The sequence below is a fragment of the Sinohyriopsis cumingii genome, chromosome 19 (assembly GCF_028554795.1).
Source record: "Sinohyriopsis cumingii isolate HCF-2022 chromosome 19, ASM2855479v2, whole genome shotgun sequence".
NCBI lineage: Eukaryota > Metazoa > Mollusca > Bivalvia > Unionida > Unionidae > Sinohyriopsis > Sinohyriopsis cumingii.
In genome coordinates, this window is record NC_142979.1 from 50657384 (window position 1) to 50770142 (window position 112759).

The 112759-nt window shown below is 35.0% G+C and overlaps 2 protein-coding genes across 2 annotated transcripts; one reads left to right on the forward strand and one right to left on the reverse strand.

The window, feature by feature from the left end:
* Window positions 1–9956: 9956 nt before the first annotated feature.
* On the reverse strand, window positions 9957–62558 carry LOC149775692 (conditioned medium factor receptor 1-like). The gene is made up of 11 exons (XM_089944283.1): window positions 62248–62558; window positions 48837–48912; window positions 48200–48348; window positions 45051–45187; window positions 43473–43584; window positions 38613–38772; window positions 27645–27824; window positions 25061–25150; window positions 19757–19901; window positions 15061–15176; window positions 9957–12970 (listed from the first exon to the last, which is right to left on the reverse strand). Exons 1-11 carry the CDS (start codon window positions 62371–62373, stop codon window positions 12849–12851), a joined length of 1413 nt encoding a protein of 470 aa, XP_089800409.1. The 5' UTR covers window positions 62374–62558; the 3' UTR covers window positions 9957–12848.
* Window positions 62559–62570: 12 nt separating this feature from the next.
* Window positions 62571–105366, forward strand: LOC149775693 (phosphatidylinositol transfer protein alpha isoform-like). Its single transcript, XM_089944285.1, has 10 exons — window positions 62571–62704; window positions 71399–71429; window positions 71782–71969; window positions 74215–74314; window positions 77508–77585; window positions 84490–84570; window positions 89221–89301; window positions 90893–90988; window positions 95118–95240; window positions 100303–105366. Exons 1-10 carry the CDS (start codon window positions 62673–62675, stop codon window positions 100345–100347), a joined length of 855 nt encoding a protein of 284 aa, XP_089800411.1. The 5' UTR covers window positions 62571–62672; the 3' UTR covers window positions 100348–105366.
* Window positions 105367–112759: the final 7393 nt, after the last annotated feature.

Consider the following 112759-nt stretch of genomic DNA (forward strand, 5'->3'; position numbering starts at 1 on the left):
TACAGTACTGGCGGCTATAGGTGGAAGCTAGTAAATTGGGCTCTGTATATTTTGGCGGTTATAAGTGGTTATTTTTACAGTGAAATGGTTCATAATTGTTGGGATGATGTGTGAATATTCAAGGAATGCATGCTATAGAACATTACTGGTGGATCGTAATCAATTTTTAATAAAATGTGTTTTTCCACTCAAAATTCAATTATGATGGAGTAGAGATGGAAGTTTAATGGTGCAGTTTTGAGGCATTCCCTACCTGATTTGTTTGACTCATTTACTTATTTCAGTGCAGTTACCTGTCTCTCAATTGCCTTCAATTGTAAGAATTATTTGGCATATGGTGAGTAATAAATGTAATTGTCACCAATGAGTAGTGAGAAAATATTAGTCCAAACAAGATTATCTACAAGCCTAAGTGGAAAGAAAGATCAAGGCAAGCAACAAATAAAAACCAGATTACAGAGTGGCTCCCTGATGGAGACATCTGACACAAGTATGAGTGAATCAAGCTTGAGTACAATTCAGCTGGACTCGGATGAGATAAAGCAAAGTCTCAGAGGGGGCATTTCAAAAGCAGATTTCACATCTGCTATTACTGACTTGGTGAAAAAGATGACCTAACAGAAATTGTCTCAACTATTGTGAGGAAAGTGTAAGAGAATGTGAAGGATGATATGAGAAAGGAGATAGTTGTAGGAAGTGAAAGGGTAGTAGAGGGCACAGGAGAGTTGATGGATAGGGTGGAGTCACTGGAATTCGAAAACCACCAATTGCGAGAAAAAATACAAGAGGCATAGAAGGAAAATGATAAAATGAGGAGTGACATTCTAACAGACTGCCAGCAAGGTTTCCGTGCCAATCGAAGCTGTGAATCACAGCTCATTACCCTAGCAGATGATCTCGCCAAATCATTAGACAGAGGGAAGCAGTATGATCTTGCTATTCTTGACTTCAGTAAGGTTTTCGATCGTGTCCCCCATGAAAGACTCCTCAGTAAGTTGGACCAATATGGCATCAGGGGTAACACCCAGAAATGGATCAGAGATTTCCTATCAGACAGATCGCAGAGAATTATAGTAGATGGAGCAATTTCAGACCCAGCACCAGTCGTTATTGGGGTACCTCAAGAGAATATTTTGGGTCCTATCCTCTTCCTGGTGTTCATCAATAATCTACCTGCGAGCGTCAAATCCAACATGAGACTTTTTGCAGATGACTGTATAGTCTACCAGGAAATAAATATCTCCAAGGACTGTGAGATCCTACAAGAAGACCTGAACCTACTGGCCTTCTGGGAAAGAACTTGGGGTATGTCGTTCCATCCAGAAAAATGCAGCATCCTAAGAATATACAGGAACAAAATCACCAATCTTGTCCGAATATACTCTTATGGGGCACATGTTAGCCAGTGAGCACGCAACAAAATATCTCGGAGTTGAATTGTCTAGAGACCTCTCTTGGAAAAGGCACATAGACAAGATAGTGAAAAAGGGAACAGTAACCTTGGTTTCCTGCACCGCAACCTCCAAATCAACAATGAAGTAAAAAGTGCGGCATATTTCACTCTGGTTCGACAAAGTCTTGAGTATTGCTCGACTGTGTGGAGCCCACATAATACAGATCTAATAAATAAGATAGAGATGGTTCAGAAGAGAGCTGCTAGATTGGCCAAAAATAAATAGCGTAACACTAGCAGTGTTTGTGCAATGTTGAACAATCTCCAATGGGAATCACTCGAATCCAGGCGAATCGAGGCCCATGATATAAGACTGATCATTCAGCTATTATTTTGAGTGTGGTGTTTTTAACGTGTCCAAGGGGAAAAGGATATTGGAAATTTAATGCCCGACTATAGAGGAACATTGAGTATACTGATTTGGTCAAAACGTGTATACCTGACACTCTAAATGAATATTATGTGTGTGTGTGTGTGGGGGGGGAATAAAGATGACTCTCTCCGTGTTTCTCTTTCCTGTAATGATCAAATGTTCTTTGACATTTTGAAAATGAAAATAAGATCTGAAACTATATGTTATTCTATTAAAAACAAGACAGAAACGAGAATAATAATGACAATTGAGCAGGAAATAATAAAAATTCGTCGGGGGGGGGGGGGGAACTGTCTAATAACATAGATGGGGAAACTCTGGAAAATTTAGAGAGACAAAAAGCAGAAGTAGAGGAACTTAGGAAAAAATACATAGAAGGTGTTATATTAAGATCTAAAGCTAGATGATATGAATTTGGGAAAAAAGCACAATGTACTTTTTAAATCTTGAAAATAAATACTGTCGATAAGACAATAAAGGAAATTGTTTTAGATGATGGGACAAATATATCTGACCAAATATATATTTTAGAAGCTCAAAAACAGTTTTATATGGAATTGTACAAAAGTAGAATTGCCCAGCTTGATGATGAAACTCAAGAAACTCGAAATATATTGTTTAATTACAATATTAAACTTAGTCAAGAGAAAGAGATTCATGCGAGGGTCTGCTTACAATCAATGAATTCGGTATGTCTCTAAAACGGGTGGAAAATGGAAAAAGTCATCGCTCGGATGGATTCACTGTAGAGTTCAGTAAATTCTTTCGGAAGTTTCTTGGGGGATTTATATGTAGATCAATAAATTACTGATATACTGTAGGAAACGTTTCAGATTTTCAGACTCAAGGAGTCATCACATGTCTACCAAAGGAAGAAAAAGACAGAAGACATTTTAAAAACTGGAGACCTATATCCCTTTTAAATAGTGACTATAAAATTGCTTCGGGAGCCATTGCAGCTAGGATTAAATAGGCTCTTCCATCAATAATTACTGATACTCAAAAAGGATATATGAAGGATAGATTCATTGGAGAAAATACCAGGCTATTATGCGATATCATGGACCAATTTGAGAATGAAAACATATATGGTTTATTATTGTTAATATACTTTGAAAAAGCCTTTGACTCAATTAATTGGATCTTTGTGGAAGAAGCTTTACAATCTTTTAACTTTGATGATTCCGTTTGTAAGTGGTTTAAACTGTTTTGTGATGACTCTAAAATTTGTGTTATAAATAATGGGCATATGTCATCTTTTTTAGACTTGAAAGAGGATGTCGTCAAGGAGATCCCCGTGCACCTTATTTGTTTATCATTTGGGTTGAGATTTTAGCTGTAACTTTAAAGCAAAATGTGGATGTACGGGCAGTAATCTTTGACGCCAGTGAATATAAATTGGGTCAGTATGCCGATGACCCTTTTATTCTTCTTGATGGATCTCAACTTTCTCTTGAAGCAACTATGAATATCTTGCAAGTTTTTTTCTTCTATTATCTGGACTTAAATGTAACATAACAAAAACAAAAGCTATTTGGAATGGAAACAGGAAATTTTCTACTGAAAGAATATGTCCCGAAATGGGCCTAATTTGGTCCTCCTCTAACTTTACACTCCTTGGCATAGAATTTTCTCCATAATTATATGAAGAAACTAACAAAAGCAAAACGAATACTGGCAAACTGGAGTCAAATACATCTGTCAATATTAGTAAAGTAATTGTAAAAACTCTTGTTCTGCCCATATTCATACATCTTTTTCCAGCACTGAAGCAGAACTAAATCGCACATTATCTAAGTTTGTATGGGGTGGAAAATTAGAGAGAATAATACTTGATATACTAGTTTCCCCGAAAAACGAAGGAGGACTAAATATCATAAACATATTTTCATTCATTAGGTTTATTAAGATAATATGGGTTAAACGATTGATGGAAAAGGAAAATGGAACGTGACAGAACTTAGTCAATACAACTATACTCAGAAATAAAAAGGATATTTGGAATTTACGGAGAAGGAAATTAGAAGAATTTAGTAAGTTCATTAAAAACAGTTTCTGAAGAGATGTAATTTTGGCAGTAATTAATTGGAAAGAGGAACCGCAAAGTCCTAACGAGTATCTATCCATGAGTATTTTAAATTTTGACCCCCCCCCCCATTGTTCTATCAATACAAATCCTGGACAGAAGCCGGTTTTGAAAATGTGAATGATCTAGTAGATGATGACGGCAATTTAATACCTTTTGAAATAATAAAACAAAACACTGGAAGCGATGATTTTTTGAAATACTTCTTAATATCTAAAATTCCAAAAGCATGGAAAGATGCCATAAAAAAACATTTAGTACATAATAATTTTGATGAGGATTTTCTTCACCAGCTTGTCTGCATCAATAGAGGCGGCCTGCAAAAAGGCTTTTGCTGCGATCCAGCAAAACATATAATGTCTCCAAGGCTGCATCCCTCCGGATGTGAAGAGATCTGCAGAAAGAGTTAATGTTATCAACAACGCAAGTCTTGATGCTTTGACCACGGTTCTCACAGTCTCTACAAGGCATCTGGAGATACAGAGTCCTCCTTCAACATATTGATCTTGGCATTCGAGGCTATGTGTCCGAAGCTTTGGACGGTGTGTTTAGGTCCCCTACCGAAATCCGCACCTGGATGCGCCCGAATAAAATGAGGGGTGCTTAAAAAGGACAAGCTTGGGAACAGACCCTTAATGTATTGACTGTGATCAGAGACAAAAGCGCATAAGTGGGGGGAAATCAGCCCTTCTGCTGTCTGTTCTCCTACTGGACGATTTCCTTGCTGAGTGAGGGAGCAAGTGTCCAACTTGGGCCATGCCTCCAGATCGGTTCTTAAAACTCGATGCCCATTACCCATACAGCCTGGACGGAAACAGAGAAAGGGAAGTTATCGAACCTGTCCCTTCCGCTATACCAGTGGTCAAACCTCTGTACCTTGTATGAAGACCGAAGGCACACGCACAGCGTACGTCGATGGACGCGATTGGGTGACCTGTGACCAAAAACGGAAAACTGACACCATGAGTGACTGAGCCTGGTACCCGGTGACAGAATCTCAGTGAATGTCACTTGATACACTGCTGGTGTCCAAAGCCAGGTCTTTGGTACCTGGTAACAGACCTTTTATCTGTCATTATATAGATTTCACAGTGGCCAATGCCTTATGACAAATCTCTGTCATGTAACACACTGCCCGATGCCCGGTCAGAAGATGCAGGCTTTATATATAGTCCCTTGCTCAAGTCAGGAAAGTGGGGTTCACTATTTCGGGATGGCAACTTATCCACATACGGAATTACAGAGAAATTCTCCTACTACAGATATCCTCTCCAGTGTACACGGAGACTTCCTAATGCTGGATACCTAATCTATTGAAGCAACCAACTTCTGCACACTGGAATGTGCCATAAAAACACTCCTGATAACGAAGGTCTTCCACAGACGAGAGAGAGTCAAGACCCTTCTTTATTAAACTATAGGTTCAGAAATTTTTCGTCCAGTCCCAAACGTGTTGGGCTACAAATGACAAAATGGGGCAAGCGTCCATGTGTACACATGCAAAACAGGTCGAGTGAGTGTCTTGTTCTGCTTTTTTATGCTAAAATTTGCCAGCACCCTGAGACATACTGAAGGCTACAAGGAAAATGTACTAAAGAAAAAGGAACTAGAATAACAACGGGTAGAGATTACTTACCCTACCACAAGTTACTATTAGAGGGATGAAACACAAGCAGCAGCAGCACCTATCATACAATGTAACGAAATCCCTCAAAATCAACGAAAATGGACACAGATACACGCTAATAAAAGAAGGACTCGTAGTGGTGAATAAACAATGCAATACAAAAGGATGCACTTGACAGTATAAATGTACAAATGATCGCTAAATTGACAAGATGTTGAGTGCTCAAGAAACATGCACAAACTCCATAGAAACGAAGCTGGGATATTCCTATTGTTGAAAGTGGACCAAATTATCAGACCGTGAACTTGTTTTCTTTTCTTCTTCTTTTATTCTAGACCTACATCTGAAAACTCAAGACATACATGCACAGGGTCTATTCTAAGATGTTAAATAACATAAAATTGCATAGGATTTAAAAACAGATGTTTATGTATGTGTTGACAGCTACAAATAATAAAATTATTAGTAAATCTGTTTATGAGATTCAGCCTTTTTCCAATCCGTTATATTGGTAAGGTGGTATCTTAGAAGAATGAAGTTAATTCCTATTAGATGAGTTAGGTCACATGAACAAGTATTTTGAAATATTAGATTGATTAGTAAGATATATCACACGGGGCATACTGTGCCATATAGTGGTTGTTGTTGTTGTTGTGGATAGCACCTATTCAGAAAATCAATGAACGGTCTGCAGAACAGGATGTCCGCAACATATTGGCATGATTTTATACACTTACTGATATTTCTCACATCTCTTGAGCTAGAGTCGGTTGAAAGATCCTTTTGGCGATGTATACAGAATATTTCTGGATCAAATCCTATATTTGGTGACTTGTAAGTACACGTGGAATAACACAACCCTATGTCCTGTGGCCATTTTGAATTTCATGCTTGATACGGCTGTTACCAAATACCATTTTTACTCTGTATGTGGGAGTGTTTCAGAAATATTTGCAGGAAGCAAAATTGCACATTTTAATGAACAGGTGAGACACATCGTTCATCAGTATCAACAAAGATATGGGGATCTTATTTATCAGACTTTAATAGCATGTGATCTATTGCTGGTAGTAAAAAAAATAGTTTCAGGCATTTTTATTATATTATAAACTGCTGAAAAAACAATGAACCCTAAAAAGAAGAAAACCATGAAGAGCGCATTCTATGGCCACACCATGTTTGATATTTCTCAAGTAGAGTACCATTTGCTAGTGGCTGACCAGGACCACTGGTCAGGGTATATATACAGTCTTCAATGAAAGTTACTATGCAGAAACCATTATTTTCTCATTAGACTTACCATAAACACAACCTAGACCCCTGAATCTGTAGGGTTTTCATTACTTTAAGTGCCAGCAAGAATCTATAGATTTCATGGTTACCTTAGAGTTAATTTTAAATCACATATTCTATGGTTTTTTGTTACATTACTGTGGACTCTAGATCACATGATCTATATATTATTTTAAATACCTAAATGTGAATTCTAGATCATGTAATTTATAGGTTTCTTTATTATTATTCAAAACACCAATTCTTGAGCAAATGTTATTCTGCAAAACCCATTTTCCTTCGAGTTACCAAAAAACCTTGACCACTGCCTTTTCTATCCCAAATCATTAGGCCATTTCCATACCTAAAGTGCAGGCCCTTTTCCAACTTTGGGCCAGGTACATGGTCTAGAACAACCTTTATTGTGCAAATACCATTTAGTCAAAGTGACCTTGACCTGTTCACCCCAAAATTACTACATGACAACCATCCATGCACTTTGGCCAATCTATATTGTCAAAACACATTTGTACAGAAACCATTTTTTTCTTCATTCAGTCAAGGTGAATTTGATCATGTGACCTCAAATCTATTGGCCTCTTCCTTGCCAGCAACAAAATGTTGTGGGTCCAAGTCTATGAAGAAGAACTACTGTTATTGGGCAAGGAGTCTTACTGTTTTCAGAGAAAAATTGATGTTCATTGGGTTTTTGACTTTGTGTTTAATTGCAATCATAATACATAAGAAAGGTGAAAAACAGAACTCAAGAGTTTTACAGTAAACAATGATATCAGAGAAAGTTGTCAAATGTGACAGCCTGAATGTTTTCATTGACCACATCATTTTATATTGATGTATATGTCTTGGTTATGATTTACATGTCTTTGCATTGATGTATATGTCTTTACGCTGATGTATATGTATTTGCATTGATGTATACATCTTTACATTGATGTATATGTCTTTGCATTGATGTATACATCTTTACATTGATGTATATGTCTTTGCATTGATGTATATGTCTTTGCATTGATGTATATGTCTTTACACTGATGTATATGTATTTGCATTGATGCATACATCTTTACATTGATGTATATGTCTTTACACTGATGTATATGTCTTTACACTTATGTATATGTCTTTACATTGATGTATACATCTTTACATTGATGTATATGTCTTTACACTGATGTATATGTATTTGCATTGATGCATACATCTTTACATTGATGTATATGTCTTTACACTTATGTATATGTCTTTACACTTATGTATATGTCTTTACATTGATGTATACATCTTTACATTGATGTATATGTCTTTACACTTATGTATATGTCTTTACACTTATGTATATGTCTTTACACTGATGTATATGTATTTGCATTGATGTATACATCTTTACATTGATGTATATGTCTTTACATTGATGTATACATCTTTACATTGATGTATATGTCTTTGCATTGATGTATATGTCTTTGCATTGATGTATACATCTTTACATTGATGTATATGTCTTTACACTGATGTATATGTATTTGCATTGATGTATATGTCTTTGCATTGATGTATATGTCTTTACATTGATGTATATGTCTTTACACTGATGTATATGTATTTGCATTGATGTATACATCTTTACATTGATGTATATGTCTTTACATTGATGTATATGTATTTGCATTGATGTATACATCTTTACATTGATGTATATGTCTTTACACTTATGTATATGTCTTTACACTGATGTATATGTATTTGCATTGATGTATACATCTTTACATTGATGTATATGTCTTTACATTGATGTATACATCTTTACATTGATGTATATGTCTTTGCATTGATGTATATGTCTTTGCATTGATGTATACATCTTTACATTGATGTATATGTCTTTACACTGATGTATATGTATTTGCATTGATGTATACATCTTTACATTGATGTATATGTATTTGCATTGATGTATATGTCTTTGCATTGATGTATATGTCTTTACATTGATGTATATGTCTTTACACTGATGTATATGTATTTGCATTGATGTATACATCTTTACATTGATGTATATGTATTTGCATTGATGTATATGTCTTTGCATTGATGTATACATCTTTACATTGATGTATACATCTTTACATTGATGTATATGTCTTTACACTTATGTATATGTCTTTACACTTATGTATATGTCTTTACACTGATGTATATGTATTTGCATTGATGTATACATCTTTACATTGATGTATACATCTTTACATTGATGTATATGTCTTTGCATTGATGTATATGTCTTTACACTGATGTATATGTATTTGCATTGATGTATACATCTTTACATTGATGTATATGTCTTTACATTCATGTATATGTCTTTACACTTATGTATATGTCTTTACATTGATGTGTTTATGACAAGCAAATACTTCCATTAACTAATATCACAAAGGATCAAAATGAATATTTCAAACTAATTTATATGTCTTACAACATTTATTTCCAAGCCTTCAGAAAATGCAAAGTTTAGGAGTATTTTCTCTTCATACAGTTACTTGACTCTTGGTTGACCAGGCTTCTTCTCAACTGCAACACTTTTTCTGATGTATTTCCCAAATGTAGCACTTTTGCTGATGTATTTCTCAAGTGTTAAAACATTTTCTGATGTTTCCAAACTGTTAACACTTTTGCAGATGTATTCTAAAGTGCAAAACTTTTGCTCATGTATTTCTCAAGTGTAGCACTTCTGCAGATGTATTTCTCAAGTGTAACACTTTTGTAGATGTATTCTCAAGTGTAACACTTTTGAAAATGTATTTCTCAAGTGTAACACTTTTGTAGATGTATTCTCAAGTGCAAAAAATTTTGCTCATGTATTTCTTAATGTATAATGTTGTACACATAGAAAGCATGAAATTAATCTTTTTTTTAGAACATACATGTTCTGACATGTCACAAAAGCTAAATTCTGCATTTATTGCACTTTTTCAAGACCAACAAATTTAAGATAACCCAACTGTTCAGTGTAACTAATACTTAAATTAACCTAATGTCAAACATTAAACCTCTTTCTGACCAACACATAATCTTTAAATATCTCTTTTACAAATTAAATGACCAACACAAAATATATTCCAACTTATTTTCCAACTTTTATTTCATGAACAGTAAATTTCTAATAACAAAAGTCTCCTAAAGAGGCTGACGCTTTACATGATGAAAATATTTACCAGGAACCCAAAATAAGATCGTTTTTTCATTTAAAATGCAGAGTACTGAAACCACCTCTGATATTCTTGAGAAACTCCAACGTAACAAAGCTCATAAGAAAAATGTTTTCTTATATCGTCGAGTTAACAAGATAAATGTAAGTGCGGTATACAAGCATTTGACCTTGAATCTGACAGAAAACCATATAACCTTGTCTGCTCTGTGACCTGCAGAACTAAAAATATGAGGAAATGAATAAGTATACTCCAATTTACTCTGTTTAGTCATACTGCATCAGTAACAGTCTTTTTTTTTTACAACAAAAGAACCGTAAAAAATTAAACAATTCTGTTGACTAAACTTTTCCTCTATTGGGATTTTTCTCAGAGGGAGAGAAAAAGAAAGGAAAATATTTTGTAGTGATCAAATTTTACATCTTATAATGCCTTCTTTCTTGAAATTATAGTAGAGAAACTCAGAAATGTCGTTGTTGTTGTTTAACGCCATTTTTCAGCACACGATAGGCTATACATGGCGGCCAGTATTAACGGTGGAGGAAGAACCTGGGAAATCCCCAGAAAGAACCACCGACCCTCGAGAAGCTACTGGCAAGCTTTCTCACATACCCACATTGGCCTTATCCGAGACTCAAACCCACGCAGACAGAGGTGAGATGGCAGTGATCCGTAACGGAGAGCGCTTTAGACCACTCGGCCACTCGGGGCCCCTCCATAAATGTAAGTAAATCCTCAAATTTTCCTGTGGATAACACAAGACTATTTCCAAATGAATTCTACATTTTATGGCTGCATTTTAACTGTTGACGACCACTGAACATTTCCCTAAAATTCTTTATTGTGAACCAAGCAATTAGGAACATGATCAAAACTTTCATTAGAAGAACAATATAAGATATTTACTTCATCTGGGGCCCAAAGCTTCCCAATCCATACCTGTCCTCCAGAAATACATATACGCACACACAAATCATACCAAAAAACTTGCACAAATTTTATACAACAAAAATACCCTATGCAGTTGTCAATTACCCATACCATAATTCACACACCAAGTATTAATATCAACTATATGTAAACATGCCTTAAAAATTATATTTTATATTTTCTCTGTGCATAACTAACTTCAGAAGTATGTTCATTCAATACTGCTATACCCTTATATGGAAGTTCTGTGATTTTGTTCACTACTGGTATACCCATATATGGAAGTTCTGTGATTTTGTTCAACAGTGGTATACCCATATATGGAAGTTCTATGATTTTGTTCAACAGTGGTTTACCCATATATGGAAGTTCTCTGATTTTGTTCAACAGTGGTTTACCCATATATGGAAGTTCTATAATTTTGTTCCATTTTTATAAACTTGATTATCAGCACAGTACACATTATTTATTTCAAAATAAAATATACAATTGTTCAATACTTAACAAAGAAAAAAGAAAAGAGACTAACCATAAGGTTTGACCTTGGAGATTAATAATGCCATAAGGTTTGACCTTAAAGATGAAAAACAACACTACAATATGTATGCATTTTGCAAATTATAGCAAAAAACAAGGTTGATCAAGATTTAAAAAAGACTACATAAGATTTCTTATGTACCATATGCCATTATGAAGTATCTGCTATTGTAACGATATGTTTAGGTAGATGGAGGGTGTGAACTTGAGCTGAAATTAGTAACAAATATTTTATATGTAATATATCAAGCGGCAACTCAGAGTACTTTTTTAACATGCCATTCTTGATAGATGAAAACCTCTAATGGCAGTATGGTGGATTACAAAGACCTCTTTTGTCTATATGTTGCAGTACTTTTTATTATGCATGCTATGTATTCAAAGTTACATTGCTCTATAGTGATACTTTATAATAAACAGCTAAATACAAAGGTTAAAGCAGTTCTGACTGATGAAGCATGACCAAAATAGAAGTTACAGGGCTCTGCAGGCAGTAGTGTCCGAGAAACTGAGCTAAACATAAAGGCTAATGCAGGTTACTGGAGTGTGAAATACAGGTCACAATGACCAAGTTTTGACTTATGAGTCAAATAATATTAATTGATAAAGTGTAAACTATGCCTCTTGCCCTGGTGGTTTAATTGTATTTCCATCAAGTCAGAATGCTAGTAGCAAAGGACATATCATTACTGTCCTTTAATTCTTGACCTTAAAATTTCAACAACTGTCACTTGCTATATAGGTCTATAGGACCTTTGGGACTATATGACACCACAACTAAACTTAGGAATCAAGACTAGAACCTAATCAATGCAAAGCATGTACTCCTTTACAATGATAAACAGTTCCTTCAAGATATTTGGCTCTTTTCTCATGGCTATAGAGATGAATGTGCTTGTTCAAGGAATCATAACGAACCACAAGACCTTTCCTTAATTCCTTTAGCATAGGGCAGTAACATCCAGGTGATTCCTAGGTGTAGAAAGAAAATCTCAAGATATGCAACTTCTTTACACAGCTTAATATTTTAAACTTTTAAAATTGGTTTCACTGTTTTCATTTATGTTAGATTTCATTATAATTTATTTGTGCATAAAAAGTTAGTGTTAAGAATCAACAATTCAATCAAGACAACCTTCCTGAAACAGTTGAAAATATTGGTCACTTAGAGAGTGGCACAATCCTGTCCTATTTTCAAAACAAAAATTCACAATTTAAATAAACATGTCAGTATATTATGTAATAAGAATCCAAATTTGGTGTCACCAGATGAAACAAATTCATGCTCAGAGATTTAAGCCACAATAAATAGATTGCTTCTACATTATGCTATAAATAAATTAATTCTTTTTTTCCTTTATGGGCGACTTGCCGATCAGCCGAAACAGTAGAAGCCTGAGAAGCTCAAATGTGATGGTGACAGAGTACTCTGGTTTCAGCATGTTGATCTTGGGAACTCTGCCTGTAATGAAACACAAGCACAAACTGTGATAATCAACAAGAATTATTTTTTTTAAAAAGATTTTAATGCATTTCCTTGAAGAAGAAAAAATACAATAATTTTTATTTATACCTGGTAAAAAAATTCTAACAATATATAATTTTATTTCATAATGCTGAAGTGAATGTTAGTCATCTGTTTAAGACTGTGATTACTGGTGAAAACAAGGTAGATCATTATGCAACAGACACTTCTCCATTGGCAGCTTAACACATTAATCCCTAGCGACGACTTTACGGGGCAGGAGGTAGTAGCCTACTGCTGAGCTTTGTAGCATCATGGTCATGAATGATACACTAAAGTGGGTGGTATTATAGAAAGGTAGACAGATGTAGCGCTACAATGATACCAAATAATCTGGAATATCTAGTTGCACTACAAAATACTGATAAAAAACCTCACTTTTTGGACCCGACTTTTTTCTACCCAAAATTCGCCTGTGGTTGGAATCCAATTTTGTGTCTGGATTTTAGACTTTTTGGTCTCAGATCTAAGGCAAACAAGTACGAACTGCAAACAGATAGATGAGCCTTTGCAAAAAGTAGGATAAGATGGGCATTTGGAATAAAAAGTGGTCTTGATACAAAAATAATGGCTCTGTTTAGTAAAAAAAAGAAAAAAGAAGTCCAACTTTTACCCTTCTGCTCAAGCGCGAGTCAAACAGCCAACGAAAAATGATGTTTCTAACACAACTAGGCAGTATGTTATTGAAAGATGACCGGGGATTTGGTGTTGTTGAGTCTATTCAGAAATAGCTTTCAAAATGTGTTTCCTACGCCATTTTCAGGCGAAAATGACAAAAACCTCCAGGGGTTAATGTATTAATAACAAGTTAGAGATCATATCAATTGTGCAATAAAACTGAACATGAGAGAAGACTCTTCCGAATAGTGATTCCCTGTTTGCACCTAGCAGCTAATACTAAAATAAAATAAAAAGCAAGCATTCCTCATAAATAAAATCTAAAATGTTTTGCCAATTACCATAACTTTCTATGATAATGCCATTTATCTTAACTTTCTATGATAACGCTGCTCTGCGACTGCATAAAAAAAGAAAATATTAGCCATAACAGTTTTGGATAACCTTTCATTCAGGCCTATGACTTAATGACAACCACAATGAAAGATCCACTTTCAACAAAGTTGTATATGGAGTTTTTGCATACCTGACTTTTGTCATACTTGTAAGCAGTAAACAGATGTTTGTTGAAATTTTAATTCAAGGCCCATCCTTATTTATGAGTTAGTGAAATTTTCCATTTGAATAATTAGTTTTCCTGAACATTATATTGTGTCGTAGTTCAAGTGGGTATTTATGTATATAGGGGACAGGGTAAACAAAGAATTCATTCCAATCTTAAGATCAATCTGAGGCATCCATTTATTATCAGAGTTTACAGTTGTGTTCAGATATAGTTCCAGAAGAATTATTTATTTAAATCATTCATTGGTAAGTGTTCATTGACTGGATTAACACAACATTTTGGGATTTTTGTAAATTCATTCAAAAACATTCTTTACCACACTATCTGTACATCAGGACATTCATGACTATTGGTACATCAGAATATTTACAACTACTGGAATTCATTTGGAATTTTCTATATTGTGGGACTGTGATAGGACATTATTTAGAATTTAATTCACAATACTGTGTCTTTTTGAATTTTCACTTCATATTCTAGTGAAATAAATTGTTGAGTTTTACTTAAATTGTTGGTTTCACTTCCTTTCTGTTACATATTTTAAGACCTAGAGTTGTAAGATATAAGCTCCACTTAAATTGTTGGTTTCACTCCCTTTCTGTTACACATTTTAAGACCTAGAATTGTAACATATAAGCTCCACTTAAATTGTTGGTTTCACTTCCTTTCTGTTACACATTTTAAGACCTAGAGTTGTAACATATAAGCTCCACTTAAATTGTTGGTTTCACTTCCTTTCTGTTACACATTTTAAGACCTAGAATTGTAACATATAAGCTCCCTACCATATTAGCACATCAAGATGATCTATATTAGTTCATCAGCTATATTATATCCACCCTACCAGTCATGATGTCAGCCCATCTGACCAGGAACTTATCTCCCTTCCTATGAATGGCCATTGTGGCTGCATCCAAGAGTATTGGGAATCGGTACAACAGCTGACAAAACACCATAGACCTGAAACAAAATGACCAACATTTACAAACTAGGAGATTTATTTGTGATGTACAAACAAGTCGATCGAACAAGTTCATGGCCTTTAATTGTTGTAAATATAGGTAAGGAAAGAGTTACTACATTCAGATACTGACATATAAGATAATTATTAAACATTTTACAATACCGCAGCTGTAGGTGTTTTGCACAGAAAAACATGGACCTGTCACAGCAATAATCTTGCTGCATATGACACGCTTAGTCTGTAATTATTTTCACCAATCTTATGAGTAATCCTTCTCTTAGAAATGCCAAGATAAATAAATTCTATGACAAATATACAAATTTACAAATCAAAAAATTTACAAATCTGCCCTAAATAAACAGCCAATGATAATTAACTAGTACCCGCATGCATGGACACATATACACATACATAAACATGTACACAAACATGTAAACACACAAACTGTGTATCTGTCATAAAGTCTAAAATATACCCAACAGTTCCTAATGCTTGAATACTAACCATACTAAAGGATGACTCAAGCTATGTTTGAAACATTTGTCCACGGATGTAAGACTGAACTGGAAGTACGTGATACTAAAAGTGCCTGCAACTATTTGCATGGACTGAAAATGCAGTGTTTTAAAAAAAGGCCAAAATTCTAAATGCCTTTTAAAAGTATTATATGGTTATAATGTACCCATAATTTCATAAGTTTGAAAATTCTCTGAGTTGCTAAAACAGGTCTCTGTAATTGCTGATAAATGCCAGTAGTGTCTGATAATGTTGATCTTTTAATCTACTATAAAATGCCCAAGTCAGACACTGAATGTTTCTGCTAAGAAACATATTCAGACTTTAAATAATTGTTTTAACTGAAACTCATACAAGGGATTTAGCTCACTGCACACTAGAGATGTAGATTACAAAAGTCATGAAACATCCTTAGGTGTTCTGCAAATCATGCCAGGTAACTTAATCAGGGAACTAATTTGGGAGTAGACCATTTGATTTCATGGGTAAATAAGGATCCTAACAAAAAAGAACATAAAAAGCAGAATAACTCATTATAATATATGCTGATGAGAATCTCTTTCTACTAAAGCACAGCAAAAGTACAAGTATCAAGCTTGATTGCAGCAGCAAACATGTCATCCTTTACAGCAATTCTCCACCCACCCCCTTTTTAAGGTCACCCTTTCAGCAGCAGGAAAAATGGCCTTGTAAGAGAGGTTACCTTTCTAGAGGGGGACCATACAAATATGAGTCATAACTACAAATAAAGTATAAAAGACAAAACTTTATAATATTTAATATTTTAATGTGAAAAACAAAGGAATTTGATAAAACTTTGCTCAATGTTATTTGAATTAATTCAGAATAATCATCAATTGTGGTACAAAACAACTTTGTCAATAAAATATGGAGTAAAAATGTATGGCTGTAACTACCCCAGTCCAGTGATTTCATTTTTCCACTCAATGCAGTAGAATGTATGCTGATAATATTTGCATCTTTCTGAGGAGGCCATCCCTACAGTAGGTATGCACTGTGGATGTGAGGTCCACCTTTCAGTCGATATGTATGTGGCAGGGTATGCCCTGTAGCTGAGGTCCACATTTCAGTAGGTATGCATGTAGCAGGGTATGCACTGTGGCTGAGGACCACACTTCAGTAGGTATGCATGTAGCAGGGTATGCACTGTGACTGAGGTCCACCATTCAATAGGTATGCACTGTGGTTGAGGACCACACTTCAGTAGGTATACATGTAGCAGGGTATGCACTGTGGCTGAGGTCCACCATTCAATAGGTATGCACTGTGGCTGAGGACCACACCTCAGTAGGTATGCATGTGGCAGGGTATGCACTGTGACTAAGGTCCACCCTTCAGCAGGTATGCATGAATAAGGTATGCATCTCCAATGTGATTGGCACAATACCACCCAAAGTACTGAACAATAAATGGCATTTCCTTACTAAGAAAATGGTGAAGAAAATCTGCCAAAAACCTGGAGAGTGCATGACAAGTGGGCTGCTAAAGGTGGGAGCAAGAACCCCATGACAGAACCATATTCAATAGATTGGGTGGTGAGCATTTTTTAAGCCATTTACTGCTTCCACAATGCAGTGGAAAAAGCAATTTCAGTCAAACTTATATAGGTACTGCAAGTTTTATATGAAGTACATTTAGTACACCAGGGGCTAATCTCATCAGTGTACAAGTGTCCCTGAGACCAAAAAGTGTTATACCTGGTTCATCTAGTCACTTCTGAATACCTAAAACAACAATGAAAAATGGCTAAGCTGTGAAATCAACCAGAATACTGGTTAAACATTACACTAATTTAAGCAGTGGTGTTAAGGAAGAACAAGTGGTATTGTCTGTGGTCATAGTGTGTATCTGCTCACAAGATACACCAATAATATCAGAGTACTAGTAGATGAGTATTGAATGGATGAGCAGCTGAATGCATTGTCTGAAAGGCGGAAATAAACAATTTATGAGTAAAATTCCCTCTTGATATGAAATAAATGAGAAGTTTCCGAATATGGGAGGGATTTAATGTTCCAGTAAAACATACTTGGGGCTCAGGAAAGGTACATTTTAGGTGGAGTACTGATCCTTTGATGCAATTTAGAATTCTGTATTGTCTTCATATAAACATTGAGTAATCAGAATATTCTGGCATAATTTTAAATGCCTTCCATGGGTACAATGTATGTTTAAATGGAACAACAATGAAGAACTGAAAGTAGAGTTGGAAAATATGACGTGCAATTTTCATGCATTGTTTTTCTTTATTTTCTCTTGTACTATCATTGAATCCAAGACTTGTGCATCGAATGGAGATGTATCATTGATGCATCTACTGCACATTTCTCCTGCTTCCAGCTGCCCAGATATGACAGTCACAAAAGGTTTGGTCACATTTTTCTTGATTGGAAGGAGGGAGGGGGCAGGAGGGGCCAATGAAACACCCTTCACTATAATGGGATTAGAACAGGGAAGAGGAAGAAAAATCTTAATGGCCTGGGGGTCTAGGTGTCTGCTTAGGCCTACTTGCAGGTATAAGGCAGAAACCTGGCAGGGGGTGGGGGGTGGGTGGGCAAAAGCATCCCACATAGACACCCTGACAATGATTATGAGCATAGTGGAAGCATATCCTGGACCCATTGTTTGGTGTAAAATTTGGTTTAGTTAGTTTAATTAGCCTGAGTTAATAGTGTAGACCTGTACATATTTACAATATATTTTTACACTCTGAAACCCACCAACACTTTCTTTTCTTCCAGGCCTTTTCAGCCAAAGCCTCAAGGGCTCTTTTTATGGCTTTTGCATGATGCTTTTCCAAGTTTTAATTTAGTTTAAGTTAGTTTAATTAGCCTGAGTTAACAGTGTAGACCTGTACATATTTACAATATATTTTTACACTCTGAAACCCACCAACACTTTCTTTTCTTCCAGGCCTTTTCAGCCAAAGCCTCAAGGGCTCTTTTTCTGGCTTTTGCATGATGCTTTTCCAAGTTTTATGATAATTTTCTTTCAGTGTAACTTTTTGACATTTCTTTTGCATATGGAATACTGCTTCAAACATACAGTTTTCTTTTTTCTCCTTTTACCCTTATGCTGCTGTAGGGATGATTCTACACTGTCAAGAGGATTGTATTTTGGATCCATTCTTTCAAGCTACTTAATAGATGTTGTCTTCCATGCTTTAAAAGCATATTTTACAGTCTGACATGCATTTTGAGTTTCAGTATTCATTCTTCTTGACATGGCATCAACAATTACCCATTATACTGAAAGAGGACTCCACCTGCAGTCAGTTGAATACTGACTGACATGCACTTTGAGTTACAGTATTCATTCTTCTTGACGTGGCATCAACAATTACCCATTATATTGAAAGAGGACTCCACCTGCAGTCAGTTGAATACTGACTGACATGCATTTGCATTAATAAGTGATGCAATGTGATGTTGATCATACTGCAATTAATGATTAAACTGAACAACATCTGGTATATAAATGGCATGGGGAGGCAACTATACTGGTATCTATAAGAGTTCCTTCCCATAAATGCAATTCTCATTGTCAAAATGCTATATGTAGACAGTAAAGAATTAATGTTTCTTCTTTCTGGGATGGCTGGATTTAAGAGTTAGTGGAGTGTATTTCCTAACAATAATGTGATTTTGTCAAATATTTGATAGAGAAATGTCAGACTATAAAAATATTTGTAATTCAATATTTATATAATGACTTCAAAACTGAAATAAAAGATGAAATATGAATATATATCATAGCTAATGCTTTTAAACAAAAGGGGTATGCAGGAATGTCTTCAACTTAATGGAATCCATGTCCGATAACACTTCATGATTTTTTCTGGAGCTTTGCTCAAAATATCTGATGTACATGTCTTTACAGTATCTTCACACTTGATTTCCTAAGGAAGACTGTAAATACAATTTTGTTTGTTTCTTGGTGCAACTCTGAACTGCAATAAGCTAAATTACGCCAATAATGACGAACAATGTTTTAAATCACTTCAAAGGCTTTATGTGTAAATAAGATCATGATTTCTCACCATTTGAAATCTGAGCCAAACTTGTCCATCCATCTCTGATGGTAAATGGCCATGACCTCTTTATCATAATTCCCATGATTCAATGCCTCATCTAGAAATATGGCTGCCAATTTACCTCCATCCATCGCATGATGAATGCCTTCTCCTTGAAAAAAAAGTACAGGTTGCAAGTCCATTTTAAGTGCAAAGAATAATGGTGATATGATTGAAATTATGTTGCAATTAAGTTTTCCAATAACAGGTATTAATTCTTTTCTGCGGTCAACTTCACTGGCATTTTGAAAGATGCTACCTTTAAAATGTTAAAATTACCAAAACATTTTTCTGCACTGTAACCACTGTGTTTGTGTATGTAGTTTACATGCAATTCTGACTCAATGTGAATCAATCTTCACTGTTAGATTTTCATAACAATTTATGTCTGTTTGGCAAGAATCATTTGAGAAAGTCATCCCTTATCAGTGCATTATCCTTCAAATTAATTCCTTTGTGAGTTGACAATATGATCATTAGAAATGCATAATGTCATCTTGTCTTGGACCTAAGTAAAGATTATCAACAGTGCAACATGAGGTGATTAGTTGCATTCCATCTAGTGCTGGACCAATGATGTCATTCAAAAATGTAACAACAGTGTCTGAGTGAGCAAGAAATTGAGGTACATCCTATCCTGACACTCAAAAGGTCTATCCTTCTGTGCTCACCTACCTTCATGACTTTCAATTATCATCATTAAAAAGACATTGTCATTTTTCACTTGCCTTGTTCGATAAATTGGCTGTCTGAATTACTTTTCATATTCTACTTGTACTTATTGCCAAGTGGCAAGTTGCTTGCATTTAATGCCAAGTGGCAAGTTATCTGTTTATCTGAGTTTAGCTTAAAGACCAAATAGTGCTAATACAATCGGTCCAGTTTGAATGCAATGATCTCAATAAAGTTCACTTTTTTCTGCCACATTAAAAAGTAAGTGTCAAAGCATAAATTCCTGAAGCAACATCCCACTGAAAAAACACCAATGCAACAATTAACTCTGCCATTTCTCAACAATTTTCAAGGGTTTTACACCTATAGTACAACCATACCATATTAAAAATGTCAACTCTCCCTGCTCAAAGATCAGAAAGGAAAAGTTGCAAAGCAAAACATTTCAATATGCCCCATTTCAGCAAAACTAGCCCTTCCAAAAAAGTCCATCTTTCATAATTTCTTAAAGAAATTGACGCTGTTGCTGTTTATCACTACCTGCCATACTACCCAATCTGTGGTCAGCTCATTTTGATGTTGAAAGATAATGAGAACTTGTATATGTTCCTAGTGAGTATAATCAGAAATATTGTATTCATAGATATACAAAAAAATATAGTTGTTGTTGTTGATGATGAGTCTAACGCCACTATTCAGCACAAGATAGGCTATACATGGCAGCCAGTATAAATGGTGGAGGAAGAACCAGAGAAAACCCCAGGAAGAACCACTGACCCACGAGAAGCTACTGCCAAGCTTTCTCACATACCCACATTGGCCAAGCTGAGACTCGAACCCACGCAGACAGAGGTGAGACGACAATGATCCGTAATGGTGAGCACTTTAGACCACTCAGCCACTCGCCCCCCCCCCCACAAAGATAGAATCTTATAGATAGATACATGTAACAAATGTAACAAGCACATGTAGAACTGTGTTAACAGTACACGTGTGTCACTAGGTCGACACTAATTTTGGCCTAGGACTTTTGAGAAAGCCACTCCAGCTGCAATAAACAAGCAGTACTAGAACTAACCTGCTTTACCATACATAACACAGCATGTAACTACTAACGAAGAAATCTACTAATAAGCATATTTCACAAGCATAATTTTATGTTAAATAAATCCAATGAGAAGAAAATTAAGTCTACTGCCTGAAAAATTTCACCCAAATAGCATATACATGTGTCCATGGGACAGGCCAATTACAAACTTAAGGTGGCTGTGCTTATTCAGTTGAATCAGATAATTTACACCTAAACAGGGACAATTTTATTAAGTCCATGTAAACCCATGTTGGATGAACTTAATTAAAGCTAAAATAGTTTCTTTGTTTCTTAAAAATATTATTATTACTATATGATTGTTGTTTACATCTATACAGCTGACATGTTAGCATTTGATGATAATGTGTTGAAAGTAGCCAGTTCACAATACAAAATGTAATGTTTCCACTGACTCCTTTTTATCTTGATTGTTTATAAAAAAAATATGTCTTTCCAAATTGTTAGCTTTGACTGGTTTTGTTTTCCTAATAAAGTGTAGTAGTTTTCTTTTCTTTGTAATTGTACTTGTTTGATTAAAGTTAGAGGCAAAAATATTGACTCAGAGGTAAATTTTCAGTGATATTATAAATATCATTATGATGTCACAACTCTTTACAAAAGCCTAGGAAAACTTCTACTGATTCACCATTGTAGATGATACAGCAAGAACACTGCTACTGATTCACCACAGTGTAGATGATATAGCAAGAACACTGCTGTTGAATCACCACTGTAGATGATACAGCAAGAACAATGCTGTTGATTCACCACTGTAGATGATAAATCAAGGACACTGCTGTTGAATCACCACTGTAGATGATACAGCAAGAACACTGCTGTTGATTCACTACTGTAGTTGATACAGCATGACCATTGCTATTGAATCACCACTGTAGATGATACAGCAAGAACAATGCTGTTGATTCACCACTGTAGATGATACAGCAAGAACACTGTTATTGATTCACTATAGCAGATGATGAGCATGACCATTGCTATTGAATCACCACTGTAGACGATACAGCAAGAACAATGCTGTTGAATCACCACTGTAGATGATACAGCAAGAACACTGCTATTGATTCACTATTGTAGACGATGAGCATGAACACTGCTATTGATTCACCATCATGGATGATACAGGAGATCAAGTTAATAAACTGGTAAAGAGTACAACAAGAGTACTGTGAATGGTATACTGTATGCTCACTCCATGTTTAATAGTCCCCATCCTCAACATTGAAACTAACTGGGCATTGATGACTCTTGAGATTACTGACCAATGGTCTAAATGACCTGAACCTTTTGTCAAGGTATGCATTCCTAATTTAAATTTATGCTGCAGTAACAATTATTTTCTTACTGGAATGACCATGACCTCTAACCCCAAGAACCTGTTTCCTTTTTAACATATGTGCAAGCCATCCACTAAATTGCTCAAGGCACTTACCCTAGCAGAAATATATGGAAAGTCCCCCTTTTTCTAGCCACAATAACCCTGACCTTTGCTGTTTTGTGTCCAAAGTTTGTATACTTCTTTCATATCTTATTTGTAAGTGGTCCTCAGAAACTATGACCATGGAAAGTGTTATTAGACTATTTATCAAGCAAAAGCCATTTATCTTCTTTAATTGACAATAACCTTGATCTTTGTCCTCTCGACCTCCAAATAAAAAGACTTCTTGATGAAAATAACTGATCAAGAACTGAAATTTCGTTCACAAATTATGTTTCTCCTTCAGTCACCAACCTTGACCTTTGACTGCACTGATGGGGTTCTTCCTTACACCAAGTACAAGCCATTCCATGTTTGGCCTCATTCTGAGATGCAGAAATAATGTTATTTTATAAGAAACATTTTTCTTCCTTCAGAATGACACAGTGACCTTGATGTTTGACTCCAAAAAGTTTGACCCCATTCAGTGAAGTAAAACTGTCATTACATAGAAAATATTTATCTTCCTTCAGTCAGTCAAAGCAACCTTAACCACTGACCTTTTTATCCACAAATCAATACCCTTTTTACTTACCCAAAATGTGTGTGTGTGATTTGGATTTTTAATGCAGCTTTAACAATTTTTCAGTCATATCGCTATGATGTTTGCAGTGTGACAGTTTATAGTGATGTCTAGTACTGGGGCATTATGTCGCAGACATGTAGCATGATGTCCCACCCAGTCACATTATCCTGACACCAGGCCAACCAGTCCTAGCATTAGCCTCTTCATGCTGAGCGCCAAGCAAGGTAGCTGTTAGTAACATTTTTGTAAGTCTTTGGTATGACTAGACCAGGGATTGAACCCATGACCTCCTGCATCCGAGGCGGACGCTCTAACCATTAGGCCACCGGAGCGGTCACTTGCCCCAAATGAAAGCCATCAACACAGCTTTGTAATTTTTATCAGGCAGAGAACTAGAGTTTTGAGCAAAAATGAAATGTAACATGGGCATCAAATCACAACACACTCCCTGTGGTGGCCATATCCACAAAATCTCATTTCCATAACTTCCATCTTATTTATCAAATGTTATTCAGGAGTTAAAGAATAGCATTTTCATCTACATAAAAATCAAGAAATTATACATGTCTGTTTCTGACTTGCACCTAAATACTATATTCAGTTAGTATTCAATACTGTATTCAGTTAGTATTAAATACTATGCTCACATATCATACTGTTTTCTGATAGTATTTACTACTATGTTCATATAACATTAAATACTGTATTCTGATACTAAAGAATGTATTCAGATAGTATTAATACTGTATTTATATTTCATACTGTTTCTGATAGTATTTAATACTATATTCATATAACATTAAAATACTGTATTCAGATACTAATGTATTCACATAGCATTTAATACTGTATTCTGATCATATTAAATACTGAATTCTGCAGTATTAAATACTGTATTCAGACAGTATTAAATACTGAATTCTGATAGTACTAAATACTGTGTTCAGATAGCATTAACTGCTGTGTTTAGATAATATTAAATACTGTATTCAGATAATATTAAATATTCAGATAGTATTAAATATTGTATTCAGATAGTATTAAATACTGTATTTAGACAGTATTAACTGCTGTGTTTGGGTAATATTAAATACCCTGTTCATACAGTATTAAATGCATATTTCAATGCATGCATGAATGAGCTGGAAAGAAAGCATCTGATAAACAAATACATGCATATTGTCATCAAATGGAAAAATTATCATTTGCTGATAGCTTATCTCACTGATATGTGCTCTTCATATTTTATCTGTATTTTATAGGTCACCAACCTTAATTTTTTCTTTGGCCAAACATTAAAAACTGTGATTGGTTAGCCTCAAGTTGAATTTAGACTTCAACCAAACACACCACTCAGCTCTGAAGATTAATTTTTGTGACAAATCTAAACTAGCTCTTACCAACAAGATGCAGGAAGTATAAAAAAACATGCATTTATGTTTTTTTTTTAGAAGGCAAATTCCAATATAGTATAGCTCCTCATTTTACCTGTCATGGGATCAATCATTCCTGCAGCGTCTCCAACAACGATCACGTGATTGTCAAAGCTCCTCTTTTCTCCTCCCAATCTCAGGCTAGCTGTTTGGCATAAATATTTATACATGTATTACAAGTTAAAATCCAGAAGAAAATGGGAATTTTGAAGGAAGGTCTACTTTTATGTTTAAATACAAGATTATAGAAGGATCATTACAGAAACTGAGTCAAGCTAAAATGTTGAGATTTAAACATTTCTCTGATATACAGTCAAACTTTACATTCTACATATTGCTGGTACACATATAAAAAAAATATCATTACCATATAATTAAATCACATAGAGATCATCAAAAATTTTAAGGTGAATGCAGACCTGCCAACCCTGACGAGTCCATCTCAGTAAGGCAGTTGATTTTTTTTCCGTAAGATTGACCAGTTTTCAGTAAGGTGTAACAAAATATCAATAACTGCTATTGTAAAGCTGGAAAACATAATTAAAAGTTCGACACACTGATGATAAACATTATGTTGAACTGAAAAGTTCATAAAGTATGCATACTTTATTTACCACAAGTACAATTGCACAAACTCTAGTTCCAAGCCCTATGCAGCTCAATGGCTTGTTGCTATCTCTCAATCTTACATAATTCTTGGAAATTCATTTTCATTTGATTTCACGATGATGGCAATCATATTTCCAGCCACGAGACATACTCAAATTGGCATGTGATGTCCAATAAGTGTAATTTTGTCCTTTCCAGCTTTTATTCACAAGAATCTGAATACTCCTTTTTATTCTTCTGTGTTGATTATTAACACTTTACTAGAAGCTTATTTTTCCTTTCATCTTAACAATGCATTGATTTCTGGATGCCATTTTTAGAAATTCTATAATTAAGTTTGATCATGCAGACGCTTCGCATGAACAAATAAGTGCAGTTTCAAGTGTCTGGGGTGCTGCTGTAAAGTTAGTCTGGTTCTTTGACTAATTTCACTAATTTTAAGATGAAACCTGGATCGAAATAAAACACGGATGAACCAATTATCCAGATTTTTTGGCAACGATCATTTTTCTGTACTTTTTGCTAGTATGCCGTAAGTCCGTATTTTAAGGGTAATTTTTGTAAGAGTTGGCAGGTCTGTCTCTCTCAAGTAATCAGTCTTTATTTAAGGTTTTGGATCAACTAAGCTTTGCATGCACATATTGTAATACACCCTGGTTCCTTTACATTTGTTAACAAGTATGATAAATCACTGATTAATGTTAGATACATGAATTATGTTACTTAAGTTTACAGTGTTCCCAGTCTTCGTTTAGTCAATTTAAATGAGTTGACTTAACACATGATCATGACCACTAGCTCTTATGAAGATAGGATTTTCATACCATGTAACATTTTTTAATTATACCCTCGTTACTTGCTTAGATACAAAAGAACTAATTAATGTGATGATAAAATGCAAGCAAAGTTTTAACTGATTGTAGCAGTACTCAATTATGTTCACACAGAAACACTTAGAGATGTGAGAGTCGATTAACATTTTTCACATTTTAATACAAGAAAGCGTATCACATTTATGATGATTATACTAAATAATACTTGATTAATCAGTATTTCTCTTGAAAACTGCTAATGTTGCTGTTAAAGCGATCTGAGAATTACTGTTTGTTGTTACTAAAAATGAAAATTCAACAAAATAACTTTTATCAAAAGTTATGAATTTCATGATTTGTTAAATAAAATTTCCAGGCCCTAACCAATTTTTAATGATTAAACAAGCAATATATCAGGGTTTTTAAAAAAAACAATTTTGATCACAATTTTATTCACATTCAACCAATAGAGAGGTTTGCTTTGTATTTTAGAAAATGGAATTCACACCAACCTTTACATTTACAAATGGGTTTGTGAGTTATGAGTATTTGGTCACCAGGTGCATAGCAAGATTTGTCCGATGTTGTACATTTCATCTTGTCAAATATAACAAATACTTGATCAAACCTAAGCTCTAACAATTATAGTGTTTCCCACGAGCTCAGAAGGTGTACTGGTTATGTGCTTGCTTTGCATCAAAGCAATTAAGTTTCAAATCTCAGAGCTGGCACTTACAATGGTTAGTGGCCACCACTCTAAGGTCAGCAGTCTCCTAAGGACTCTCCAGTTTCTTCCACCTACCCATCTCCACCATCTGAGCCACTGATAAGATCTGATGTTGCTGAAACTTGCTTGATGAACAATGAAACCTCACTGAAACAGTCCCTATGGCAGCCTTCTTCCTTTGTGAACTGGCCATATATTTTAGTCCAAATAAGACCACTTTAATACAGTATTTTTGCCAAGCCAAGACCAGGAGCCAGACTAATAAATTTGTTATGAATAAAGGGAGGGCTTATAATCACACAAAGCCATAGGAAATATTTGTCAAACTTAGAATAACTTGAAGGTGGCCTAATAATAAGCATTGGCATTTCATTAGATAAATACAGTACTACTCAAACCTGTATATACTGGACACATTTATAAAATGGCTTCTGACCAAACACTGCCACGCTTAAGAAAGTTTTACTGTAGTTCTTTCTTTAAAAGCATACCTGCTTTCATTCGCTCTATCTTGAAGTCTGGGCCAAGAGCCCTGCTAATGTTTGGGTCACTCTTCATCAGCTTGTCATGCCAGTATGGAAGAGTTTCTGTGGTACACTTGGGATTCCCTGGGATGATGTACACACAATAATTCAGTTCATCTCCAGGGTGGCGAAACAGGGCTGCATATCCTGTAATTAGCAATCAAAGTACTAAGACTACTGATGACTCACAAGATACTGATATTTATTTTATTTTCAATAATTTTATGCAAAAAACAACGTGGCTCAGAATTATCTCAGTTACCAATGTTTTACTACAGCCACTAGTGACAGAAACATCATAAAAGACCCTGCTTGATACAATTTACTTACCAAAGGCTTAAAAAAAAAAAATTGTGCCAATAAGGCAGGGTATATCTAACAATAATGTACTATAAATTCTACAACAACATGATGTAAAATGCGAGATATAAACAATATCAAGCTGCAAGCATAATACATGTCAAATCCAATGATTCATGCTATTATAAGGTGCAAAATCTGAGTCTTCTCATTAATGATATCATATTCTGACAATTATCTCATGAGAAGCAGATGACTGAAAATTAAACTCATCCAGAGGTCATGACTGGATGAGTGATCTATGGTACTTGACTTTACAGATCACTCAAATCTCACTTCTGTTCATGTGGGTTTGAGTAAGGCTCAACTAGCATACATATGTGAGAAAGCTTGCCAGTAGCTTTTTGCGGATCAGTGGTTCTTCCTGTGTTCTTTCTCCACCAAATATACCAACCACCATGTAAAGCCTATCATACGCTGACAAATGGTGTTAAACCCACAAAACCAACACAAATAAATTCACCAAAGATCTCATGAACATAAAGCTGAACACCAAATTTTGTTTAAATCCAACAATTCTTGATAAAGTTATACTGCAAAAACCTAGATTAGAAAATCAAGAAATATTGGGTTTTAACTCCTCTAAATCATGGCAAAGGAAGCTGAAAATTAAACTCACGTAAGGTTCCATTAATGTCAATCCAAATACAAAATGAGGTTCAATCCAACAATCCTTTGTGAAATTATTCTCCAAAAACCTAAGTTTTGAAGGTTGGGCAGTCAGGGGCTATAGCTCTCAGTGCTATGGAATCCTGGAAATTGAACTCATTCAGTCTTAGTAATATGAATCTGCACACATATGCATAAATGAAAGGAAAGTGTTATGTATATCTATATTCTTATAACTCCTGGTACATGATTTTATTTAATTTTTGTAATTTTTATTCATGGTTGTACAGAATATCTTTAGCTAGATATTGCCTACATGACCTGAGTCTGTTTAGAGCATAAAATTACATAGGATCTATAAATAAATGCTTATGTGTGTGTTGACAGTTATTATTAATACTCTTAGTAATAAGACTTAATGGTGACTTTGGATTAATTTCTCATTGGCTGATGGGCTTCAGATGCTTTTAGAAGAATTCAGTCACTTCCCATTGGTTGGGCTAGGTTAAATGAATAGGCAAATTCATGGCAAAATTAGTAAGATCTTTTGTGTCAGATATATTGTGAAATATAGTTGCAATAGAGGTGTATATAAGGAAAGAACTGAGTCATCCTCATTTCTTGTGTTCCTCTTTGAAGTCTGCAGACATGTTTTAGTTTGTACTTAGATATTATTTGTGAGGAAAAACATTTGCTTGGACTGTTCAGTGGAAACAGAAAGTGCTCATTATTTAGACCTTAATATTATTTAGGAACTGCAATGAATTATTTGAAGGAGTTCTGGATGATGCCATCTTGACAATGTCATGATTCTTGGTGGAGCAATAAAACTTGCTGGTTTGCTTCTTTGTGTTACTAAGTTTATGACAACAGTCATCACAAAAGGCCATCAAATGCCGAACCCCTCGAAGAGAATCATGTTCATGAACTGCATACTTTGGACTGAACTGAGGTATTTTGATCAAGTAAGTATCCCAACTTCTATTCTATTCGGTTTATCTTAACAGTTAAATAACAATTCAAAACTGTACAGAGTGTATACATTTAAGTTTTAACTAATTTGTGAGGCTACTTCTCCTAGTGCACAAATTCATCAAATTTGAGAGTATTGCCGTAAATAGCCGAACATGAAAATTTTAAACTTAAAGGGACGGAGTGAAGATTCCAAAATAATGACATAATTCTGAGAGTGATGATGCAGATGAGACCACTGTAGCTGTCACACACACTGATTATATTCCAGCTGATGAAAATGGCCTCCATGCATCCAGTACTAAAGTTGAAGATGGACTCAATCAGTCATGATTATGGTAGTGATGTTAATCTCAGTACTTATGAAAATTTGTACAGTTAATCTTCAAGAATACCATGAGTGGCACATTACACACCCATCCCATGTTTCAAAAGTCCTTCCAGTCCTTCCAGTAAATAACTAACATTTTTGTGCTGATACCATTTTTCAACCTTCAGTTAAAGTGACCCTGACCTCTGACCTTTTGTTCCCAAAACTGAATGGTCTCTTCACTACCCCAAGTGCAAACCATGTACAAAGTGTGGCCTCTGTAATGATGTAGAACTAATACTGCTGTGTGAAGATTGTTTTTACTCTTTCAGTCCAAGTTACCTTGATCTTTGACCTTTTGCTCCAAAACTGATTGGTTTCTTCCTTATTGAGTTAAGTCATCCACAATATTTGGTAAGTTCATGTTGGAGAATTTGAGGTCTTGCATTGAACCATTTAACTTCTTTCTTCACTGTAAAGTTGACTACTGAGCTTTTGATCCTGAAATCAAGGCTTTAAATACATGCTAGTAGCAGGTGATTATTTTTTTGCAAGATATTTATACCGGAATCACTGCCAATAATTCAAAAGGTTAAGAAAGTTCATTTTACAAGTTTTATAATTCATCACTGTATTCCAATGGTGAAAATGATCCCATTAGGATTACCATCTTCTTCAATTTGATATGCATCAGTCTATGCCAGAACGGTATTTCCCTTCATGCCTATCAGGATTGGTGATCATGTGCAAACAATGAAGCAAGGGAATACACACTTGACTTTTTGGCTAAATAAAATACCAGAAAGTGTATGCAACAAATTATCAAAGAGTTCTATAAATTATGCAAAATGAAATGAGATATATTAGAGAATGCTTACTGTATATACTTGCGTATAAGCCAAAAAATTTAGGAAAAAAATAAAGCCTGGAAGAAGGGGGGATCTGCTTATCTGCGGGCCAAGGTCTAAGTCTGAAACTTTTACGCTTTTTCCCTCGATTTCCAGTATTTATTGTTTCTGTCAATCGCCGAAGATGAGATCACATGCCTAATGATGCCACATGGCTCATAAGATTTGTGCTGTCGTGAAGTGAAACAAATATTTTTTTTCTAACTTAAGTGGTAGGATAATGAATGAAAAACATGTTTTAACATAACTGAAGTCTATTTGACAGATGTCCATCCACCAGAAAATGCAGCCATATGTGTTATTTGAGCCACAGTGGTACGCGTATTTTCCAAAAGAACCGCCATATTAGTAATCTCCAGTCAAGTATTTAACCCTCAGCTAATCAGTAATCATTAAACTCTACGGTATCGTACAAATGCACGCTAGCTTATTTCAGTGTAAATATGAAAAGAATCTACGTAAAAAAAGGTAAAAGAATTACGATACTGAGGGTATATAGGACAAACATTTTGATCGAGAGTAGAAATACATGTACGATAGTCTTAAAGGAACAATAGTGAGAGGCTCCATAGGGGTTAGTTGCGCGCACGCTTAGGAAGGGTAAATAACAGGGCAATATACGAGTCAGCGTGAATAATTGTAAAACAATATAATTTGTGGGATTTCTTTGACAGGTGTTTTAGAAGTAATCGGCAGCCACAGTTTATATACAACTGTTGTTTAGCTGTTTGTAAAGCAAAGTGGTTTGTTAGCGGTAGAGTGTTGTACAATAGCTACCAGATGCTTAATCTGTGGTAAATGCCTCGGGGATAATAGGTTTGTTTTGTTGCACAATGCCAATGACTTTACTAAAACTTGCCCACTCTCAGATGTATTGTTTAATGAGATATGGTAGTGGACATGGTTTCTGCTCAAAGTTATAAACTGTCACAATACTTGAATAATGTCCATGCTGAAACCAATCATATTTTGATCAACTGAATCACACTACCGTTAGTTTAAAAAAAACCCACAAATAAACAACAATGATAAATAATTATCAAATACAAATTGATAACCAACCACACATGGAAATAATTACAGGATAAGGTATATAAATAGTATAGTACCACTATAAGAAATTATTTCAGTTTAATCTCTCTAGAAGTTTATATTCAATTCAATCAGATAAAATGAATAGTGTTGGAAGTAAAAGAAAGCGTTCTGCTTACGATACAGCATTCAAACTTAAAGTTATTGAATATGCAGAAGCAAATAACAACTGTGCTGCAGCATGCAAATTTTTTGTGAACGAGAAGCAAGTACGGGAATGGCAGAAAAGCAAAGCAGCATTAGAAGAAATGCCAATATCCAAGAAGGCTCATCGGACTGGGATTGCCTCTTTCCCTGAATTGGAGAAAGAACTCAGTGATTTTGTAAGTGAACGTTAACAAAATGGATACATTGTCACATGAACTGCAATTTGTCTATGTGCTATGCAGATGGCGAAAAATGATAAATATAAGTTGGCAGATTCAAAATTTGTTGCATCAGCTGGCTGGTGTTCTTGTTTTATGAACCGGAATGGTTTCTGCCTCAGGCAGTGAACGAAGATAGCACAAAAGCTACCAAAAGACTTGGAAGAAAAAATTGAATCATTTCAGCAGTTCATCATTAAACGCAGAAAGGAGTGCTCATTTGAACTATCATAAATTGGAAATATGGATGAGACGCCTATGACCTTTGACTTATCAAGCAATAAAACAGTCAATGCTGTTGGTGAGAAAACTATTCTGATAAAAACGACCGGCCATGAAAAAACACATTTCACGGTTGTATTGGCCTGTTTAGCTGATGGATCAAAGCTGCCTCCTGTCATCATTTTTAAAAGGAAGACGCTGCCGTAAAGCATGAAATTTCCTGCTGGTGTCATCATTCATGCACAGCAAAAGGGATGGATGGACGAAAGTGGAACAATTGAATGGTTGGAGAAAGTATGGAACAAGAGACCAGGTGCAATTCTTCGGAAACCTTCAATGCTTGTATGGGATATGTTTCGTGCACACAAGACCGATGAAGTAAAAAAGGCCGCAAAGAAAATGAAAACAACATTGGCTGTGATACCAGGAGGTTTAACGTCTGTGTTACAACCTCTTGATGTCTGCCTTAACAAACCTTTTAAGGACAAGTTACAAAAGATGTGGGCAGAATGGGTTTGTTCAGGGGCTGTGAAAATGACAAAAGGCAGGAATTTAATGAGGCCGGACATCGATTTGGTTGCCAAGTGGGTAAAAGAAGCGTGGGACTCAATTCCATCAGAAATGATTGCAAAATCATTCAGGAAGTGCTGTATCAGCAATGCCATGGATGGAACAGAGGATGATGCTATATTTCAATCCGACAATGACAAGGAGAGCGAGAAGGAGAACGACACACTATCGGATTACCATGATGACATATATGATGAAAGCATGCCCATAACAGAAGCCGAGTTTCGTGAACTGTTTGGCAAGTCTGATACAGAGCCAGATTTTGAAGGATTCTAAAAGTGATAGAACTTTTATAATTCATGATTTTAGAATGACGATTAATTAAATTTCCATTAAGACTTAACACTTTAGAATTGTTTATATTTCACCATATAAATTAGCTTTCTTACTTTCATTTTATTTAATAATGTGATTTGCCTAAATAAACGTATTCAGAACTCACTTTGTGCATCTTGTGATGTACCGGTAGTCTAGAAATTATGGGTTGGCTTATATGCGGGTCATGCACTTTATAACAGTTTTACCAATTCAGTTTGGGGGGGGGTCAGCTTATATGCGAATGGGCTTATACGCGAGTATATACGGTACTGATACAATATACAAATGCTTACTGATACAATACCAATACTTACTGATACTATATCCAAATGCATACTGATACAATATACCAATGCTTAATGAAACATACTTACTGATACAATATACAAATGCTTACTGAAACAATATACAAATGCTTACTGAAACAATATACAGATGCTTACTGATACTATATACAAATGCATCCTGAAACAATATACAAATGCTTACTGATACAATATACAAATGCATACTGAAACAATATACAAATGCTTACTGATACTATATACAAATGTGTGTGTGTGATATTTGGATTTTTTAATGTAGCTTTAACAATTTTTCAGTCATACCACTAAGATATCTGCTGTGTGGCAATTTATAGTGATGTCTAGCACTGGGAAATCATGCCGCAGACATGTAGCATGATGTCCCACCTAGTCACATTATCCTGAGACCAGGCCGACCAGTTCTAACACTAATCACTTAATGCTGAGCACCATGCGAGGCAGCTGTTAGTACCATTTCTGTAAGTCTTTGGTATGACTTGACCTCCCGCATTCAAGGCGGACGCTCTAACCACTAAGCCACCAGAGTGGTATATATACAAAAGCATACTGAAACAATATACTAATGCCTACTGATACAGTATACAAATGCTTACTGATAAAATATACAAATGCTTACTGATACAATATACAAATGCTTACTGATACTATATACAAATGTTTACTGATACTATATACAAATCATGGGAGTGATACTCAACATGACATTTTCCTTACACTTTGATTAAACATCAAAATACAGAATGAATACAACAAATACCCTGTGACATATTTTAACTGCTGATTGAAAGCGAGCCTATTTTTAGAAACGAATCCGTAATTTATTTATATCTTTACAGCACATATACTGTATTATAAAGCAGGTCTATAGCAGGGGTTGGCAACCTTGTTTTTATAGCGTGACACCTTTTTTCTGGATTAATTACAAAATGAATGAGTGCGTGCCACCAGTAAGAGAGTAACACTGTTAAAATCAAGATTTTTTGCTGCCCTTTGCATGCCACACAAAACCTCTTGACGTGCCACCTTGTGGCACGCGTGCCGTTGTTTGCCAACCACTCACCTATATTATCTTCTGTGCTTGCACTACAATCAATACTCTACCTAAGCTGATCATTTTTATTGTTGATTTTAGTTTGTGCATAATCATAGACGTCAATTTTAAATATTTTCCTTACTGACTGATTGCTTTGCAACTTGTAATTTCTCATGCTCCAATTTTAACAAATCTTTCACCAGCAATGTACTTAGAAAAGATTCAATTCATTCAAAGAAATGTTGTTGTTGTTCATCCCTTGAGATTGTAGATGACCATGACATCATTGGATGGATTGGTTTCTCGATGGCACACTAGTGACTGATCAGGCCAACTGGTGTTACTCTCGATGGCACACTAGTGACTGATCAGGCCAATTAGTGTTACTCTCTATGGCACACTAGTGACTGATCAGGCCAATTAGTGTTACTCTCTATGGCACACTAGTGACTGATCAGGCCATTTAGTGTTACTCTCTATGGCACACTAGTGACTGATTAGGCCATTTAGTGTTACTCTCTATGGCACACTAGTGACTGATCAGGCCAACTAGTGTTGCTCTCTATGGCACACTAGTGACTGATCAGGCCATTTAGTGTTACTCTCTATGGCACACTGGAAAGATGCTACTTGGTATTGTTTAATCAACAGACAAAGTGCTGCTCACACTACTGCACTACATCTGCAGCTCTTAGTCTGTAGATCCAGGATGGATGAGAATGCACCAGGTGGAACAATCCTGCACAAGATCCCAAGATGCAGAGTCAATGCTTAAGTGTGTGAAGCATTTCTTCTGACCATCATAAGATTGATTTCCCTTCTTCAGCTTGGTATAGAAGATCTTCTTTGTTAGTGACTTGTTGGACCCTCGTGATCTGGCCTGTCCATTTCATTTGTTGCTCTTTTAACAGCTGAGTGTGGATGTATGGAATGCCTGTCCATGTAAGAACCTTGTAGGTCCTTGTCTAGCTACAATGTCATGGCCTAAACAATGTCAAGGCTATGACACAGTAACTAGACAAGGATACACAAGTGATCCTATACCTTGCAATGGAGTAAATAAAACTATTGTCAAAGACTAAAAGGTGACACAAATAAAAATATTCTACCTAAGAAGAGTTATTATTTTCATGAAGTTTGGCTAATAACAAAGCTCCAAAGTTCTACAAAGTAAAATATATTGGAATGTTTACACTAATCATTCTTTGATCACCATGACAAATAACACAATATTCTTGTGGAAATCTGCATTCAGATTAAAGCATGCTAGACCATATTTGGATATTCTACCATATACTGAAAGAATCTGTATGCACTTTTCTGCCCATTCTGTTTGTTTACTGGGCTCTGGCAACCTTTCTGCATTGCAACAATGGGCCAAAGCAAATCTGAGATCATTCACCTGGCTGACACTGCCTAAAAGCCAAATGCAGAAGCAGTTTGCCAAGCATCTAGGTCAGTAGGATGCTTTCTGTGGAAATAGCCAAATGCAGATTGCAGCTGGCCAAGCATCTAGGTCAGTAGGATGATCTCTGTAGAAATTTATTCAATACTGTTAACTGCATATTTTATGAAGACATGTGTATCATGATTCTTTACATTTTTTGTATTTTCTTCCATATCCGATGGAAAATCAGCATCATATGTCCAACACCAAAAGGCCTTAATACCATAATGCTTTAGGTCAGTACTGAAAGGCCATTATGTCAGAATGCTTTGTCAATACTGAACGGCCTTTCTGCCAGAATGCTTTGTCAATATGAAATGCCTTTGATAGAATGCTTTGTCAATACTGAAAGGCCATTATGCCAGAATGCTTTGTCAATACTTAAAGGCCTTTATGCCAAAATAATTTCTGTCAAAACTGGTCAAATTCTGTTGTGCATTATTTTTAGAAAATGTTTTGTAATGCTGTTTTATTAGAACAGTATCCATTTTTGACATTAGGATCAGCATCATTTGTATGCACTTGAAAAGCTTTCAAGCCAGGATGCTTTCTGTCAAATTTTGGTCAAATTATGTGCCATAGTTGTATTTAAGGGTTTTATATCTTTTGGTAGCATCCACCTCATCTGATGGTGTATCATCACCCTTTGTACAAAAATAAAAGCCATTTTGTGTCATGTCTGGTAAAATTTTGCAGAATTTTTTGTGAAGCCATTTAACGAATTTTCAATCTTTAAAATGGCCACCATATTTAATTTGACTTGACATCAAATGTTTCAAATTGAACACTTTTATATCAAAATGATATCTATCAATTCTAGTCAATTACTGCTGAGAAGTTTTTGAGAGGAACCCGTTTACAAAATGTATATTTTTAGTAATGGCATCCATATGTGATGCTGGAGCAACATCATCTGTGTAAAACTTAAAGGGATTCATGCCAGGATTCTTGTTTTCAAAGTTAAACAAGTTCAGTTGAGGGTTTTTTTAAAAAAGGGCTTGTTAAAAGGTTTTTCTTTTTTCTGTTGCAGATTGTTATCATCTGAAAAGCTTTCTGTCAAATTAGTCAAATTCTGCTGAGCAGTCATTAAAAGTTATCTATTTTTAGTAGTGGTGGCATTATTTTATGGCAGACTGACATGTGTACAAATCGGAAATCCTATCTGAAATACCAAGCCGATTCTGTAAAATTTGGTCACATACTGCTGAGATGTTTTTTTGTTGTTGTAGGAAAATGTTATTTTAAAGGTTTTTCTTGTTTAAATAACAGCATTCTTATTTTCTGGTGGAATAGCATCATATGTAAAAAAAAACTGAAAGCTCTTTATGCCAAGTTGTATTCTGTCAGATTTTGTTGAATAGTTTTTGAGAAGTCATTTAAAAGTTTTAATTTTGTGTAATGGTGGACAGCTTTCTACATCAGATCGGCACTGGGAGCCATAGAGCAGATTTGGAAAAATTTGTTTAACTTTATTATTGCTAGTCATATCTGATATAAAATCAACATCATTTGTACAACAACAACAAACTAGCCATCTGTCAAATTCTTCTGAACAGTGTTTTAAATGACATTTGTAAGAGGTTTTTCTATTTTTAGTAACAGTAGCAATATTTGATGGTGGACTGCCATAATTTCACACCTTCCAACCTTTGAAGTGAAATACTGGAATGCAGGACATATGTGTGTGTGTTTGCATGTGTGTGCACATCCTTACTTATGTGTGTGTGTGTGTGCAAATCTATGCCAATAAAAACCTTCAACCAAAACCATGACAAGTGTTTATGCCACATAGTCACGAAAGTCTAACTTCTCAATAATGTATGCTTTACAAAATTAAAAAAGCATCTAATGCAAGTAAAGTTTCTGTCAACATTTACTGAATTCTGTTCAGCACTTTTTAAAAAGAAACTGAAACAATTTAATCCTTTTTACTGCTTGCTATATTTAATGATAAACTGACATCATTTGTAAAGCACTGAAAACATCCTGTTTCAGAAAACCGTCTCTTGAATGTTAATGATTTGTTCAGAAGGTTCCAAGAAGAAGTCATTAAAGGCTTTATATCAAGAATCCTTACTGTCAAATTTTGGTCAAGACCTGTTGAGCTATTTTGGAGAAAAAAGTCAAATAAAAGTTGTTATATTTTAGTATAGGTGACTCTGCTGGACAACATATTGGCACCCACTGAACAAACTGAAACATCTTGATAACCTAATGGTCAGTGTAAAATCATGCATGAATTGGTCAAGTGGTTGTTGAGGAAAATTATAAATGATAATTCTGAACACATCAGGATGCCCAAATGACCACATATGATCAAACAAACTCGCTTGGCAATATGGCCAAATGAGCTAAAACTTACAAGAATTTCAAAGAACGGACAAGCCTATATTTATATCTTACCTGGTAGTAGGTCTTTAGGGTAGAAAACCAATCCATCAGCTTTGAACTTGTGTGTACTGGCTTCCACATATGCACGGGAGCTTATGCTATCTGGTGGCCGGGACACTATTCCCAGTTCGATGGCCAATCTGGATGGAGCACCATCAGCACACACAAGCACCTGACAATTCACAAAGGTAGAAAAATTATTGTTGAATTCCTATACTTCAAGCAGATTTTTTTATACTGTAGAATTTTATCTTAAAAACTGAACATTTCTCTCTTCAAAGCAAATTTCTAGACACAATGCAATATTTTATCCTAATATGCCACTGATAAATTTCACAAACCCATTTCATAACTTCAAATACAAAAGGAAATATCATACTATGGTTATATAATGTAGAAGCATAAATCTCCGATACATCAACATGTCATTCAAGTCTTACTGTCAAACACTTCAGCATAATATTGACTTGTTCTGTTGCATGACAAACAGAATGATGCAGTTTTGCTCAAAGTAAAAATAAAATAAATAAAACACTTTTTTTAAAGAAAATATAATCATAAAATGGGCTCTTTTTTAACTGCAAGTTAATTACTGCTTCATAAATAAAAAGAGCAGAAAATACAATTATATTATACAAATACAGCCATTGGGATGGGTCAAATGGTGGGTGGGAAACATAACTGTCCATCCAAAACAGGTGATCCCACTAGACCATTATGCATACCTGCCAACCCCGAATGAAATACCTGCCAACCCCGAATGAAATATCAGCCAACCCCAAATGAAATATCAGCATAATCTAAGTGGCAAAAAAGTGTAATCAATGCATGCAAAGTATGATCTATATTTTGTATATAATAATCTATATTATGCCATGATTACAATAAACTAGGAGTGAAATGAGACACTCTACAACAAACTGATACAATTCACAATACAAAGCCTATGATACAAGGCATTATCAAAGCATATCAAATTTGATAGTTTGTCAGGTTTGTCACTGCCGTGGTGGTGCTATTTTATATGTGTTGACAAGTTGGTTGTATTTGAAATATGCAGAATGAAAATGGACATGTACTTATCATTTGTTCATATGCCATTAACATCCTTGATATGGTACGAAAAAAAAAATCCAAACAGACTACCTGTTGGGTATCAGTGATTTTTGTTCAATCTTTTAGGCCATTTCAGGCTGCTCCAGTAACCCGTGTGCTTTGTTTTGCACTGCTTCTTTGTCTTATCAATGTCACGTCTTAAATTACATTTAAAAGACAGTCTGGTGCTATCTTCAAAAAAGAAGTGATAGTGCAATTTCCTCACGCAAAGGAAATCTTCTAAATGAAGTCTGCATGTGTCAATGGAGATGACTAACACATAAATCCTTCACATTAAACTTCATGCAGATGAAAAAAATCTATTCTGTGGTCAGAGACACTCATTACTGACAGTAAAAAAAGAAACCTGACAACACCCACTACCATGTCACAAATTAACAAGGCGACTAAAACTTGCCATTTGGAATTTGCTGATTTTGTGTGATTTTTTTAAATATCCCAACAGTACATTCAGTTGCTGATTACATATATCAGTATAAAAAGAGATGGTACAAACTTGTTCCCACCTATGATCTAAGCACTGTACAGATTATTTAGTAGATACTTGTTGCATGAAGTTTCTCTGTTGCTTTGTATCTAATTTTACCTAGTTTCGATGCAAATACTTCCAGTGTGTCATGCAGTGAATAATGCCACAGTTCTGATTGGTGGTTATTGTTTGACTCTGAACTTGAACAAACTATAGCCATTAATCTGAATTTGATGTGACATATTTATCTGCATGACACACTAGAAGTATAGCCCTCAAACTGAATGCAAGCAGACAAGATGTGAAGCAACTTCCCAATAAGTGGTTATTAAATGATCAGCAAAGAATGTAAATCATACATGTGGAACAAATCTGGAATGTTATTTTTATGATGACATATGTTATCAGTGGCTGGGTATGTTCATGGGATAAAATAATTAGCATGGAATTGGTAATGGGATGGGACATGGGCATATATCACATGAGTCACAACCTTGTGTTTGTTAATTAGCATGGAATTGGTAATGGGATGGGACATGGGCATATATCACATGAGTCACAACCTTGTGTTTGTTAATTAGCATGGAATTGGTAATGGGATGGGACATGGGCATATATCACATGAGTCAGAACCTTGTGTTTGTTAATTAGCATGGAAATGGTAATGGGATGGGACATGGGCATATATCACATGAGTCAGGACCTTGTGTTTGTTAATTAGCATGGAATTGGTAATGGGATGGGACATGGGCATATATCACATGAGTCAGAACCTTGTGTTTGTTAATTAGTATGGAATTGGTAATGGGATGGGACATGGGCATATATCACATGAGTCAGAACCTTGTGTTTGTTAATTAGCATGGAATTGGTAATGGGATGGGACATGGGCATATATCACATGAGTCAGAACCTTGTTTTTGTTAATTAGCATGGAATTGGTAATGGGATGGGACATGGGCATATATCACATGAGTCACAACCTTGTATTTGTTAATTAGCATGGAATTGGTAATGGGATGGGACATGGGCATATATCACATGAGTCAGAACCTTGTGTTTGTTAATTAGCATGGAATTGGTAATGGGATGGGACATGGGCATATATCACATGAGTCAGGACCTTGTGTTTGTTAATTAGCATGGAATTGGTAATGGGATGGGACATGGGCATATATCACATGAGTCAGAACCTTGTGTTTGTTAATTAGTATGGAATTGGTAATGGGATGGGACATGGGCATATATCACATGAGTCAGAACCTTGTGTTTGTTAATTAGCATGGAATTGGTAATGGGATGGGACATAGGCATATATCACATGAGTCAGAACCTTGTGTTTGTTAATTAGTATGGAACTGGTAATGGGATGGGACATGGGCATATATCACATGAGTCAGAACCTTGTGTTTGTTAATTAGTATGGAATTGGTAATGGGATGGGACATGGGCATATATCACATGAGTCAGGACCTTGTGTTTGTTAATTAGCATGGAATTGGTAATGGGATGGGACATGGGCATATATCACATGAGTCACAACCTTGTGTTTGTTAATTAGCATGGAATTGGTAATGGGATGGGACATGGGCATATACCACATGAGTCACAACCTTGTGTTTGTTAATTAGCATGGAATTGGTAATGGGATGGGACATGGGCATATATCACATGAGTCACAACCTTGTGTTTGTTAATTAGCATGGAACTGGTAATGGGATGGGACATGGGCATATATCACATGAGTCACAACCTTGTGTTTGTTAATTAGCATGGAATTGGTAATGGGATGGGACATGGGCATATATCACATGAGTCACAACCTTGTGTTTGTTAATTAGCATGGAATTGGTAATGGGATGGGACATGGGCATATATCACACGAGTCAGAACCTTGTGTTTGTTAATTAGTATGGAATTGGTAATGGGATGGGACATGGGCATATATCACATGAGTCAGGACCTTGTGTTTGTTAATTAGCATGGAATTGGTAATGGGATGGGACATGGGCATATATCACATGAGTCAGGACCTTGTGTTTGTTAATTAGCATGGAATTGGTAATGGGATGGGACATGGGCATATATCACATGAGTCAGGACCTTGTGTTTGTTAATTAGCATGGAATTGGTAATGGGATGGGACATGGGCATATATCACATGAGTCAGAACCTTGTGTTTGTTAATTAGCATGGAATTGGTAATGGGATGGGACATGGGCATATATCACATGAGTCAGAACCTTGTGTTTGTTAATTAGCATGGAATTGGTAATGGGATGGGACATGGGCATATATCACATGAGTCAGAACCTTGTGTTTGTTAATTAGTATGGAATTGGTAATGGGATGGGACATGGGCATATATCACATGAGTCACAACCTTGTGTTTGTTAATTTGTAGAAAACAAGTAGGTGTTGTCAATAGTTTTCTGTTTACTGATGGAAATTTGTACCTGTTTATACTACAGCTGTCTCAAATTAAATTTCAATTTAAAGAATGAAAAGACAAATGACTAATAATTATTCATGGCTGCTAATGATTAAATGAACTTGGAGAGAATAAGTTTCATTTTGCATCTATTCTCCATCTCTTGTAATGATCTGGATATTGATACCGCAATAGCAAAGAGGTGATGGGCAATTGGAATAGAAGGGTTGTTGATCATGAATAGTATTACCACTTATTCATGTTGTGCTTCCTACATATTTTGATTGGTTTAAAAAGTAAATAAAGTCTGTCACAGCCTGTGCAGAAATATGCTACTTTTCACAGCATTTCAAGCATCAGTTGTTTTTATTTTCCTTTATATTTGCATGTTGTTGTTTCTCTTCTTACAGTGGATGCAAGAGGTTGTGGGTTCGAACCCCAGCCAAGTCATACCAAAAGACTTACAAAAATGGTACTAGCAACTGCCTTGCTAGGCACTCAGCATTAAGAGGTTAGTGTTAGGACTGGTCAGCCTGGTGTCAGGATAATGTGACTGGGTGGGACATCATGCTTCACGTCTGCGGCATGATGCCTCAGTGTGACATCACTATAAACTGCCACAATGCAGGCATCGTAGCATTATGATTGAACATTTTTTAAAGCTACTTTAAAAATCCAACACACACACACACACACACACTTATTATAGCAATAAACAGCAATTATTAGAGTGAAACTATCATAATGACATCAAAAATCATGTTAAGTTAAACAAATCACTCAGGCTATTATTAATTAAACAAGGTGTATCAAACTGTTAATCATTCTATAAGTGTAATACAGGAGAGTTGTCTACCCTTGCTCTAAATTGTCGATCTGATTCCTCCAGTTTAATGGTCCACAAGCCAGTCTCCTTATCAAAAATAGCACTGGATACTGCGCACTCTTCTTTAAGGTCGGCTCCCATTCTGGTGAAAAATAATTCATGTCAGCTGTAACTGAATAAAAGATATGCATTCTGTCTTCCTGCAGAGAGCAGATAGAAGGTTTATTTCTACCACAAATAAACATGAGAATTTAAATATGCAATCACGTAACACTTCCACTATTTCAAAACTCCATATTGTTTAAACATGGTCAAGTAAAAATGAAATACATAGATCTGGTTACATTTTTTTTAAATTATGGTAGGTAGGTTGGTACAAATGTTTTTTTTCTTTTCTTCTTGGTCTGGATGGATTTAAATTGAGCATAAACTTGAAAATAAACATAATTTACAGACTAAATCAGAATGAAGCTAAAGGAGAATTGTTAAATGGGATACAAAACAAAGATTAGTTATATGTAGGTAAAATGTAAATAAGGGACAAATATGTGTGACAGATGTCTACATGACAAATGTCTCCATGACAGATGTCCTATAAAAAAAGAAAATCACATTAGGATTAACAAAGGTTTTCTGCAAATGATTTTAACATGCTGCTACCATTTAATATACATCATTCCCTCATTATAACATGATTCCTTTTACGAGGCATGTGTATGGACACAGATCCCATTTGATTAAGTGGTGGTGTTATTATTATTATGTAATTCATTATAAGGCAATCTCACTATAAGGTGGTATTCAATGTGACTCCAGGATGGGGTATAACGGGGGAACATTGAATGTATATTATGTTCCATAATGTGGGCTCACTATAAAGTAGTATACTGTATGGCTCCCATAAATAGAGTCATAATGAGTGACTATGTTATGCACTTCATTACAAGGTGGTCTTGTTATAGACTGTATATTCTGCAGCTCCCATGGAGTGTTATAATGAGGGAGTAGTATATAATGTACAACAGTACAAGGTGGTATTCCCAAAGACTCCCATGAATGGCATTATACTGAGGCAGTACTGTCACATACTTCATTATAAGGTGATCTCACTATAAGGTGGTATATTATATTGCTCCCATTGAAAGGATTATAATGAGGTAGTACTGAATCATGTATATTCTACAGCTACAATGGAGTGTTATAATGAGGGAGTACTATACAATGTACAACAGTACAAGGCAGTATACCCAAAGACTCCCATGAAAGGCATTATGCCAAGGCAGTACTGTCATGTACTTCATTATAAGGTGATCTCACTATAAGATGGTATATTCTATTGCTCCCATTGAAAGGATTATAATGAGTTAGTACTGAATCATGTATATTCTGCAGCTCCCATGGAGTGTTATAATGAGGGAGTACTATATAATGTACAACAGTACAATGTGGTATTCCCAAAGACTCACATGAATGGCATTATACTGAGACAGAACTGTCATGTACTTCATTATAAGGTGATCTCACTATAAGGTGGTACACTCTATGACTCCCATGGACAGCCATACACTGACTGCTGTATACCTGAAAACTCGTGTTAACATAACCAACCTTTTAGCAGCCATGGCTATAGCCTCATCCAGGTGGATCCGCTTGCAGGCAATGGCAGCTGGAATTTCTCCATATTCTTCTTTACTTCTTCCAACATAACTCAGTCCTCCTGGGCTGCACAGACCCCCACTGTCTGCCTGCAATCAAACTAGTACTGGTGAAACAATGTAAAACATGCACTCCAGGGCAGTACAGACACAAAGTCACAGTGTCTTTCTGCAATCAATCTAGTACTGATGAAACAATGTAAATCATTACAAGTTTTGTAATGTGGTTTACAAAATCTATTGGTGCGAACTTTATATGCCAATTCCTAATTCATCTTGAACCTTTCATTTTCCAAATGTTTTGCTTAAATGAGCAAATTACACCAATACATTCTTACTTATTTTTTCAATAAAAGGAATTATTCTGAAGCATGGAGCTGTGTTCAGCACTTTAAATTATTTCTAATCTGAGATCAATTGGTCCCGGAGAAAAAAATATATGTCAGCAGATGTATTAGGTTAACGAGTGTATCTCAATCATCCCCAGTACAGATGCAATTGAGACTGACTGGGATTGAAGTACGGACATAAGCTGCTTTTCACAAGGAAACCTAGCTGAAATAACCAGGGAAACAATTCTCAGTGAACCATCCCTCATCTACTGATAAAGAACACAGCTCACATCTTCTCTGAACTGACGCTACAGATAGAAGAAAAATGGTATTAAGTGTAAAATTTTCAAATAAAGCCTCATTCAAAGACTATGGGACTGATGATGATGATAATGATGAATTTTTAATTAATTTTTTTAAAACTAAAAACTGATCTTTAACAAGTAAAACTTACACCCATATTCAGGTCCAAAATACTGGACAAATACGGGAAAAACGGGACACTTGGCAGCTATGAAATTCTTATGTGGTTTCAAGATCTCCAACAAAAGAAACTAAACAGGAGGTAAATGAATGCCAGGTCCACTGTAGAATTCAAGGTTCCAAGAAGCAAGAGATAAAGGCAAGATGACAAGGCAGTCTTGGCCTGTGAAGTCCTTAACAATTCCTGGATTTTGTGTGTTAGTTCTAGGGAAAACAAACCTGACCAGGAAATGTAAGATAATTTCATTCAGATATACACGAAATCCTGAGATGAAATGAGATCTGATATCTCTATGTTGGCAACAAGCATTAACTAAAGAAAGATTGTAAAACAGTGTGATCTTCACTAAAGTTGTCTGGAGATTAATTAGAAGTTAATAACACACACTGCATTAAATGACATTAATAAAACTAATACACGAACAATCAAACATGTAAACGCTAGAAGTGAAAACATATGAATGGATAATTTTGATAAATAATTAGAAGTGCATACCTATTTTTATTGCCAATTCCTTAACCTGCAATGGGTTGAAAGGTATGTGGCTTGTTATGTGCTAGCACTGAAAAATTATTAATCAAAATGAACTTTTTTATAATTAAGGACTGAGGAATAATGTCTTGATAATAAAGAAATATTAATATCAGGTCCAAATACAACATAACCCCATCATTGTGGTATATTTTCTTTAAGTGACCATTATTTTCTTGTCTTGAAATTAAGAGGATGTCCAGAGAGAAATGAGGATGTTTCATTGCACATGGGTAGATGACAGCAAGTCAGACTGAGTTGATGCATGTGCTCTAAGAATTTACAGAAGAAGACAATGGTGCAACTAGCAATAATGAAAGGTAACATATTACTGACTTTACTTGCACTTTCAAACATATCCATCTTCAATCAGATCATCCTCAGTCTTTTCTGTCAGAGAACTTTGATCTAATTCATCACCATTCTGAATTACTTTCTTTCACATGAACAATCAGATGTTGGAAAGAGACAAAGTCACAACTGAACACTGTTGTCCTTTGCTGTCGTAACAGATCGGCCAAAAAACCAAACTGACATGCATTCCTACAGCTACTTCTGAGGTTATTTCCTGATCTAACCAAAATGGCACAGCAATGTTCTGATCAATCTACCTTATCATCTTACAATGCAGAGAGGACCCTCATTCGCATATCAATAGGGGACCTTTCTTGCTGCGTACCTGGTGATGTGTGGTTGGGTAAATCAAGAGTTTTCAATCTCCTGTACATTGTCTCAGGTAATGATTATTTAATTCAATCAAGGTCTGTGACATCATCAGGTGACATTGTTTTATTTCAGTATGCATGTATTTATACTCTGAAGAAAACTTTCAACAGGAACAGTTGTTTTGTAATCTTGGTTACATGCTTGTATTGTACATCAAATAAAATAAGGCCAAAACAAAAATATTTGTCTTTCTGGTCGGCAGACCAACCCTATTCTTTGCTGCTGACCCTTGCACATTTTTCTCCTAGGGAAAAAAATTTAATTTTTATTTTAAAAAATTGATTTGTGAATCTAATTGAGCGAGTTTGGCCCAGTACTTGCATCACTTATCACATTATTTATATTAATTATTATAATATTTTTAAAATAAATCCCTACCTACCTACCCTAATTTTAAACTAATGCAATAGGAAACACATTTTTTTTTGCCTTATGGGGAAAACCATGGTACATGTTAATAAGATGTATCCACTAACCAAGTGACATGACTCTTAAGTTAACTGTATTTTAGAAAATGACCACAACAAAAACTTGAACCCTGAGGTTACTCAATGGTGTCGAGACTTTAGTGTATACATGGATGGACAGGAATTAATGGCACGAACACGAATGCCAAGGTGATCTCTTGAGGTCCTTGATAATGCTAGTGCAAGCATTCTTGAGACTGTATGTATATATATATATATATATATATATATATATATATATATATATATATATATATAGATATATAATATGAAAAGAACTAAATTTCTTCAATGAAAATTTACAGAAATGCATAATTTAGCAATAAAACTTGTATTAGTTTAAACAGAGTTATTTTACTAAAAAGAAAAAAATGAAAATGCATGTTAATAATGGGAAAGAAGTAAAGATGAACTGGAGTCACAGCCACAACATAAACTTCCACAGTTATGGCCCTTTTCTAGAATACCATATATTATATGTTAGCATTTTTCAAGTTAAAACTTGGCCAACTACTTGGGAAAATTACAGACACTGATCAAACAGCTTCTAAAACAATCTTACCACATGTGCTTTATTTTCCTTCAGCAATTTCTCATATATCCCCATTTCCTGAAGAAGTTCTATAGCAGTCTTACACACTGCATCTCCACAATACTTGTCACGCGGGAATTTCTTCTTCTCTAGGAGGAGACATTTCCATCCCAATTTTCCTAAACAAAATTTGAGAAAAATACATCTATACTTAAACACTGGTAAACCAATGCAAAATGTTAACGTCAAAGTGGTCTACCTATACTGGTGATGAAAGGAAAACTTGAAAGTTTATAAGAGCATAATTGCCATAATATAAACTATTTAAGCAGCTTTTGGACATTTGGTTATGTGGGTTTTAATGCCATTTTTCAGCACTTGATAGACTATACTATATACAGTGGTCAGTATACATGTGGGAAGAACCCACAAGGACCCAAGGAAGAACCACGAACCCACAGGAAGCTACTGGCAAGCTTTCTCACATACCAACATTATTCTTGTACTCTAAAGAATTAAAACATATCAGTATTTTGTCTGAATATTTTGCAACTACTTGGGAAATTATAGCACCAAGCCAGCTAATATTTCAACCATAATTTGCAGGTGCACTACAATGGTGTGCATGTTAAGCATAGTTAAACATAGCAGATAAATTTATTGTTACCAAGGAAATAGCCACATGTTGCCCCTGAAGGTCCAGATCCCACAATAGCCACATCGTACCAGTCCTTCTCTACAGCCTGAAAAACACAAACAGTAATACAGTAATGACACTTGGTAAAAGATGGAAAACCAATTATTCCGAGAAAAAGCTGAAAATATTCCAAATGTCTAAATCCTAGCTGTTTACCACACCAAGCAGTGTTCAAGCTTTGTACTGACCAAAAGTCATCTGAAATCAACCAAATGGCTCCCTTTATTTTATTGCATGTAGGAAATATTTAATAACAGCATGACCTGCCTTAAAGGATACCCATGTGTAATTGACATCTGCGCACAAATGGCACTATCAGTAATGCCATTAAAAATCGACATTTATACCACGTAACAAATTGAACATTTATACCAAATACAAAACAGACATCTATACCACACAGCAAAATGGGCTTTCATACCACATAGCAAATTGAACATTTATACCAAATACAAAACACATCTAAACCACATAATAAAATGGGCATTTATTCCTTATGAATTGGACATTTATACCATATAGCAAAACAGACATTTATACCACATAGCAAAATGGGGATTCATACCACATAGCAAAATGGGCATTTGTACCACATAGCAAATTGAACATTTATACCAAATACAAAACAGACATCTATACCACACAGCAAAATGGGCATTCATACCACATAGCAAATTGAACATTTATACCAAATACAAAACAAACATCTATACCACATAGCAAAATGGGCATTCATACCACATAGCAAATTGAACATTTATACCAAATACAAAACACATCTAAACCACATAATAAAATGGGCATTTATTCCTTATAAATTGGACATTTATACCATATAGCAAAACAGACATTTATACCACATAGCAAAATGGGCATTCATACCACATAGCAAAATGGGCATTTATACCACATAGCAAATTGAACATTTATACCAAATACAAAACAGACATCTATACCACACAGCAAAATGGGCATTCATACCACATAGCAAATTGAACATTTCTACCAAATACAAAACAAACATCTATACCACATAGCAAAATGGGCATTCATACCACATAGCAAAATGGACATTTATACCAAATGCAAAACACATCTAAACCAAATAATAAAATGGGCATTTATTCCTTATAAATTGGACATTTATACCATATAGCAAAACAGACATTTATACCACATAGCGAAATGGGCATTCATACCACATAGCAAAATGGGCATTCATACCACATAGCAAATTGAACATTTATACCAAATACAAAACAGACATCTATACCACACAGCAAAATGGGCATTCATACCACATAGCAAATTGAACATTTCTACCAAATACAAAACAAACATCTATACCACATAGCAAAATGGGCATTCATATCACATAGCAAAATGGACATTTATACCAAATGCAAAACACATCTAAACCACATAATAAAATGGGCATTTATTCCTTATAAATTGGACATTTATACCATATAGCAAAACAGACATTTATACCACATATCAAAATGGACATTTATACCAAATACAAAACAAACACCTATACCACATATCAAAATGGACATTTATACCAAATACAAAACAAACACCTATACCACATATCAAAATGGACATTTATACCAAATACAAAACAAACACCTATACCACATAGCAAAATGAACATTTATACCAAATACAAAACAAACACCTATACCACATAGCAAAATAGACATTTATACCAAATACAAAACAAACACCTATACCACATAGCAGAATGAAAATTTATACCATATGGCAAAATTAAACAATGATGGGCATTCAAAGAATTATTTTCAGAAACAGGCTCCAGCACAAATTATTTTATAACCAAATCACTCACCCTGTTTCAGATACCACCACTTGCATGATGTGGCCATATTTGTTAATTATTATTTTGATACAATGTTCAAATGTTGAAACTACTATACTTTAAAAAAAAAATGCTTTCAAGTGACTAATTTTCTGTGTATTTGCCTCTTATAACAAAAAAAAATTGTGATCTTGTCAACTAAAAATCTGATTTCATTTTTTTATTTCATTAAATAAATTGCTTTCTCCAGGTCCTGATATAACCCACAGCAGTAGTTTTGTTTTCTGAATGCAGCAAATTATCGATATACGGAAAACAGAAAACATAGAGGAATTATTGTTTTATTTAATCAGTCAAAACTGTAGCTTGAAGATTCATAATTAGTTAATGCCAATGTACCATAGATGTGTCACATTTACTGAAAACACTCACCCTGAATATCAACAGAGCCAGCAGCAACCAACTCTTCTGAACTAAATATATCAAAATAAAATGTAATTATCTATGGGGAAAAAGTTTATTTGAGGCTTTTACAAGTCACTAATCCACAAGTTTAACTGTCAAATATTCATATAGGTACCACTCCACATCAAGTCTGTTTGAGAAAGAGACTGTTTGATATTATTCATGCTGGACACACGAGTGCTAATTATTGGTAACCAATGAAATAAGGTGAACAAAACTTGTACTGTTCCCAAATCATTTTTGTAAACAAAGTTTATAGCAATCATCATACAATGGAGGGAGCTAAAAATATTAGTCCCAGCTGGGCATAAATATTTATCAGCCCCTCCCCTCACAGGTTTCTGGTTGGCCACCATCCTTGTTTCTCATTGCCTAACTACAAGTGTCTTTACAAATTTCAAAATGAAAATGCCACATTTTGTCCATTCATTCAATGTTTCTTTCAGGCAAACTGCATGATATTTTTTGATAGGCCAAATGGACAGCTCACTTAGAATATGGGAAGGGCCTGATCTACATGCATAATTGGCCATGGGAGTGGGGCTGTCCAACTCTTTTGGTACCGTTGATTAAGTACTCATAAATAAAGGCTTGCACTATTTAGCTAGAATGATGAATTTCACTTGAATACAATAACTTCTTGACAGACTGTTTTTGTACTACTACATGTAGTAATCTGTAAGTGTAAATGAGAATTTCATCAAACATCTAAATACCAGTACTGGATTGGAAAATTAACTACATGAATGAATACACACAAATTCTTAAAACATCTGTGACTCCTTCATAAAAAGCTCACTTAAATATAAAGGAAAAAATTTCTTTCCCTTTGATGTTCTTTTTAGTCAGGTTAAATTGGAATCATTATTCTAGGAGATGGAAATGCAAAAATAGCCACTTTGTGATTACATGATTAAAATTCCCAGTGCTGATACATGTACATATATATCTGATTTATTTCAATCTTATCAATTTCCTGGTTTTGCAAACACACACACAAATTTCATCAGAGTTTATATAAGTAGAAGTGCAAAATGGTTTAGTTTGCTTTTGGAGCCTAATGGCACATTAACACAAGTAGGCTACTTAGTGCTGAAGCAATTGGAATAAAGTGCCTTGACCAAGGACACATTACAGGTGGATGACCCAGGCTGGACCAAATTGTAGGATTCTAACTAATAACCTGAGCCCCGTATGCTAACAACTGAACCACCACACCTTGCCCATTTGCAAAAGGGAGAAAAATGTGCAGCCAGATCAATGCTTCAAATAAGCACCTCCCAAACTCAAGACGCGCACTCTAACATGTTAACCATTCAACCATTATTAGTCATGCTATTAAGTTGTGATTATTGTAAAAACTGGAATCTGGGTCCATTTGTGAAATAGTCATTTTATTCCAATTCATTTTGCTGGGTCATTTCGGCAGATCATTCTATACCAACAAACTGGAAAATGTCATCTTGGCTAGCTGTTTTGGTCATCTTGGCTAGCCAAGGTTTCGATATGTTAACCATAACTACACCTAGGCAGATCAATCACATATTTCAGTGCTTTGTCATAGTGACATCTATTGGATTTCATGAGTTTCTTTCCCTAATATGCAATGCCAACTAATCAACAGTATGTAACAGCAGTGCATTGTACATGTACCATCAGCCAAAAATGGTGGAGGCAACTGATATCAAAATGATATTTTGTAAGTTTAACATCAAAAGTATGACTAAGTACCAGAGAGATACCATTAAAGGTGTATTTGAGAGAAAGGAAACCGACAGTGGAAAATGGCTTTTTTATAAGTCCATTCCAGGTGTGTGCTCCCCTTCTCTCAATCATGTAGGAACAGTGTTTAAATTTTAACAAACTGATTCTGATAGGATGTGGTGGTTTGCTGCCACATCCAATGAAATTCAGACCAAAAGCAGTGAAATATCTGATCCACCTGCCAAGGTGCAGATAGGGTTAAGATAGTAGAACCTTGCCTAGCAAAGATGGGAAAGCATGATCCACAACCAATAAGAGAACAACACGCGTAAACCATTCTATGGCATAGATATTTTCTGTGCAACATGTTACAGTGGTTTAATGTAACATGTGACAATAACAGTGCTATGTTTACAAATTTGCAGGACTATGCTGCTGGAGATATAGAGGTAGATAAGATAATAGATTGCTGCCTGCATATTATATACTATGAATTCTCTTTCCTAATTGTATGGAGTATTCCAGAGGATGTATACAATTATGTACATGTATAAATTCAACATCCCAGTTTATGTCAAGTTTACTTATTTGTTTTTTAACACTATCTGTAGCACTTCTTTACTAATATGTTTTGGTTCTAAAACAAATATGTTTCTCTGTTTACTGGCAACACGGGGCCCCGAGTGGCCGAGTGGTCTAAAGCGCTCACCGTTACGGATCACTGCCATCTCACCTCTGTCCGTGTCGGTTCGAGACTCGGATTCGGCTAATGTGGTTATGTGAGAAAGCTTGCCAGTAGCTTCTCGTGGGTCGGTGGTTCTTTCCGGGGTTTTTCCGGGTTCTTCCTCCACCATTAATACTGGCTGCCATGTATGGCCTATCTTGTGCTGAAAAGTGGCGTTAAACCATACAACAACAACAACAACTGGCAACACAGCCTTCAAAATTAGAATGCTTGGGTTTACTAACATAATTTGAAGGTAACATGTAATCTGGAATGTGGTCTGCCATAGTCCATCTTTCAGAATTCTGGAAAAATTCTTTCTTACAAGCTCATCATTTATCCACTTTTGTTTCTGGAAATTAACATTTACTCTTCAGCATGCCAGCAACCTGGCAATTAGTTACAATGCAGCATACATGGATCAAACTGAGGAAACAAGTTTACTACATAATTCAAACTAACTACCTCCAGGGCATGGTCAAGATAAGCAATTTTTAAAGCCACACCCTATGATGTAAATAAGAGGTTAAATCTAGGCCAAAGACCAAATCTAACCTGTGGGCAGTAGGTTGCACAGGTCTAGTATAACACCTGGTTATAAAGGTCTTACCATGGACATTAGTCTTATCATGGACATTAGTCTTATCATGGACATTAGTCTTATCACAGACATTAGTCTTATTATAGACATCAAGTCATAACATAGACATTAGTCTTATTATAGACATTAGTCTTATTATAGACATTAAGTCATATCATGGACATTAGTCTTATTATAGACATTAGTCTTATCACAGACATTAGTCTTATTGTAGACATTAAGTCTTATCATGGAGATTAGTCTTATCATGGACATTACTCTTATCACAGATATTAGTCTTATTATAGACATCAAGTCATAACATAGACATTCATCTTATTATATACATTAGTCTTATTATAGACATTAGTCTTATTATAGACATTAGTCTTATCACAGACATTAGTCTTATCACAGACATTAGTCTTATTATAGATATTAGTCTTAATCATGGCCATTAGTCTTATCATGGACATTAGTCTTACGTGGACATTAGTTTTATCATGGACATTAGTCTTATCATGGCCATTAGTCTTATCATGGATATTAGTCTTATTATAGACATTAAGTCTTATCACGGACATTAGTCTTATCATGGACATTAGTCTTATCATGGACATTAGTCTTACGTGGACATTAGTTTTATCATGGACATTAGTCTTATCATGGCCATTAGTCTTATCATGGCCATTCGTCTTATCAAGGACATTCATCTTATCAAGGACATTAGTCTTATCACGGACATTAGTCTTATTATAGGCATCAAGTCTTATCATGGACATTAGTCTTATCATGGACATTAGTAGTATCATGCACATTAGTCTTATCATGGACATTAGTCTTATCACTGATATTAATCTTATCACAGACATTAGTCTTATCACTGACATTAGTCTTATCATGGACATTAGTCTTATCACTGACATTAGTCTTATTATAGACATTTGTCTTATCATGGGCATTAGTCTTATCATGGACATTAGTCTTATCATGGACATTAGTCTTATCACTGACATTAGTCTTATCATGGACATTAGTCTTATCACTGACATTAGTCTTATTATAGACATTTGTCTTATCATGGGCATTAGTCATATCACGGACATTAGTCTTATCATGGACATTCATCTTATTATAGACATTCGTCTTATTATAGACATTAGGTCTTATCACGGACATTAGTCTTATCACTGACATTAGTCTTATCACTGACATTAGTCTTATCACAGACATTAGTCTTATTACAGATATTAAGTCATATCATGGACATTAGTCTTATCATGGACATTAGTCTTATCATAGAGATTAGTCTTATTATAGACATTAGGTCATATCATGGACATTAGTCTTATCATGGACATTAGTCTTATCACGGACATTAGTCTTATCACAGACATTAGTCTTATTATAGATATTAAGTCATATCATGGACATTAGTCTTATCATGGACATTAGTCTTATCATGGACATTAGTCTTATTATAGACATTAAGTCATATCATGGACATTAGTCTTATCATGGACATTAGTCTTATCATGGACATTAGTCTTATCACAGACATTAGTCTTATTATAGGCATTAAGTCACACCATGGACATTAGTCTTATCATGGACATTAGTCTTATCATAGAGATTAGTCTTATTATAGACATTAAGTCATATCATGGACATTAGTCTTATCATGGACATTAGTCTTATCATAGAGATTAGTCTTATTATAGACATTAAGTCATATCATGGACATTAGTCTTATCATGGACATTAGTCTTATCACGGACATTAGTCTTATTATAGGCATTAAGTCACACCATGGACATTAGTTTTATCATGGATATTAGTCTTACATGGACATTAGTTCTTATCACGGACATTCTGTCTTACCATGGACATTGTGTATCATGAGTACTCAGTATTCTTTGGACCAAATGAATATAACAAAAACACATATGTAATTTATTTTTAGTAGTTATTAATGTTTCAGCAAATATAGCAAGAGAATGTAAAAGATTGATTTTCAGCTCTTAAATTCATAGATAATAGTTCTTCATAAATTTCATGCCAAAATAAGTGTAAAAGATATATTAGCTATTGCATTTAGATTTTTAAAAATAACTTTTCAATTTTTAGAAAGAAAAAAAAATCTTAAAACATTTCGTAAGTCAGGTCTTTATGCTGACTTACCACACTATAAAACAGTAATGTACATAAATTTACCATGGCTGTTATTGATTTCTTATGCAAACCACTTTTCTATTAATTTTACCAATATTGTGTAAAAAAAAAAATAATTGATGTGTAACACATTAAAAATTATTTTATTCTTATTTTGGATTTTTTATCTTGAAAGTAAAACCTTGAACCAGTTAATGCAACTTATTTTACTTTCATTCTAAGCACAACAATTTTATCAATATTAATGAATATAAAAATTTCATATAAAGTACATAACTCCATATTGAATACAGATTTTATTTTATCAAGTCAGTATTATACTTTGTGTTCTAGAATAGTATTAAATTCAGTAAATTGGAAAATGACAGCAAAAGTGTTTCAATTATATTGGCGTTGATCCATAATGATGCTTGGACGATTTCACTGTTATTATCTGCAGTTAAATTTAAGGAAGTTACTGATCAAAAGTAAATCTACTACATTTTCCTTTTGTCATAATTTTCTCTGTTAAAATAATAACCCGTGTTTCCCTTTACCCTTCATTTGCACTTCAGGCACCCCTAAATTTTTTATTTGACCCCTAGTTTTGATACCAAAGTTTTTTTGTTTTTACTTTCAGTCTTGAACCCCTAGGGGATACACTGTATAATTAATATGCAGTCCTCATGGTCAACAGAAAACAAATGTATTATTCATCAATAAAATAAACTATTTCAATTCTGCTCAAATGTGAAGAGGCTGTATTGAAAATTGTTCACTGTTAGACTGGCAATGGCACCTGCACTATTTAATTTCATTTGTCTCCATAAAAATGCCATCATCTCATGTAAGATCGGGTTTTTGTTGAAGTCTGCAACTTATCAACATATCTAAGATAAGATTTTATTTATAGTCTGCATAATTTAAAACAACTATTCAACGTAAGCTCTAATGAGGTTCTACTACATAAAATCAAAGACGATTTGCAAGACATACAATCACAGCATAATACATTGGTACAAATGGACAAAATTCATATAACATATAAATAAGCAAAGCATTTTAAAAAGCAGCAATTAAAGACAAGTTTAGTATGTAGGTAACTAAAAACTGCACAGGTTAAGATGATCATATGGATGGAAAAAATATAACACAAGACAAAAAAGCATGTTTAGATGCAGAGTATGCCTTGCTTTAAAAGAAGGAAGCTAACAGTAGGGCATTTGATGGTATAGAACAGTAAATCAAAATGATCACACAGATATTACTTGTCTTCATAGCAGAAGAGTAGGGTGGGGGAGTTAATTGTTTGCAGATAATACAATTAGTCCTTACCATTCCAGGATAAAATTAGTGATCTAACTGAAGTAAAATTTGACTAGTCTCTCAAGTTATTAGGTAACTCATCATATTGAATAGCAGCTGCATATCCGAAAAAGTAAGTGCAATATGCTGATGTTTATCTTCCATTGCCAATGTAAAATATTTGAACATCTAATATAATTGATTTATTGTGATTAAAAGATATCAGATCCAAACATTTGGAAGCACTTTTGTTCCTATGTCTGCACCACATCATGCATTTTTGCCTTAAATAAGAGTTTGCTATAACTGAATGTGTAATGATTTTACAGACCTCAGAGCATGCTTAGAAGTATTCCTGTCAATACAGAAATGACGGGTTAATGGACAGAAATTGGAATTCAAATGCACATAACATTGGCAGTTGCTGAATTAGTTAACTTCTGATCATTATGTTTTATAACACTGTAGCTTTGAAACTATCTTACAAAGATTTTTTAAGAACTGAAGTTGATACTTAGCAGTTTCACTGCTCTTCACAGTTTATGATAACAGTGGTTACGTTATGTACAGACTTGCCATGGTAAAAATCACAAATGTCACGTGGGTGTTCAGATCCAACAATTATAGTAATGGGTGTAATTTTTATAAATTTGATTAAATAAAACTTTGGATGGCAATTATTCATTTTATTTCAATCCTCATACTTCCATATTCCTTGCAAGATCATTATATACATGCCCCAAGAAATATGTACAGCAAACTCAATGCTAAATTATATGGACATTTTTGGCCAAGTGTCAACCTAAAAGTATAAACCAGTACAAACCAGACTGAATGTTGTGTGCTGTAATGTCAAGAAAAATTGAAAATAAATTTGTTATGATAGATCTTATGCCCTTTTTTTTGACCCAGTTCAGTACATGGCTACCATTGTATAAGGGATCAACAAATTTTTTTTTTGAACTTTCTTTTATGGCATTTAAGCTGCAAAACATTCAACAACTAGAAATAATCTAGTCTGAGTTTCTCTGACCCTTGTCACTCCCATTTTTGATATTTGAACATTTATACTGTTGTATAGTGAATCTGGTTTTCTTCGAATTGCTGCAACATTTACAGATTTTCGGTCGTTGTTTTCAGAAATAATATTTTGAGAAGTTTATGGGGTTTTTTCATTTTTCTATAAAAACTAAATGATTTTCATTTATATGTTCGATTTGTTTTCCTACAGCAACACAGAAATGGTGTATTGTTGATATCACTTGACTAGGAATGCAAATGGCCAGATCAGGTCAAATTTCAGCAACGATGTACTTTCGTCCCGTCTGTCAGTGGATTAAATACATAATGAATGCTATGATAGCAATTTCTGAGAAAATAAATCATATTCCTATCAATTTCATGCAGGTATATTTTGATGAAAGGTCGTTCATGTTTGCTGGGCTGGCAAGTAAGCGGCTACTCCATGCCAACACCAAATGGTGTCAGCAAATTCCAACTTTTCGATAGGGAATAAACTCTGACCCTACACTTCAACATAAATATCCAAATATAAAAAAATGTGGTGACAAGGGTCAGAGGAAACTAGGACTAGATTATTTCTAGAACTACCTGGTAATATTAGTACCCCAGCAAGACTGAATAGGATTTGCTTCAACTATTTTAGTATTAAACTTTCAAACAACAATTAAAACTTGTGTAAATGTGCCTACATGATCTGTATGACGTTTACTTTAAACTTTTCAGGTTGGCTTGCATTTTGTTTGCAGTGAACCTGTCAAACAGAATGCTGGATTCTGTTTCAAGTGTCAGTCAGTGTTAAAGTTCGGGGAGTGCTGTAATCAGAATGGTTATATAAAGAGCTATATTCAATAAAATTTAAAAAATACATATTAACATTATTGAGTAAAGGTCCAAATACAGACCCCTTTTATATTTGATTCCAGCTACTCAAGGGGCCCTGAGTGGCCGAGTGGTCTAAAGCACTCTTCGTTACGGATCACTGCCATCTCACCTCTGTCTGTGGCGGTTTGAGTCTAAGATTCAGCCAATGTGGGCATGTGAGAAAGCTTGCCAGTAGCTTCTCGTGGGTCGGTGGTTCTTTCCGGGGTTTTCCGGGTTCTTCCTCCACCATTAATACTGGCCGCCATGTATAGCCTGTCGTGCTGAAAAATGGCGTTAAACCCCACAACAACAACAACAACCAGCTACTCAAGACATCAAGCATCTTAATTTACTGCTTTCGATTCCACAGACAGTGCTGTAAGAGACCTATTAACATTGTAACAGATGGCTATTGGACAATTCGGCCCAACTTGGACCGAAAAAAAGACAATTCGGCCCAACTTAAAAGACAATTCGGCCCAACCTGAAAGACAATTCTGCCCAATTTTATAATACAACTGACAATAGTTTTAACAAGTATTTATTTTTAACATATATTTTGACAATTCTTATAAATGTTTTTACCGTATAGTTAAAAATCCTTGCATTAAGTAACTTAATTATTCATTCTCATTTTAATTAGTTTGTAAAACAGAATAGGTTGAGAATAAAATTTGAAACATTTGGTGAACTAGATAAATGTTTTCCGAAGTTATAATGGTTAGGAGCTTTCTGATATCTTTAGGAAAAGAAAGACAAATATTAGTGTGGAGAAAGGACGTCTGATAAAAAGAAGTATAGTAGAGATGGACGTGATGCTTTGGGAGTTACATAGACAATAATGAGATGCATCATATCTCCTGTGGAAGAAAGTCAATTTTGTTAGGCACTTGCCCACTTGGTCTCAAAACCTTAATTCTCAAGCAAAATACATACATTACATGAGATCTTCTCGTATTTGAACGTATTTGTTATGATTTACAAATAAAATGATACCGGGAAAATAGTTGAAAATTGCATAATTAGGTATTTTGCGATTATTTCACATAAATTTAATTCAGAACATTATTACGTTTTGCTATAATGAGTTACAAAAAGATAAATGTGCACAATGTAAGATGCATCTTGACCAAAATTTATCGTATTTTAAATTTAATTTAAATTGATAATGAATATTCAAAACACCAAACACATTTTAAGTTGTCAAATTAATACCATTCTATTCATAACAGTTTCCAATTCAAAATATAAGCACGAAAGTTTACAATGTGTATGCCTTTTTAGTCACTCCAAAAATATAACATATGTATCAGATACATATGACAAAAGACTGTTCATTAAATCTATAATTATTTTCACTCAGCTTTCTTGGTTCCCTTTTGGTTATTAAAATATGGCATGAAATTATTACAAATATGTTTGATTAACCATATTAAACACGTACATTCATCATTGTAGTTATTTCTCCTGTATGTGACAGCTGAACATCATCATTATTCACATGATCATTGATCTGATATAATCATTATGACCTATTTTATATTTTATAAGAAGATAAAATGAATAAAAAGTTTATACTTAATTAAGTGCTTTCATGAAATTTTTTTACATAAAAAAAATAACTAATGTATTTTATATAATGTTTTGTAACATAGAATGGTAACGTATGTGTATTAGTGTAAAACACGGATATATTTTAAAGTTCAAACAACTTAAATGTACACTTTTGTGTGCAATTAAAATGTCCTGAACTTATAAAGTCTCACATACAGAAAACAACATTTTTAGCCGATAAAAGTGAGGAGTCCCCTCACGTGTACTGTTTAGGTAACATATGTATTTCACTAACGTGAAGCTAATGCATTGTTAATTAATTCCATTTCGGCATCAGACATTTGGAATATTCAACCCATAAATAATCTGATGTAGAACACAGCATCATTTTAGAGAACAAGACTGCTTTAACGCCTTTGTTTCAGACAAAACTGCATTGCATACAAGAAGTTTTCGTCTTACAAGATTCTGTTTTCATGGGATCAGATATAAATTTGTACACCTCTGCATCGGCTCTTTTACTTGGTGTTAATTCCTTAGGTTCTGGCAACTGTCATAGTATTTTACTTAGTCGGTCAAATTTCGTATTTTTTATCTTTATCTTACGTCTCAGGTTTGAAACGTCAGATTTCAGAATACCTATACTGTTGTGGGCACGGGCAAGAGCCCTACACCTCATCATCTGAAAACATTTTCCTTTGTTACTTTTAGTGATAACGTGTCAGCGACATTGATTTGTGCCTCATTAGTGAATCTGGGTGTCAGAAGCATTTAATCGATGCAGCTTCAATTTTATCTACTTGCTGTTTGAAGAAAAATATCTTTAAACAACTATCACAAAGTTGGGCCGAATTGTCTTATTTTCAGTCCAAGTTGGGCCGAAAAGTCTTTAAGTCGTAACAGATCATAAGCAGCGCTTAGCATGCAAATGACAATATCATTATGGAGACAATCTAAAGACTTCCATCAGAACTGCAGCTACATACATTGGGAGATAAAGAAAAATATCATATTTTAAACAATATTAACTGTCCCATTTAAATCATAAAACGAAGATTATAATAGTTCACATCTAAATCAGTCCGTATCATGATCCAAAATCGGTCTGACTTTTGGTCGGAATCAGCTCGTAATCCGGTTCGAATTAGCCACTATTAAAATGTGTGTGTGAGAGAGAGAGAGAGAGATGCACCTTATTTTTGTCATTTGGGTATTTCACTGGAAAGGAAGATACGGGTTTCAAAGCGGCTTTTTTCCAAACAAATGCATAAAACAGTATGAGCAATAAGAACAGCACCCCGATCAGTGGTATCAGCATTTTTTTTACTAAATGACAGTGCAGTATCTACTCCCAATGTCACAATGTTCCCATGTCAGGCCACTGTCTCCCTTTGTACAGTGACATACAACCTTTATCCTGGTTGTACAAATAAATACACGTGACGAAAGCGTGAAAATATTAAAACCGTATTTATAAAACGATTCCGCTATTTATTTAATTTTGATACGGTAAACCCGTCCAAAACTGTAACAGGAAGTTGGATCGTATCCGGGCACTTGTCGATGCATGACGTCATTCCGGTCCACCCCAAGAAACGAGTCTGAAAAGAAACAATCATGCCGCCTACTTCACCAAGTATTTCGGAATAGTAAGCTTTATTTACATTCAAAAGCTACACATCGTGTGATTTTGTACTTATAATCTATTTACCACGAATTGTCCATATAAACCGCATTCCAGCTCTTGATCTCCATATGATTCTCTCGACCACCTTTCGAGTTCATGAATTCATCGACAATTGATTTTTATTCCAGATTTTTGTAGTTTTCATTGTCTAGAGACCTAGAATATATCATCTGTTTATGTACTAGTGTATAAATATACTTAGTCTAATCGGAGCATACAGATGCATTTGAGTGAAATTACAAAACACCCAGTTTTCATGCGATCTTTATCTAGAATTATACAGGGATTGGTATCCAAGTCCTTTCTGAACGGATGTCTGTCTCTGTTGATATGTAAATGAAGCCACAAGCCACTACTATTATACACTTGAAATAAAAGGAACAGTAGGGCGTTTATTTTCTGTGGATATTTACCTGACTCTTTATTACATGTGGAAGATTTTTCTGAAAGTGCAATTTGGTGTTGTAATATAAGGGTTGTGGTGGGGAGGGGAAAGTTATATTATTATGAAATAAAATGTTTTAAGTCACTTAACTTGCATCAGTTCTCTTATGCATATCTTACTCTTTTTAGCATGTGCTTGAAAATAACTTTAACATGAAATCAAGTGATATCACAATTATTCCCAAGCCTGAAATTGTTTTTTTCTGTATTAAAAGATGGATATAGTGAAAAAGTAACATCAGTACTTAATGAATATACCAGTATAAGTTTCATTCCTTTATTACAGATTCAAAAGGAACAATGTGGTTTACAAAAAAGGTACATACCAATGTTTAAACCAAATTTTCATTAAACTCAAAGTGTTTGGTTTCATCCCAAGGCTTCATTACAACTAGCACATTGAGTAAACATAAATTACATTGGTACATTTTTATTCCCTTTATAATTGTAAAGAGACATTATTAACCTTGCAAATTAGCAAATGTGGATGCATTATGGTATAGAAACTGTTCTGGTGGCTTGACAAATATTTGGTTGAGGCAGAGACAGAAAGGTATATCCCTGTGTAATTCTGGTCCCAGCTATCATCTGTTAATTATGTACTCTTTTTATAATTATTTAATGTCTTGATTTCTGTCGGATTTTAAAACCAAGACTCCTGGATCATCACAATGCATAAACTTAAAGACTTATAGTTATGATGAAAATAAAGTGAAAGTGAAAATAAACTAAATGATGAAAGAAAAAATGAGGTAATAATACAAAACCAAAGTTGTCACCCAAAAAATCGCTAACCTCAATATTTTGTTGCCAATTTTCAAAAATGTCACCATTTTCTCAAACACCATCGGGAACAAGATAATATTGTTGACACAAGCAGATGTTTACATAAGGGAGTGGGCTGAAAATAAATTGAAATTTAGATACAAGTGAAATTTTTTAGGTAACCTGTCATCGTTGACTAGCATTTACACGGAGAGAGAATAAAACAAACAAAAACAAGGGCAATCTTGATTAAATGAAGACACCTAGTCTGAAATGGACTTGTAGATTAACAGCTTATATTTGTGTTGTACACTCCACAGTGTGTTACATAATATACATGTATATGAAAATTCCATGAATTAGATGGTAATCATTGTTTGATCTATATCCCATCAGTGTTTTATCTACAAATGGATTCATGCAAGTCATTTGACTCATCGGGGCAAAAACAGTCAAATTCCAAACCTATGAGTCTTATTCTAGCCGATGATCAGTTTTCATTAGTTTTTAAAATATAATTACATTGTTTAAATACACAACAAAAATATTAGTTATATAATGTGACTAAAGCCAAAAAGGCAATTCCCTTGCCAGAAGCATCTGAACATTATATATTTGTTAAAAATCTTCTTGAAGGTTTTATGTGATCAGACATAATCTGAGCATATATGACAAGGTGTTTATTGTTGGCTATGTCAGTGCTTTCATCTGCCATTGCTGTCACAAATGACGAATTGTGCATGTCACATATAAGACTATCCTCAACAAGGTTTGATAGGCGCTCTAGTAACTCTGAACAGGTAGTAGCCAAGTCATACTGATTGGCAGAATTCTTCAAACTGCCAATGGCATCAATTTCTTCAGCTGCTAAGTCATGTATTAAATTAAGAAGATATTTCTATTTTAAAACAAGGTACGTCTTCTACATTTGGCCATTGTACACACTTAAGTTGAAAATGTGTTGATCAAATTATTATTTTAGCTGTGCTGATATTTACAGTGAGAAAATTCAGTGGCTGAAAGACCCAGAGATGTACATGTTGTCATTGTTAGAGTACATCACAAGGACATGATGTAATAGCTTGGCAGCAAGTTTAAAGACTTGACTAGCTGCTGAGTGGTGAGAAAATGTGCTCATATTTACAATGACTGAATTCAGAGGCAGAAATTCCCAGTGATGTACTTTTGTGTAAGAGTGCATCCAGTGAACAACTTTACCTTTCATTATTGTGTTCATTTCCAAGTGTAGCCGAATAAGCAGTGCATGTGACCTCAAAATCAAGACATGTTGAGTTAGACAAAACTTCCTTTGCAAATTTGGATAAGTATTTTGGGGCAAATTGACAAAGATTGTAATGAGATTCAACAGAGTGCTAGAAGTTGCTAGAACTGATATTCCACATGGAACACTGTGTGATGCCTAGCTTAGTGCATGGAGTAAGACATTTCCTTGGCCTGATATAAGTCACTCTCACTTTAATGGACAAACAAGAGTTATTTGTCATTGGTGTAAAGAAGTTAGAAAATTAAACTCAGTGTCAACTACTGGTTCTACTCATCTGGAAATTTAGCCACTTCAGGTATTCCCAGTATGCTTATGGTAGGGGACTGCAAATTTTGCTGGTGGGCTCCTGTTTTTCTTTTCCTTCCAAAATATTAGTCCTGGACTCCTAGTTTTAAAATGCGAGCAAGACCTCTGCTGTTATTATCAGTTGGTCATAAACACAGTCTAAAATATAATTTCTTTTGTTTTGGATCTATTTTAATTTTTGCCTTAGATCCCATTTTCAATAAAATGCTAACAGTATATTGGAACAACACAAGGCATAAAATTGAGTGAATGGAAATTGTTGCTTCATTGCGTGACAAAGGTTCACATAAAATGATTGTTTCTCATGAGAATCACTTTCATATCACGTGTTTATTTTCCACCTCTTTCTTCGGTATGGTGATTATACGGTTCTAACGTCCAGTTGCTATAATGATGTAACAGTTACAGGTCACATAAGGTCAGCTCCAGGTTCCACACTCACTTTTAACCCTATTTGTTATGATAATATTAGCGTAAGAAACTGATGTGTGCATGTTTTCCATTTAGGAGAGTTGTAATCTAGCCATTAAAGTAGTTAGGCCAAACCTTAATTTTGTTTTAATCAACAAAACATAATATTGGGGTGTCTCAGTTTATCTACTGGTGACAATTTTTAGACCGAACCTTTGTTTTTTGTTAATTTACGTACGGGCGACTGGTTTTGTGCATCAAATCGGTAAAGTCTGCATATTTGATGCATGACTCATGGGTAGATAAAGCACTGTCCCATTGTCAACATATCTGTTTCATGAAACTGTTCACTCTGATATTCATTATGCTATTAGCACATGGCTGTATAGTTGTCTATATGCTAAATGTACATGTACTTAAATTGGCCTTGATTTTGGTCAGCCAGACAACTACCATGATGCCCAGGCTACCAAGGGGATGAGGCTATTAATAGAGAAATAAAAACGTGAACAAATTAAAAAGTTTTAACAAACATTCCTGTGAGATGACCCCCTTCATTTAACTTGAAAGCTAGATATCTGTTGTTTCAAAATATTGTAGCTTTAATTTGGATTTTCCACCACCGTTGGTAGCAATCATAAGCATAAACTTTTTTGTTGCAACAGGAAATGTTCACAGCACAATATATATGTTCTGATCATGGTGAAAAATGAAAAACAATGCTTTTATTTGTGTTTGTTGCTGACTTTTTTATCAGAGGTCTTCAGCTTGCTTTGATGAAGATGCATGTGTTATTGAAGGCACTGCTAAAGGCCCTCTTTAAAGGACCAAACAAATGCCCATTTGTTATTGGTGCGGCAACATCAAATAATTGTAGAACATTGAGATAGAATTTTGTTTTCATTTAGTTAACATATATGCAGAATGATCGGTGATTCGGGTGTATTCAGTTTTATCTTTGAAGTTTCAGCAAAATATTTTTCTGGTCCATTTTTAAAAAAGAAAAAAATATTGACATCGTCAGGTCGATTTTAGTTGTTGCCGCCTTCAGAGGTGGTTGATTCCAGCTAGTCAGGTAGCATGACTATTTATTTTATATTACAGCATACTGAACTAAGGCTAGACACCATCATAAGTGAATTATGATATAACAATGCCATCATAGGGCAGTCTGTCAATATGAACAAAGGACTTGTTTATGTAACACTAGATTCCAGTGAAATTTTAGATCCAAGTTTGCGGCTTCCTGTCATGGTGCCTTTGAATTTTTTCAGTCGAGACCCAAGATTTTATATGTAATTTTTAATAAGCAAAAATGCTGTCACCCAAAAAATTACGAGATGGTGTATTTGTCGCCAATAAGGACACAAATTGCAATTTGTGACATTGGCGAAGTCCAGTGTGATCCCTGAAAACAAAGCATTTTCAAGCTGCATTATGTTCTTGCTGTTTTTCAGCAAATGTGTTTGGAAACTATTTCATTGATCATCTTTTTTAAAAAGGTAAAGGATGTTTAATATATATCCTTTTTGGTGGATGTACCATTTGTACTTGCTTATAAGGCGTGTCCAACTCAGTCGTTGAATTCGCACACTTGGAGCTGTGAAAGTTGCGCACATAAAAATGTACTCTGTGCAGTATTCAGTTTGTATTTAATCATTCACCCGTGAAGTGCTTTTCGTGACATTAGTTGCACCAGTAAATGTAGTGCTAATTGCAACATCTGTTTTTTGGTAGGCAACTATTTAAGCATCTGGGCTCATTAGCTTGACATGAGTGGTTGTCAAACTGAATTTGATTGGCACATTGTGCCCGGGAGGTAGCGTTATGTTGTACTTTAAACCATGCATCAATAAACTTGTACAAATGCATGTTTAAAATATGGGCTACCTAGAAAAGCCCAATTAGTTGATTCCCAGTGTGATAAGTCTATAGATGATTTTGTTCAGCAAGTACTTGCTGATGATAGTTAAGATGACAATAATTTTTAGTTATGAAGTATGTCAGAATATTGAAGAATGTTCATGAAACTTAGCAGAAGATGATTTTGAGTCAGTAAACAGTATTGAATCTGATGTACTTGCTGGATGGACAAATGTCGATGGCCTGCTGGTCAGTCACCTTTCATCAAAGTACAAAAGGCAAAATAAAATACCAGTGATCTAAAAGTAGAATGCAATTTTCATTTCTTTTCTTAAACAGTTTAGCCCTGCAGGATCATGTGCTGCAAAAACAAATATCCTTACTGTGGTTAAGATAAACTGAATAAATAACAACTAACAGGTAGTGAGTTTGAAAGTATTTTTGCTATCTGGTCGTGGACACAAATGTGATATAAATAGGTGCTAAGTAAATGTCTGTCTGTAATCTGCACACTGGAAATAAAACCAGTGAATCTCATAAAAGAGCACTACCTACCACTAGCAAACCTTCTAATGATGGAAAGACAGATAGTAAAGTTCTTGGTATCTTCAGTACGGGAGAAAATGTTACTCTGAATTCATCCATCAGGTTGGTCAGAATGTTTCAAGTAAGATTTGGAGTTCAGTAAAATCTTATAATAGAGATGGTATCGATCTAAGCAAAACAATATGTAGCAAGGAAGCTTACTGGTTCCACCAACCTTCATGCATAGCTCCATCCGTGGCATATATCATGACATTAGGTTGTTTCTGCATGCTTTGAAATCTTCCATAATAACCCATAGGTGGAATCTAAACTGAAAGAACTGTGTTGAGAATGTAGCAAGTCATAAACTTTAAGTGTTCCTGTGGACAGATTTCTGCATTGGAATGATCAAGTTGACATATTATATCAATATATAAACTCAAAACTTACATTACATTCCTTAGTATATAAAAAATATCTTTGGAAACAAGGATTCTCCATTATAATGCGTATATTTTGCCACTTTTTGACTATTGTGTCACTATTTGTGGAAAATGTTCCAAGCACAATATTGACAGATTTTCATACCTACAGTATATAGAAACAAGAATTATACTCAGAAACCGTTTGACGCACCAGACAGTTCTATGAATTGAAATGGCTGGATTTATCTAGAAGGATTAATTACCAGAAATAAAGGCATTTTAGTGTACAGGTCTTATCAAGGAATTGCCCCATAATATCTTAAGGAATTATTCATAATGAACCATCTGGATATGGATTAAAGATCTGATCATGCTCAAAGTTTTCTGACTTTCCGAGCTAAAGTTAGAAACTTTCAAAACGTCTCCACTCAGTTCAGGTGATTTCACATGGAACAGTATTCCTCAAAACATCAAAAAAAATGATAATCTGAAGTTATTTTTATTTTCTTAACATGTTTTAACAGTTTTATTACACTGACATTTTATATTATGTTGTAAATATTGCATGTATTTTTCCACATTTTAAGCAATAGATCTCAGGGGAGATTAGTATTGTACTAACTGAGTTACCTTTTTAAGTAAATTATTATTATTGCACATGTACATAGGTAACATAATCCAAGTTCCACTTTACATAACAGATATGATATATATCAAGATCAGAGTTTGCTCATTACATAATGGAGATAACAGGATCATCATAGTCCCCAGAAGATAACATTATTATCAGCCCCCACTTAGATAAAAAGAGGCGCAACAGTACATATACATCCAGCTGTCTGTGGAAAAGTTGGACATTGAATTTAGCATGTCCATCCTGCTTAAAATCACACTTTAGTTTTTTTACACAATAGCTACCTTAATTATTATTGAATTTCTACCAAATACAGAGTACAGCTAAATATTGATGAGTCCTATGCTGCATTTATTTATCAGTATTCTGTGTCATTGGTCAGCAGAGTTATAGCCCCTGTTTGTCAGACCCACTTACTTTCATTTCCACACAATACCTCCTTAATTATTATTAGATTTTACTATGCAGCTTGATACTGTTGAGACTTTTTGGCTGAGTTAGGTTGTCAGCATTTAGAGTTGTGTCCCCTGATTATTTGTGTTTTTTTTTTATATATATATATACGTGTATATATTTTAAGTCGTGTTTCAGCACATGATCTTATACATGGCAACTGGTAAATGTATATTTGGTAGAGGAAGACCCTAGAAGAACCACCAACCCAAAGGAAACTACTGGCAAACTTTCTCACATTGGTCAAACTGTGACTCAAGCTGAAGCGGACATAGGTAAGAAGTGAGTGATCTGTAAAGGCAATCATCTTAGACCACTCAACAACTTCCAACCCACCCCACCCACTTCCAGATTATCAGTCCTGACCTTTTTTATTTCTATGCAGTATCTCCATTAATTGTTATTGTATTTCAACCAAGTTTGATTTTCATGAGATTTTGTCAGGATTTGATTGTTATCATTTAACCAAGTTATGGCCCTTTATTGTCATATTCAATCTACTTTTCATTTCTGCACCATAAAGTGTTAAATGTTTTTGAATTTCTTTGAAGAAAAAAGAATTATTTAGGCAACTTGATATGGATGAGGCTAGGCAAATGCAGGGGACATCAATACACTTGTTAAAGCTGTTTTTTTCTCAGATTTTTTTAATAGTCTTATCCATATCGTATAAAAATCCAAATTTCATAATCAGTATTTATTGATCAGCTTATAGCAGATAGAAGCTGTTTCTATTCCTACAGCAATAAAAGACGAACTTCCTACAGCAATAAAAATCTGTCACTGTTCCTCCTACAGCATTAAAAGACACTATTCCTACAACAATAAAAGGCTATCAGTATTCCTACAGCAATAAAAGTCTGTCACTGTTCCTCTCCGACAGCAGTAAATGACTTGCTATTCATACGGCAATAAAAGACTGCCATTATTCATACAGCAGTAAAAGTCTAGATATATCGGTCACTATTCATACAACAATAAAAGACTTTTTTTTTACAGCAAGAGAAGGCTGCCACTGTTCCAATTCTACAGCAGTAAAATACTCACTATTTCTACAGCAGTAAAAGGCTAGACATATTGGTCACTACTACAGCAATAAATGGCTAGACGTAGTGGTTGCTCCGCAGGCAGCAGCGGCATAGCATAAGAGAGTTTGCAGCTATTTTGGTGACAGTTTTTCATAAGTGGTTGGGTTTCAGAAAGAAGACCCAGGCAATGTTCATTCATTTATTTCCACAGTTATGGTATTTTTAATTCAGTGCTTTCGGTAGATAAAAAATTAGCACAAGTACATTATCATATCATTTTTTTTTCCAAAGTGTTCATTTTTTATGTGTGTGTTGTGTGTGTGTGTGTATATATGTATGTGTATATATATATATATATATATATATATATATATATATATATATATATATATATATATATATATATATACACATACACATACATTATAATATTTTGTTTCTATTTGAGATAACCGTGTACAAGTGTTTGATGCAAATTTAACATTGTTGACATAGATTTCATCTTTTGTTTTTGCAGCCGTGTTGTATTGCCGATGGAAGTTGATGAGGTGAGTTTCATCTGCAAAAGAATCAGACTTTATATGTTAATAGTTTTTATCAAGGCTGCATTGGTGGAAGGTTAGAATAGGAGTCAGTTTTATGTCCATGTATATGTTTGTCCAGACTCTAGATTAACCTCTGTATTACATTTTTTACTTGAACATAAATTTGTTCTCTTGTACTTGTCTTTTGAAGATAAATTCTTAACAAACAGGGGTAGCAATTTATGAAGAATGAGTTGAATTCTTAAACCAATACGGAACACGAGTAAAAGTAAACCAGAACCTTCAGAGATTTCACTTTAAGAATTTACAGTCCTAAAATTCCAGACTGCATGTAGTTAATTTTATTTACTTTCAGTATCAAGTTGCTCAGCTATATTCCGTTGCTGAAGCCAGCAAAAATGAAACTGGTGGAGGGGAAGGAATTGAAGTCCTTGTGAATGAACCATTCGGAGATGGTAAACACCCTCCAGAAGAACCGCTAGAGGCTAATGGTCAGGTCTTTACTCATGGGCAATTCACTCATAAGATCTACCATCTTGCAAGGTCAGAGTACTAACCAATTTATGTGTGTTGATTTATACAAATGTAGTAATCCCCCCCCCGTTGAATACATGAGGCTACTCCATCTGCATAAGGGGGGGGGGGGACCTCAGTATGAGTGGGATTCTTATCATTAAGAGAGATAAAATGTTTACAGAGTATGTAGATTTCCTGTGACCCATGACCCATCGTAGCAGTTAACTGCCTGGATGCACATGTTTCGACACTCTTGGGTCCACAGGATACAGCATATTTTGATATGGTTCCTTGTGCTTTTTTGGAGAGGGAGTATGTAATAAAACTTTTCTACATGCAGATTGCTCCACACATTGATACTTTTTCAGGCATTGATTGGTCCATTGTCTCAGCTTAGTACAGTAGAACCTCTTTTGAAAGATCACCCCTTCTGCCAAAGACAGGTGGTCTCTCATAACAGGTCAGTCCATTGTAATATCAATAAATCTTTGCATTACGAATATCGTCTTTCAAAACAGGTGGTCTTACTTAGCAGTGGTCTTTCAAAACAGGTTTTACTGTACCCATGCAGATACTGAAACAAATGTTTAATAAGATCCTAATCATATTGCATAATTCCTCAGCCGTCTGCAGTGTGACGCCTAATTGCCTGGCAGTGGATTATCAAAGACTTTTTAAAAAAATTATATTTAAGTTTTTGTTGTCAGTTTCGCTCAGCAAGTTGTATATTTACTTTGACTTAATGTCCAATGAGTTTTGTTTTAATCACAAAAATTAAACTTTTTAATCACAAAAATGAAACTTGTTGGCATTAGGCCCAAGTAAATTGTGTGCTGTTAGTCAGCTACTCATTATCAAATAAATTCAGTTAGACCGGTATATTTTGCAGGTGTTTTAGATGATGATTACTTTCATTTATCCTTTGATTATCCAAGGTGGTCATGAATCGGCTTTCTTTGAAAAGTTTTTTTTAATAGCAGTAATACAATACCTGTCACTATTGCCTTGGGTAGAATTAGCCTTGTCCACAATTTAAAATTATCATTCTGCATATGGAATATTTTGCAAGGTCTCGCAACTAGCTTACCTAAGATGTGAATTGAGAACAAGGCTTATACGGTAACTGATGGTCAGAGGTCAAAGGAAAGACAATGAAATTCAGGTTGGGTAAAGAAAATTTTCTGGCTAAGAAACAAAGAGAATGATGTTGGAGATTTAAATGTTGTTTGTTCCTGGTGTGCAGAGTGCAGAAAAACAAAGACTTTTGTTAATGGATTTCTGCTAATTTTTTGTTTTTATGCATGTATCTGACACAACCTGGTATCGTACATGTGCATTCTGTACCAATGAGGTTTGCTTAGGAGAAAAAGGCTATATTACTGACTTTGCATTTGAAACAAAAGTAGATTTTAAAAGGACATTTGATAATGTTGGCAAAATTTAACTTATCTTGCCTTCTAGAAATGAAACAGATAATTTCATTTGAAACCATTATTTGCTATTATTATCTCATTCAGTCTGTTTTCTAATCTTTGTTGTAAATATATGTTGTTTATTCATAAGACATTTCTCACTTTAAAACACTGCCCTGATTTTCAGTCTCAGCACCTCCAGTGCTAGTACAACAAATTCTCTTTCGGGGTGTAATGGAGTAACATTGAAAACCTCTGTTGTTTCTATTTTCAAGATGTTTAACTTGTGTTAATTTGTTGTGTGGCTTGGAATATATTTGATTCTTTCACTGGAGCTGAGACTTCCAGGATTTTCCTTTGGACTTTCCATTTTTGGAGCTTAAAGTCATTGACTTTTCAATGTTCACAGTCAAGAGAAATCCCTGAATGTGTAGGTTGACTGATAAGAATTTATCCATCTTGGGACTTGGGAAGTATTTTTTCTTCTACCAGCTAAATGTATTGATCTTAGCTATTGTTGTATTTTAGAGCTGATTGACCCCATCAGGAAGAGGGACAGTTTGTTGAGCCTATTGGCAATAGTACAAAAGAAAAACATGGAAGTTGAGAAGTTTTCTTTGAGCTCCGTACATTTAAGAAATACTGACTTGATATGATTTTTTGTCGTCTAATTTTCTATTCATTTTTAACTGCGATATACTTTCAAGATTTTTTCCATCAGTAAGTATAGTAATGACACTTCTTTCCGACTGTAAAAAAGGTTGTCTTGTAATAAGTGTGAAGGCATTTCTTTGTTATTATAGTCTTATCACAGATATACGAATGTATAAGAATGAAAATGGAGAAATTTTCTTTTTCAGTAAAGTTCCCAAGTTTATTAGGCTTTTAGCTCCAAAAGGATCCTTAGAAATTCATGAAAAAGCATGGAATGCTTATCCCTATTGCAGAACAGTCATCACAGTAAGTTTTCAGACATTGTTATTTCAGAGATAAATATGTATCTATGTACCAGCTGTTGCAACAGTGTCATCAGTAATATCAGACTGTAAATGTTTTTGAAAGTTGTGTACCTTGTCAAAATCAGTTGCAATATTCTATTTAAACTTTGGTAATTTGTGAAGTTATGCAGGAAATATGTAGCTTGATAAGCCAGGATTTCCTTACAATTTTTGCAGGGTTTGAAAGCCCGTGGGACTACTAGCAGCATGTGATGTGCGTTTCTTATATATTTTTTATATGCACCATCTCCCACCCCAGCACTTTGTTTCACCCTCCCCCTTCTGATTTTAAAAATGAAAAGCCTAAAGGATGTTTTAAAAAAATGGACAAAACTTATTAATTTCATTAATTAATTTATAATTTCCAACTGGCCAATTCTGCAAGAAGCACTATAGGACCTCTACCAATGGTGCGACTTATACAAACACTCAAAGGGTGAAAATAATGTTAAAATTCTTTAACAGAATAAGGAAGCAAGATTACATTATCTCAACAAAAAAACTAAAAAGTTTGATGACAAAGATTTTGGTCTTGGAGCCATCAAACTGCTACTGCTGAATTAGAGCCTATACTAATTTATTTAATGTCGCAAAATTTGATTGATTGGTGGTTTTAAGAGTGCATCAACACACCGTATGCAATACTATATGATGGCAATTGGAGTAAAGTGCTTTGCAGAGGGATATACTACACTGGTCTATCCAGGATTTGAGCCTGCACCCACTTATATCTGTTTACAAGTGTGGCATTGTAACCACTGAATCTGTATGGTTTCCTGAAACATGCCCAAATACAAATTGTGGGTAAGTGATGAGATGTTTAGATCACATGACTTAGTACCATGTGTTTGTGTGTGTGTATGTGATTTGGATTTTTAATGTAGCTTTAACAGTTTTTCAGTCATATTGCTAAGATGTCTGCTGTGTGGCAGTTTATACTGATGTCTAGAACTGGGACATCATGCTGCAGATATGTAGCATGATGTCCCACCCAGTCACATTATCCTGACACCAGACCAACCAGTCCTAACACTAACCTCTTAATGCTGAGCACCAAGCAAGGCATTTTTAAAAGTCTTTGGTATGACTTAGCGCGGGATCGAACCCACTACCTCCCGCATCTGAGGCGGACATTCTAACCACTAGACCACACCATGTTTATGATACATTGAAGAAATACAGCTGCTAACTACTGGTCAGTGATGAGTTTTACTGCTATTTAAGGTTATGAAATTTAAATACCACTACCCATTTTTAAATGTGGGAACAAGTTTTCATGGCAGTGGGAACAAAGTGATACAGAATTTTAAAAAATGTATTTTTTTTAGATATTTTCAAGAGAAAATGATATACAGAAAAATATTAAATTTAAAAGTTTAAATAAATTTTATATTATTCTACACATGTACCACTTCATTTAAACAGTCATATAAACTTAGCTTTCAATCTGAACAGGTTAAAAAAGTTATTGTAGTAGGTTCATTTTCAATGTATATTTTATGTTGTATATGTTCATACAAATCTGATGTAAATGCCTTCATTCTCTCGTGTCCACATCAAACTTTCAACAATAGTCAATACTAGTGCCAGTTCAAGTATCATTTATTGTTGATGGTCATTAAACCTTCAGCCATGATTTGGTTGCATGAAAAGTTTGAATCTGGTAATTGTTATGTTTAGGCTCTCACAACACGAAAAGAGTGAAGACAGCAAGCTTTGTAAAATTTAACAAATAACTTATGTCCCTAGAAAAACAAGGTAAAAATGAGAAAACGAACTTACAATTTTATGAATCAAATCCAAAAACAATCCAAGAATTAAAAAACAGAAGTCCTCATATAAAAAAGTCCTAATGAAACTGAGTTCGAATCCTGATGAAATCCAAAATGGAAGGCAATGACGTATGCTGTGGTCAGCATTGTACTGATGTGTCAACAGTTCTTTGTTGAATTACAGAAAATAATATTCCAGTGTTTGAATTCCTTGTAAATTCCGATAACTGTCCTTGTCCAAGAATTAATTTAGAGCACAAGTATTTCCAGGGAAAAATAATCTCTTGGAATCCAAATAATTTGAAGAATAATTCAAAATTTTACTAAAACTGGTCACAACAAAAGACTTCTAAGTGTCAATGGTTTAAAGCCAGACTGCTTAATTCTCTTTAGAAAGCAGTTATACACTGATTTAAGATGCAAAATTGATTCCTGTATGAGGGTCACATGATCACCTTTCTAGAACAACATAGAAACTTTACATGCCTGACATCACATACTCCCAGTATGATCTCGATTTCACTTTATGAATCTTACACAAAGAAAGAATTTTTACATTTAAAAAAAAATGTTGTTTACTTAAACTCTTGCTGATTCTGAATCAAGGTCAGGAATTAGGTCAGCATTAGATACAAAGTTTCTATTATTAGTTTTTTTTTATAAGAAACTAAACAATCAGGTCAAATAGAACTGAACTAATTTTCTGGATAATATCAAATCCAGCAAATAAAATTACATTACAATAGCTAGTAATGGAATTTTAAAAAAATTAAAACTAACAAACATACAATTAAATTAAAACAAATATAAATTAAATCAAATATACGTAACATAATTTAGACATCAGAGATTTATTTAGTGAAAACCTTCAGTTGGAAACCCTGTCCTTATGGACAGTTTTAGTAAATGGTTCTTTTGAAATGTGTTTAGGGTGACAAATATTTCAAAGCCTTATTGCTGTTGACTGTTTAGTATAAAACACTTAATGAGTAGCAGGTACTGCCTAATTCTTTTATCAAGCAGCTGCAATTAACTGACTGGAATGTGACTTTGTGGCACTCCAGATACATTTGTAGCTATCGGGTAAATAAGTTATATTGCACTCTACAATGAACTTAGTTTAAAAGTACTTTTTAAAAAATTTGAAATTGGATAGATTTCTTTTAAGTTGTGTTGGTCATTTTTTCAGACAAAGTTTGTGTCACACTTTTGCATGTGGCAACAGCTGCATTGTGTGCATTAAGATCTGTGTTGAAAATTGTTGAAAATTACATGCAGTTCTGTTTTAATTCTGAATAATCCTTGTGTACAATCCTATATCTTTCAAATATTAAACGGAATTTATTTGGGTCATTGAAGTAAATTGTTGTGAACTTTTTTCAGAATCCAGACTACATGAAAGAGAATTTTTATATCAGGATTGAAACCATGCACATGCCAGATAAAGGTCAAGAGGCGAATGTAAGTGTGATGAAATACATTAAATTATAATGCTTTACCTTCATTTCAATTTTCATGGTTCCTGCAGTCTTGAAAATCCTGGAAAAGTTTGTAAATTATAGAAAAGCATTTTAAGGGCCTTGAAAAGTTTTGAAAATTTCATAAGTCATCCAAAGTGTCATATCATATCAAAAGAAAAAATGTTTCTATTGGTGGTGCCTATTTTATTTTAACTCTTTACCTCATGCAAGCACTTTTGGATGCCTCTACTCCATTTGCATGGAAGCTCCTTTTGACGCCTGCTGTAAACATCAGCCATTTGAAGCAGGTTTTCGTAGCACCACCTTCAGTGGAAACCCCCATTAGATACTACATTCATTTCTGCGAATGACCATTATGTCAGATCACGTGGTCACTGTTAATGCTCTGGTAGAAATCTGCTATTTGAAGCAACTGGGTCGTATTCTCCACTCTCCAAAATGGAGGTAGCGGATATCGTTCAGTACGAAGTTTTCGCGATCAGAATCACAACTATGAAAGCTTCATTGACTTAGGTAAAGGTGCTGATATTGATGCAGGGAGCAATTAGTTTTTATAAATTATCAAATTCAGATGACTTAGTGATGTAGACACAGACAAAAAAACTTCGAGTATGAGAAATAGCAGCTACGGTTGGTCACGTGGCTTCACTGACTTAACGGTGAACGAGTTCTCTCAAAATTTTAAAGCACATACAAATTCCGTGAAAAGTAATTACACAGCTATGACGATTGGACTTTACTCTTAAATTTTTCCATACATATAAGATGTGTACCAAAAATGTAAAATGGTTAAAATTGCTGTTAAATGTAACATACACTACATTGCTTAACAGTTAACAGGCAGGCCAATGTGTATGGAGTCAATTAGGTAACAGGTGTTCTATTTATAGTGCACTGCACTGGGTAACTTTTATACATGTGTATTGAAGGCCTAAATAGCCATATACTCTGTGAGGTGAAGGGTTAATAATATGTTTCTGTCATGCCACCATTGTGTTTGTTTTCTCTTCTGTCCCCCCTCTTTTTAACAAAAAAATAACGTCATTTCAGATTACTCATCGTAATTCACAGAATTTTAGGATAAAGAAAAACCAAATCGACAATTTCCGATGAATTGTAACAGAAATACGAAAGTAATCGGAACGTCGATCTCCCGAAGTTTTCGGGTGTAGCCATATATGGTATGGATGCTGCAGCCGAATATTTAGAACATGACTAAAAATAGTGACAGAAAGACAATACAACACGTGGTCCGTCGAAGATGTGGGGATATGGCTGACTTTAGGCGGCCTGGAGTCAGCTATGGCTAATTTTAGAGGTGAGAACTTGACCATAGACAGATACAAGGTTGAGACATTCTTCAGTCTCAGAATTAAGTTTGAAAACTCTGCAAACTTAAAGAAAAGTCCCTTCTCTTAGCTTCCATTTGATTGGTTAGAATTATTTTTTATTACAAGCACGTGCTTCCAACCAAAAAAACGCGACCTCGAAGTAAACTGGATTTCGCACTTTCTCACACGACTTCACATGACCTTTTAAGCTAAACTGCACATAGCATAATAAATTTTGTACCGATGTTTAGCTCAAGCATTCGACTTTGTATGCATACTAAAACTTTGACGTACTATTATTCATTTATGGAATGCCAGGCCATTTTCCCACGCTATAGCTTGACATGGCCATGATCACGCCCACTTAATGTGCAAGTGCAACACACAGAATGGAATGCCGTCTTCTCATTGGTTGACTGAAAATGAGGTATTGAACCTATGAATAAACCGATTTTAAGATGACTATAATGGAGACAGTTGCAATACTGTCAGTGATTTATAAAGATTTCTTATGGAATTAAAAGTAATAATTCTTAGTGGGAATTATATCCCAGCAGAACATTTTTCAACTAGCCAGATATTAGAAATACTATTTCTTTTAGCTAAAAATCTATTTAAGCTAACTTTCACCTATTCTTGGTGAAATGAAATGTAACGAAAGACTCGTCAGTTTCAATACACATTAACACAATTATGTCAGAATGTACTCTTGTGTAGTGTTATGTGAACTGTGTAAATTTTTACCTTGAGGATGGCCATGCAGTGATAATCTTCAAATTGATGGGAAGAAATGCAATATATCGTTAAACAACATTGATTTTCATATTATGGGATATATTACCTTTGGAGTTTATATTCTGGTAAAAGAGATTATTCCTAAAGTCACTCCTACATGTAAACAGCCCTTGGGAATTAAATCCAATGATCTGAAACAAATATTGATTAAAGTCTGTATATTTTGAAAACTGTGTCCAGAAAATACTGAGTTTTGAAATTGAATTCTGTAAATCCACAGGTTTCAGTATTGGTGCTGGACGCTCTTCCAACTCCACCTACCTGATATTTTGTATGTATGTGTATATTTATATATATACAAACATATTTTTAAAAAAAAAGAAAATTGAGATGCTGATATATGTATATGCAGGGTTGTTTTCTTCTCAGGCATTATTGGTGTACTCGTCTTAATTGTTCAACTATTGGGCCTGTCAGATTTCAACAATTTTCAGCCGTACTGGGCTTGTTTGATCCACAGATGAATTTAGTTTAAGAATCCAAATACAATTCCATGGAACAGTTTTCATGTGGCAAAAAGAAATATCTTTTTTCATTGCTTTTCACAAGGTCAACATATTTTATAGAAAAAAAAAGAAGAAAAAACATGTTTCACAGTGACTTATAAATAATTGCCAAATTTACAATAACTAATAATTTGAAATCTAAACTTAACTGAAGAGGAACATTTAATTTAGACACCATTTTACTGTCAGAATTTCAAGATATTATCATTTTAGAGGAACTATTTCAAAACTCTCACTTTTCTATGTAAGCCGGAATTGGACTGGTTCCCAGCATGTTGTTCTTATTACTCACTGTGGGTTTGCCATTGGCTGGCCAAATACAGTTTGGTACTCTCCAAAAATAATTCACTGTTACATGAACCTGCTGTGAGTTGTACGATAAAAGACCAATTCCAGCCAGTTAATGTAAACATACATTGAAAAGTCAAGAGTTTTGAAATATTTCCTCTTAAACAATGATATCTCAACATTCTCACTGATTTGAAGATAGCAAGTGGTGTCAAAATGTTTCACATGAGTTAAAGTTTAGATTTGAAATGATAAATTATTGAAAATTGGACAAATTATTCATTAATCACAGTGAAAATAATGGTTTTTATGGTTTTATATGTTGACCTCATGAAAAACTACCACATTTCAAAATATTACTCTTTGTCATGGGAAAACTGTTTTGTGGAATTGTTTTTGGTTTCTAAACTACATGCATCTGCGGATCCAATGAGTTCTGTGTGAAAATTTTACAGGTGTAATAGTTGATGAATTGACAAGATACAACAATAATGCCTGGGAAAGACAACAACCTTGTGTATATATATATATATATATATATATATATATATATATATATATATATATATATATATATATATATGTATATATATAGTATGGTAATGTTTTTGTTTTGTAATGTTTGTTTGAACATATAAACATGTAAAAACTTAAAATGGGTTTCAGAGTATCCAATTATTATGTGTAAAAGGTGTGATATGAGACATGTGTCATCTTTATATATGACAATTAAAGCTGCATGTTCAGTCAGTTGGGGAATATTTCCCATGTTTACTGAAAATAAAAGTAATTCAGGCATCTTGTGGTTTTAATATTTCTTGAATCCCTTCATAAAAAATACATATTACCTTGTCTAATTTAATAATAATTTTTGAAACTGACATGTATAGTCCTGCTATCAAATTTCATATATAAGTTCTGGGTACTGTATTTAGGTGCATATAAATAGATCGATCTTAAACCATGTAAATATTGGGTTTTACATCCAAATAAACTGTCAAGACAATGTTTCATCCTTAAACCTGAAAACCACATATACCCGGTTGATCAAAAAATGAACAACTCATTTTATTATCACTATTCACAAAATGTTTTATATTTATCATATTATCTTTAATTATAAATATTAATTAAATCCATTACATTTTATTTCGGGGCCCCGAGTGGCTGAGTGGTCTAAAGCGCTCTTCGTTACGGATCACTGCCATCTCACCTCTGCCCATGTCGGTTCGAGTCTAAGATTCAGCCAATGTGGGTATGTGAGAAAGCTTGCCAGTAGCTTCTCATGGGTCCGGTGGTTCTTTCCGGGGTTTTCCCTGGTTCTTCCTCCACCATTAATACTAGCCGCCATATATAGCCTATCGTGTGCTGAAAAATGGCGTTAAACCCCACAACAACAACAACATTTTATTTCTGACTATTATGTTTAATACTTCTATTCAAGTTAGCAATAGTAAAAATGAATATATAATTCACTTCTATAAAAATAATTTGTATGCACAGTCATGAATTTCCGAAATTTGCTTCTATGCATGGGCATGGGTGTCCAAAATTCACTTCTATGACTGGTGGTGGTATGGACAAAATCAATTCTGTGGGTGGTCACCAATTTTTGAATGTGGCCCCCCCCCCATATGTTTAAATGGAATAGCCCTCAGGTACGTATTAGGTCATAAATGTACGTAATATGTACTACTGAAAGTGATAAAAAGGTCTTGGAAAAGTCATGGACTTATATTTTGTAAAGATTGTAGGGACCCTGGACTTAGCAAAATCATCAATTTCAGCATGTTAACAAAATACATTTTTAGCAAAAAATACTAATAGGAAGTTTGGGTTTTGTCAGGTGCTGTTAGGGCAGAATTTAGTAGACACCAGAATAAAAGCAAATGTTGACATCTTTCAGATTGTTACTGCACAGGGAAGACTTATTAATTAAGCTCAGTTTTATAGATAAAGACATAGTTTGAACATTACTTTTACTTGGAACCTTATAGCCATTATTGTGCTGAGGTGCCAACATGAATTCAGACACTTGCATACTGATAATATAAATTTGTAGCAGGTGCAATTTTTTGACAATCAGAAGTTAACGATACCTCACATGAGAAAGATTGTAGTGGTAGAAAAATACATCGTTTTAAAGATATAAAATTAATGGAATAATATGTCCATTGATTTGGACAAGTCTGCAGTGATTTAGACAAAAGTCTGCAAAGATTTGGACAAGTGTGCAAAAATTTGGACAAGTCTGCAAAGATTCGGACAAGCTTGCAATGATTTGGACAAGTCTGCAAAGATTTGGACAAGTCTGCAAAAATTTGGCAAAAGGGGTTTAAGAGAAAATGAGAAACAAGTTAGGAAACCAGAAATGAAGAGCAAGGATCATTTTCTTTATTGCCTCTTTCATGACAATCTTTGACAGTTTTTCCATGACCCCAGGGTAGCTTCAGATGAGTCTGTCGGGATTAATGTTTCTATGAAGGAAAAAATTTAACTTTATGCTTCGAGAAAGCCAGTATAGAAAATCATAGGTGTGTATTACCGACAATGGTTTTCAAAATCGGATCCCACACTGGTCATGTATTGCATAAGAATGGTTCATTTTTCCTTCAAGGAGAATACATTTCTGGTCCATGTTGTGAGACTCCCGAAATAAATATTTTTGAGAATCTGGCAAACAATTAAAATGTTGCACATAGGATTCAGTGAGCTAGGAACAGTGTGTTACCTATCCCCCAAATACGGAGAACTAAAAAGTTTCAAAGGGACAAAAAATTGATTGCATTACAATTAACAGTTCTAAAAAATGTGACCCACCTGTGTACAGGAGAAAGGATTTAGGGCCAGAAATATTCCCATGTTGAAAGTCCACACTGATCAAGTCCCAGCTTGAAAAGACTAAATGAAATTAATTCTAGGGCTGGTTGCATTTATGTAGTTCTTGACATTGGGTCACTTTCAGTCAGTCTCATGCGGGGCCCCGAGTGGTCTAAAGCGCTCTTCGTTACAGATCACTGCTGTCTCACCTCTATCTGTGTGGGTTCGAGTCTTGGATTCGGCCAATGTTGGTATGTGAGAAAGCTTGCCAGTAACTTCTTGTGGGTCGGTGGTTCTTTCCGGGGTTTTCCCGGGTTCTTCCTCCACCATTAATACTGGCCGCCATGTATAGCCTATCGTGTGCTGAAAAATGGCGTTAAACCCCACAACAACAACAACAACATCAGTCAGTCTCACACCATGGGCATTGAGACTCCCTACCCAAGCAGCTGCAAGCTCTGATAAGAGCCAAGGCTTTATTTACCAAGTATTAGATGTCTGTGTACCATTTCACATACAACTTTTGTTAGGAATCTATATAGAAACAGCAATGCTGCTACTTCTCCTCCTAAGACATCATCTTTTGAACTGGTACTGTATGTGTTATTTTCTTAGTTCTGTGTAAGTTGATACTAATGTCAGGAGTTATTAGAAGTATAGGTAAAAGGGTTCAGCTTCCAGCTGAGTTACCATTTAAACATATTTTGTAACCAGGGAAGGCACTTTTGAAAATGATATACCAGTGTACGCTGATTATTTAAAGAGTTCGCAAGGAAACAATACAGAATTCTAATTTGCATCTATGGTGACTACTCCACATTAAATGCGCCTTCCCTGGGTTGCAAGTACATGTACTGGAACAGTTCTTAATAACATTTACTGCTGAATGAGAAGACATTTCCGACCTATTTCAGATTAAAAAGTCATATCACAAGGAAGAAATGTTTACAACCTTAAGTGAAAGAATTGATGTCTTGAGTAGAAAGCATATATTCAGTTATGGTTTAAAGTCCCTCATATCAGATCATGCATTGAACATGTTTTTATCATACAGAATAAGTTCTCTGATTGATTGATAACAAAATTCGTAAAGAAACATTATGCATATAGAAGGCTCAATTCTGTTCTTTTCCATTCCTTTCAGGTGCATCGACTTGGCCCTGACGATTTGATGATACGAAAAGTAGTACATATAGATATAGCAAATGATCGTATATCAGCTAAGGTAGTTAACTTTTTATATACCCACCATACAGCACAATGTATAATGTTATGACCTTAACTTGTCTGTTAGCAATTTCATTTCTCGTTTGAATATATTCCACAGATTGCATTAACATTAGGGATATAAGCCTGATACTTCCTTATCCAGTCCTACTAAAAGATGAAAGGTCATCTTTTCTCTCTATATCATGTATATGAAGGATGTTTCTCAGTACCATTACAGTGGAACCCCGCTATAACGCTCCCCGATTTAAAGCGAATTCGGATATAACACGGTCGTGGCATGGCTCCCAAAATTTTGTATATTCGCATGTGAAAAAATATTTTTTTTGAAAGTACATGAAATAGCGTATAAATAAATTAGTATCTTTATGGAGAGGAGATCGCGTGTGGATTCCAATTTAATATGATCGTGGCGTGGTTCCTGAAATAGGGTGTAAAACGTTTATTATCATTTTGGGGGAAGAGTTTGCATATACATTTTAATATAATACGATCGTGGCGTAGCTTCTGAAATTTAACAATATCACCAGGTTCTTAAAGTGTTATGCCAAAAATAAACATTATTGGAAATGTTACTTATTACTGATCCAGTAAAAAAAAAGCTGCCATCATGTTTGCTGGGCTTGGTGGTGTTATTAGATGAAATCAGTTGACCATTAAATAATGTCCGCTCTATTAGCTGGAAATTGAAAGCGTATGAAATCAAATTTTATATGATCGTGGCATGGTTCCTGAAATTTTAAATACACATGTATTTTTCTTGTACCGGAAAATTTTTTAATTTTTATTTTAGGTACGAGAAATAGTGTGTTTTTAGGTACGAGAAATAGTGTGTTTTTAGGTACGAGAAATAGTGTGTAAAACGTTTATTATCATTCTGAGGAAGAGTTCATGTATGAATTTTAATATAATATGATCATGGCATAGCTTCTGAAATTTAACAATATCACCAGGTTCTTAAAGTGTTATGCCAAAATAAACATTTTCAGAAATGCTATTTATTATTGGTCCATGAGTAAAGTCAGTAAGTCGTCCTTGTGATTGTCTTCAATTAATTCTGTATACAATCATTGCTCAAACAGTAGCCAACATTTATTTCTTCTTTAACTGCATTCACAACCAGGCATCAGACAATGCGGTGGTTGATTAAAGATTCTCACAATTTAATAAACATCAAAAAACAAAAGCTGCCAACATGTTTGCTGGGCTTGGCGGTGTTATTAGACGAAATCAGTTGACCAGTTAAAAAATGCCCGCTTTAATAGCTGGAAATTGAAAAGGTAGGAAATTGTACATGCGTTCAGCTTTAATTTTATTTTTTATTTTATAAAAGAAACTCGTGGCCATTTGGGTTTACTTATGAACTCGTTATTGTGCAACAAATTATTATCATTTTGGGGAAGAGATCGTGTATGAATTCGAGTATAATACTATATAGAATACGATCGTAGTGTGGTTCCTGAAATTTTAAATAATGTATGTGTATTTTTCTCGTACCTGGGAAAATACTTTTTTTAGGGTACGAGAAATAGTGAGTAAAACGTTTATTATCATTTTGGGAAGAATTCGAGTATGCATTTGAATATAATACGATCGTGGCTTGGCTTCTGAAATTTAACAATTTCACCAGGTCCTTGAAGTGTTATGCCAAAATAAACATTATTGGAAATGTTGCTTGTTACTGATCCATGAGTAAAGCCAGTAAGTCGTCTTTGTGAATGTCTTCAATTAATTCTGTATACAATCATTCCTCAAACAATAGCCGACATGTGTTTCTTCTTTAACTGCATACACAAACAAGCAGCAGCCAATGCAGTCGTTGATAAAAGATTAATCAAAAAACGAAAGCTGCCAACATGTTTGCTGGGCTTGGTGGTGTTATTAGACGCAATCAGTTGACTAGTAAATAATGTCTGCTTTATTAGCTGGACATTTAAAAGGTATGAAATTTACATGCGTTCAGCTTTAAATTTTTTTATATATAAAAGTGATTTGTAATCATTTCAGGCCTACTGCACTTAGTTCTCGGGTTTTACATGGGTATGGTGTTTGTTTATGAACTTGTTATTAATTTCCTGTTTATTTATTTTTTTAAAAATATTTTACCGTTATGGGAAAGCTAGTCATTCTCTGCACTTTGCGCAATGATTAGTATAGTAGTTTTCATACGTTTCTTTCTTTATTCACAAAATCTGAAGTAAAAGTTATCTGCACGCTGAAAGCATGTGTTGATTGGTAATTATTCTTGTTATAGTCATTCAAACGAATAGGCGTACAAGCGTTAATTATTGGAAATTTGCAAAGGATCAAAGGATAAATGTACATGGAAATGCATGTGAGAAAACTTTAGCAGTATGAAATTTGTACTGACACCGTTCATAGATCCAGGAACATAATGAACCATGCACATGCTTCGTCTTTCTTAACCTAATTTTGCTGTTAATTTTTCCCATTGAATCCAGACACACATTGATGTGTGAAAAATTATTGAATAGTTTACATATGTATGCAGTTTTTACAATGGAATGACATATTTTATGGATTAATTTCAAGTCTCGACGGTATGATATCAGACGGCATGTAAACGGTGTTGATACTCTGTTCATACTATATATTAAACGTTGAATTCAGACACAATGATCTGGGAAAAAATATTGAATATTGTAAGTCAGTGTGCCATTTTTCATGCATTATAGATGAACTGAATGCCACGACAGCATGATAGTAAACGGTGTTGATACCCTATTCATTATATACGTTAGGCATGAATACAGTGAGTTGTTCTCTGAAAAAAGTAAAATACTTTAAAACCCTGCATTAACGCGACCCCGATATTAACGCGATCCAATTTTGTGGACCCCAATTATTGCGTTATAGCGGGGTTCCACTGTACCTAACATTGCCACCGCTAGGTGTCACCAGTTTTTAAGATTACATTCCATGCTACAGTATTGTGCGAGACACCTTTCATCAATCCAAGCCAAATTTGTATTCAGTTCAAACTACTCATCTGGGATTTTGGCTTTACTTGGATTAATATTTATTCCTAAATAGGTGATAAATATTTTTTTTTAATTTTGCGAATATTTTGTGAAACCTTTCACTTTCTTAGATTTGGTAAATTTTAGACCATGGTACAACATAGTATCATTGATGCACGTGGTTATTAATGGTTTTGTACACACTGCTTATTGCTAACTCATGCAGTTAGTAACCAGTGTTATTTTAGCAACCTATTAACCCACTGTATCATTTCATTTATAAATTTTTGATAAGTTTTGTTTTATCTTGACATTTCCATAGAACCAGATGACAAAGTGTAATACATTAAGTAACAAATTACAAATTTGCTATATTTTTCTTCATGTTTTCAGACTGCTGAAAATTATTACTTTGGTTTGCAACATGAAACTTTGGATTGAAGCTTATGCCTAACATAATACAGCTATTGACTTAACAGGGGTAGAGACAAGCAGAGAAAAATTAGAACTTCAAAGAAGGAATTTTTCTTTGACTTGGCCAAAACATTTGACAAACACGGGTTCTCAAGATAACCAGGGTGGAGATAAGTCTGTTTGACTGTACCATGTCTCAAACAATCATGTTTTCTTTGCATAATTACTTTTATTGTAACACTCATACCTCGACCAAACTTTGTAGAGGGCTTGCACATATGGTCCGGAAGAGGACTATTTATTGGAGGTAAAAGAGTCATAAGGTTGAGTTCGAGGTCATTGTTACTTTATATTTTTTTTAAAATGTATTTTACAGAATAACTTTTGCTTTAGTGTAAGAGCCATGAAAAACTTTGCTGGATGAAACCTATAGATTATGGGATTTTAACTTATGAGATATCAGTGATGGTAAGACTTATAAAAAAATAATTGCTTGTGTAGACTGGGTTTAGTTCAAGGCTACATACCCAGACCCATGAGACCTTTTTGTCAGAGTTAACCACACCCTACTAGTGCCCTCATTGCAGCTGTCAAAAGTTGAGGAAAAGTCAACTGGGTACCAGTTGACAGAGGACAATTAGAAATCATGTATTTGTTTACTGTAGGCAGTAATGTGCCACACGCTTTTCAAAGAAGACATTTTGTCCTAAAATGCTGTAAAGGGATGATTATATTATTGACAGACATATTACCATTAATAAAAAGAATTTGCATTAACAAAGGACATCAGACTTTCACAATAGTTGAATAGGGGTGGGGGTTGTCTGAATTATTCATCAGAACAGGGTATATGTTATAATGTTTGATTTGAATTCATAACATTCAGATCAATTTAAACTTGAAAATCTATGAAAAACTTCACGTATGTTAAAACATTAATTGGAGTTTTTTCCACAGGTGATTACTGGGTACAGTTAGTAATCACTCTTTATACTTTTTGATTGGAGCATCTAAACAATGGTATGTTATTGCATCCAGTTCCATGATAACACAGTGTAAATAAACTGTGGCTGCCTTATACCTATGCATGGAGAATACCAAACCAAACATAAAATTAATCACAAATAATATAGAATGACTGCAATGTTAGCATATTTTGCAGATCTAGGATTAGAGTGTGACTGGATTGAAATGGAGTGATTAATTATGTTGTGCATACTGTTGGTTGAAATCCAGAATGTTGATCTTTTCAGGACTATAAGGAAGAATGGGATCCCAAGCTGTACAAATCAACCAAAACAGGTAGAGGGCCACTCAATTCCAATGACTGGCAGGTAAGTATGTTTGTTCTAGTGTTTATGCCATCATTGTATTCTTTGGAGAGGACATGTTTTGTTGCTCATGTCTGTACATTACATTGTGAAGGACTTATGGATTGGAACCAAAATTTAGCATGTTACTTAAACTTAAGAAGACTTAGGCCAAGTTTGTTGTTCATTTTGTAGTTTTTTTCCTCCATGATAAAATAAAAATCACAGAAAATCACATTACATATATATATAAATGATGCAGTATAAATTTATTGCAGTTTTAACAAATTTGAGATTTTCAGGTATGGCAGATTTGTAGATGAACACTGTTGTTTTGATACTAAACCATCTCATATTTCAACTTAATGATCTTTGATGGTTTGATGATGTGCATCATTGTCTTGCTATGATTGGATCTTGGATGGTGGTAAAAAATTATGAAAAATGTGTGAAGAACGTTAATTCACAACAGCTTTCCCAGCTGATTAGAATTATTCTCAAAAATATTTGAAGGTAAGACATAATAGCAGTTCAGTTTGGTAAGGTGTTGTTTTACACATACTAGTGATTCAATTTAGTGAATTAGATGGTTTAGTGGTGGAAAGTGTAGTGGTTCAGTTCAGTTTAGTAATTGTCAGGTAGTCTACATCATTCACAACTGTCACAAAAAACTATATTCTTTCAGAATAAGAAAAGCATTTATTATGATCTAAATTGTTATTTAAATATGGTTTCATTTAGTTTTCTGATTGTGAGTCTTACATGATGATTAAAGAATGAAATTGTAGGCACAACCTCAAATAAAATACATGGGGAACATGTTTCAGGCCACAATTATTTTCTTTTTTTGATATGTATAACATTTATTGTTGTACATATTTTACTATAACTAATAGCACTTTGTAACTTTCAACACACAGAACTAAAATGTTTAATCAAGAGCTGTATGGCTTTTTTTTTGTGCATTCACACAGTAGAGAGACTTACTCTGGAGAAAACCAAAATGCAGTTTAATGACATAGTTAACTGACATTTTACATACCAGTGTATTCATTGTAGAGCTGACAATTTTCACAAACTAGGCAGTTTTGTAAATTTTGAAGTCTCCTGTTTTATTATCAACACAGCTTGTAATAATTCAGAACAAGTAAGCTGTTGAACACACATTCAAACTCGGTTGTTGTTGTTGTAGGGTTTAACACCATTTTTCAGCACAAGATAAGCTATACATGGCAGCCAGTATAAATGGTGTAGGAAGAACCCGGGCAAACCGAAAACCCAGAAAGAACCACTGATCCACGAGAAGCTACTGGCAAGCTTTCTCATGTACCCACAATGGCCGAGCCTGAGGGTGAAACACACGCAAATGGAGGTGAAATGGCAGTGAATCATAATGGTCAGCACTTTAGGCCACTCTGCCACTAGGGCCCCCTTCAAACTTGTTACTGTTTTTGTTGTGGAAGTTAATTGTCTTCAGAGGCTAGCACTGTACTTTACCAGAAGCTGTGGTTGTTTTGTTGCAGCTTATTTGCCTGGAGAGAACAGTTCATGTATTGCCATCTTTATATAAATAACTTAAGTTGTGGTTTAATAATGTTACATAATTTTATTCCAGGACAAAGTAAAGCCAGTGATGTGCGCATACAAGTTAGTCTCCTGTAAATTCAAGTGGCTTTTACTCCAAAATAAAGTGGAAAAATTTATTCAAACTGTGAGTAAATCAATCAGTTACTAAAAGTATCAAATGCTTTTGCTAAGACACAGGTATTGCTTATAGCAACATTATTGATTGCATATTGTCATCAACATTTTTAAGGTTTTAAAGTAATATATTCAGACTTGCCACTTATCCTGGTTTACTTGGGAGCCTCAAAAATATTTTTTAAAACCTCTGAAAATTCCAGTTACCCAATTTTTAAACCCAAAATTGATTTTTCTAAATGCAAAAAAAAAACTTGATTCACAATGGCTGTGACTCCTTCAAGGAGCAAAAGTGAGGCAGAAAATTCGCAAAGAATACACGAGTCGTAACATGAAAATCTATCATTTTTCCATTTTCATCTTTTATGCTGATCTTCTGTTAATTGACACTAAATATCTGCATGAAAAGTGTGTTAATTGACACTAAATATCAGCATGAAAAGTGTGTTAATTGACACTAAATATCAGCACGAAAGATGAAAATGGAAAAACAATTTTCACGGTATGGCTTTAGCACAAGTTTTTCGTGTTAAGTAAATAGCATATGACATCAGAGATGTCAATTCCTATGCAAAATTTTATAAATATATCGTTGCAAACACTGATCCTGTTTTTTCCCATGCAAATCCTGATTTTTTTTCAACTCTAAATCCTTTTTTTAATTACATTCAAAGTGGCAGTTTTGTATAATTTCTGCGTAAAATATTGCATTCAGTTGTTAAGTTTTGTATAGTTATGTTATGACTGAAGTTTGTACCCTCATTTGCTAGGTTATTGCTGGTCCATGAACATCAGCAGCAAACATTGTCACGATAAGGTTGTGCACAGATGACACACTGCATTCTGCAAAACAGATGTTTAGCAATTTTGTTACTACTGTAGAACCTTCCTGGAGGACCACCCATTCTACCAAAATTGTGCTCTAATGACAGATGGTCTCCCATGACAGGTCATAACACTGTATATTCAGTAACCTGTGCATTATGAATTTGGTCTCAAAGCAGTGGTCTTTCAACACAGGTTTTACTGTATTCATTTACACACATTTATCAGGATGAAATACATTGAAAAGTGGCAATGTGTATATTTGAAAGGATAAAAAAAATATGAAACCTGGCTAATTTTGGGTTGCTGCATTTGTGACTTGGGTCATCAATGAAAACCACAAAAATTGGTCCAGCACAAAATAATTTTGATACAGTAAGCAATTCATACAAGTTTCCAGCCAACAGCATTTGGTTTCCACAAGATCATTTTACTGGGAGTAGTTGTATTTCAGCCAATTTTAGCATGCAGCTTTGTGTTGAGGGGACCTTGAGCAGTATGATTTGTTGTAATTTGGAGGAGTTGTATGCCTTAACAGTCCAGCTTCCTAACTTTATTTTTGGCAACATAATTTTACCAAGAATCATTGGATTCAACAAAATATAGTCTATTTTGATGAGATGTTAAAATGAGTTTGACTTGCATTGTTCTGTGTTATAATTGACATGAATTGCTGCCTCTGATTTTCTCTTCTCCAATTTATGGTTTCCCAAGCATACCTTTTTCTAGGTTTTCAACCCGATTTGGCTTGGTTTTTTATATTGATGAAACCTTGAGTAAGTTGATTCCAGAACAATATTAAGACGGGTTACAACACCTAATTGCCTGCTCGATGTATTTTAGTTTCCACCTTGTAACTTTACCAAGGGTTTTTGGCTGTCAGCTAAATTAGGTATGGTGCATTATCTAAATAGACCCTCAGAGAGTTATGGCCACTTGTTACCCTTTTTTCTAAACTAGGGTTTTAGCAGTATATAAATTTATCAAGGAAACTGGCATTTGGCTTAATATGCACTAGATGTCGGATGAGTTTGATTTCCAGCTTTCTTCATCCTTATTTACAAATTATTTGGAGAGTGATTTCGCATCCTACTAAATTTTGTTCCTGCTGCTTTGTATTGATTAGAACTGATACATTTTCAATTTAGCTGCCTACTTCCCATGAGGTTAAGGATATGATTAACTAGAGAAATGATGACCCATTTTTTTCAAACTTTGGATTAGTGCACTAGAGCACTACCAGATATCAATAGATTTCATGTGATTTTGTGTGCAGCTTCATTTTATTGAACTCTGACATCAGTTTATTTCAGAATTATACATTATCATTTTGTAGAAATTTAGCCCAGAACTGTTGAATATGCATTGTTTTGTTTGTGCATAGTTCCACTATGTTTGGTTCTGTTTACCAAATCGTATCATATGGCGCCCTTAATGATGCACCATTGCTAAAAGATTTGAATTATATTTTACGCATGTATTAATAGATGTCAGTAAATTCATTATCAGGTCAGTATTTCCTCAGATTTTCTAGAAAGGAGCTCAGTGATTAGAATGCCCAACTTGCAACCAAAAGGTTGCAGCTGCCATGGTGTGTCCTTGGGCAAGGCACTTTACTCCAGTTACCTTGGCACTAAAGAACCTACTTTTGTATTACTATGTATGGTATTATCAAACCTAAGCAAACAACCTTGAAAGTGCATTCTTTAGAGTGAAAAGTAGTTTTTATCTACCATCAGGAAATAACTGCTGAATTTTTAAAAATATTGTTTGTTTGATAATAAGAAACCAAAATGTAAGATTTCAATATTGTTTTCAGTATTGTAATTACTGCAGCGTCATGTTGCTTTTCCTAACTGTTCCTGGCTTTATTCACCTGCTTTGTTTTGTGCCAGAACTTGGCTCACAAAAAGGCAGTGGACCTTTTAAGAAAGATAACTTTTTCATAGGGTATTCATAGCTGCCAACCCTCACAATTTTGGTGTGAATTTCATGATTATTTTTAGCGATTCACGGATTATTTTAATCTATATGTATAAGAGTAGTGTTGCAAATGCTTTTGAGAGAAACTGGGGCCTAACCAGAATTTTGCTCCGTACATGTGTCACCAACACTTATTTGGGTTACCGTTCGCCATCACATGTAAGCTCTTGTAAATGGCTTCACCGCCAAGGAAAAAGAAATGTATTGCTTAAAAAGTGAAGTTTAATTTGGAATATATCAAAAATTGGCCGTGCATACTGCCATTAAAAATGTATATACATCATGCTCTTTGTACACAGTGTGGCACAAATTTTAGTATTGGCATGGTGGCAGAGATGATGTGAAGATTTCAGCTCTGGACTATTTTAAGCCATCGGTGGAAGACCTGCATGCTACCAGTGCTGAAGCATTATTTGTGAGTTTTCTTGTTGAACACTATCTACCTTTATCAGCTGAAGACCAATGCTGAACATTTGTTCCGACAAATGTTCCGGACTCAAAGATCACTTCCAAATTTTCCTGTGGAAGAACCAAACGTGCTGCAACTCCTGTGCATTCCTCACAGCAACAGTGACAGCGAAAGAGTATTTTCTCTAGTGAGGAAAAATAAGACAGACTTCAGGGCCTCCTTAGCTGGAGAAAATTTGTCAGCAATTTTATTCACCAGCAGGCAAGAAGTCTGAACTGTTTAGAAAACAAATTTACAATCAAGCAATTGAGGAAGTTAAAGTCTGCCACAGTATCATGTCTTGATAAATAACCACAATAACAAGTGAAGTTTATGAATACCATAATAAATAGAAATGCAAATATATTTCTGCATAAATGTAGTGGTTTAGTTTTATATTGCCATCTTGATACAGTGTAGTATTGACGGTCAGGGTGGATGGAGTTATTGTCATGGTATTTGTCACTAATTCATGTCCAAATTCACTAATTTGTATCCCTATTTTGACTAACTAATTGCGAGCCTGGAAGGTTGGCAGCTGTGGGTGTAACTTGTAGTAGAAAGTACTAAAACAAAAATATTAGATCCATTGTGCCACAATTTGGCTCTTAGAAGACTTTAATCTGTAAACAAAAAATATTTGATGCTTAACATTTTCAGCACTTGTTACATGGCAGTTTTCACAAGTGATGTTATTGATCTCTTTTTCCCTCTACATGCACCTTAGGTTTTTAGTCCCACTATGAATGTTGCAGGGCTGTTTGAAGGTCTATTTATATGTAGGATGGGCTTAGTGAAAAAGCTTGCATCAGATATGAATTGGGGTCTGGATTAGGGCATGGATAGGGGTCTATTGGATTCCAAAGATTATTTTTTATTGCAGCAAGAACAGAGATTGTTTACCTTGTTTCATCGGCAAGTATTCTGCTGGACTGACAAATGGTATGGCATGACAATGGACAATATTCGAGAATTGGAAGAAAAAACTAAAAAGGAATTAGATGAGGTAAGCTAATATTTACGTTAAAAATTTTGATATAACATGATTTTTTGCTGAGCTGTTAATCTTTACAGAATTACATTTAAAATGGGTAATTATACCTGTTTATTTTTTATTGATTAAAGAATCAGGTCAACATGTGTAATAAACCTTTTAAATCTTCATGCATTTATTGTCCCCTGCCTTTGGAAAGAAAAGTTGGAGACATGGTGTCCACATCTCCATCTGTCCCTGCATCTGTCATACTTCTGTTTCCACTGTGTAACTTTAAAGTTGATTGAAATCAAGGAATGAAACATGGTTGTACCTGTATATCATCATTAGAAAATGTGTTACTTACCATTGTTTCTTCTTCAAATACGTTACCCAATCATAATACGTTAGGAGTACTACTCCTACCACACAAAGATAAAACGTTTAAGCTATAATAAAAAAAAAAGCTTGGTTATCTGCCCACCTTGATGATGGTCAGCCATTTATCTCCCCTTGGTATAGGGATTGGCGTCAAAACCCATGAATATCTCAGTTACTACTTCCGCTCATGCCGAGCACACTCTCAACATGAGAGACCTTGCAGAAGCTAGAATCAATGTTGATACAAGGATGAGTTTTTATTTCACAAGAAAAGTATACTACTTTATTTCCAACATGTCTTTCTTTCTGTCTCGATAGAGTTCTGCCTTTACAACTTTAGCCATACACTTAATTGTACTTAGGTGCTTGCATGGGTAGCCCACACAACTTAACTACCTTCAGACTAGTTTTATTTTGTTACGGTGCAGGTCCCTGAGACCTATAGAAAACTGCAGCAGAATTGTGGAATTATGCATACAGAATGTGGAATTATGCTTACATTAAATTATAATATATTAAGAGTTTTCTATGGAAAACTCTTAATATATTATATTATTATATAATGATGCAGAATGGCATCATAAACTTCAACCAAGTTGTCATCTGAGCCTTTGTGACTTGCTACATACAAGTGAGTTTTCTCTGCTAATACATGTTGTGTCTGGATGTCATGCTTCATTGCATTTAACTGTACAGGTAGTGTGATGAATTATTTTGGCAATTCGTCTGCTATCGTCCAGGTTACACTATAAGGCATAGCTTTGCACCTACTTTCTGTTCAGTAATAACAAACATGTTGATTTGTTCTGCTCTATTTGTCTTACAGGGCAAAGTGCAGAAGTGCATGACTAAGGACAAAGACAGTATCAGCCTTCATGACAACATGGCCTTAGTGTGTGTAATTTTTTGGTGGGTAGACTGTTCTGGTGGCCTAGTGGTTAGAGCGTACACCTTGGATGTGGGAGGTCGTGGGTTTCGATCCCCGGCTGAGTCATACCAAAGACTTACAAAAATGGTACTAACAGCTGCCTCGCTTGGCACTCAGCATTAAGAGGTTAGTGTTAGGACTGGTCGGCCTGGTGTCAGGATAATGTGACCCGGGTGGGACATCATGCTACATGTCTGCGGCATGATGCCCCAGTGCTAAACATCACTGTAAACTGCCACACTGCAGACATCGTAGTGATATGACTGAAAAATTGTTAAAGCTAGGTTAAAAATCCAAATCACACACACACACACACTTTGGTGGGTAAGGGAGACCAAGCATCGAAGGACTCTTCAGCTACAAAATGCAGGAAATCTACACAGAGACATCCCAATACCTATGTCACCACCTCCTGAATCCTCATGGCTGGCTATACCTTTAGTCATTGCCTCTTCATTTCTTAATCATAAACAACAAGCAAACAAACATAACATCTTTTTGCTCCACCAATACACCGACTGGTTACACGGATCAAACATCTCATAATCCATTCCAGCAATATGACTTGGATGACATCCTCCCTTCAAATGTGGCCCATTTCCATCTTGACTGGACTGATGGCCTACTACAAGGGATCGTCATGGATAAAAACCTCAACACAGTAAGTTCCTGGAAATCAATATGTTGTCAAGTCTGTCAAGCCAGGTGTATACAGGCAGTTATGAAGACCAGTCTAACATACATATGGCCTCACTGCATTCTCCATTTACGATGCCATGATTAGTACCTTAACCTCTGCCAAATGCCACCTCTCATTTCTTTCAATAGTCAATAGAAGGGACTCTACTTGTTTGGAAATCACTGTTTCTACTTCAGGGTACTCAACGATTTTTGTCATTGGCAGACAACACTCTTTATCAGCTTCTTCTCAGGCAACTGAAGAGACATTAGCCTCACCTCATGAAACCAGAATCAATGATGCTTGCTCACAGGCTTCTTCACTTCTTGATCTCTTTATGTTGCAGGGAATCTCAGCCTTCGGGGCTTCTATTGAAGAAGTTTTCTGCCATTTTAAGTCTGGAGTTTTGCCCTCCTATCTTGTCAATCATCTGGACCAGAGCTCCAGCATCTGATGATTTTATCCTGAAAAAAGGAAGAATCCAGCTTCAAATTACTTCCTCAGTTTGGCAGAATCACAACATTTTGAACTGTTGACATCATCAATTGCAAGAGCCCAGCATCAACAGTCTGATGGGAGAAGTAGATCAACGACCTCCTCTTGTACTGGAAATTCCCTGAAAAATGGCAAATTTCCACCATCTAATAAAAGAACCATGATGGCAGTTGTTTCACCACAACCCAGAGCTACAGAAACTGCATGTCTGGATGAAATTAAACAGGCCCTCAGAAATAAACAGATTTTACAACCAGTCATGGAAAAAAGGGCTGCCACTCTGAAAGCTAATGAAGGCAAATGGAAAATGTCTGAAATAGCTAACTTCTCCTCTTGCTTATTGATGTGAAAAATTAGCACCAAGCACAATCAAAAGTTACCACTTCATGATCGCTGACACCTTTCGTCATCATGAAGGAGAGGATATCAGACAAAACAAAGACTTATCCAACCTCCTCTCCAGCTCTGATAATATACAGCCAAAAACATTGGTCCTATGCCCAAAATGGAACCTATCATGGGTACCAACCTGGTTGAACAAAACACTATTTGTACTACTGTCGGAGACATCTTTGGCTCACTTTTCATACAAGACCTGCTTCCTTGTCACATTAATGATGGCAGGCAGAATCAGCAAGATACCTGCCATATCAGGGGACCTGAATTAAATGCAGTTCCGACAAGATGGGTCAGTTTCAATTACAATGGTTCCCTTTCGTTACCAAGAACAGACTTCTTTCCATCAGAAACCAGATCTTTGTAATGAAATCATTGTCTACTCTGGACACTTCCAATCTGGCCACCTACAAGATCCAGTATGAGCCTTGAAGTGATGCCTTCAAAAGGCAGAACTGTTGTGCTGAGGGAGATCATGTTTCTTTTTACCCCTCAAACAGGGTCAAGATGATATAACTACTCCGACCATTTTAAGTGGATTATTTGGCGTTGCATATTGGCAAATAATTCAACCTCAGATGAATTTGCTCTGCATTTCGACTCACAAGGCTAGAGCAGTTGCCACAAGTATTACCTTTGACCAGAACTATACGCTGATATTATCGATGTTGTGAGATAGAGATCTGAGTCCACATTCTCATGTTTTTACCTTTCGTTCCAAAGGATTCAGCTCATTCTGGTGGGGCTTGTAGCTGCAGTGAAATAGGGCATTTTTACAGGTTGTCTGACAGGCGGCCCTATCTTTAAGGTCAAAGTTCATCACACTTTCCCTTCCTCTATCTTCATGAACAAGACTTTCTATACTTCTGCATCATCACTAATAGGTGTCACATGCCATATTGGAGGTTCTATCATTGGACCCAGATGGTTTCTTCAGTATGAAATAGAAAGTCAGATATGGCTGACTCCACTTTTAAGAAGATCCAAGTGGTCTATGTTACACCTCTCCACAAATAGATTTTATTGTCACTCTTTGCTCAAAGAAGAGAAATGGTTTCTGCAACTATACCTGTAGTTTTCCACCATCAACAGTTAAAAAATGTGGATGACTTGCACTCGGGATCAAAAAGAATTATACTTCAAGGCCTAAAGGTCAAATGTCAAGGTCACTGCCTAAAAGAATGAAAAATGGTAACTGCACAGTAACTTGAGTTTTTGAGGTTAGGAAGAAGCTTATTGATTGGGGGTCAAAGGTCTTGGTCTGAAGGGGGGAAAAAAAACTTGCTCCATACAGTAACAGTTATTCATGACATACCTGGACCAGACTTTGTGGATGGCTTGCAGTTGAGATAAGGAAGAAACCTATTGAATTTGAGGTCACATGTCATGGTCACTGAAAACATTGTAGATGGTTTACACTAACAAGGAGGATGAAGCCTTTTGATTTTAGGATCAAAATGTCTAAGGTCAAGGTCACTATACTGAATGAAGAAAAATGGTTACTATACAGAAATTTCAGTTTCTCCATTGAGGATAGGCATATACTCTTTTTTTAATTTATAAAGAAATAACTTCATTTACAGAAAGACATTGAAATTAACTTTTTTCTGGAGACAACTTACAATAGAAAATGAAAAAGAAAAGTTTGATGGGAACTTCAAGATATCTCTTATGTGGCATCTCACAGCATATGATACGTTTAATCAGTTTGCTTGTATCTTATTACAATACCAGTTTGCTTGTATCTTATTACAATACCAGTTTGCTTGTATCTTATTACAATACCAGTTTGCTTGTATCTTTTTACAGTACCAGTTAGCTTGTATCATATTACAATACCAGTTTACTTGTATCTTATTACAATATCAGTTTGCTTGTATCTTATTACAATGCCAGTTTGATTGTAGCTTAGTACCAAAATTCTTTAAAGAAAGTTACAAAATGATCTTTTTATTTGCGGTGAAATTGACAGTAATGTGTGGTTTAATGATGAAAATGATGCAGCCAACAGTTGCATCTCAGGTAACAAAAGTTAAATTTTTAGTGTACATATTTGATTGACAGGTACGAATACCTATATTGTGTATATGCCTTTATTCAGGAAAACCTAACCAATAATGATATCATAAAGTTACCTTTTTTAATCTACAATAAAAAAAATAATGCGCACATTGACAATGTTTTCATTACGGTTACTAACTTCTTTCTTTTCACAGCAAAGATGTAAGGGTGAAGCCAGAGGTCTAAAAGCGGAAGATTAGTGTTGACGTTGTCCACTATTTGACATATAGCAAGAGAATCCTTCAGTCTGTTGCACTATTAGTTTTGTTGTGTAGATGAAGGGCTTTTTAAATCATGACAGCCAAGATAGAATACATTCACTGAATCTTAAATTTTTCTTTTGCAATGTTTATGAATTCCATAGCCAATGTATATCTTATTTCTTTAAAAACCCAACATTTAGAGCTCGGTGATAAATTATAGTTTAAAGAAAGTTGAATCAGGAGTAGATTTGTTATTTGATAATAAACAAAGTTGAATTTTTGAATTAAGAATAATGCTGTTTTCTTCAAAACCATTGTTTATAAATAAAATTTATAAATAAAATAAACAAGGTTAAAATAAACAATTATAGCCATAGTTTGTGGCTATTTAAATGGGAATTCTTCTGCAGCAGTAATTTTTCCTTTTCTTTGACCCAACCCAACCCAGACCGAATTTAAGGCAAGAGAAATTGAATTATTGGTTCATTTTTTGTGACTGCATTATTCCATTAAATTGATTATTATGCATATTTTTCCTATAGGCATATTTTGGCAATTTTTAAGTAAAACTTGTATCAAAAAATCATAGGTTTTAAACAAGTTAATGGATTTTAAGTTCTGGCCCTTGGTCTACATAACTTATAAAATGGTATATGATTTAAAAACAGAATTTATTGATTTTGTGTATATTTATAGTGCATTCTAATTCTCAGGATGTGCAGGTGAAAATTCATTTTTCATAACAGCTATATTTGTATCTAATGTTTTATCGGTAAAATGCTGTGAATTCATTTATTTTCCTGGGTGTTAGTTTTCATTCAGAGTTCCCACACAACCAGAAAAACAAAAAAAACATCAGGATTAAGAACCTGTTTCTCCACCAGGAAGAGCGGGGGGGGGGGGGTCTGCTAAATTTAGTCCAGTCATAATCAGCTGCAACTTTAGATGGATGTTGCCAGAAAAATTTGTTTAACCTCGTACATTTTATCTGATCGTGAGTTGGATTTGTCGACTTGAATAACCAGAATTTTTGGAACTTGTGTAACTCTTCAGTTAGTTGATGTCCAAGTGATTATCTCATAACTTTGCAACCATTAACAGCAAAACCAAACATTAAGTAAGCCGTATCAAAATAAAAAGGAGGAATAGTGTACTGCATAAATTAGCACTCAAGAAAATACTTTCTAGAGTACTTGTAACGTTGGAAAGTTTCTGACCATATTATAAAGTGATAAACTTTTCATGAAAAGTTACTATATGAGCGCTTGCTTTTATCTGTGAACACAAATTGATAATGAGCTAAAAAGTTTGAGTTTTAAAACATTTCCATTCCTGTTCGGCCTTGTCAGTTATTTTGGTTTATTGCACCCTTCTTGAGATGACCCCCAGTTTAAATCAGTTTCTTTCACTATGACAGTGCTGTTGCTATTTTTGGAGTACTGTTCCAATTTTAGGAGTGCTGTTACTATTTTTAGAGTATGTTGTTTACATGATGTCCAGCATGGAGGCTTTAAGGGATATCCAGGATTAGAGTTAAAAGTCTGTAAAGCATTGAGCTTTGTTTAGAAGGCAAGACTTATGGTGTGACAAGAGTATGACATTCTGAATTTGCCAGCTAATGTCAGCTGAATTTCTTTTATGAGGAATTTTTTAAAAAAAACTTGCAGATAAATATTATATAGTTTCATTGTATTATCTCTGTCACTCTTTCTCAGAACTTTTTGTTGCAAGTATTCATATTTATTGAATCAGATATCAGACAAGTATGACAGACTGAGTGCAACATTTAGTGCTCTTTTTGCTAGGTATACCGGCTTTTATACTTGATCATTTTGTGTACAATTAGCCATATACATGTTTGCAAGTTTGTTAAATGTGACATCCCTAATTGCTTATATTGCTCTCTTGCTGTAGACTGATTCTTATTTATTTGCATTTATGATGCTGAGAAGAAAGCAAAACTATTATTATTTATCCATCCCACACTGAATGGAGAGTAATAACAAGTAATGAAGTAAGATATTGATATGGACAGTTTAAAGGAGGTACATGCATAGTTATATAAATTTCAGTACATCTGTACTTGTTACAACTAATATCTAATTTAGGGTGACACTTGGACATCAAAGGAGAGGCTTAAAATGGAAGTGGTTTTCCTATAACTATGTTTTGTTGATTTGCTTAGATGACCCATGAAAAAAAATGATTTTTGAACAGAGAAACCTAATACTTTTTGTTTTAAAAATGTGGGAACCCATTCTTTATTCTTTGAAAAATTTAATTTTTATTTGTAGTTAAATTCATGGACTGGGAACCCATAATCCAAGAATCATGGGTTTAATACTTGTCCGGATCAGCCCTGATTGGCTGACTCGGTGTGACCTTAGAAATGCATCCAGCTCCTAAATCTTTGTCGTTTCATAACCAGTGGAGTATTAAAATCAACCAAACAAACAAAAGACGTTAAAGGGATAATTGTTCTTTGGGTTTTGAAATTTGTGGCTAAAATGAAATCTGCTAAAAATGACCCATGTAAAATAGGGAATTCACAGTCAGTGTAATTGCAAATTAGTGAAGAAATTGTGCCAATAGTTATGCTTGATCAATTGTCCATCCATTATCAGTATGTGGTTTTCATTACCTATATGTATATAGAAATGCTCTCTAGTCCATACCTTTTATTTTACAGCTACCAGAAGTGTGAATCTTTTTTTAGCCCATTAACAAACAAGCATCTTTAATAATATCAGTGCAGTAACATGTATAAAAAGATAAACAAAAAATCACCACAGAATCGGATTATGGGATTAAGCTTTAAGATTATATTAAGTGAATATGGAATGATAATTATTCATTCAGTCTTTAAATTTGTGGTTCATATCAACCACAAAATCGGTACCCCATAAAGATTTTGCATTTACGATAAGGAGAATTGCATACACATGGGAATTATACCACATCTTTATCCTGTAACATCTCTGTGACACTGTGTAACATGCCTGCATGTGTATAATCAGGGCCAGTTTGCCATTGGTTAAACATACAAACTGCCCACATCTTTTCAAGGTGATTTTGTTGTTGTTTTGATAGAACACATCATGGGACAGTCCAGTCTAAAGTTATAAATCATAAAAATTCATAATTCCCTTTGATAGATTTAAGTCAGTACTTTGTAACAAATTTAGTCTTACTATTCAGCAATCAAGAATAATTTCTAACATATTTTATATTCCATAACTATAACGATGTACCAAATTCTCTTATTTAGGAAGAGCTTTTAAAACAAAGGAAAAGAAATCAGTCAAAATAAATTGTTACATTGGTATCCGTGGAGACAGGTTGTTGAAGATTTTTGGGCCATTTGTTGTCTCAGCCATGAGTGCTTTTTCTGTAAATTATTCAGTAAGTTATTACTACTCCTGCTTATAAATTTTATGCAGAAGTTTTTATTATTTTGTTGAAAATCATTGTCAATATTTTTTCTCTCCCTGTTATTCATTTATTTTCCCATACCATCTATTAGAATCAGGAATGCACTCTTTGACCTAAAGATCTATATATATTGTTTCCCTGCCTTTTTTAAAGAATTTCCTTATATGTTGGTTTAGACTGGTTAAAAACATGAATACCATTTTGCTTTGGTTTTTTATATATAATAACTTGAAGCAGTTATATTTACTTAGACCTTGGAAGAATGAAAATTTTGACCTGTGTTATATTTTTACTGATAACTTCCAATTCTTGTTTTACCTCTGTGCAATCTTGGGTAAAGCATTTAGTTCCCATTTCCTCTACATGATGTATCCAATAGTGTGTTTGTGAAAAAAAGTGCCATTACAACACCAACCCACCCCCACTATACTATGCATTACATGTTGACCTCTTTGTCGGTATAGATGGATATGTTTCACCGCGTTGTTAATCTCAGTTTTTGACATACAGCAACCAGTTTTGAATAGTTAAAAACTAATTAACCAAATTAGAAAAGATTAGGTGGGTATTCATATAACCACCAAAGGATTCCAAATATGGCATTACAATTTCACATTACAAGTTTATAAGACTCAATGCTATTTGTGTATCCAGTTGAAACAGAACATGTGTTATTACCAGTAATGTGTTGACCCATGTAAAAGACAGCTTTAACTGAGTGCATGGTTGATTCCTCCAGTACACAGATGAGTTAATACTGGCAAAACACAAGTTTTGATCTTTTAATTTGGCCTGTTTGTAGAGGTACGTTTGGTAACTGCTTAATTTTCAGGTTTCAGACCTTAGAGAAACATTATTGAAGATCATCAGTGCATTTGAAATTTAAACAAAGCTTTAATTGCCATCTTCAGACTGGTTCGTGACACTGGGTCCACAAGTTTTTATGATTTCCAGGCCATATCTGGGTCCAGTCTGTTTGCTGCTGGGTCAATATAAACATAGGGAAATGTCTTATTCATCTGTATCATCAGAAAACTCAGAGCATAACCACCTTTTGTGAATCTTTTCACAACATTGAAAGGTATAGAAATAATTGTTTGTTTTCTCATTAATGAAATTGATAAATAAGTACAATGTAAAGCTTTTGCTGGTTGTTTCTTTGCTTGTGCCAATTATAAATTTGTATACTCATTTTCAAATTCATAATTCTATCAAGAAATCTGAAGTTGTTAGTTCATAGGCAGTCTGAAAAGAGTGTTTTTCTGTGACGGAATAAGATGTTATGTTTTGTATATCCTTTGATGTAAAAGAAGACTTTTTATTTCTTTTAAGTTATTTCCTTGTTTCAGGTGAGCAAATGATTTAAAAGTCTAATGGTGTTAAAACCTATTGTGCATGACATCATCGTTCAGTAATGCTACCAGTTGTTTCATGTGTTTTATTTGAAAAGGTGTACATGAACTTATGTACGTGGATAGAGATGCATCATGTATTCTCATTTTTAAGTTTTTCATATTGGACCTAAATGGACCAATATGTAAACAATACATTGAAAGACTTTGTGAATTAAAGATAACATCATTACTTCTGTGTTTATTTTTTAACTTTTTGAACCCTTTAGCGACATCTGTTAAAACTTGATCTATACTGAAGAAATGCCAGTGTGGGTTTTTGAGAAAGCTTGCCAGTAGCTTCCTGTGGGTCTTTGGTCCTTCCTGAGATTTTTCCAGTTTCTTCCTCCACGAAATATACTGGCTGCTATGTATAGCCTGTCATGTGTTGAAAATGGCATTAAACCCCAAAAACAACAACTGTACTAGTTTATTTATCACCGTTTAGGTGGTCTAAGTGGTTAGAGTGTCCACCTTGGATGTAGGAGGTCATGGATTCAATTCCCAGCCGAGTCATACCAAAGACTTACAAAAATATGACTAGCAGCTTCCTCGCTTGGTACTCAACATAAATAGGTTAGTGTGTGGACTGGTTTGCCTTTTTCAGTATAATGGGACTGGGTGGGACATGATGCTACATGTTGTGGCATAATGCCCCCGTGCTTGACATCACTATAAACTGGAACAGTGCAGACATATTAGCAATATAACTGAAAATTTGTTTGAGCTACATTAAAAGTCCAAATCACACACACACAAATGTGTTTATCAGACCTTGAGTACCAGTGTGACATTTTCACAACTTTAATGTCCACCTTACCCTATTGCAAAACTCTCCAAATCAGATACAGAGTGCATAGGAAATGCTGGTGATACACTAAGAATTCAGTCAGCAACTTTATAACAAAGTTTGTTAAAAATTAATATACCGTACATTTCATGTACCGACGGTACTCACATTTTTGTTTTTAAAAAATCATCATACACAGACGGGCATAATCACTTCCTTCATTACTATAATTGAATGACTTTAATTAACAGAGAGAGAGAGACTTTAGTGCCATATTATTTTGGCATTTAAACACCTTGTTGGGATTTCTTAAAATGACCGAATTATCACAAGGTAACATCCTTAGACAATTCATGGTCTTAGGTTAAGAAGGTTCTTGCACAATTTTATCTGATTTTGGTCATTTGATTTTTAAAAATATATTTGTTTTACATTTCTCAAATACTATAATAATAATAAAATAATTAAAATAATGATAATAAAATACTTTTATGCTCTGATTTATCATTGAGCTTTATTTTTGTCCAGAATTGCAAAGCATGTGATAGAATCTTGAGTTAATGCAGAAAGTACAATGTAGTCCATTCATTAGCATCGATGCAGAAAGTACAATGTAGTCTATTCATTAGCATTTTAATTGATGAGAGTACAGACATTTCAAATACCAAGAAGCTGGTCATTTATGCCAGAATCATTGAACCAACCATATTTGTTTCTACAACTCATTTTCTTGGTAATGTGTCAGTGGAAGGCCAATCACACACCGCTGAAGTTCTTTTCAAAAAAGTTGTTCATTTCTTGGAAAAGGAGATTCCTTTTGAAAAAGTTGTTGGTTTTGGCAGTGATGACCGGTCGCAAAAGTGAAGTAGCAACATGGTTAAAGGAGAAAAGTCCTCACTTGTTCAGCATTCATTGTAAGGCTCATAGATTGAATCTGTGTATCGAAAAACATTCCATACCTCAAGGAAACCTTTGAAGGCACAGTTAAAGACCGGGGTCCTGAGTGGTTTAAAGCTCTCTCCATTACGGATCACTGCCATCTCACTTCTGTCTGCATGGGTTCGAGTCTAGGATTCGGCCAATGTGGGTAATGTGAGAAAGCTTGCCAGTAGCTTCTCATGGGTCGGTGGTTCTTCCTTGGGTTTTTCCGGGTTCTTCTTCCACCATTAATACTGGCCGCCATACATAGCCTATCGTGTGCTGAAAAATGGCATTAAACCCCACAACAACAACAGTTAAAGACCTGTACTATTTTTTTTTAACAAATCTGCCAACAGAACAGCTGAATTGAAGGAAATCCAGAACGTTCTGGACAGTCCTCAACTGAAAGTCAGAGAGGTGCATGAAATAAGATGGCTGGCATTTTATGATGCACTATATGCAACTTTTCACAGCTGGGAGGCTCTCGTGAATTATTTCAAAAAGAATAACAAGACAAAAGAGTGTCAAGACATGTTGAATAAACTCATAGACTACAGATTTGTGGCATGCATGAATATTATGATGGATATCATACCTCACTTAGCACAGCTAAATATGCTTTTACAGAAATCTGACTTGGATATAGCAGCTGTGTCACCGGCACTTGACATTTTGAATTCTACCTTACAGAAAGTAGACAAAGAAAAACCCTATCATCAGACCTGTATGTCTGAAAAATTGAAATCATCTAAGGATGGAGACAAAACTAAAATCACTTACAATGGTGTTGAACTCAATTTAAACAGGAGCACACTGACAAAAGTTTCAGATTATGTGTCTAACCTTCACCACAAGTTTGTTACAAATTTGCAGGCGGAGATGACTGCAAGATTTCCAAAGAACAGCACACAGATGGCAACAGCATTTGAGGTTCTTGGTCTATGTGACCTCACATTCCTATCTTCTGAAGAACAAAAAATGTATGGTTATGACCAGATAAAAATTCTCTGTGATCATTTTGGTCAGGAGAAGAAATCAAAAGAAGCTATCAGTCCCCCTTTGTGTGACCCAAAACATGTTCTGACAGAGTGGTCTCTTGCTAAGACTATCATTAAAAGAGAAATATACACTAGAGACAAAATGTGCGGACTCTGGCAGATCGTACATCAACATCATGCAGACACATTTCCAAATCTTCTTCAGTTAGCACCAGTAGCCATGGTTATGCCATACCAATCCACTGACTGTGAGAGATGTGTGTGATTTAGATTTTTATCGTAGCTTTAAAAAAATTTCAGTCATATCGCTACCATGTCTGCAGTGTGGCAGTTTATAGTCATGTCTAGCACTGGGGCATCATGCCGCAGACATGTAGCATGATGTCCCACCCAGTCACATTATCCTGACACCAGGCCGACCAGTCCTAACACTAACCTCTTAATGTTGAGCGCCAAGTGAGGCAGCTTATTGTACCATTTTTGTTAGGTTAGTCTTTGGTATGACTCGGTCGGGGTTCTAACCCGCGACCTCCTGCATCCGAGGACTGTGAGAGAGGATTCAGCAATCAAAATTTAACCAAAACTGCAGGAAGAAGCCATCTGGAAGAAAGGGTTCTCAGCAGTCTCGTGAAGATTTCATTTGAAGGACCTTTGAGAGACTTCAACTTCAACAAGGCATAGGTAGAATGGAGGATGAGGAAGGACAGGAGGCTATTGAGGAAACACTGATCATATTTGCAGAATAATACAGTCACAATTACAGTCTGTCTGGATGCAGATGTATATACATGTTCCAGTTAAGAGTTAACTGTTATATAAACTGTATATATACTTTCCCTAATTCATTTTGAGCTTTGGACTCTGATCTTTCTTAGTATGGACTTGTAACCAATCAGAATTGATCAAGTGACACGCAGGAAGTACATGCCACTTTATTACTATTTGCAGTCAATGATTTGATTCTTTAATGTTTAGAGTGTAGGTAGAATATTGTTATTAGAACACATAAGATTGATTTCAGTTTTAAGTGTTATACTATAATACACAGATAACATAATATGCATTTAATGCACTTGTTATACTTGCTATTGCTCTTTTTGAATACATTGAGGTTTTTTTACACCATACTGGACCCCCCCACCCCACCCATTTTTTTCTTCAGATTCAGTAGGGGCAAGTAGCCACATTTATCAAATCCTAAATGCAACACTGCACTAATAAGAGTCAAAGTGCAAAAAACAGAGATCATGATATGCTGTAGCAAAATGCGTCAGCAGATTAGGGTTTATGTTGTTTGTTCCCAACAAACTGCACAGACCCAGGTCTGCCAGTGCATTATGCAATGGCAGATCTGGGGCTGTGAAGTTTGCAGTTAGACTCGTCTAATAAGCAGGTATAAACGGTATGAAAACTTTTATTTGTAAGTTTCTTGTTTTTGTTGCTGCTAGTATCTTTAAAACCCATCCTTTGTTTTTGTAGATTTCCACCCCAGTTCCAAATTTTTGTCAATAGTACAAACATGGTGATCGAATCATGCATCCTTCTATATATTCCTGATTTCAGTCTCGCTCAATCTGATGTACATATATTTTAATGATTTTCAGATTTTACAACTACCTCTAGAAAATAAAATAAAAATATTTTTCTCAATGTTTTTTGTAAATGTACGAGTATATTCCATTTATTCGTAATGGTGACTCAATCAAATTGGTGTTAATTTAGTGATACATTTTTGAATACACACCAGTATCTTAATCTTTGCATCATTATCAGTGTATAAATTGACATTGATAATAAAAAGTTAAGATTTCAGTCAAAAAGAACAGCAGAAAGGTGGTTGTAGAATACAATATTTTTTAATGATGCAGAAAAGTTACAGTAGAACTAGCACAAAAAGATACATCGCTGAATCGGGCAACTCGGCTAAAAATGACTGCATTTGATCATTACTTTAAAGACCCTACCATCACTATAATTATGGACTTATTTCGTTTTATAGAGGGGGTGGGTGGGTGATGCAGGGCAGCTAAAAAATACTCTTACTCTGATTTGAAGGAGAAAAAACTTGCATTTGTTTGGTTGGTTGATTTTGTTTTTGTTGGGGTATTTCTTCGTTTTTTTTTTTTGGCGGGGGGGGGCTCTTAAGATAAAAAACAAAATAAAATATCCCTGTTTAAAAAGAAATCCCAGCTACCCATCCATAAAATTCAATGATCATTCCTATTATTGAGTTAGATGACCTTGAATTTCGTCCATTTTTAGACGGTAGAGTTGGTACAACCTTCCATTTTTTTTGCCAAACCAAGTACTCCATCATAAATAATAACTTGAAACCTTCACAATATAAGAGCTTGGTTATTTAGATCAGATAAATAAAAGTCGGTTTGAACTGGTATCATTCTTTATAAAAGACAACATTTTTACACAAATAGACCATTTTAATAGTAATACCTGTTGCTATTGCATAGCTAGTACTTTTCGGTGGCGGGGGCGAAATACCTCAACCGTATTATGAGAATTCATCCTCCGGTGAGGGAGGTGAAGTACTTTCCCGAAACAGAGAGGACAGAAGATTCCAGAACACTGGATCGCCTCTGGGCATCCCGTAGCTGCGATTCCCATGCATACTCCATTCTGTTCACGTTTGCATGGCTGTAATGTCTGTCTTCGCTTTGGGGATTAACAAGTAAATTTTCATTATTGTGAATTTCGCTATCCAGGTAAAGTTAATCGCACATATTTACCTTGATATAACACGTTTGTTTATCGAATACGGGTCTTTTTCGATAATTTCGGTTAGCTGACCTTGATTTTTACCATTTTTATTAGCAATAATTACGACTGTTTTGTTCTTGTTGCTGCTAGTTTTGAAGTTCCTAGTTTTTGTTTAAGCATGGTCGACCTAATTATCTTGTATTTGTCTGCACTATTTATAATCTTTTGCGTATTTTTATAGGAACAACGTATGAACAGGGTGTGGGTAAGTGTGATCACAGAAGTCCACATTGGACACATATCCTGCTTGTTTATCTTGTACATGTTGTGAGAGGACACACCGCTGGTTCTTCTGCAGCCTATTGTCATATAATGTTTCGTGTCTCACCGAGTGTAGACATACCTAGAAAGTAAGAAAGAAGGCTCTTTTCCTCCTCCTCCTCAAAGTTTTCATGGTTCTTGTTCTCTGAAGCCCGTAAGTGTTGTAGAAGGTTTATCCGTTTCCTCAGAGACTTGGAGTTAGTGGGCCCGCTTCCAAGGCATGTTATAAACGAGTAAGGAGTAAGTCGCGCCCTTTTGAGGGAGGAGCACCCTCTTTTATCGACTAGGGCATAGCGAGTCCAGTCCTTCCTTTAGAGAGGAGCAGCACGTACTTTTAAAATGAAAAGCAGAGAGTGAGTCGCACCAACACCATCCCCTTTGAGGGGGAAGCGGCACACGACTCATGTGCGGGCTGAACGCTGGTTGCGACACCTCATAAAGGAGAGCAGCATCATTTCTGTCCCTTGGGGTGAGGAGATAGCTCATATATAATAAGTTTATCAAATCTGAGGAAACGTCTCCATATACATCTAAATCGCCGGACTTGTCCTTGCTCGGACACCGGTCATTGAAGTACCTACGGTACGTGGACAGGCATTGGGCCGAGACCCACTTCCCACTCCATACTGCCTTTTCATCTCGTGGGATGCAAAGGAATCTGCTAACAGACGCCAGATTGGGGAAAGGGATCGGATTGGCATCTATCTCTCTTTATATTCCAACTGGATGTTGGGGGCCTTCCACCACAAGGAAATGAGCAGTTCTCCTGTATGCAGCCATGGGTTTCAGTACCTTGGCCACATGGCAGCTAGGTCGTTGCTGCGGTTCATTGACCTACATCATCTTACGAAGTTGGGTTATAGAAAGAGGGAGGGGATGGACCTTCTTCCCCATATGCTATGGGTGGCTGGAGAGTCGTCCTTACCCACCTGTTGAATCCACTGCTAAGGACATACCGTTAGCTCTATGGGAGGTTCAAGTTCCCCCTCCACCAAGTCACCCCCGTAACACAGACATTGTTGCACGTAGTCCTGCCACCCATGAGAGAGAGAGAGAGAGAGAGAGAGAGAGGGTAGGACAAAGATGTCCGTTCGGTCCTCATCTATGCGCACAAGTTGAATACAGATCAGATCAGTTCCCAATTAAAAGGGCTATCCTTCCTTGTAAAATAGCGGAAACAGTGAGACACTGTCACAAACTCAGAAATAAAGCGTGTATTGTAGCTCACAACTTGCAACAAGCTTTTTCACTGCAACAAGTTCTGGGACTCTCAAGATTCAATGACAGTTTTAAGAAATACATAACTAGCATCACTCCACGCTCAGTCCATACAGGGTCCATATTCAATGTACATTTGTCGTTTTCCATCTTCAACTCCTATTGTATATATTGCACACCATGCCCGAAATGCTCATCCTCCCATGACGCAGCATTATGTCTTCAAGTATGTCATGTACACTCGAGGCTGTACTGGGAGTATGTGGTGTTAAGCATGTAAAGCTTCTATCTTGTTCTAGAAAGTGGTCACGTGTCCCTCATACGAGAATCTGTTCTGCATCTTAAATTAGTGTATAACCTTTTTCTGTAGGGGATTTTTTTCAGTCAGGCTTTTAAACACTTGGACGTAAGTTTTTTTTTGTTGTGACCAGTTTGAGTTGAAATTCTATTTTATGGAATTATTAACTCTTTTCCCTGAGAATATTTAAGTGCTCATACAGAATTCTTGGACAAAGACATTTATTGAAAAAAAATTAAATTAAAAACTGGAATATCATTTTCTGTGATTCAACAAGGAAATGTTGACTCATCAGTACTACACTGCCTACAGCATACATCAACGC

Excerpts from the sequence above, each read along its gene's own strand:
- LOC149775693 (XM_089944285.1), top strand. The coding sequence starts at position 62,673 with ATGCCGCCTACTTCACCAAGTATTTCGGAATA. Across the intron at positions 74,315-77,507 it reads ATTGCAGAACAGTCATCACA|AATCCAGACTACATGAAAGA; the intron begins GTAAGTTTTCAG and ends AACTTTTTTCAG. Across the intron at positions 89,302-90,892 it reads TCAATTCCAATGACTGGCAG|GACAAAGTAAAGCCAGTGAT; the intron begins GTAAGTATGTTT and ends ATTTTATTCCAG.
- LOC149775692 (XM_089944283.1), bottom strand. The coding sequence starts at position 62,373 with ATGCTGATACCACTGATCGGGGTGCTGTTCTTATTGCTCATACTGTTT. Across the intron at positions 27,825-38,612 it reads CCCTAAAGACCTACTACCAG|GATATGCAGCCCTGTTTCGC; the intron begins GTAAGATATAAA and ends TGCTAATTACAG. Across the intron at positions 25,151-27,644 it reads GATAGAGCGAATGAAAGCAG|CTAGCCTGAGATTGGGAGGA; the intron begins GTATGCTTTTAA and ends TATGCCAAACAG.